The sequence below is a fragment of the Ciconia boyciana genome, chromosome 1 (genome assembly GCF_034638445.1).
Source record: "Ciconia boyciana chromosome 1, ASM3463844v1, whole genome shotgun sequence".
Classification (NCBI taxonomy): domain Eukaryota; kingdom Metazoa; phylum Chordata; class Aves; order Ciconiiformes; family Ciconiidae; genus Ciconia; species Ciconia boyciana.
The window spans coordinates 158221715-158365893 of NC_132934.1; positions in this window are offsets into that span (position 1 = coordinate 158221715).

Consider the following 144179-nt stretch of genomic DNA (forward strand, 5'->3'; position numbering starts at 1 on the left):
CATTCTCAAAATAAAATTATTTTTTTTTTCTTTTACTCAAACTAATTAACAACCTATGGACCTGTTCAAAAGTCAGAGGCTGTTTAATTTTCTCTAAGTAAGCAGTAACTTGGGTTTTTTAATTAGTAATGATGGATTAATTTCATCTGAAAATAAATTAAAGAAGGAAAACTGGACAACTAAGGGATTCTCAGCTAGCTGTACGTAATGACTTACTTTTACATGCCAATAAAGGCGATTTTAGATCTAATGAGCAATTTTAGTAATCATCTCTAACATGAACAAGCATGGCATTTGCAAATATAATGATACAGTAAATCAAACCCACTGTATGTGGCATCATATCTCTCAAGACAGGTCATAAAAGCATGTGGCCTCCATTCATCAATACCCATGACAAACATACAATTGCATCCTATATATTCTTTGTAGAACAAAAATATCCATAAACATTTTTCTTCATCTGTGTCTCAGCTGCAATGTACTATAGACAGATCTTTTAAATGTGAGCAATGCATTATAGAAGATATGACTAATCTAGAGAATTTCCATTTGAAAGAGAAATGAGTAATAATTGATTGGCCTAGATCCAAAGTCACAGTGGGGTTCAAAAAGCTTGTAAGTGCCCTCATAAAAATAGAAGCTGTATCAACCAATTGAATTTAATTATATGTGAAGGTGATGAGGGAGCTAAACAGCCTGTAATTGGAGTCCAATTACTCAGCTGGTCTTCCATAAAATTAATTCATCTGAAAGTTTGCCATTGTCCCATGCTCGAGGCCTGCTGCTGGTTTAATTAGTTAACACTGAGGAATCTTGAAACATTACATTATTTTGTCTTTATTGCCAATTATGGGTTAAGGAAAATTGTATATAAAATATTAACATCTGCTTCCAGCACAACTTGAAGAGGGCAAAGGCAAAATATCTTTTTCTTAATCATGTTAAGAGGGGGAAAATGTCTTTAAATGCAGGGAAAAATCTTCCTGCTAGTCATGGCTTATCAAATTAAAATCAAGGTGCAAAAGATCATTTGATTGAGATGCAATAAAAATATGAAGTATAAGAGTTTATATAGCAGATTCTTGTAGAAACCATTTACCTGTGTTATAGAGTTCGAAAATTACTTGGATCCAGAAGGAAACAAGAGAGGACAACAGCTTGGATCACTGGTCCTTTTACTTAGTGGTAGCATCCTTATTGTCCCTAATAACTATGGGATAGAGTACAATAGCATTCCCTGCCTTCCTCCACTATCAACAATATATTATTTACTTCTAAACATTAACATTAAATAACAATATTTTATTCTGAATAATGTTTTTTTGGAAAGGCTTACTCACTCAAAAGCCAACAGCTACTGAAATTTACTCAAGTAATTTCTGTCTCTATTTTTCATATAAAAACTGCATAGTCCAGTTTAAATTAAATGGAAAAGAGACAGGAAGTACCTAAAGTTAAAATAAACCCTAAAAGACAAAAACATTCCAGTTCTTCTGGTTTGCTTCATAACTATCTGCAGACACTGCAAGCTTTTCTACTGTTTTAACAGATTTCAGATCAGGCTACTGACTGGGTTGATTTCTTTTATTTTTACGGCAATTTCAGAAATAACAACCATAGAAAACAAAAGTCCTATGTAGTGTGAAGTGCACACTATGCGCTACATGCCTCCAAAACATTTTTTGAATCCAAGATGGCAAAGGAAAAAAAAACCAACTTGATGAGTCCCAAGAATGGTACGCATTTATTTCCCCAAATACTCATGAATATCTACAGAGAGTTAATTACAGTATGAGAACTATAAAAAGATCCAGTTTGGAAAGCTCAGGGAAGTGTGTATCAACAACGGATGAATTTTTTTACTTTTTAAGAGTTGAATTTTAAAGATAATCCATTTTGTGAATAGAGTAGATTGGATTAAAATAGCTTTGTAAAGACTTACACACACTACCTGTATTGTATATTTCTAAAGCTTTCTCAGCCATACAATAAATAAGTCTACCATAGCACCACTGAACATATGTAACACAAATTGTCATTACAGTTTTCTATATCTCTTCCAGAAATAGAATTACTGAAGCCAATTGTGTTTTAAACTCCTTTTATTCAATCAAGAATGTCAAGATAAAGCTATACTTACTGGAGTAACATTAAAGTCAGACTTTTAAAACAAAATATACTGTGTATTTCAGAAACTGTGAGAAAGATGCTAATCTCCTAAGGGCTAGATTTCATTATTCCTCAGAAAGGAAAAAAAAAACCCAAACTCTGTGCAAAACCAAGTCAGAAACTAAGAACTTAATCTAACTTTTAAAGAAAAATAAATACAAGGCTTCATTTCCTAAACTTAAGAAGGAAACTACTGGAGCCTTAAACATTCTTTTAAGCCATAGAGATACATTAAGTTTCTTTGATTAATCTGAACTATTTCTATGCTCTGCCAGCTCTGTAAAACATAAAGAAACAAAACAAAAGAAAATTGTTGAACATTACAGTCAGGAAGGCAAGAAAATCACACTGGTAATGCCTATGGGCTTCCTGACAAGGGAGGGTCTGCAGCACTATCATAAACACTATTAGAAATGATCTAAAGAGATTCGGTAAATAGATTTTAAATAGTCTTTACTATATATAATTAGCATATAGGATTACACCATCATGGTCGATAATGGGCTAAACAGTGGATGATTTATATGGCTCAATTTCTATGCTTTCCCTTCCGCTTGTGGTAAGAGCGCAGAGACCAGCCCAGCATGCGGGAAGTGAGCAGTTGCTGGGGGCTATTAGCACAGGAGAGGAGACACTGAAGTACTCCCTATTGAGCAGAAATGGCAGGACATGACCATTAAAAATGCCAGCATTCACTAATGGGAGGAAACAGAAATGTTTGTGTCGACCCATCAGTACTAGATTGAGTGCCTGCCGTTCAGATAAGTAAACTCACTCACCATACAAAAAATGGGAGTGTTTCTCATTTAGAACAAGAGGTAGAGTTTCTGCTGAGTCAAAGTAGTCTATGCTACAGAGAAAATATATCAGTGTATTATCTCTCCTCTCTCTCCTTCTCTCTCCTACACTTGCTTCATAAAAAGAATCTCCAAATTATAAACAGTATCTAACATAAGAATATTTCCTTTCCCTGGGATGGAAATATTTGAGTAAAAAATAAAGCTGACTTTAATTATATGCAGGCAGTGAGGTTTATCCCTTTCGTTGTATTTATTTAATACATATATTCTGTTTCTCCTTCATAGCTGGGTACATATGTAAAAAGAAAATCTATGACATTTCTACAAATTATTATTGGCAGTTGACAGTTGGTAGGTAAATTTCAGTCCTGTATACTACCAACCCTATAAAAACCAAATAGTTCTGTGGGCTCTGGAACTACTGAAATCAGGAGGAGTGGGGACTGTTATGAGTCTATGTCTTGTGCATGACTGGTTTGCAGATTTGGATTCAAACTTTTCTCTGAACTAGGGCATTTTTAAGGATTTTCTCCTTTATGGATTCTTTGGAGTCTAATTATGTAGTATTCCAGGCTTTTTTTAACATGTTCCTCCTTTTTCCCATCTGCCTACCTTATTGAAACTTCACTGAACTTAATTATTCTCTTTTCAATTATTTTTTTTAAAATCAGGCAGCGGGCTTAAAAGCTGTTGGTTGGACACCAGTAAATCTGCATGTATTTAGCAATTTGGTATAATGGATTAAGCCTTGTTAACCATTACTTCCCCTTTTTCTTGGAAATAATGAGGAAAAAAAAGAACACAATCATGGTATAAAGCCCCATTTGACATTGTTATTTTGACTGACCTGGGTCCTTCACCTTTCTTGAGAAGAGACAAGTGTGGAAGACAAAAACTATATATGAAAATGTTCTGCAGGTATCAGTGATCAGGTTTAGTCTAACTCAGTTCCCACTGATCTGGCACTAAAATAATATCATTAAGTTGTTATAAAAAATTTCACACGGAAGACTTCACCTGCTGCATTCACTATCCTCAGAACAGACACTGCCATCAGCGCAGCAGATGTAAACAACTGATGTTGCTTTTCTTATCTGCAATAGTTCTATATATGGTTAATTGGTTATTTGAATATCTAGCTACAGGCAGTTGTTCAGATATCAGCTCAGGTGATAGAAATAGTACTGTTATAGTGCTGCTTTCAAGCTAATTAGCCTAGTGTTGCTCTCTGAAGCCAAACTCGTGCATTCACACAATCCTGTTGCATCCCACAAGTTGGCTGTCTCCACTCTACATTCTGCACATCTACTTTTTTTTTTTTCCCCATGTTTAAATGTATACACAAGGTAATATACTGCAACTTTCAGACTTTTCAAAATATTTCAGCCATATTTTTTTGTTCCCATATTCCAGTCTGCCTTTCAACATTGTTATTCACTTTTCTATTATACACACTGTATTTGAAAATCTTTCTTGAAAAGTCATACATTTGCCTACGAATTAAAATGAATCAAAATGCTGATTAGAGGACATAATGTTATGAAAATCACAGATTTTGGGGGCTGAAAGAAACAACTAATTCATTAAACTGAAATGAAAATTTTAACCAAAAGCTTTTTGGTTAACGGAACATTCTCAAACACTCATCAACTTCAAAAACACATTATTATGTGTATCTTTGATGAACATGATATCTGTCTGTTGTTTCAAGCCAACAGCACTAAAACTTCAACTTCTAAACATCAGAGAGAACAATTTCTTACGACAGAAAATATATCAGGCATAGTGTGTACTCTGAAAATGTTAATTCATTTTTTTTTCTGGAAGCCTCGGTGTTCAGATGACCAAAAATGTGTCACACAAGCTCCTGTAACCTCAGCTGGGCAGTTATGGCTGCCCATCCATGCTGTGCTCAGAGACTCATAGGCACAGGGAACCGACGTGAGTAGGAACAACGCTTTGAGGAGACAGCAGCAATGAGGTGCTCAGGTACCACTTCTGCTGCCTTCATTCTGAATTGCTACCTCACTGGTCCTTTCTCATCTTCCCTTGATTACGCCTCTTTGCAACAGTGCCAATTTCCTCTAGGTTTTCACTGTGCTGCTTCAGCACTGGTGCTGCCATTACCTCACAGCAAGGGTACAGGGGAATGGGTAAGGGAGAGAGCCATCAGGACAGCATCAGTGCCCAGAGGGGTGGGAAGGAAGTAGGAGAGGACAAGGCAGTGGCAAAGACGTGGCGGGGACAGGGGAAGGAAGAGGCAGATGAATATGGTTGTCTAAGAGTCACTGTGCTAAAGTATAAACTCCAGTTCAGTTTGGCGTTAATCTAGGGAAATCCTATGGTTTACATTATGCAGGAGGTCAAACTGTATGATTAGAATAGTCCCTTCTGAACTCCTTGTCAACAAATCTATTAGCTAAATATATTTTTACACATAAAATATATTGTCATTTATTTTCAAATATGTCATTAAGGTGCATTTCATAGTTCTTGTAATCTTATCAGTGAGCAACTGAGAAATGCTGCACAGAATATAATCCAATGGACCACTCATTTAAAGTACCGGAGAGACATAGATGAAAGCTTACAGTAAGATATGGGACAACATTTTCTTGGAAGCCACTTGAAAGTCACTTGAAAGTCACTTAGTACTGTCATTAGTACACTATGGAAATTTCAGAGCCCTAAAACATAGTGAAGTATGAGGTGTTCAGAGTGTTAGCACACAGCTCTTTTCTGCAATATTTGGAGCTGCAGAGTAAAGCTGAAAAAAATGCTTGTTTTCCTTTTAGATGGGATTTTCTAAAACAATGCAAGGTTTGTTTTGATGCAAAATATAGTTTTCAGCATTGTTACAATTTCAAGAACTAAATTCCTTTCACTTCAAGTTGAAGAGTTTGATTCAGAATGGGCTGTTTCCCTTAGATTATGGACATCGAACTGAGATACAAAAAAAACTGTAAAGCCACAAATAATTTCAAATCATAAAAGGTTCCATTTAAAACGTTGTAACAACATACTTCCTTTTCCCCACTGTCTTCCTTGAATAAAAAATTTGTTGAAAGCAAAAAGACAATTGTGAAATGTTTCTGTCACTATATTTGCATTTTTTACTGAAAACAACAGCAGGGATAAAAGTGATCGGGTAAAGTGTCCTCTGACTGCACCCATAGCACTCATCAGAAAGAAACTACCCTTCTGTCTTGAGGAATTTTTCATATGTCCTCTTTGTGAAGGAGAAGTTTCACCCAAGTAAGTAGCATAACTTGACAACTTCACTCATGAGAACAAAAAGTCAGTCTGACACTTCTGTTAAGGAAAGTAAATAATTGCTTTGACTGAAAAAAATCATTTCCAAGGCAAAAGCAGGATGTATGTACTGACATTTTCACATTGTTGAAATCTATAGTCTTGCAAGAAGTCAGCAAACAAGCTGTACTTAACCAAAATCGCCTGCCTACATGAAGCTCTTTGCAAGACTGGGGCATAAAGGAGCAGCAATGCATAAAGACAAACTTATTATAATTTCATTTTAATGACCTTTAATATTTGCAGACCACTTCAGATGAAAAATGGTCAGTCTAATTTCTACATTGGGTGTGTGTGCCCCATCTCATCAATATTCCATCTGTACATGCATCATTCAGGTGGCTGTTCAAGGGCTGTTGACTGACTCCAAAAAAGCACTGTAGGTGAGAGGCACCAAAGTGAGCTGGGAAGGAGATACTGCCTAGGTACTTCGGGGTTACGCAGCCAAGTACTTCGGGGTTACGCAGCCAAGCCCAAAGATGGCTCTGAATGGATCATCTAATTAGATGTGCATATGTGTCTATGTTACATGTCATGGGAATGCAAACCTTGCCAAACATGCCAAGACTTCAGGAAAAAGGAAGACCAAGGCTCTTTACCACTCCCTTAATAAGTTCATGCTCTGCCTAACCCCTATTGCACTCTGTGGCTACAGTGGTCTCACAGGTGACAGTGTATCTTTCTGAACTAGAAAACCTGTTTTCACATATAGGGGAAGATCCCCTGGTCTTACGTGGAACTTTACATATAAAGTTTTGTTGGGCAAAAATGTTGGCAAAGGGAAACACTGCTTTTTTCCCTCTGTTTTAAGCTGAGGGTCAGTCTCTACGGCAGGACTAAAATATCACTTCTTATCGTTTATAATGTTACCATATTTAACTTGTCTAGTGACTGTCACTGTCTTAAGAGAGAATAGTCTTTTTAAATTGGGTTTGTTTGAAGGAGGGGAGGTTAGCAGCAAAATATCTTTAAATGTATATACTTGTGTCTGAATGTATGTATGTAATAGCAGGTGTTTTATACCCCACAGAATGCTTTCCATTTTCACCAGAATCTGGGATAGAACTGTGGATAACTTATGTTTGTTTGTTTTTGTTTTGGAGAAACCATAAGCAAAAGTGGGTTTTGTTCCTATTTTGCTGACAATGACAAGTTTTTATTGTTTTCTTTTTCACACAGATTCAGACACATACTCTCACTTCGTCACACTTACAAAATGCTGTTTTAAAACTACACTGAATGGCACTTAGAGGTAGTGCTAGCTTTAGATTCAGTTCTGAAACCCTCACAAACACAACCCCCCATCTATTCCTTAAAGAGATGTTATGGAGGATACAGATTTGAAGCATTTCTACTTGCATAAATGACTAGCACACAAAATATTAATGGAAAAAAAATCTTCGTATAAAGCTTTATAATTATAGGAATTATTTTTAACAATATAAATTATTTGATGAAAAAGGAAAAAAGCATAAATTTAGGTAGCCATGTCATAAGTTTCATATTCTCTTACAAACTGCAGCAGAAAAAAAGTCAGACATAGCTGTTGTGACTGCATAAGGATTGTGATAAAATAAATAGCATAAAATGATTTAATATATAATACTATGAAAACTTTTATTTAACATTTTAAATAACATTTCTGTATGACATTCTGTGTGATAGTTACTTTCCTCAAGTAAGCTATTATGTAAAGAAAAAAAAAAAATTTACCTTATCTCCCATTCTATGGTTGCACAAGAAATACTCTTCTATCCCACAGACATCCCAAAGCTATACCACTTTCCCTCCAGTTTCCACAACCCAAGCACAACTGTGGCTTTTAAACGTGTATATCTTTCCTTACCTATATTATATGACTGAACCTGGCATAGAATTAAAACATATGAAAAAATCTAAGAAGCAAAAAAAACCAACAACCCAGCAAGGAAAACCAGAATCCTTTGTCATTATATAGTCTATAACTCATGTTTTTTACAGTGACTCCTTGATACACATAAACTAGGAATCTTTCCTCTCCTAAAATACTGAAATGCTTAAGGCCTACCCTGAACTTTTCAGCTCCTGTGTATGCCTCTTTGATGAGGCTGTGTATCTGCTGCTGAGCTTCAGCAAGAGCATCTCTGTCCACCCTTCCAGCCTTCAGACAGCTCAGGCACATCTGACTGGGCACTGCTTCGAACTAGTGTTTTTTGCAAATGAATTTTTTGATCACCATCTGTTTCTCCCTGCAAATCCTGCTTCATCCACTGCATGTAGAAATTCTCCAGTAATGCTCACACATATATATATATACAACCCTTTGGGCTTTTTAAGCTAAACAGCAGGATTTTTTATTTGCACAGATTTAAGGTGTAAAAAACTCCAAATTAAAAAAAAAAACCACCACCACCCCCCCAAAAAAAAAATACAAACAAACAAAAACCACCAAACCAAAAAACAATACCAAAATAGGTAGAATGGAAAGATTTTGGTAATGGCAAGCAAATTAAAAATTTTCCAAATGATAGCTAGGGCTATGAAGACAAGCAACAAGCTCAGTTGACATATAAAAACAAAGGACCTCACCTGCACAGGTTGCAGTTACCAATACAAGCATGTTCACATCTCTTGTTACCCTTAGCACTTACCAAATCTGTTCAATGCTGTCTTCTAAATCTTTCTTCACATGGGTACTCTTAGGAAAATCCTATAATCTGTAATATGAATCAAACATATTTTTTAGTGGTCTTAGAGCAAATCCATGGAGTCTAATAATTACAGGATTTAATAAAAAATTGAATCTTTCCTTTATATTATTTAAAACCTTTGGGTAATACTATATGCAAAAAAGTATTCCTGCCAAATCTTTCCTTGTTCATTTAAGAATTCTCTGGAAATATTATTATTAATTTAAGCTTTTCGTACATAACTGCTCCTTACAGAAGAAAACTTGCATGTAAATAACTCTCACTATAAACTGATATGAGGAAAAGTTCTATATATGAGAAAAAGTTCTATATAATGAAATCCATTACAGTAATATAAACCTGATCTAGCCACACATGTGGCTGTATTCAAATAAAGAGCCTCGTTGCCTGAAAATTTATGTAGTAAATATTGTGGTATTCAATTTTATATAAACACAACAATTTGAGCAATACATTTACAATTTCTGAGAGCTAAAAACTATTTTGTTAAGAAAAAAATAATAATAGTGCATAAAAATGTGGCATGATACTATAAAAGCTGAAATCCACTGTAAATACATTGGACGTGTTACAGGCAAAGAGGCAGAGCACGGGTTTTCAAAACACTGACAGCACATACATAGACAAGAGCAGCTGTGGTTTATTCCTTCACTGAACTCACAAACAGACAAAGTCTCACACTTATCCACCCCATACCACACCATTCCACGCTTCCATTAAGATATTTAATTTCGGGGACATTTCATAAAAGCAGATGGTAAATCAAGGAGTATTTTATGACAATGGCTTGCAAGTAAGTGGTGGTCTCTAGTCTTCCAGGTGGCCCACACAACTATTTTGTCACAACAGCGAAGCATCTGTCGTTCGGCAAGCCGTGACACTTACTGTTTGTGGTAGCCTGGGACTGGTTTAGAATTTCCAGCATATTTTCTAGCCCTCTGCAGTAAAACAAAACAAAACAAAACAAAACACCCCCACATTTCTGTACAGCTGCTCCGTATAGTTTTTGAGTAAATCTAACCATGATCAAACTTGCTAACATGCTAAATAAGAAAGCTGAAATAAAGGGTACAGCAAAACTGTGAGCTGTGCCATGAACTGAAGAGATTAGAAATGGGAAAACTGAAGGGAATAGGATTCTTTTTTTCTTAATAGCTAATTATAAAATGTAAGTTTTGAGCTTGAAGGCTTTAATTCCTAGATCTATTAAAGATGTCTCCATCTAGAAAGTAAATAGTAAAAATGTACTTCAAAAGACCCCAAAGTCCATGTAAATTTAAACAAAATTACTGCTCTGGTTGTATTAAAGCAAGGTTATTTTCACCTTCTTTTCTTGAGATTGACTATCCTACTTTTAAACAATCATCTGCACTGCAGACATGACAGGACAAGCGTGGAATTGGCACTGTGAAAGGTGAAAAAACCTCACAGTTTTACAATGAACATATATATTTTGTCTTCTATAGGAATGCATAAAAGGAATGTATAACTTAAAATTAAATTTACAAAGAGAAAACAAAACAAAATGAAAAAGAGAGGGGGGAAAAAAAAGAGTTTGAGAGCATGCCATCATTCCCAACTAAATACTAAACTGATTGGGCTTCCTGTTACAAAGATCTACATATGTGGTTTAATTGGTCTTTTATGAGTACTTGCACAAGATTAGGTACAACCTCTGAAATCATTAAGCTGTTCCACCCATTTATTTTCTCTTCTTCTTTTTCTCTGCTTATTTTTTTTATGCTGGAACAAGAAAGTGGAGAGAATAAATTAATCAAAACCAAAAAGATAAATTTGGAATCAGAATAAAATTTACTGTGAAAAAATGCAGATATACCTCTGCTAATTTCTATTATCTGTCTCTCCTCTTCATACTCTTTTTTTATTTTTTTCTTTTTTTTCTTTTTTTCTTTTCTTTTTTTAATTTTTTTTCAATAGAAGCTCTACTTTTCCTGGAAATGCACATATTCTGTTTATAGCAGCAGAACATCTTAATATCACTTCATTAAGCATAAAAGAGTGCATTTTTAAATCATGTCTCTGTTTATGATCTAATTACATTGCCTATTACATTAAATGAAGGCTGCTAATGTATAGTATCCAAGCTTGTTCCCCATGGCTTCTGACAAACAAAATCACTACTGTATTCACATTAAAAATAAATCAAACACATTATTTTCAGTGTTGCAACATTATGAATTGCCACAGTCCCCTGGTGGTCTTCAAACAACAATGTTAACAATATAGCATTCAAATAATAAAGCAAAAGGAAGAAATGGAAAGTGTATTTTATAGCCCAAGATAATATGTTTTACCCTTTTTATTTGCATACTTTCTTCAGCATTGTTGTTAAACAGTAAGTTCACTAAAGGTCTCTAGGTGACAGTGTAAACTCATAAAAACAGTTACATAAACACTCTAAAAGATGATGATACACCTATATAATTCTAGTCTTTTTAATACCAGCAACGCTGACATACTGTCTAGTAGAAACACTATATATTTCCTACATTTTGCTTTCTTAAATCTATATATTCATGATGATATTATAATTTTTTAATACAAGTGCATCTGAGAATTTTGTGCTGTAATGCAAATTAATTTCCTTAAAATAGTCAGAGTATGAATTATCTACTCAGCTTCTTGTGATATAGAAGAACATCCACAAATGAAGCTGAATATTTGTCTTGAAATTAATAAAGGCTCAACAAAACCACAGTCTATGCAAGCTTCTGCAGTAGCCTCCATCAAAGAAAAACCTACACACTGTTTTACCATGAACGTGTTCAAGGCAGAAATGTGTTCCGGTTAATTGGATTTCCATCTGTATTAAAGTATTTAAAAATCTTTTTTCTCTGAGGCATTTAGTATTATTTCCTGCACAAATATCCAATCCTTGTCGGTCAGTGTATGGTACAGCATAAAGGCAAACGTTGCTCCAGTGTCATTGTCATTTACCTTTCGATTGCAAATTTCTGACGTTCAGCTTTGGAAAGCTTAATGATTATTTACTTGAACCCAGGAAACTGGAAGAACAGACAGACTTTATGAAGCTGAAAGGCGATTTGGGGCACACAATTATTCGTACCGTGGCTTTGTTATCTTGTTCTCCCTCTTGTGGCCTTGGATAGCAAGAGCGTACAAGATATTGCTTCGACACACAGCACGGCTGTTGCTCCTGTAATAACTGGGGGGAAAAACCAGACTTTGGAGGAAGGTGCCATAGGATCCAGCCGCTGCCCTGGTGCTAGAGGGGTGTCTGAGCGGTGCGGTCCCCTCTGCCCAAGAGGGACGTAGAGACGATGATGACAGCAGGGTCGGGAGCAAAGCCACCTTTGCGGTACTCACCCATGCGGATTCCACGGCAGAGTGGGGAGCTGTACACCCTTCCCCAGCTTTCCAACAAAATTAAGCCCCATGCTTTTCACCTCAGGGTGGTAGAGGTTTCCAGGCTAAGGGCTTCACAGCTGGCTTTGCTATCTTCACCAAGGCCTAAAGATCATTGAGGTAATTTCAAGGCACAGTTGCCCACCTCGGTTGCACAAATCAATTCTTTTCTGTGCTCTGAATAGTAATAACAACAAAAATAAACAACATGAAAGTGCTTCTTTTCAGCCATATGAAATAAGTATTTTAATATTCAGACTTTAAGGCCTCAAATTGGTGGCTATAAATATTGTACTGCATTCAAAGTTCTGTATATGCCATCTGGTGACCATGTGATTAGTGTATCTATGGGGCAAAAGAAGAAGGGGGGGGGTCTTGTCATGCCCTTATTTATTTTCTGTGCTTAACTATGCACTCACTTAAAACCTAGCCATATGCTAGAGCATCTGTTATAGGTGGATTTTTTTGGTAAATTTTCTTTTTTAAAATTGAGTCGATTTTGCCCTTTAGAAGCCTACACTCTGAACAGTACTTCAGAATGACATTTACTGAAGACCAAATTATTATTTTATTAGGAGCTACAGTGTCTAGTTTAATCAAACAACAAAATTCTGATTTGGAAATAAATTAGTAACTTAAGATTTATAGTACCAAAACAGCCAAATCATCCCTTTTTGCTTACATCCATCAAAGAAGATATGATTAATCTAAACTCTGTTTGAGTGCATATTCCTACACAGAGGTTTTTCAAGTTGATTTGTTTTCTTCAGTGTGTTAGTATAAAAAGAAACCTTCTTTGCCTTAATAGAAAGAGATGCCACGCAGCAGTTATAAATGTGAATAGCAAATTCAGTGCTTTATTGGCCCAGTGCTCATATATGCATAATCATCATTTAGTTTACAGAATACTGCTTGAGGCAGTCTTGTGCAAGTAGTATACCAGTATGCCGTTGGGAATGAAACCAAGAATACAACAGTCTTTGCGGCTTTTCATCATGCCTTAGAAAGAGAAGGTTAAGTTAAAATTGGCTCTGTAAGAATAATAAAAGTATACTAAAAATACCCTCATTTTTAGTCATACTTTCTGTTAAAAAAAATGAGAGTTATTTCTGCAGTCTATGCTTGCTTAAAATATCCTGTGAAGTCAACAGGAACTCCATTTATTGATATTGCAGGACCAGCTCCCAGTTTGACTGCTCCAGCTTTTTCAGGAGCATTTCTGTTCTTATGGTAACTGAACTAAGTGTAAACTGTAAAGTCAGGCTGTAAAGAGGACTGCAGAAGCATTGAAAGTGTCCTATTTCAGAGCGTACCAATCACTTTTAAATATGACAATGTCTTACTCCTGCTACTCCTCTCTACCCCAAACAGCTTATATGGGAACACATTATTTTCTTTTGCACTACTCAGTAGGGCAATACTGTCTTACTGAACTTTTCCCCTCTTCCAGAACTCCAGAATTATCCAGACTGACACATCCATGTCACTGTCACCATGTCATCCTACTTTCCAGCATTAATTTCATGCACCAGATGCCTTGATGAACCTGGGTTGTGCCACTTCTCAATATTTATGCTAGGTCAAGGTGGCAGAATTTAATCTTGCAAAGCTAGCTCAAAAAGGCCATACCAGCTGCTATGTCTTAGTAAATCAGATAACAGCAATAGATCTAAAGAGGGAATGAGACAGAAGTAAGTGAGATTATTGCATCTGTTTAAATCCTGCGTCCCTTACAACCATTTTGAAAGCACATATTTGTTATTGACTGAACAAAAATAATGTTAAAACAGAATTAAAAACAGCCTATAATGTCATTTAATGATTTTTTTTTTCTAATTGTGGTTTTAAAAAAAGAATTGTTGTCAGAGACCTAAGAGCAGCTGGTAAGAAGTTCAAATGCAGGTCAGCATGCAGCCTAACTGAGCTAAGATTTCTGCATCTTTAGCCTAAATTAAAAGAACATTAAAAATCAATGTACTGTGATGTGAAATGGCAGTTCTGAGCCTGGTACACAAACAATGTGTAGAAATGAGGACAGGGTGTTGTCTTACAATGCTGATGCATTCTGAAAGCACTGACAAAAGCTTGGGAAAATGAAAACAAGAAAAGAGGTCTTTTTTTAAAAAAAAAAATTTAAAGACATAGAATAGAGATATCGTATGGGGATTGTAGAATGCCCTTATTCCAAACCCTTTACATGAATTATGAAAGTTTACTTATTTTCAAAGAGCATCCAGCTTGGTAATTACTGTACTTCATAAAAATCTAGATAAGAACAATCATTCCTTGGAATGACAGATCCTGGATATGAATTATTATTGTTCTGGCTACTCCTCATACATGGCACCATGAATTGTATCACGGCTTTGGTAGCTTGAACAGTGTGCTGTACTGGACATAGCCTGGAAGAGGTATTTACTGCCCTAACACCTACGACCTGTCAGCATCCATAAATACACCAGCTTTGACACCATTTCCAAGGTGTTTCAAGTGAAGCAAGCAAGAAGGAATAACACTATGAGAAAAGAAAAGCCACATTCTCTAGAAAGAGCAATCTCATGATCTGGTAGCACTACATTTCTTAACAAGAATGAGAACCTGGGGATTTGTGATGTTGTGCATTTGCATCTTGAACCTGTTCCAGTGCTGCCCTAGAAGAGTAAAAATGAAATGGAAGCTGCAATGCAAGAGAGGAATCAATTCAAAACAGGAATTAAGTATGAATAAGTTTACATTGACTTTATTATCTGATAGAAAGTTAGATCTCAAACTTGAAAAATGAAATATTTATGCTGTAAATGATACTGCTACATTTCTTTTTATCTATAGCTTGACTAAAGTGTCTTTGTTCTTCTCAGGGGATCCATCAGCAGGAGCATACCATGGAAGCCATGAAGTTTTCCATATTACACTGTGTTTTCTTGCTTGAAGAGGGAGATAGCATCCCATGGTTGGTTTCCTAGCTGAATACCAAAGAATGAGGCCTCTAAAATGTTCTTTCTGAAAGGCCAAAACCCATTATTTCCAATTTTAAATTCTTCAGTAAAAAAAAAAATAAAACCCCAAATAAACAGTTTTCCCATGAAAAAAAAAAAAAAACTTGAAAAATTCACTTTTGCTGATATTTCCCTCTGGGAAAAAGTAGAATATCTCTATGTTATAGACAATTCTGGCACAAGTATGAAAGCATTCATGGCATTCCTAATAGACAGCTGAAAGAGTGCTTATGATGGGCTATAAAGCAGTAACAGTTAGTTCTAACTGAACATTTTTCAGCTTGGAGAGGGACATTCAGAAGGGTTTCTCTGTTTTACCAGACTCTCACACAGCCAAGCAATGCCTGGTTCATGACCATTCTGGCAGATGAACAAGGGTTGAAGCTGGGAAACAGACAGCTCCTAATAAGAGAAAGGGCAGACTTTTCTTGAAACAATTGTGATTTATTTTCAACAGGAAAGCTGGTTTTTTGGCATGGTGCTGATATTTCAATGTTAGCTATAAAATCTACATTTAAATAATGTGAAAGTTGGTCACCGATGTACTATCTTAAAAAATATGCCAGAGCTTTCAGTTGGCACCAGACTTCTTTTCCTCGACTTGTAATCACTAGTACTATGCATCACCAAAAAAAACCCACCCTTGAAAACAATGGGATGCAGTAAGACAGCAAGAATTTCTGAACAAAAGTCTCAGTTATTAAGGTAAAAGACAAACTCATAATGCTCAACTTTAAATGTAAAACAATGTGTTGAATCAACTAGGGAGAAAGTAAGACATGAAGCCAAAGAACCAAACAGTCTAAACTACATAACTTTTGTGGCCAGCGGTTTTAGTTTGCCAGGTAATTAAGGTGACCATGGGCACCTTTGTTTATTTCTAGATATAAAATGCCTGTTTCACCAAGTACACATGATGGTACACATAGTCCTTTTGTATAGACAAGAAACATCGGAGACTTCTGGGCCTAAAAATGCCAAGAATTATCACCAATTTTGTCAGATGGCTTGGACATTAGTTTTCTATAAATTTAACTATGTTACTTTTTTTGCTGTAAGTAGAAATGATGAGGCTTAGAAAGTGTTAATAAGTAGTAGCTAGAAAGATGATCACAACCTGGTACCATGTCTACCTTTGCAGTGTATTTACATGTCAGGTGATTATGAAATCTAACATTTGCCTAGTTGATCTTAATGCACCTAAGATATTAAAAAAAATTGTCTGCATAAATATCTATTTGTGAGACTTTAAAAATCTTTCTTCTGCCATTCTAATTACAAAATGAATTGTCTGGCATAAGTCCTGATTCTAATTAAGAATTAATTCATTAGTTTGTTTCCAGCCTGAAATATTTTGGGAGGGATTGTACAGGCGAATGTACAAGGCAAAAATACTGTTTGTATAGCCAAGCTGAAAATGAAGAAGGGAATGGGAAAAACCATGTGTCAGAGAAAAAAGCCATCTGGCTGATGGGCAAAATGGCTCAAGTCGGCCACCACACGCAGGGCAGACAACTGCTCATTTAAAAGGCCCACCAGAATCCTATGTGTGGACCTTGGCAAGCACATGAGATATCATGGAAACGAAGTAGAGGCCCAACCACTCCTTATTGGCAGTCTGCATAAGTATGGCACTACCACAGGACATTCAGCCTGTAACCAGTCCTTTGCCTTGTTTTGCCTTCTTAGTTTACTAGCTGAGTGGAGATGTAATTCCTCTTTCCCATAGCATTTTGCCAATACATCTGTAAACCCATGTTAGGATCTGATTTCCATCCTATTTTTGCCTTTGCAAAAGGTTGCAGCTGTTTTTTTCCCCTTCTTCTTTTTTCTTTGGCAATTTATGTTGTTAAAGCATATGTAGTTCATAGCTATATATTGCTATGTATCACTAACAAATTGAGGTATAGGCCAGCTCCCTAAACCTGGAGACCTCTAGAGATTCTGCCAAAGGCCCTTTTCATACAAGCTGGCCGCACGGAAGAAGGTTAACATCCCAGCAACAGGCCTTACACTTCTCCTCAGCTACAGCTGCATGTTTCAAACAGCCCTTGGTAATGGGCTCTCAGTGTGATCAGTACCAAAAAACACCATGCTACCATCCAGGTGGAAAAGAGTGTTTCCCAGTATGTAGGGGAGGAAGTCCAGAATAAGGGCCAGAAGTGATAGAGGGCTTTAGAGGTCAAAGCAGGGACAAAAGCTGGCTCCTGAAACCTGTAGTTGTGTCAGTGTAAGCTCTGCATCTGGGCTTATCAGGGAGAGTAAATTACAGAGTTTGGTGGGGAGGGCACAGTGGGGCAACCTGTGGCTCAGTTTACTTCATCCTCACAGAAACGCACTCATGACAGTGGAGAAGTGACAGACCTCAGAAGTGGAGAGCAGTAACATATTGCTGGGGAGAGCAGAAAGCAAAGAACATCACATCAAAGCTAGTTTTCAACCCTACTCTCAGAAAGAAGCACTTCAGCTGGTAAAAGGCTTGGCTCTGCATCTTGTCTGTAAGACAGCAGGAGCCGATTCTTCACAGCATCTCCTTACGTGTTGTCATTTATTCCCGCACAAAGCTGGCATAAAGCATCAGTGATGGCTTTTGTCATCGCCCTGCAGAAATGCCTATTACCTCCAACACCGCCTCACACCAGAGCAAGGGCTCAGGGACAGAGCGACAGGAATAGACCCCGCTACCCAACAGCAAGGCCCCCCCACCGTGGAACTGAAGAAATGACCCTGATCAGCCACCTCCTGAATCCGGTCAACCTTGCTCGTCTTCCGAGAGCTGACAGGCTTCTAGCGTACAGTAGCGTACAGTGCAGAGGCCTCAGAGGATCACTTCAGCTTATAGAGGGGAAAAAGCCCCTAACAAGTATCAGGTATTATATTACATCCTGGCAAACTCTTTACAGTGGAAGTGCTGACCATCAATTGGAACAGCAATGGGACCAGCAGCAGGACTACCTTTAGAAATGGGGAATCATCAGCTGCTCAGCTGTAATCACCGGCTTAAGCTGAACTGGCGTGAAGATAGCATGAAAACCTGGGGTAAATATAATAAAATAGAAAAAATATTTTTCCACACTGTAGCTAACACTGTTTCCAGGTTTCTTGCCATTCCCGCAGTATTTTCAAGAAGTGAATCTCTTGTTTCCACATCTTTTCCCTCTTTTTTTGGGTGCGGTGGGGGAGGTTGTAGGAAACGACAGAGAGCATATTCAACTTTTATGGCACAAAGTCCTGGCTCAGGTTGTTTTTCTTAACATCACCTGTATTGAAGTCTGTTTTTTTAACATCATTTGTATTTCTCGAATTTCAAGCTCAAGATCATGTCAGGGCTGACAGACAGTGCCTAGGTAAAAATGGCATGATTCTTTCAGTGACATAATTTCCCTTGTATTCAGCTTTCTATTCAGACAGAGAAAAAAAATTATTCACAAGCCAAGACACTTTTGTGAAGCTGCTGATTAGGCCATGGTTTCAAAATGGAGAGTAAGGAAAAATACGCTCGTTCTCCTTCATGCTTGTGCACTGAAGCATTGACTGTGGAGGGCCTTGAGACTGGTTTCAGTGCAGTCAGGGGGGCTAGACCTGTCTGTGCCTTGCTCTTCTGGAGCTAGGAAAGGAAGCTGGCTTTTAACACAGTAGTTCCCCAGCGTAAAAGAGAAAAATTATTTGCAGTATTAGATCATGGCTTGCCTTGGCTATGTGCCAGCAAGAGAAAAGCTTTCATTGGTGCTGCAGTCCCAGAGATGCTAAGAGTGAGTGAGCCACAATGAACAATTCAGAGATGTCTTTATGGAACTAAGAGAGAACACATCTCTCATAAAACATAGACCATTTTAACTTCAGACACTGATAATTCAGAAGGAAAGCCTTTTAATTGTGTTATTCTATCAACAAGAGGACAAACAAGGTTAAATGGTGATAGATGCTGAATTAACAAGCTATTTGCTTGCAGCATTTTTGTGCTGGGAAAAAACTGTAATTATTCTCCAGCTTCATATAGGGAAACTTTCTTCCTACTTTTCACTGTCAGGCTCTTCCTATTGATTTTATCATAATTCAAATACATGGCAAAATGCTCCTGAGCACAAAAGCAGAGGGCTAAGCCTTACTCTCTTTTATTACACTAGAGAGCCACTAAATAGGAAAGGATTTTGATTTAGATTCCTGTATTAAAATTAAATCACACATCCTAAGGAAAAATGATCCGTAGTAATGAAAGTCACACACATGGGGATTGAAAGTGCTATTGAATAATGAAGAAAACTATAGTAGCAATGAATGTAAGGGACCACTATGCTTTAATGAAGAGATATTTCCAAAACAAATGTCTCCCTTCAGTGTTTTCTATTGATGGTCTGAATATTATCAAACAAATTATGTGAAATATGAATATCACAAAGCACAAATTAATTACTTACTGCCTTTTGATTTGGGTTGCAACATTATATGTCTCTGCTGTAGGAGTTACACGTAGCCAGGTGATTTTTAGTGTATCATACAGGTCAGGATGAATACACTGAGCCTCCAGTGCCCAAGGCTGCAAATGTGCTTCCATTTTGTAAGCTCTTACACAATGACACTGGCCACTGGATGGTGAGATTATATGCCATCCCAATATTGACATCTTTCTTTTGCTTTCAGGCCCCCTTTACTGATTTTATATATTGAAACGTTCTTCCCAGTAGCAAATTGCAAATCTCTCCCTGTTTTGATTATGCCTTATTTTATCTTTCAACCTCTATAATTTCAACTTGATCAAAAAAGTTTTAAAGTTAATCTTGGTGCTGATTCATTTTTAGCACAAAACTTTAGGCTTGCAGCATGGGAAGCAGATTTCTTGGAGAAAAATCATCGGACCTGGCAGCATCAAAAGTTCTTATTTGTCTGGCCACCAACAGTGAATAAAGGATGACTACATGGAGCAGGGTCATGCCACATTTTTCAGAGGTGTGATTTGAGCACAGCATTCTTAACTCACATTTTTTGTGACCTTTCAGTATTGCTAACAAAATGGTAAACATCATAACATTGATCTAGGTCTATTATTTCTTCTGAAAGAAGCCTGGTATCTCTGTGTACCCCCAAAATCCACAAACAACCTTTCCTATCACTTTGGCAAATGAGAGCAATTCACATGGAAAGTAAATTAGTAGAAGCACAAACAAACCGCAGCCAAGCTTTTATTCTGAAAGTACAGCATAGTTAAAACTGCCTATCACTATGAGATGAAATCACTAGAGAATTTGTTTTGCACCTGATATCAGTTTTACATGGGAAAGGTAAAGATTCTGGGGCAGGGGGTGGGAGGGTCGGGTGGGCAGCTTATAACCCTAAAGGAGAGAGGAAAAAAGCATTTCTCAGTTCTATAGCAATTACTGCCAACCAGGCTTCAAAATTGTTCCAGAATCCTGTATTTCTTATTTTCATTTTGTCTTTGTGTGCAAGGGGAACAAAGGTAGCTTTTTGTAAGGAAATTTATATTGAAGAAAGACACAGTATCACACTCTACAGTACTCATCGAACAGGAGATGCAACTCCTTAACCTGGTGGTTTGGACACTCTACTGAGATACATGAATCCTGCTTCCAAAATTATCTTTATATTTTAGGGGAGAGATTTTTTATTATTATTATTTTAATTTTTATTAAATGATTGATTAATGTTAAATGCTTAAATAAATCGGGGCACAGAAAAGAGAAATTAAGGACTCTTCTGTCTCCCCACTAGTCTAGCCCCATGATCCTTTTTGCACGCTGCCCTGGCTGCAAATGTTATCCATTCTTTGCTGGTCTCTAGGACAACTTTAGAACTACAAAAGGAGGAAGGGATACAGTCCTTCTAGAAAACAGGTAGCCTATAGCTTTTTTGCAGCTGAAACCTCCTCTTCTGGAAGGGCAGAATTCCAGATGAACCATGAAGAAAAATTAATGCTATTATCCCAATTCTTGATGAGTGCTCTGACTATTACCATCTCAATAAAGATCTATGGCTATAAAAGGGTTTAATCCAGGATGGGTATCTATATCAGTTATGCTTAAGAAATGTCTATGTGATTGAGCCCTTGGGAACTTAAATATCTGTTCCCCTCCTTATTGATCGTAATGAGACTTAGGCAAGAACAGTGCACTTATCTTATTCAGATTCAGACTCAGAGGTGTAGCAAGCTGAGGTAGCTGCTGTATGGAAACATTTGGAGCCACAGCTTCATCTTGTTTGAAGCACACAAGTCTTTTTTTTTTTGGTTCATCTGCCAGTGGGCTCACCTTCCTTTCTGAAGGAAATTTCAGGGTTCAAAATCAAAGAGGTGCTTTCAAAATATTTTCTGCTATTTTTTCAAGCCTCAGGATATATAGCAATCCCATAACAATTAAGTTAGAAAGAAGCTTCCATCCTGGACTCACTATCCCATAAATATCTACCATAGGGATAGTTGTTCAATTTCCTTGTCACCATTCATAACACACAAAAGAGCTGTTTGGCCAGGTATGCTGTTGCTCTGCCCTGCAAAGATAACACAGGCTGAAATTCAATAGACAGGAAATGACATGTTAGAAACATAAGTGAGAAAAAATGCATAACTTGTTATTAAGCCCTGAATATTTACTTTTGGATACCGAATAAGTTTACCCATGTCAGTACCAGGGAGCACACCTTGTTACCTCTGTTATGTCACTCCCCAGTAATGTTAACTTCCCAAACGTATGAGATTTTAGATGTAGATCTTACTTATTTCAACAGAACAGATGGGTACGTTTGCTATTCAATGAACATACTAAGAACTCTCTTCACACCTCTAACAGTCACAGCTTTGCACACCCATGTGCTGTACATCTGTGGATTATTGGCAGTGCATTTGGCTGCACAGTAGGAGTATCTCAGGTTTAAAAATTTCCCTGTATCTGTTCCTTCCGTGTGATTCTTTTTTAAATGTCTGTCTTCTCCTTTTGTGCATCTGTTCACAGCTTTGACCACAAAAAGAGACTTGCAACCTTTGCAAAAATTTGAGTCTGGCAGCCTCCATGTGAGAGTGTAAGAGGTGCTATAAATGGGGCAGGGAAAAAAATGCACTCTTTTTTTATTTTCTTTTTTTTACAGATAATTTGTTCTCCTGCAAAAAGTAAGGGCAAAGCTATAAATTTATTTTTAACTGTGGGGTAGAGTGAATGCAGAGATGGTAGAGCGATGTATAAAACAAAGAAACAATAGGGTTAGTGTTTTCCCGTAGCGCTAGTTAGCCCCAAAGTGATGTTATACTGATGTGGCTAGGTTTCTTCCTGTTTTGGAGCTGTCTTATTCAGCTGTGACCCCTGTATCCCACTATGGTTCTGCACTGAGAGATGTCCACAAAGCTTGTAAGGATCCTCAGTCTGCATGTGCAACATCATTGTGGTCTTCCCTCCTTTTGATGTGGCTCAATTTCTCTTGCTTCTAGGCATAGACAAACTTTCAGTTTACTTCTCATTCAGGAGCAATTAACAAATGTTTACTCCCATATTGGGATATCAGTATATCAATAACTTAGCCTTTCTGCTTCTCCATTTCCACTTTTCCATCCTCCCAGCCAAATTTTTTTTGTCTTTTTTTTTTTTTTTGGCTGGCACAAATAAATGCCACTGTACTATTTACACAAGTATCAAATGCTCAAGACTTTCTTCACAAGCCCATAAACTTGTTCTTTGCTTTCCTTTGAAAGTGGGTGACATTTTTACCATTTTCACCTCCCTCAGCTCTACTAGTTGTTAATTCTTTGGAAAAATTAACATTGGCAGACCAGGTGAGTACATCTTCCATGCTGGTGATTCAGTATCCAACAGTAGCAAGGTGCTCTTTCCTGCCTAGTAAGACAATGTGTAAGTCTCATTTTAAACCCTTCTGTACACTGACCCTTGAATTTTAATACAAATATGTTAATTACTTTATACAGTGGACTAATTCCTACAGGCTATTATTGGCTATTGCATGAGACAAGTTGTAATTACTAACAGTGCTATGATAATGAGTTTGGCATGTTATAAAGGATCTTTAAGAGATACTACAGGACTAATTTTTCAGTTTACTGTCCTCAGCAGAGGACAACACAGGACAGTACTCACAATTCTACCTGACATTTTTTTTAACCTTATATTGTACAGCCTCTTACAAATGTATATTGTTATTTGATGTTTTCACCAGACAAGGCTGGAAAATCAGACTAACTACAATCTGAAGCTGTTTCACTGATTATTTAGTAAACTGATACCTGTTTAGTGTCAGGGGGAACATACATTAAATGACTGCTATAATTTTTTTAGAGTCCTACTCGCAACTTTCTCTCACACAGGTATATTTAAATATAGATAGATAGATAGACAGATAAAGACAGGGAGTTACAGAATAAGAACTACAGTGAAACACAGGCTTTACACTGTCCAAAAAATTTAAAGGAACTTTCACAGTGCTCTAGAGTGTATAATTTCCTCTGGAGGGACTGTGCAAATCTTCAGTTGCAACAGCAAAAGTTTTGGAGACAGCGTTAGTAAAGTCTATACAAGATCACACTTGTGAGCATTTATTTTCCTCTTGAAGTTCCTAATGAGAATACAGGTGGACAATAATTGTGAATTTCAATTTTGTTTATCATCAAAATAGAAACAAGGAGAATATCATCAGAGAGGGTATTCATCAGAGATGAATCTTTACCAAAATCGTGTCTCTGTGGTGGTTACTTCATGCAATAAAAGCTCCAACTGCTATATGAGTTTTCATAAAAAATGTGTGAGAAAAGGTAAGATAAAACAAATAAAGGAGAAAAAAAAGATCTAAAATCCACCCTTTGTTTGTTGGGGTTTTTTTTGCTAATTGGACATCATTCTCCTTAATATCACTTCAGACTTATTTTGTGTCTAAGAGAAGAAATTGACAAGGGAACTAGATTAGAGTTGGAGTCAGTAGTCAAGTTAATAAAATTTCCTATGGTGATCCATGCATCATTAAGTGTACATTGATGAAAATGCTTAGCTACAATGATATGTCGCTTATAGATCAAGTAAATTAAATTAACTTCAGAATATATTGTATTAGCCTTTGAAAAAGAGTCATTAAGATACTTCTGGCCTTTGAATTAGGGAAAGGAATTAACAGAAGGATGAAAAGTTGCCAAATCATACTATCAAAACTTTAAATCTATAAAAGGTAATAATCCTGTATTTAAGTAAAAATAATAATTAGGAGTCATTGACCAAATATTTAGGTCATCAAGTTAACTTTTCAGAATGCTATTTATATAGTGCATGAGAATTTCATGATCCTTTTAAGCATTTTTTACATATACTATTTACTGATTTAAAGAAGGGGACATGAGAGAGGGAGCAAGATACAATAAGTTTAGGTTTGAAACACCAAGGAAATAATATATATGAAGCCTTTTTCAGTGACATGATTGAATCACTCAGTCATTCGAACAAGATTAAAATTATTCTACAGTCCTCATTCATACTGTGAATAGCATTCACTCAGGCAGTTCTATTAATTCAGTGATACTTCTTCAGTGTTAAGTACCAGCATGGATTGCAGATTTGAGCCTTAAATGAAACTCTAAAGTGAGTTGTCATTAATTTATTCATTTGAAATACAACCTAGTGCACTGTACACTCTGTAGCTAAATAGAATTTGGTCTTGATAGACCACAGGATTGATATGTCAGGTTTTCTGTGTTGGGTTTTGGGTTTTTTGGGGAGGCAGTGGTAACTGTGTGGATGAGATAATAAAAGAAAAAGAAATTATTCAGGCAGTTCAACATGCACTTTTCTGGTCATTGCTTCCTTTTAAACTCTGTGTTCCTCTGTTCAGCTAAAATGTAGACTCACGCTTTAAGTTCAAATGTGCTAAGAGCTTTAATGTACTTCACTCAAGTAGAAGGAAATGATTATCTCTGTTGCAAGGGCATGCAATGTTGAACACACATGTAAGCCCCGGGTCACAGAAAGATTTAAGCATATTTAATAGGTTGAGTCTCTTAACTAGACCCTCTAGATGTGCCCTTTGATAACTGGATAAAAAATTATGGGCACTTTTATACATGTTATTTATTGTCAATAATAGAATGAACAGCATTTTTCTGTATTATTTCTGTGTACACATATGTATGCATAATCCTCTGATGCTTTTTAGTTTTCCCCACTCAGTTTACAAGATGCAAAGCATATGTGAACCAACATTTACATGCAGGGCTGTTTAAATCTGTTTACTACTGAGGTCATAAGTATTAATAGGAAACAACCCTTCCACTTCACAAGCTGTAAGTCTACTTGTATTCCCTTGTATCTCCATTTTTCATGCATAGTCACCTGCTACTTCTTCCCACATGTTACCACAAATGGGCAAAAAAGGGAATAAACACCCAAAATCTGCACTAGTAACAAGAGATGAAAATGGCAGACACAGAAAAACTCATTCAAGATGTTGTCCAGACCTCTGCAAGGGACAAGGGCTGGGAAGTAAATTCAAATCTAATAAATATAGAGTAAATGCTTCAGAATCATCAGATTGAAGCATTATAGGCCATAATCCAAGGTAGTGTTCATACCCCCCATATCTTTCTTAAAGGTTTATATATATTTCAGAGCTTGGTCAGGGAATTAGTTCTTTTTCATCCATCTGCATGCCTCACTTAGTGAAAAGTCTTGTTAAAATCAACTATCATCATAAGTCAGTGGAGCAAAACCGCAGGCATAATTTTGAGGCTTTAAAACATTTATATGTAAATATGTCTTATTATTTGGATGCATCTAATCAGAATTCTGATTTTCAACCCAAGGATGCAATAAATAGATCTAAAATACTAGTTGGAAATCACAATGGCAACTAATTGAGTCCTTTTGTTTTGATTAGGACATGGCTAACAGACCAGTACTAATTTTATTTGATAGAACGTCCCATTCCTACAATTAACTTGCAACTGACTAAACAAGTCAGATGACCTTCTAGCCCATAACAGACTGAAATGTATCTGATGCATTTATTTGGCAGAATGTCTCCAATTATTGCTTCCTTTATTATTCATCTAGCTGTTTAAATTTACATGCTACCAGACTAGTTAATTTTAATCTGTTTGCTACTGAAGACTTGCTTAAAAACAACTTCTTTCATTATAGTACTCAGGATCTGTAGAATTTCCAGAGGTCTGCTTTTCCATCTCTTCACTGAGTGGTAATGAACTCCAAGAAAGCGTATCCCAAAGTGGACCTACTTTTATTTCTGAAACACTAGAATTCTGTTCTCTTTCTGCCATGCTTTTTTTACAAGGAAGCAGTAACAAAGATTGAGAGGAACTATTGATAATGGCACTATTATCCTTTTCTTTTTTCCCATGTTTCTTTGCTTGTTTTACTTTGGATGTCACCTATGCAGCTATAACTTAGGGAACTGTTTTGGCTCCAGCTAGGAGGGAAAAGAAATACAGGTTGTCAGGATCTTACTGCATTTTTCTCCAGTCTCATTTTCTCATCTATAGCTCTGACATGGAAAACAACTAACTGTTTCAATTTAACTTATAAACTGCACAATCAAATTGTTCTTCCTTTACAATACTATGGGTTACAAAGAGATCTAAGACAATTAAGAGGAGCAGTTCTAGAACAACTTGTGTTTGTATTCTCAGTGACCTCTGCAGGGTGTTTTTTTTTCCATCTTGTATAAGCCTGAGCTGTTTCTAAACACAAGCTGATATAAATCTGTTTTGCAATAATCTGACATTTGAAAGTCCAAATAAATTTAACTCTGCGAGCAAACCAACCACAAGTTCTCTGGTCTTTTTTCCTTAAAAGATGACACAAAAAAAGAAGTTATTTACTTTACCTCTATGTATAAACTATATTTTAAGCTAAGAGGAGATATATTTTCAAGAAAGATACAGAAACTGTGTAAGTTTACTCACTTTATACAAGCAAGTAGTACTATTAAGTTTAGTGTGATTTCTTAAACAAGAAAGAAACAGAATGATGTGAGAAAGAGGAATAGGGTAAAGTATCAGAAATTATATTCACTGTAGGAGAAGATGTGATGTGAAAGTACTCTCCGACATATGAAAACCTTAAAAGAAATACTTTTTTTTTTTTTTATTTATTGTACCTAAGTACAATGTACATGTATATTATTTTACAATGACTGGTCTTCTGTGATATACATACCAATTTTTCCACTGTTATATGTCACCAGCCATGTTCTTACAACTTCATTTGTTCTCTCATTTTGATTGCTTAGATTTCTCTCATGCCTTCACTTATCAAATATGAAATCTCTGTATCTAATTAATTTTAAACAAGTAAACCAGCATGACAGTTGCATTTTTACAATTCTACTTGTTTCTCCCTTCACCTAAAATTTTGTGTTATGGTGATTGTCCCTCAGTACTAGTCATTTGAAGTGGATGATATACTTAGCAGCTTTTGATTTACACATCTAATTTTGCATGTGTTCCAAATACTCTCTGTAAGAACACAGAACCATACAGTGTTGTCATATGAATGTCAAATAATCTTCCAAGCCTTCCAGTTTAAAAAAAAAAAGAAAACCTAACAATATATTTATTTTTTGTAATTTCTTTTTCTTTCTTTTGTAAACAGAACTAGTTACAGATGAGCAGATAATACAAGAAACTGAGAAAAACTCATGTTATGGTTTCAATTCATGATTTAGTCCTAAAAGTCAGTCACAACTGACAAAAACAGTACCATCAGGGAGAAGCAACACTGTAATGCAATGCTGATCTTTCACATTTGAAATTCAATGCCAAAAACAATGTATCCTATTTTGCAAATGAAGTCAATCTTATTTACATCAAATCCCATCTTTTATTCTAATAAATACTTTGTCTTCTATAAGCATTCATTTTAAAAGTGTTTCATTTTACAAAATACTGAGGACAAATGAGTCACTGTGACAAGCTTCCTACACCTTAAATATTTTAAACAATATTATATGCAGTAATTGCTAAGGGCTTTTTCTTTATGTGGGTTGTTTTTGGTTTGGTTTGGTTTGGTTTAAATCTCTTACATTTCTCAGCTTTGTAGTTTTACCAATGGACCAGCACCAATGGACCAGACTGGCATTTTCAGCTTTAGCAAAGCCTTCTTTGCTTTAAAATTATCAAAAGATGCTGCCTACATTACTGTTTTGCTGTGTAGTTGTCCTGCAGTCAAGAGCGATGACATGAATGGAGGCCCAGCCAGTTGGAGGGCTGCACAGCTTTGCCCAGATCCTATGGGAGCACAAGCTACACCTGTCAGGACTGCTGGAGAGCTAAGAAGGGAGCTGTCAGGGTATCCTGCTACAGAGAGCTGTGAACTCTCAGCTGTGGATCTCACAACAAGGCAAGACTCATTGACTATTTTGCCACTTCTGCTGAACAGCTCCAGCTCCTCCTCTGACAACCTGAAGATAGTATTTCTCCTTTTAGTTTGCTTATTCCTTGGGGAGCTGACATTTTCGAAAAAAAAATAAAGAGAAGTTGATTTAGTCAAGAGCAGAAATGCCAGGCAGGAGGTAAATGTTTAACTTACCAGCCAAGATGTGAAGCAAAAAGTAGGATGGACAGAAATGTAATAGTCTATAGCCAAAAGGGTCAGTTAAAAAATTGTCCATGAATTCTGTGATACACCTATGATATTACAAGAATCACTTTCCCCAGTAAGCTACTTTCTTTTATTACTGACCCTGACAAATGTTCCCTTTTCTGGGGAGAAAAGAAATACAGGGGAATCTTATTCAAATCACCATTTAGAGTACAAGCACCATCATGATTAGAGAGGTCAGAGAGTCTATGAAGTGAATTGTCCTAGATTAATTTAGGAAGATGAGCAAAGGAATGAACTAATGAAGCAATATTATAAGACCAGGACTGAGTTATGGAGCAGCTGAGAGATATGCCAGATTTCTCACACTGAGAGTACAGTGCTAGGCTGCCAAAAAGTGCATGGAAGCCAGTGTCTTCCCACTGACTTCAAAGGCTTTGGAACAAGTTCTGGACTCCATGCAAAGCTACTTTGTTTTTGTCTTGCATGCTTCCTTCTGAACGATAATTATTACATCAAATTTTCTCATTATAAATTATTTAGTGAATTCCTTTTTCTCTTTATTTATTATTAATTCACTTTTGCCACTGTTTAGAAAGCTCTTGCTCATTCATTTTCATAGAGATGTATACACATCAATCATTGCCACTTGAAAATTCTGTATTTTATTTCCTTTCTTATTTTTAGGTATGCTGCTGACATATTTCCCCCATTCATAACTCTATTCTATTGCACAAGGTCAAATTTTTTTCTTGAACTAATTAGAAAGTAGTTCATATTTAGAACCAGTGAAAATAATGTTGTCAACAACAGTGAATATATCATTAAAAATATGATGACAAACAGCAGAAATTCTTTTTTCTGCCTATAAATTCAAAGCCACTGTTGGTATCAAACACTGTTCTGTCTTCTTTTTTAGCACTGTTTTAGTTATTTTATTCATATTTTGTTGTTATGTATTGTAGTTCAAAACAAACAGACTGTATGTTCTATGGATACATCTACGTTAGCAGTTTAGCCTGTGTCAGGTGTGCATGCCAGAGGCGAGTCTTCCAGGCATCCACACTGAGCAAGCAGTGTAGTGGAATAGGAGCAGTTCCGTGAAATGAAACAGTGGATGCTGAGAACCCAGCATGGTACAAGGTGACCTTGAAATAGCTCTAGTGTGGCCTCCAGTTGCTGTCTGTCATGCACATTTCAATTTAGTTTCATCTAAAAGGATCCACTTTCTGGGTTCCAAGATTTCCCTGTAAAAAGAAGCAAAGCATGGTGAGGGGACACAGCTGGGAAATATTTCCAAACTGCACACCTGATCCAAATGAAAATGTTAATGTAGGTGCACTTTATTGTGTTTTGATTCAAGTCAGGGCGTGGTCTTAGAGCACATGAACTGGATATCTTTCAACAGCGAGTATACTGGAAAATGCACTTTGGGAACTTACCTAGCATGCTCCAATTACTAAAGAAAATTTTGTCCATCAGACTAGAACTAGTCTAAAGTAAAAAACAGCAAAACTCATACAAGTAGTTGCTGGGTCCTCAGCACTACCTGTTTCTCTCTACAGATCCACAGGTAATTCCCTGTCCTACTTGCTAATATGGGCATAGCCTACACCACTTCAGTGGGCTTTGTCCCTTATCTGTTTATCTCTGATCTCTTGTCTCCTTGCATGTAACGATTTTTATTTTTATTCTTAGCTTTTTGTTTACTTCATTTACTGCTATCCAAACATTAAATACATTTTAAACAACCAGAGGACCATTATCAATAACGAGACAAATTATACAGTCTCATAAATGAACTTGAAAGCACTCTTAGTTCTTATAACATATCTCAGGATACCTGTAATCCTTTATTAAATATTAATTTGTAGAATTAATCCAGAAGAATTGCTGCCAATTAATGTCATTTATAAAATAACTGTAAACAACATATATGCTACATTAATAATCTTGTAATAAATAGTGTAAATTCAGTGTTCATCTATTTATTTGATTTGATTTTTGCAAGTGTTTAAAGAGCAGCTCTTCACTTTAAGAGAAATAATTACAAAACACATAATCATAAGTAACAAGATTCCTGGTTTTATGACCAAATCTTTGGGTTTATAAATAAGAATTCTGGGGTTTTTATGTGTAAAAGTTAGTCAAATTACAGATATGAATTAGGTGATATAAACATACTAGCCAATTGTCTTTACCTGTTCATTGCTACTTGCTTAACATCGTGAAGCCTATAAGCAGAAAAACGCAAGTTCTCCTTGAGCTCTGTCTGATTTAAGATAGCTCATATAATCATGGTCTTATTAACAAATAATATATTCATATTTGATATTGCTAAAGATTGTGTTAAATCACATATGTGCTTTCACTAGGCATTTTATATTTGAACACCTGAAAGGGAAAAAAAGGACATATCTGAAAAACTCAGTGTTGTATAATGAAAGAATGGGTCATCTGCTTTTCCCAAGTACAGAAATCCTCACTTCATTGAGGAAAGGAATATATGTGTATGTGTGTGTGTGTGTCTGTATTCATATATGCTCATATATTTATACAGAAACTTTTATATATATATATATTCAGTATATATAACAGTTCTTTGAGGAAAGGAACATCTATGTATCTATAGGAATATATAAGAACATACTATACACACACATATTTTCTGAAATACAGTGTGTGTGTGTTTGTGTATATATATATACTTTTTCTGTATTTTTACAAAGTGACTGTGAGTGTTTTCATCAATGCCTAATAAAAATACTAAGGGCAGATAAGTACTAGAGAAGAGCACTAGATTCTTTTGAGCTCTTAGTCACACAAATATATTCTGATATTAATCTTGGGACTAAAACGAGGAAGGTAAGTCATGTACCAGAAGGACCCAATCCCGCATTTCTCAGCTGCAGCTTCGGTGGAAGCCTTATAGAATCTCAAAGTTGAGCAGGGAAAAATCTTTGTCCAGATCTCCATCACAAGATGGAGAATGTAAAATAGTTGCAGCACAGATTTTAAATAACTTTCACTGTAAACACCCTTTCTGTTCTAGCATCCCTGAGTCCCCACAGAAGTTCTGTTAGTAGATTAAATTAGATAGATACATCAAAATAATGAATTTTGATTCATTGATAAAGGTATATGTAGTCTGTGCATGAACTGAAGGTATCTTAATACTCTCTATTCCTTTCCCTTTGAGTTCAAGCATCTCCCAAACAATAAATGGAGATGTTAAGTATACACCAAATGTGTAGTTCAAATATATGGTGATAATTCAAAGCAAGCTATAAAGTGGATGTAATTCCAGAAAAGTTAAAATAAAAATACTTTCTGCATGTTCATTAGTTAGTACTAGACAACATAAGCCACACAATCAAATAAAAAAATTATGTTTAGGACATTCAAAGCAACATAAAAGTGTCCCATGCTTGTTGCATTGAGATTCAGCAAAATCTGAGTAGAATTCTAACAGCGTGCTCAGAAACTGCCATTCCCTGTAAATCCCTGAGTAGCCTATATCCTTCTTTTTACCTGCTTCTAACAATACCTTCCCAAATTATCCAGGAACTTACATATATTTATCACATTCAGTAACCTGCATGTTCTGTATTTTATTGTATTTGAATTTTTGTAATCATTGTTCACATTAAATTCAGGGTACTCAGTCTGGTCTGTAGAAACAAGCAAAGTTTTTTCATTCTTCATTCATACAATAGAAAACTTAAGTGTCCACAGTTCCTGATACAAGAAAACTTTAGTCTCTCTTTAACTTTTATTAGACGTTAAGGTTTGTGTTTTTCAATAAATGCGAAAGTATTTCTATGTTAACTTCACTCTGTCTACATAGTAACTCAAATATCAACAGATTTATGATTTACACAACAGTCAGCCTGACCACACCTTGATTTACTCTAAGCTTTTTCTGCAAAATAAGATTAGCAGGAGTCAAGATCAGAAAAAAGGATCAAGGACACTGAGGGTTCAATCATAGCTCATCACAAGAGAGTATTTTTTCCTTAATATTGTTTCATCCATAAAGAAAAAGAAAATTGCAATCATTCCATTACTGAAAAAAAAATAAACTAAATGTATAGTAATTTCAAATATGATTGTCAATATTCTGCTATGCATAAAGCCCTTATAATCAGTTATGCAAAATCTGTTCTGTTTTATGTAAACCCTGAAGCAGGTAAATCAATTATAAATGTAGAACTCATTTCAGGAAACAAACCTACAGTAAGCACATCTATCTCTTTTTTTCAACATGTTTCGGGAATTAGCCTACACTTTCCAAATATTGGAAAGAGATTTTCTTTTATTTTTATAATCTCTTTTAATGAAATTTGGCCAAATATTATGTTTCAACTGATTCAAATTGCCTCATACAGCTGTTCAAAATCTTCTAAATAGGAAAAATAATAAGATATTAAAAATAATCTCACTAGTAAAAAGAAGACGCATTCCAATTTCTTTTTTTATCATACTGTTTTATAGAAAATGTGGGGTTTTCAATAGCACTTGACAATTGTGTTATCTCATAATAATTAATAAAAGTTATCCTTCTTCCTGGAAATAATTTAGAGCGTGGTGTGAGACCCACCATGTCAGCTTCATGCTTTATTACAGACTCACAAGATCCTGGTCTCTTTATACTGAGCCCCATGACTTTCTTGGGGGCTGTCAAGTGGGTTCTTCTAACAGCCTGATATTGTATCGACAAATAGAGTAAACACTGTGAAATGGTCACCTGTCATCTTGAGAACCAGATGTACCTAGGGGTAAGTTTGTCCTCTACAGTGGAGCACAGAGGTACTTACCCCTCAGACTAGCATATAGTCTCACACTAGTACGTCCACATGGAAATCAAAGCCAGGAAGCACAATACCTTTCAGCCTTACCAGCTCAGGTCAGGTAGCAGTGTAACTGGGTCTGCTTGGCACCAAGTTCACGCCAAAGTGCTGCAAGAGGTGGCTGGACTGTTGCCTGTCATCGCTGGCTTCCTGTCTTTGTACTGTGTTTTCTGCTCATTCCTTTCCCAGCACAGTATGAGATGGGCTAGCTGAGGTGGCTCTGCATGTTACAATGTCCTTTAGATAGGCTGAAAGATGTAATGCAATGAATTTTGCAAATATCCATCATATATACCTTTGACTGTCAGCTGGAAGAGAAAAAAAAATATGTTGCTAGCCAAAACTTATTCCAAACAGCTGAAATACATTGGTCCTTCAAAATCAGTTTCTGTGTGGGCCTATTAGACATCAAAAGGCTCATAGGCTTCACAGATATTGACAAAGGCTCTATAAAATATAAACCTTTAAAATGAACCTATTCCAACAAGGCAAGACACCCACCAGTGGTTTTAAAGCAGAGAAGTCTAGGAGAAGGAGGTCAACAGCTCTACACATTTTTGTGAACAAGAACCACTAAGACAAAGCATTAATTTTAGATTACAGTCTATCACCTTATCTCTACTTTTCAGGTGGGTATAAATGAGCATTTATCAAAGCTGACCTCTTTTGCGCATCTCATCAATCTCTGAAAGACTCTTTTGGACTCTGCGAGCCTCTCTGCAAGGCTGGCTAAGGGCTTCTCATGCTGGATCAGGCAGCCTTAGTCGAATGTGAGAAAGCCTTGTCACAAAAACACAGCAACATGTTGGTTACTTACTCTATTTAGTTTTTTCATATTAGTTCTTTAGTTTGCACTTCTTTTGTCACATACTAATTTCACATGCAACACTTAATAATTGAAACTTTGTTAATAGTGTTTACTTTTTCTTAGCTATTTTACTGTCAGCCACCTGCAACCAATATGTCTATTGTGTTCTCCAATTATGTTTGGGTAATTATGCACCACCATCTTCTCTTTTCTTCATTTTCTTTTCTCTGACTTGTAAATTGTATTGTTTTTAAAGAAAGATTTCTATTATTTCAGACAGTGCAACTAGGAATAACAAGTAACCAGAATTGAAAAAAAAATAAAAGCAGTTAAGTCAACAGCTCAAAAATCCTATTAAAACACATGCAAGCACATTGTTTCTGTGGGAGTGATGAGGAAATGTTCCTTTTCATTTGGACAATGTAAGCATCACTAGTGATGTTGTGCTTTCACAGTTTTACCGCAGTTTAGTAACCTCCAAAAGTGCGAGGAAAGAACCCATTTGTCTTCCTCATGGTGGCCAAAAGGAGGTAGAGCAGTCACCACTGGCATGTTGATACTTGCCTTCTGAAAGTAATTAGCTAAAGGTATCCTGTACCATACTGATGCAGGACTAATTACTTTCTAAAAGCAAATCCTAAATTCCAATGGCAAACACAGGCCTTATTTTATTGGAGAATGAACTTTTTCCCTTTGTACTCCTGTTCCTCTTTCCACAATACACAAGTTCATACACTGAACACACCTCCTCCAGCAGCAACCTTTCCTGGGGGCTCCAGACCTCCACCAATGGTCACCTCCTACCAGTCCCACACCACCACCCCCAGCCCCAGGGAGAGGCACCGGTGCTGCCTGCATCTGCATCACCCAAGTCTCAGCCCTGGTGGCCTCCATTCAGAGTCTTGTCTGCCTTGAGACCTCCATGTGCCAGGTGGCATTTAGGGAGAGAGGGCTATAAAGCCTGTATTGTCTCCATCAACATTTCTGTTTCTTGTGCCACTGATTTTCATGCAAAAGAGTGTTAATCCCGGTGTTTTAAACCCAGCAATCTTTACCAACTAATTTCTCCTATGTTTTTCTGAATTTCACTATTTTAACATGGAGTTCCATAAATTCCCTTTTCCTTCTACATGCAGTACATCTAATGTGAACAGAAAGGATGGGAAAAAATATAAAATGTACTGTTCTGCAGTGTCTTTAGGATTTATGGTATGCAGACGGAGGTCTCATTTTTCAACAATTTTGAATCTTATCCACACTACTTCCAAAAAAATTGGGTTTCCATTTCTACATAGCCTGTGTCTTCATTGAGCATAAAGCTCATTGCATTGCTAGTATTTACTGAACCACTACAGTTAATCAACAATTCAAATGAATATATTTTCTTCATAAGCTTTCCTGAATTCTTATATATTTTGCTACGTCCAAAAGCCACACACTGTCATTTTGCTATGCAATAGAATATAGCTTTGAATCTGCTACTTACCCCTATAAAAAAGTAACTGATGTTATTTCCAGTAAAGAAAATATTTTGGTTTATCTGAACTTGGCAATGCTACTTTGCTCAGGGGATATTTCTGTACACATCCTTTCCATTCTGCTTAGCATGCAATGATGTTTGTAGAATGAACATTTCTGTAGCTTTACATACGATTTATCAGTATTAAAAAAAAGAGAGACAGGAATTAACATGCAATAAAAATATCTCGTTCTGCTCTGTTTCAAAAAAAAATATTTTTTACACTAGTAATGCCCTTTAATGTCACTTTTAATGTTCCATAAACTATTTTATCTGTCTAAAATTAATCTGAGAAAAGAAAACTCCTGGGAATTTCATCAAACCACAGGATTTCCATTAAGTGGTTTTATGGTACCTAAATAAAACAAAGTTATATTTTGAAACATTTTGACAACCAAATTTAGCTTATAATGTATTTACCATTGTATTTTAATGAGTTCATTGTAATTGTTAGTGTTCTTTTCCCACTTCATAAAATACAAACCTAACAAATAATTCTGGTCTACTTTTCTATAAAGCCATTTTTAATACTTTAATCTAAGTAGTGATTAATCCATAGTTATCACCATGGAAATTATTAAAAACAATAATAATATCTTTAGGGATGTATTAATCTATTGGCCATGCCTTAATTATATCTAGTGTAATTCAGGAAGGTGGGGATATAGACATATTAAAGGATTTAGAAATTTTCTGCTGCTAAAGCCTCAGGTGTATGTCTCAGTAAATCACCATTAACCTCCATGGAATTTTGCTGATTTACACCTTTTGAGATTTAGCTCCAAATGCTTTTGTTCTTTCATATCACTCATTAATGCAGACACACACATGCATGTATTCACATACACATTCACTCAAGGGAAACCAAAGTGTCACCTCATAGAAAGGTTTGTGACAATTGTGCCATACTCACAAGGGGGAAAAAGCTAAATATAATCCCAGATATTACATAGCATAGATCTTGCTTATTGGTTGTTCACTCTGTTTTTACCCAGGGATACACTTGACTGGCAGATTTGCACTAAATAAGGATATCCCAAACAAATTATGTGAAGTAGGTCATGTTAAAACAAAAAGTTTTTTGATGTGTTAGGCCTATCCCAACAAGTAATTTTTCATCCAGGAAAGAAAATTGCTGTTAATTGTAGACTACATCAATAAAATATTTTAGAACACTTATTCACATGTACTAAACATAATTGGGCAAAACTATGTGAGAGAAATACAGTGGCTAAGATATAGATATAGATATAGATAGATAGATAGATAGATAAAAAAAAATCTCAGAGCTGATGTCTAGTTTCCCCCTTAGGCAACAGGTGTTTTATATACCAGAGACACCTAATGGCCCCATTCATTCATTGAGCTGTTCCACTGAGATTTGACATTTGTCCTTCAGAACCTCCTGGCATCAACGGAAGAGATCCTTTTAGCAAGCAAAGCAAAAAAAAAAAAAATCCACTAAAAAATTAAACAAAAAAACCCAACCCACCTTACATGTTTTGCTGCTGGGTTAAAGAACACACTACCAATAATGATTAGCTAGTCTCCCTTCTGTATGAATTTGCATTTAAAAATGTGTTGCTTGAGAAAATCTGTTCTGTTCTACTGGATTTAATTCCTTTTTTTCAGATTTCTAACAATAGTGTCTGCCATCTGAGTCTGGGATGCTGATATTTGTATCTTTTTGACTCTTTATTAATAAAATACAAGTAGTTCCTTTTTCACACTGCTCTTGGAGTTGCACATTTTCTCACCATTAAACAGGATTTATCATAGCATTTTGATTTTGTTACTACCAACAGACATACCAGAAGGAACAGTACAGGTAGGTGATGGAACTTCTGTCCTCACATCATCAAACCCAAATAAGATGGGACTAGCATGTACTGATATTATAAACATTGGCAGCCATGGCTTCTCAGTCTGCACTAACAGAATGAATACCATCAGTGCTGGAAGATGTTAAGTATTAATGCCGACATGGCCTTCAATGTGCATAAGATAAAGCCAAAACTAATTAGGAAAAATCAATAGAATAAAAGCTGTTACGACCTGGAATAGAACCAAAACAAAAGCTGAGCTCAGCTTATTGTATGGATTTCTAATAGGGCCTTTCCCAGATTTTCTCAAAACTCTCTTCAGCAAAGAGGACGTAAGTCAAAATGCTGATGAAACACACACTTTGAGGTGGTATTTCAAAGCTTAGTACTAGCTTCATTTTAGAGCCAATAGAGGCTCCCTCGGAGGCATGTTCAAAGGGAAAGGCTAAGTTTAGGTGCTGTAAATCACCTTTTATTTGCCATAGAAGGAACCTAGGAGATTAGCCCACGTCAGGTAATCTTAGCCCTTAATCTGGTGAAGGCTTAGCCTTTTTATCTATTTTCCTTTGAAAAAAACCACACCGTCAGTTTAATAAGCAGTTTAAAAAGTTTTGCTATTTTAATCATAGTGATTCAATTTGAAAACCTGTTTAGCTAAGTGTGTCACAGTTTTATGGAGATCAAATCTGTGCTCTCACGATAGTCTTTGCCAGCACAAAACTCCTCTGTGCACCATGGCTTCAGTAGAATTAAATATAGCGGGCAAACCATTGGCTGTTTTTATGCTTTCTCTTCAGCCTCTGTCAGATACTTAGAGATTGCATTCACCTTCTGAACTATTTTTTCTGATAATATACTTATTCCAAATTAATTGTTTTTCAGTACTAATGGCAGTCCAAAGGTCCCCAAATAGTTGACAGCCACAGTCAGAGAAAAAAAAGAGAAAAAAATGATTCTTTGTTGCAGTACCCATATCTTTTTGCAATTCAAAACTACTGTATGTCACTTAATTTTCCTGACAACTATCAGCCAGAAGCCCTTTTAACTGTGACCATTTAAATTCAGCTGATGAAATAACAGCTTTGTATCTATAAATATGAAATATATTCCAAAAAGAAAATAGCTAGGGATTGATGGCTTATTGTTTTAGTTTAGACATCACAGTTTCAGCCTTCAAATTTCTGCAACTGAATTAAACATGTGACCTGGACTTTTTCCTGTCTTAGAATCCAGATGTCTATCTTGAGAAATCAATCACTAAATCCTCAAAAAGCTGTTATGATAAAGCCATTTTATCATTCAAATGTGCTTCTGGAAGTGCAGATACTACATATAAAAGTGGTCCGTTTTGCCACTAGACATGATAAAAATAGAGATACTGTTTTCAAACTTGAAATGTTTGCTCACAGTCATGCATAATGGATGTGTAAAGCAAACGCTTGGCTAAACATAGCTGAATTACAAGGAGATATGTGTGGTCAACAGAAGTCTGTGATGTCACCAATTAATATGCAGTCCTTCTATATCACAAAAAGGAGGAGACCTTACCTTCTGTTCTCTCAGACTAATGTGACAAATCCTTCTGATGAATGTTATTTAACACCCAAATGACAGTTAACTTGTATGATTCATTCATTGTGTTCAACGTGGTTGTGGTAGGACATGAAACTATTATTTTTCTGATATTCTTGATAGGTGCATGAGTCATTTGCAGGCTGGGGGGCAGGTGGAGGGGACAAAAGAGAAACTAAAATGTAGTTTACATTACTCAGGCAGAGATCTCCATTTTCCGTTTGAAAAATCTTTGTTTTGCCCAGAAGAATTTGGTTATCTCTGTATTTTATTTCTTATTATTTCCATTTACCTACCTTTACAATTCTGCCTACAAAAGTAGAGGTCGAAGTCCTCCAGTGAGGTATACTTTGATAAGGACAACATGCAGGATCTAACTTCAGAGACAAGTCCTCAGAATTGCTCAGCAAAATAGAGATAGAAAGCATTGTCACATCCCAAGGAAGTTTCATGCATAATATGCAATCAGTTTTGTACATAAAATACATATTGCTCTCTAGGTCACTCTTGTTTCAGTTTCTTCTACCATGCAGACCAAGATCCCATGAGCATGATATGCACTGTTCAGGCACACAAAACAATTATTTATTGATTAACACACACAATAGCTAGGATTAATGGGCTGCTAAGTTAAACATTACATGCTTGCTACACCTGATGCGGAAAACCTGATGTGTCTTTACAAGCCAACCAGTTTCCAGTCTGGTGGGGGCAGGTCAGCCACCACTAATCCTTGGAGCAGCTGACCCTTGATGTTTCTGATTTACCATCTTCTGATGCCATTTTCCTTAGAGCTTTACAACTTTTCAGTGCAGAGCTTTTCCTCTTCTACCTTTGGGTCGGCTTCCCCTCAACATGTGTGCTTCTGTTTGGGTTCTTCCTCATTTTGCATTGCTTTACCTCACCTGCTTTCTCACAAAATAACAACAATTTTCTCAGTAAAACTGAGCCAAGGGAAAACAGCTGTGTTGTACCTTGTGTCCAGCCCTGAGGGCACTAAGGGACCTCCCTGTCCCTGCCCACACCCCCGGGGCTCCCTCTACCCCAAGGACCCTTGGGAGCAATCTAGGATTGCTCACTAGGTGCAGCCATCCCTCGATAAGCTAGTAGCAAGATTTCCATTAATTTAAAGTATGGTGATTTCTCCCTTGCATATGGGAATGACTTTTTAAACCTGTAAATGTCATATGCGCGAGGCTGCATGCTAAATGAGGACTTTCCTCAGAAAAGTCTTTCTCTAGCAGAAGAGAAGCGTCAAAGGCCCTGAGACAAAGAAGTATTTAAATACTATAATGGACAAATCAATGCCAAATGAAAACAGTGGTACTTCATGGTTAAGAGGAAATAGCAAAATAATACACAAACAAATGCCGTCTGCCCCCAAAGGGTAGCTTTCATCCCCAGAATGTTAGGAGTACAAATGTATAAACATTTTGCTTATAATAAAACTGTTGCTATTTGTTTCTCTTACCTATAGGTTTATGACTCTACCTTAGAGTATAAGGAACCTGAAACTGTTCTGAAAGTACACTGAACACAGTTCAGGCTCATCCTGATATCCTGCTGGGACAGACACAAAAGGCTAAATAAAAAGTTTCAGGTACACAATAAGCAAGAAAAAAATTAGAAAACATCTCCCATTCCATGTTTTCATGCTTATTATTTTTTAGAAGGGTTAGAACTTTGTTTCAATAGTTTATGGGTTTTTATTGCTTTTTATTTTAAAATTAAGCATCTTTTTATAAGTCAAAATATGACAAAATAGAACAGGGCAAAATAAGTATTTGTTACTGCCAGTGTGAAATTTAAAAATTTTAAAATTAATAAACTTGTACAATTATTTCCTGAATTTTCAACTCAGCTACTCAAAAAAATGTCCATTATTCTCTTGGCTCTAATTAAAACCACATTCATATTTATATCAGCATGTTTCCTGCTGGCTTGAACTCAGGGTTGTTCTTTGGTTTTAGAAAATGTTAAATAGACAAGATAAGTGAAATCTTGGCCCTGATGAAGGCGGAGGAAGTTCTAATACTTACTTTGATCAAGTCAGGATTTCAATTTATGGGAATTATTTTTTTTTCCACTGCTTCCCTTTTTTTACCCATAATTTTTCTATCAAACACTCCCATTCTTATCTGTCTTCAAAACTAATTAGTCCTTCAGAACATTACCTCATTTTCACATCTGTAGCCCACTCATCTTTGCTACCCTGAAGTAAGACAAAGAGCAAATCATGGATTATACTGACATTTAAAGATACTGGAAGGGGTAAGGATAGGGATTGGACAATGATAATGTAAAAAATAACTTAGAATCTGCTATGGTAACTTAAGAAGCAAATAAAATCTGTGAAGTACACAACTAAGAAACCGACAGAGCATTTTCAACTTAATGGAGTGGGAAAGCAGTCACTGCTTCACATGACCTGAATTGTATGCACTGCACTGGCTGATAATGATTGCAGGAAGCTATAGGATGCAGCCTCCTCTCTGCTTGGCTTTCCATTTCACTGGGAAATCCTAATCCACAATAGTATTAGTAAAACCATTAGTGCAATATTATATCATGTTTCGACATCCATGCTTTAAAGAAATTGCAAAAATCAGAAAAAAGGGCTCAAAAATAGGTACAAACTGTAGTCAAATTCATAGAACAGTCCAGATAGCTACATTTGTGTTCATAAATTAAACTTGCCACCTAGTACAGAACGAGTTTTGTCCTTATGATTAAAACCTTTTCCCATCCAGAACCAAATGGCTTGATACAGAATGCCTGTTGGGAATGGTCCCTGGTATGTGCAAACTTTCAAACTATGCAAGAGCATTATTTTGGAGTGTGCTAATTTAAACATGGTAGAATCATGTTGGGAATACTTTTAACAAATACAATTATAGGCAGGTGAGTTCCAGTTCCTAACGACATTCCCTCACACTCATGAGTATAAATGTAACCAATGAAGTTTAAAAGCTTTAATACAAAATACTTGAGGTGACTTGTTCAAGAACCATAGAAGAAGCTTTTAGAATAATTTCTTTTGCATAAATGGAAAATAAGATTTTGATTTTGAAAAAAAAAAATCAAAATTCATAGTTAAATTGTTATTCTGCAACACCCACTTCTACATAGTCAATAGCCTAAGACAGATGTGGGAAATGTTTCAGTTTCAATTTTGCACTGGAGCACTCCCAAAAATTATAAAGTTTTCTTTAAAACTCTGACTACTAAAATTCTGCTCTAATGAAAACATTTCCAGAAGAGGGGCAGCTCTCTATACTATAGGGATGAAGAAACCTTTTTAATAAAACATGAATACAACACAATAAAAACTCTACCTACACTCACATACTTTCAAGAAACTTGTGCACAATATTTTCTTCCACAATCCTCAGTAATTCCTTCCCCTAGGAAACTGAGAAACCCACTGTTTTTTACATAACTATACCACTTTGTCTGCTATTTCAACTTTGCTATAACATAAAGCATTAAATACTTTTTTTTTTAAATGAAACATATTGTTACATATATGTATTTATCCTTAAAATTCCATCTCTTTAGGGAAGAGACTGAAGTTTTGTGGGGTTTTTTTATTATTATCTCTGCTTTTCGTCTTGTGAAAAAGTCTCTAGCATGAAGGGATCTCCCAGTATTATGATCACTGAGTAATGATTCACTTTAAAAAGATCCATATTATAGTAAAATTAGGCTTGAAGAACCTTACTGTCTGAATATCATCTAGGTGCCAAAATATTTTTCAGTTCATAATTGCAGATGGTAATACTTTGAGTAATATTCTGTATTAATTTTCTCTGATATCTCCTAAAGTTATAATACCTTAAGTTCTCAAGTAGAAAAGGAAAATACAGAACAGATAAAAGAGCAAGCGAGACTAACAAAACCACAATACCTAAAATACATGTAACAGCTTCCTAATCCTTTTATTTGCACAGTTGATGACATCTCAATTTCTTGACCTCTATCTAAATAATATAATTTATTCTTTATGGAAAAACAGAAAAAAGAAACAGAGAAGATCAGTAAAACTGGCAGATTAACAGTAAAACTGGCAGATTAACAGTACTGGACTGTCAGGTTGCAATTGCATGTCAAAATTTCTAGCAACAGAAAGCTTCAGTGCACAATATGATGATTCATGATTCAAGATGTCAGGTAACTCAGGACCAGAGGTGTTGCAAAATTAGTGTTAAAATGAAGGAAAAATAGTTTTATAAATAGTAGGAACTGTAAGTGCATATTCATACAAAAATATGAAAGACACAATTTAGAACCATCTCAGTTATTATATTACCTTATTGGCCTGTCAATTGTTGATGCAATACAAATAAACAGATCATAATGGAAGCCCATTCGGAATTATCTAAGTTAAATTTTTTGATAAATAATTTCTATGTACTGTGGTAAACAACAAGCCATTTCTTCTTATCTATATGTCAATGACTATTGAATTGAAGAGACAAGAAACACAAATAGGCAAATAATTATAACTGCAGGAAATAAGATTATATTTTTTTCCAACCCTACATCCTCATCAGAGTCAGTTTGATCTTCTGGAAAATGAAGGCCAGAATTTTCACGTGTCAGCTTCACCTACCATCACTTTCAGGAAACAAGTATAGTCCCTTTGTCTATGAAGGGACTTCATTATTTTGACAAAAAAACTCACAACCTTGGTATCTCATTTATTTAAAAATAATTTATCAAAAATAACAATTAAAACTTCCAACAGTGAGTTAACTTTTAAATATCCAGACAAAATGAAACATTCTGTGTAAAATAGTACTTATTCTCTGTATATGTATGTTAAAATCTGGTATGAAAACTAAACTTTTGACCTAAAATTCCATTACTATTAAGTGAAAGTGAAGAAACTAAAAAATCTGACACCTTCACAATAACAAAAGAAAGTTCAAATTTAATTATTTTTTCCCTGAAAAAGCAATCATAATACTAACATATTTTTCCTTTAAGCCTTCTTTTAAACATAATAATAAAAAATTAACAGCACAAAATATTTTGAAATGGTACATGACATTGAAATACTTTCTCAACCAAAAATCCGAGACAAGGTTTTCTAATTCATTACTTTTCTTTTTTTTTAATGTAAACTTTTTAGTTGCATAGATTCTGCCTTTTCAGACTAATCTTTGTTATTACAACATTTCACTTTTCAAAGATTTAAAAAATAAATTACTGAGGAAGCACAATCTGTGTTACAAATTAAGACATTCAAGACAAGGCAAAAAAGCCTATGGAAACTATTTATGTCTATGTTGATATTCAGTCAACAAGATCAATTAGTACTTTCTTCAGACACTGGTCCAATGCTTTCCACTGTCAAGGCTGGTTCGATGACTCCTAAATAGAAATTTTATAGGTAAATCATCTTTCAAAAGAAAATCAATAATGATTAGACAATTCCAAACATACCAAAGCTACTAAGAAAAGAGGAAATCAACAAAAATATATGGTATATTTCCCCAATTCTTATTGCAATCAATGATGTAGAAATGCAGATAGAAGGAGAGATTTAGCTTATATCAGTGCTTCAAAAAAAAAATTTTAAAAAATAATAATAATTTAAAAAATCCTTCCATCTTTCTCCTACTCAACTTAGAGAAAAAAGCTCATCAAGCTCCTGTTTCTTTTCACGTCTCCATAAATTTCTTGTAGTGAGTAGTCCAACAGATTCTGTGTTTACATTTGTTATCTCTTGACCCAATGCTATGATTAGTGGCATGCTACTGATTTTACTCTGCTTTAACATTTTTGGGATCCTATCATGAAAACCTACAGTTTTTGCTGATTTAAAATAACAAATGCTGCCTACTAAAAGTTAATTTCTTATAAATAACATCCTAACATTTTAAATAGAAAGATCAATTCAAAGACACAAATAATTTTCCTAATGTTACTTTCTTTATTAAAATATACACTTTATCTCATAGAAAAAAGCCACTTTGCTGTCACTTATAGTCAACTTCTAGTCAAAATTTGTCACAGAAAATTAATTTGTTGGATTGTGATGTATGACTTCAGCGATACCAAATTTTTCTGAGGAAGTATAAAAAAAAAGTATACAAAAATACATACACTTATTTATTGCAACAACAGTAGTATTGTGTTGCTATGTGCAAACCTCTATACAAAGAGTCGAACATCTGCCTAAAAGCAGAAGAGAAGAGGAGAAAACAGAGGGAAGAATTGTTACTTTTCAGTCGCAGATGCAAAATTAAATCTTTGTAGAGATGTAGTCTTTGTAGAGGACGTTTGGTACCAGCACATGCATTCTCTCTACGTAATTGTCACTCAGAATGTAAAACAATGAATTAAAAGTGGATTTCATTGCAAAATATGTAGTAATTGAAGTATCTAATTTCAGAAATATAGTGCCTAATTAACACTCTGGTAAAGTAGGGATTAATAAATTTTTGAATAAAATTAATCAAATGTATAGTGTCTTTCATCTCTAAAGACATATGCAACTCATTCTGACACCAGAGGTAGCTGTGATAAAGTTGAGTGTACAAAGTTGTCATTTATTGATTATAACAATATTGACAACATTCGCTACAAAAAGAATGAAAAATACATTGCAGCTCTCACAGTCTAGCAGTAGTCCAGGTGGGGTCTCACAAGAGCAGAGTAGGGAGGAGAACCACCTCCCTTGACTTGCTGGCCACACTTCTTTTTATGCAGCCCAGGATACAATTGGCTTTCTGGGCTGCAAGTGCACAATTTTTTCTCCTCTAACGGGAATAAAATTCTGAACATAGAACATAATTACCTAAAAAGTAAATTTCTTAGACATCAGAACTAATTTGTGGAAATGTTTAATTTATTAATATGATATCAATCACATTTTTAACGTTGCACGTGTTACATCTTCATTACAAACATTTGATAGTATGATCCATGTGATTCCTTGTCTCAAATAATTAACATATAAAGAAGTAGTTTTTAAGTAATCACTTGGATGAAATTTTTGTCCTTAAAATTTCTTTGAATCTGAATCAAATTCAATGTCTGCTATGGGCATATGCAGGAGGTTTAAGCAAATTTGAAAGGAAATTCATTTACATGCATACAATTAACAAAAAAGGTGTATCCACATAGTTTATTGATAAAATATTATTTTAATGGTACTCTCTATACACTGTGAACCTCATCCATCTAATTGATTCCTCCAGCCACATTTGTAGTCATTCTTTTGGTCCCCGAGACTCTGTAAGCTATTAGCACACCCTGCTACACCCTCACAAATCATAATAGTTTAAATTTCTTTTCCACAGCAGAGAAGGCAAATAAATTTAAACATTTCTATTTTAAGAACTCAACATTCACTTATTTACATAACTACCATGTATGGCATACTTATCTTACACATCATCCCTACTGGTAACATGAAAAACCCATCTTTTTAAGACATTTCAGTCTGTCATTTGCTCATATTTCAGCTGTTCAGGGTATCTGTCTGAGGATAATGTACTAAGTTTACTGGGTCAAGGACTATCTCTGTGTAAAAACACTGAAGACATTTAGATTTTTTTTTTCAGTCAAGACGCTGGGGAAAATAAATTGAAAAGCAGCCAGTTACTTGATTTAATTTCATAGTTTCTATCAGAAGCAGTCCAACAAACTCCTAATAACTCCCATTTTTCACAAAATGACATGTCTTCTCTTCTAAACAAAACTAATGGGCAGTGGAAATATTCATGCACGGATCAGATTTTAAATTAATAATGTCATTAGATAAAAAATGTTGAAATGCAAAGTCCATAAATACCTATTATGAAATTAATGGTGAGTGCTATATTTACTTCATTTTAATAATCAGTATAACTCCTGAAATATATTATTTCTCTTTTATGTTATTTATACAGCATAATTTGCATCTGAGGCTAATCATAAATACATAGTCCAGCCCTATATAATTGTACCACTTTGTTGCTTGTCATGCTTCACCTAAATTTTCCGTAAATTCATCTAATAATAGTATCAATTTATTTAAGTGAATGTTCAGATTTTTGTGGTATATTAAAAATGATCCAGAGGGCCTCCTCTATAGTGAAAAAATATATTCAACCATTATCCATCCAGCCAAAAATTTCAGAGCTTCAGAAAGTAGGTCATACCATAATAGTGACATTGAACTTTTCAACTGGGAGTAATTAGGTTTTATTTCCAGTGCTCAGTGACCTACTCTGAAAAATAAGATAATACAAGAATGGTTCAGTTTTATTTTTCATAATTTAGTGGCTTGCTTTATTATTTCTTTCTACTGTATATACCTTAAGAATCCATAATTGTTACCTATCCAGAAAACAACAGCTGACAGCTGTGTAGGGTAGTTCTGCTGTTTAATATGTCGTAAAGAATCTGTTGCAGGCAATGATGTTATCATTAGGGAACAAGGATACTGTCTATTATTTCAGAACCGAATAATTCAGCATTAAATCATTTCAACTGCAGTGTCACTTGCAGGGAATGTGAAAGCAGAAAAGTTACTGTGTATGAAACAAGCTTTGCAGTAATACTTACAGCACAGAGGGCATTTGAAGCACACTTCCTTGTATATTCCCTCTAGGGTGCTTTAGAAAGCTCTTCTTTTATTTAATGGCTGCTTCCTAATGCAAAGAGACATAATAAAATGGACTTGCATCTGTTAGCTCAGATAACAAGACACATTTTTCCTTTTGGGGGCTGGGGTGTTCTAAGAGCCATTTGACATACTTCAGACTACTGTTGCAACATGAACTTATTCCCTCCAATGATTTTTAATTTTTTTATTTGTTACTAATGTCATTACAACAAGAAATACCCTCCCACCCCTGACTTTGGTCATGCATTTGTCCTATGTATAAGTGTGTGGGGTAGCCTGCTGCATCATGTCAACCTGTAGTGTAACACAACAAGAAGTATAACTTGACACAGTGTGTCAGATGCTAAATAACATGTGAAGGCATGCATGAAACTTTCACAGACAAGGACCGTGGTCATTCAGAGGCAGACTGTTTTTCTGGCATTCAGGTAGCTGGGAACCAAGATTGGGAAGTCTGCAATGCCTCCATCCTGTTACATGGAGCATACAAAGGACAGGTTTTTAATACAGTAAACCTATTGCAGGGATTGCTCCCTATGCATTTTACTAAATATGAATGAATATCCCTAGTGGATACAGAGAATCCCAAGTGTAGGAGTAGATGTGCACTACAGAGGAGCAGAGTATCAGGCACCCAGGAACTACAGATTTTCTCTGAGTCTTCACATTTTTTTCAGAGAGAAAAGTCCTGCCACTGTTATTTTAAAATGTTGTCTCCTTTGAAATTCACAACACAGGACAGATTCTCAGTGGCAGAATTAAGGCTTGACCATTCTACCTCTGACTGTTCCCTGCAAAATCATCATTAGTTTTTTCCAATGGCTTTAACAGAAGGGGATCTTTCCCAAAGACTACCACGTTTTACATGTTTATTCCTTTTTTTTCATTAGTAGAATGGTGGAATGAAATGCTGTTTTCATGTTTAAACTGTTTGGTTTGGCTTGAGTTTCTTCTTCTTTTTTTTTTTCAAGACAGAAATATGAGAGTCATTCAAACTTTGAGAATTACCTAAGAGCACCCTTATCTGCATATTCATTTCATTAACAGCCCAGTTTGAAAAATACATCAAGCAAGTGAAAAATGCTCTGCCATTTGATTGCTGATGTAAATATAGTAAAAAATGGATTATATGAAGTATCTTCGTGTTCTGACAACGTTTGTGACAAACAGCCCAAGTATCTTCAATGTACAAACAAGCAGCAGCAACTCAATACCACCTCAACAATGACCTTCAGTAAATCAGTGTCTGTATTCAGTAAAGTAAGTTTTTGTCTTTTTACAAGACTTCAGAAAATTCAGTGGCAACTGACTGATTTTGATCATGTTTATACTTATTCCTTCAGGTTTTAGATGGATTAATTATGAACAGTGCTTTTGAAAAAAAAAAAAAATTGTAGTAAAAACCTTTATGTCGCTTCTCGAACCCTAGGTCATAAAGTTTTCCTAAACATTTTCAATTATATTTAAGTTTAAGTATATGAAGTATTTCAAATATATTTAAATTTCAATTCAATTAAGTGTGCAGAAAAACAAAAGAGATACTTACTAGTCCTTTTGTGTAACTGTTATACTATCCCGCTTTATTAGGCAGAAGAGTGGTAAGTTTATTACTGTAATTTTGCTGATATACCAAGAGAAACATACACTTCAAAACCAATCAGCAGCTCATAAGAGTTTTGAGCCAGTAGGAGAGACCTTTTCCTTACAGTTTCAATTCAGTACATAACTACACATGCATTTAAGTTTATTCCCGTTCAGCAGAGTACTAAAGACTATTATTAGGTACTTTGTTGAATAAAGAGCTATAAGAATATATCTAAAATAATATTTTGAAAAATCCTACATTTTCAAATACAATGTTTAAGAAATTTTTTTTTTCTAAGAAAATTAGTTAACTTCTGTGTTCCTGCCAAGCAATTTTTTGGAACCACGTGGGATATCTACTGTGGATAATATTCTACAATAGCAGGTATTTTTTCATTTCAAGGCAGGTAGAAGTAAATCCTAGCATTTTAATTTCAGTTCTGGCACAATATACAATTAACTCTGCAACAGGAATTGTGTACAAGCTCCAGAAGAAACTGTTTTAGGGAAAAGAACAGAAACCAAACCAATGGATAACATTTTACAATGGAGATCTCTTTTTGTTTGTACGAGAATGAGCACATGCAGAATCTAGCAAATGTCAAAGTTTTTATTATGTGGAACAGCAATACACAGAGTACATAATATTTCATGTCTCATTTGGAAGGCCATAGTAATTATAGTGCATCCTCAAAAGTCTGAGATAAAAATCTGAGAAAATTCAGATATGAAAGAAATGTTTAGACTGGACTAAAGCATGCTGCAGCTTAAAATACATTTATTTGGACCTTTAAAAATTATACTAAATTTCCCCCATAATACTTCTGACTTAGAATTCAGGGACATCAAATTTTACACTATAAAGAGCAATTTTGTGCACTTGCTTTTAAACATGGAATTTTTTTTCTGCTGAGGTTACCAGCAGTTCACAGTATTCAGTAGCAATTACAAACGTGGTGAAAGAAACACCAGTATGGAATCCACAACACTTTCTGAATACACTTTACAGAGGAGTACAGTTTTCAGTTTTAATGTACTTTAAAAGCATCTGTTAATCAGGGAGTAAGTTACAAACAGACACCAAGGAGAGAATTAGCACCACAGCTTGTACCTTACTGATAGGAATCAATAGTCTTTGGACTTTGAGCTGGGTAAAACAGAATTTCACACCGCAAAAGAAGCTGTCAGTTTAAATGCCTATTGATTGTAAAACATATCATTATACCACACGACACTCTTCACACTTTAACTGAGTTTTTCCGGCTATACTCTGAATACCATTTACTCACGTGAAGCACTCACCGGTGTCAGCAGGATTAAGTATCAGGTAAGACATTACTCAGGGTAGGAAGGGAAGAAACAGCACACACATTTTGCCAATTATACCTGTGAAAGTAGCTTCCTAAGTACAAACTACAGTGAGTTAAGAGTGTCCCCAATCAAGATCTTGCTAATAATTGCTCTTTTTTAAAAAGGATGTCAGGCTTTCTTGGGCAAGTGTAAGTGTACACTGTGCGACAAATGCAACATAAGACACCATTTTTTTTCACTATTTATTCTATTTTGAATGACTGGAGGAAAGCACAGTTATTATTAACTGACCTGACATAGTAATAATAAAACACCTCAGTACTGAATGTGAGTATCCTAGATTTTAGAGGAGTTGCTTCAGAAACAAGGCTGTATAATGGACATGATCCGTGGTACAAACTCCAGTTCTAGTATTTACATCCTTACTATTACTCCTTCTCACAGTAAGTGACAAATATTTGCCATCAGTATATCTAACAAGTATTTGCAAATTAAGATATTATCATTGTGTCTCTGACTAAAGTTCATGCATGTAGTCACAGAATGCCACTTTGAGAAAATACATTTTAAAATGCATCATTCCTAACCAATCTGTTCAAAGGACACCAGTGGAAGACATAGCAGTGATTTCTCTCAATCAGCTACTTCCTTTTAGTGATAAACACCTTTTCTGAGCTAGAGCTGGCAGGGAGGAGCTTACATTTTCAGTGAAGGAGAGCATTGTAACCGATCAGATTGCACTGATGAAGGATGTTGGCCTATGTGGATACCATTCAGAGAGTCCGCAACATTTTGGTTTCAGTTTTTCAGAGATACTTTTCTGTCTGCCATCCTGTGTCAAGCTGCAACGGATTTGCATCAAACAATATTTACTCTGCTCTTTGTGGCTTTTTTCTCAGACAAAATCCTTTCTAATTCTTTAGAGCTCAAGTCTGTGCTGGCCACTGTTGTTTCAGAGGTTTGGGTTTTGTTTGGGTAATTTTAATTATACTTTTTAATTCTTTTGGAACTGAAGTACTGTATGAAAAGTATGTAAGTGGATAATGTCTGTGTCCAGACTATCCACCCACAGAAGTGTGTTGACCTTATTAAAGGGATAAGGAAATGGATGCTTAATCTGCCGCTGGCATAAAGTGAACTTTATCTGCCCTTTTTTTTAAAAAAAATCTATTTAAAATAAACAAACAAACAATAAAAAAGCAGATGGATTTTTTATCATCAAACAGAAAGTTGGAATAGGCCAACCATCCACCAACAGTAGAACAAAAGATAAAAAATATAGACCATCTCTTTCAGAAGGTAGCCCTGGTGGTGACCCTCTATCCCTCATATTAGCTGTGAAGGAACAGAATACAGTATTGTACACGATGAACAGGAATGCAAAAGGTAGTATAAACAGAATAGCATTTGTCTGTCTGCTTGGTTCTTTTGCACATTTGTGGAAACACTGTGAAAAAGTTCAAGCACACTATCACCTGTCAAAAAACATTTGCATCAGTGTTAATGGATGCCACATTGTTGACACTGCAGTGTTGCATGTATTATTCTTTGAATCACATGATACAAAATAACCCAGAGCTTGAACTCACTAGGGGATTTTGTCATTATTTGTGGCTGAATGTTTTAAATTAATCATTTGGACTTTTTAAGTTTCAAAGCTAGCTTTATACTGAAATAGTTAATTAGACCTATTGCCACAGTCATGTTACCAAAGAGAATGAGTAAAAAAAATGATTAAGAAACTTCTTAACTGAGATCCTACAACTTGTCTGATTCATTTTAACCTTCTGTGAATCTTGAGACTTGTTAGAAATGCTAAACAATTAATCACAAGTTATCTTGAATATTTGAAACCCTTCCATTCAAAATGATTCTCAGTTATTTTTTATTCTTAGAATCATTATCAGGAAATGTAGTGGTCACAAATTATCATTGATGGGGAAGTTGACAATGTAACTTTCAAGTTCTGAATATGTGTATACTAGTTTCCCTAGAAAAAATGAAGCATGTTAATAGTATTTTAAATATATATAAAAAAATACATCATCATACTCTAATTCCTGTGAGCCACTAAAACATTTATCTAATCTTGCTGTAACTTGTTTCTAGCACAGTGTTGCAATGTTATTAAAGAGAAGCAAAAATGAAAATGAAACATCCTAAGTCTAATTTATATTACTCTAGTTCTATGATAAAAACAATAGCTGTTATGCAAAACTGAAACAAAGTAATATTGCTCAGAGCCTGCAATGACTAATTTCTTAAAAAGAAAGCTCTGATATGAATAAGGTATCTGACAAATACCAATCCAAGGTAGATTCTTAGAAGAGATCTTATATGTTGAAAGACAAAATATCAGCATCAAGCATTATGTTGCAGAGCTAAGACCACCAAATACCTCCTAACTATGAAATGAATGCTGACAGTCAAAGGTTCACGGAGAACTAGCACTAGCAGCAAGCTAGCCAAGAATATCAATGTTTTTCAAAATCCCACATTTCCTGTGTAATGATGCATGGAATAGCAGTCATCTCAAGGGAATAGTTTATCCTAAGTGTTCCCTTTTTTGGTAAAATAGAAAACCATGAATGACCGATACAAAATTTTCTATAATTTCTATTTTTATTTTTTATAGCATCCAAAAGATTTTTTTTTTTTTTTCTCTGCAGATACTTTAAATGCCAGCTCTGCTCCAGCCTTGCTGACTCTTTCTCAGGTCAATGTATATCAGGTATCACTCTTGCCTATTGGTGCTTGCACACGAGAGACCTCTTTTCCCCCTTCTTCAGGGTGTTCAAAATAAGCTGTGTTCCAAGCTGGCAGCAAAATGCCAAACTAGTGAAAATGAGCAGTCAGCACAATCCTTGAAGAAAGAGAGATGTTCGATTAATTGGATTGAACTTTAGCATAAGCTGGGTGTTAGTGAAAATTGGCAGCTTGGGCTTCCACCATAGTAGTCAATGGAGAGAAAGACTTTTCTTGGGAATTACTTATCATAGTGTCTAAGATAAAGGAATGAAACACCTCTGCAAGTGTATAAATAAACAGCTTCAAATAAGTAATTTGAATTCTAAATTTTATAGGACTAAGTCAGGTCACATAAATTCCTCCCATAGTGTTCACAAAAGTAACTATTTTAGGAAAAATCTATGATTAGCAATTAGACAGCAAACAGTAAATATGCTATTTCTTCTTGTGGGTCAGCCTATCAGGACAATTGTTTTCTTTTGATTTTCTACAATTCTACACAGACGTTAGGGAGGTTAATAGCAAATAGCTACATAACCAAATTGATCTCAGAAATATTTTATGTGTCAGTGAGGTAGGACAGTAAATTTGGGAGTGAGATAGGCTAATACAAAGCATATACTTATAAATGAGAATCCAAATTTGATGTGTGGCCAGATTTTACACTCCAAAAGTGTGCTTACTGTAGCGATAAACCTTTGTTACAAAGTTCATATATGAACTTTATATTAAACTATCAGGCATTCTGATTCCATTTCTGATTCTTTCTCTTTGGATCAAGATTTGTCTCACTTCTGTGGCATCGTTAAATAAAACTTTTGTAACTTAATGGACCATACTATATAATAAAATTAACATGTCTAGAAAACGATTGGGTTAAAAACCTTCATAAATTACAAGAAAACAACAATTAAAGGCAAAAAAAAAAAAATCAAATGCTTAATGTTTAGAGGATCACAAATTTAACTATCCTGGACCTTTAAGCACATAATAGCAATGCCTGCTAAACACTCAGTCATATCAGATTGCAGTTTCTGCTCACTAGATGGGAATTTTCTACTCTGCTGAACCAAAGCTTTACACTTTCATTAGCTCACATTCTCTGTCATGACACCAGTGCCCTCTCATCAGATCGAAGGCTGAGCTGAGTGGTGCCGACAGAGAGAGGCAGATAAAAGGAAACTGATGAAAGTGCTAAATGTTTGCCTTCTGGGTAAAAGCTACATGTGGCTTTGCTGACCACTGATTTCCTTTGCCCTATTCCAAGAAGATGGGAGTGTGTCTTGTGTTAAACATACTCATACTAGTTTCAATTTCAACCAAATTTGATTTTTAGTTGGTCTTCAGAAAGTACAACTTTTGCCTGAGCTTGAAAGACAACAAATGTTTTTGATTTCATTCATAGAAATCACACAAGATTGTGAATTTAAAAGATAAAAGGTGGAAACTATCGGTATGCAACTGAATATTCAAGATCTGTACCACATTTAGACAAATATCATTCACTGAAATTTGTAAGAACCATTTGATTTCTCAACAAGCAAGGAAGCTTGATCAGGTAAAGATGGCAGATATTTATTGTAAAAATAGATGAAATTATAGCCTACCCCTGTTTCAGAAATTTGATTCAGACTCAAAACTGACATGAATGGATTCAAGCTGACCTGCAAAAAATATATCTGAGGGTCTCAAGAATTTGAATAACTGTTTCTATTTGAATCCTAGTGCAACAATCAAAATATTATAATCTTCTCTGGTCTGATCTGAAAAAGAGATTCACAAATGAAATCCCTATTTCATCTCCAGATGTATAATTATTAGAAATCCTTTGAGTAATCCATTTCTTGTTAAAACTAAAGCCTCATTTTGAACACAAAGGGAGATAAGTATATAAAAAATGAACAAGTAATATAATCATATCATATAAACATCTGAGTGATGGATAACTGTGTAAATCTGAAAACCAAAATTATTCTGATTCATTGAAATGTACTAAAAAACTGTCAAACTGTAAAACTTAAGAAGAGCATAAAATTTGTTCTTTCTAGTAATTGCTACACAAATGGAAAAAAAAGACTGAGTGGCATTTTAATATTAGAAAGATCTACAATAGAATGTATAAATTAAATGTATTATGGTATTTATTATAAAACCCAATGATTAAAATATTTCAAAACAAAAAATCAAAGAACAGCTCTTTTTTTCAATAAATCAATATTCACTGCTTACCTAATTATAAAGTTTAGGCTAATTTACCATTTTCAAAATAATATTTTTAAAACATAATTCATTAAATCCAGAATTACTAACACACAATGCACAATCATAGAGAGTATTGGCCAGTTTAGGTTTCTTTTTCTTATTTTATTTTGTATTATACATAGCTATTCACAGCTGAATACAAGTCAAACAAGAAGATGAGAGCACAAGAATTCAGCCTCAGAAATTGCTCTCAGCTTTGAAGTCTGTTGGAGATACACACATTCACAGCCGAAACATGTCAATATATCAGAGTTTTAGGAACAATTTCAGAGAGTCAGGCTTGAGATTTATTTCTCATCCGGAGAGTTGGTGCTCATGGCACAGACCTGGCATAGGACAAGCTGCCCAATCCCATTGCCAATAGCATTGTTTTCCAGTTGCTAACTACTAGGTATGTAGAAGTTTGTGCTTTCCAAAATGGACATTTTAACATAGTTTAATATCCATTTTAAAAAGTTCTGGTTTTAATAAAGAATGATACCAGATCAAATTACTATGAAAGATAACTGATATTTTATGGTTATGTGCACAGTATGTTATGCTGAAGTGTGATGTTGACATTTCAGAAACTTACGAAGACACTGTAGTAATTTTGATGAAGCTTCTTTTCTACAGGTTTCCTGCGTTCCTTTTTTCAGCCTGTGCATACGAGTTACAGAAACGAGTCCTCAGTTCTTAACATACAGGTTGTCAAACCCTGCGAAACATGTGAAAATACAGTGTATCTATATAATAGAAAAATATATATCATAGAAAATTTATGGGCATTACAATTTCAAGTGTTATTTAAAATGTATTCCATCCTGTTACTTGCTAATGTGAGGCAGGATATGAGAGGTAATTCCAGTAATGCAGGTATCTCCAACAGACAACAAGCACGGTTTAGGTAGCATCTTTAGAATGCAAAAAAGGAGTTAATGTAGTTTCTATCAATTTCTGAAAGTCTCTTCTTAATTGTATCCATAATGATATCCTTTGCCTGAGCAGAGGATATTCAACTGTAACATTTTCATCTAAGACTTAATCTAAGTATATTTCTAAGATTGCGCATTGCTTCATATTGCTATACATGTTACTTCATTGACTTTTTCTTATGAATTTCCCTTTCCAATGATAGTATTCAGACATAACATTATTGCTTTATCAAAATACAGAATATTGACAGAGTATAAGGTCAGGTGTATTTTATTAATACTGCCAAGAATCTTCTCAAATTCTGGACCACGAATTACTTTGAGTGTGATAAACTCTAAAGGCAACAAATAAGCTTTAAACTCTAAATGAAAAATATACATAGGTCATGGGATCAAAAGAAACAAGTCTCATTCTGCCATTAATATATTGTATATAGTAAGCTGGTTTACAGTGGCTCTTAATATTCCCATTATGTTTTTTTTTAAAAACAAAAAAAAAAGCTGAAGCATTCTTAAAAATTAATACTGAAATTCTTCCACTGCTCAACTGATTTTTAAAAAGCCTCTGATAAACAAGGCTTATGAGACTGGACATGTTTCGCCCAGATTTTGCAATGTTTTGTTTTACTATAGTAGTTTCATCCACGCGTGTCTCTGCTCTTCCTCACCCATTGAACTTTTTACCTTTTAATCAGGCAAACACTCATCTGGCTTACAGCATGTTCAAATGGCATTGTTCTACATTTAAATCTGAAGTTTGAAAGGAACAAGGCTGATTACCATTGTTCTCCATACAAGTAGCCCTGAGATTTATTTAGTTGTCTCTTTGCCTTGTTAATCTTCAATTCAAATGTCTGGAAATGAAAGGTTAGGCAGAAACTGGCGGAAAGTGATGTAGACCCAAGGCTGAGCGAGCCATTCACTTCAAACCTGGGCATAAAAGCACTAAGCAAAACAAAGCCACCCACATTTTTCAGGGTTCTACCAGCTGCAAAATGTAAATATTTTTGTTTCTTCTTGAATTTCAACATCATACTGATTTGCTCTTTCTCAAGGTTCACAATAAATCTGTGACCCATCAAATTGTGTACTTTGCTGAAGTGCAGCCATCTTGAAAATATTGTAGCCCAGAGATGTCAATAAAATGAATGTAAAACATTGCATTTACTTTGTGTTTTTATGTGAAAATGTTTTGAAAATAAATCTATTTCAGAAGAATGGTTCTTCATTCAAAATACACTTTGAGGAGGAAATCATTAACTTCACACATCTTTCTATGCTTTCTGCAGAGGGTAAAATCTAATGGCGGGGGGTGTGTGAGTGCTGTAAATGCATCCATTTTCCAAACTTGATATTATTAATATGGACTGTCAAGTTTAGGTCAAGCATTTCTACACACTGTGCCTCAGTACTTCAGTGTTTCAAACACATCTGTCATGCACAGCAAATGCACGTTGCAGCACACTCTATGGCACTGAGAGGAAAACATGGAATCTTTTAGTAGAAATGAGCCAATGCTTTTACCTCATTTATCTGAGCTGCCACCATTTTTAATAACAATTTCATTTATCTGACAGCTGCATACACTTTCTAAATAAGCAATTTCCTTGAATTTGCTGATTTGCAATATTTTAAAAATTGTCTTTCTTTTAATTTTCTTTTTTCCTTTTTTTTCTTTAAAACAGCTTTTATATTATACAGAGAGAGGGGAGAGAAGAATCATGCTGCTAAGTATAGATGTGTATTTTTTGAAAGAAAATATCTTAAAAAAATGTACACTATCTTTCATGCTAAATTAAAATTATTGCTGGAATGGTGTTATGTTAGCCTTAGGGTATATGTGATTTCAACATTTAATTAACTCTGAAGTCCTCCTGTAATCGGGGCTTATGTGTCTGTGTAAAGTTCAAGGCAGCCAGGCTGAATCTATAGGAGAAAACTGCTTGGAGGGGCTGATGTCCTGGAGAAGAAAGTCTGCCCTATCTGAGGCAGACAGACTTTACCACATGGCTACATGTACTAAATTAAGAAATGGGGAAGTTCATCCAAAGTGCACAGATTAAAATTTTCAATAGGCCTAAAAATGACTCTAAGGCATGAATGAGCCTGTCACTTTTTCTCTGCCTCTTCAGCAAATGATGGATTCACTCTATGCCCATAATATAACCCGTGAGATATGCCTGGCTTCGTTGGTTATTCTTCATTCTCAGTCATGCTGAAATAGAGGCTGTGGTTAAACAAATCTGCTTTTATGGAGCAAAACACTGTGAAACAGAGCTGATTATGGCCTGACACATTGAATTAGACTGTCGTGTAAAGCAGTGCTGATGATTTTATTGTTTCAGGGTCCTGTCCCCCTGCCTGAGCTTTTCCTTTACTCTCAAGCCACACACATTTCTGTTTTCCCTTTGCTTTAGGAACCCTTTTTTTCAGTCTATTTACTATTTGTAACTGACTCCGCAGCAGAATGTCATTTATAGGTCTATTCAAGCAGAGGTTTAGTGACGAATGCTTTAAAGGAAGAGGATCATGTTTTTCTCTATCGCTATTCTCAAAGACAGATTGCATTTTAAAAGCATTGCAGTCACATTTCTAATCACTTCTAATTTTCATTTATAAAAAAGTAAAAGTGGTAGCTAATTAAGGTCACTGACTAGCAACATCTACTAGCCTGAACAAATGATCAGAGCCCAGGAAATACTGAGTTCCAAGACCTCATGATACTGTATGTCTTTTCTTGCTCTGGAGAGACAAGGAACACTTAAGCTTTCTGCTTAATTGTAAGTTTTTTAAGTCATTAGTCTTGATGGCACTTGGCAATGAGTTCCTTGGTCTATTTCCTATGTTTGAATCTGTTGGTTACTCTTTCTATGTTATTCCAGTTGTTCTTGGGCTGTGAAAATGAGCAAATAACAGTAATTTTCCTAATATAGAATTTTTATTAGTATAAGAAACATGTCCTACCTTCTATGTCTCCATTCACCTTAGAAATCCCAGTCGTTGGTTATATGATTAGTTTTTATCACTTTCAGGAATTTGTTCCATCTGAAACCCTCTTATTCCTGCTAGGCTTTGTTTCGGATAAGATGCCCAGGACTGCTCAGTCTCTGAGATGAGAGCACAGCATGCCAACACTGCAGGCACTGAGTCACTGCAAGACTCATCCAAGAAACAAAATATATTACTCTTCGCTGCCATGTCTAATTGATACCGGTACTCAAGTTAGCTAGCCTAAAACAAGCCTGAATATATCTGTGATATACTGCAGTCATCATTGTTATAGAGTAGGTATAACCATAGACCTAAAGTTCAGTTTAATACATTCAAAAATATATTTTCCTTTAGTTCTATACACCCTCAGGTTTATAGACTTCCATATTCACCACAACGCATTATGGTAATGTTTTTACTGAGCTGGCCATAGGCATTTAGAGATTTGAATTCCTTCCAGCATTTAATTATCAATGCATATATCTGGTATAAAAAGAACCTAGGCTTAAAAGGGTTCAGATTTTGAGTACTCAATAATGATATATGGTATGCAGAGTTTTATAGGCCCTTCAGATTTCAAAAGAAGCCGTGAGCAGTCCCAAGATTTGATATTCTTCTTATATGTAAAACAGAAAATCATGTCTGCTCATTACCTACTTATGTTTATCACCTCATTTCCCCTAATGCCTTCACAGGATGTTCACCTCACTCCTAAAAGTTGCTGTCCTGGTTTCGGCTGGGATAGAGTTAATTTTCTTCCTAGTAGCTGTTATAGTGCTGTGTTTTGGATTTAGGATGAGAATAAAGTTGATAACACACTGATGTTTTAGTTGTTGCTAAGCAGTGTTTACACTGCTCAAGGACTTTTCAGCTTTCCATGCTCTGCCGGGTGCACAAGAAGCTGGGAGGGGGCACAGCCAGGACAGCTGACCCCAACTGTCATATTTAAAAATATTAATATGGCGTCATGCTCAGTATATAAACTGGGGGGAGTTGGCCAGGGGGTAGTGATCGCTGCTCGGGGACTGGCTGGGCATCAGTCGGCAGGTGATGAGTGGTTGCATCACTTGTTTTTTCCTGGGTTTTGTTCCCCTCTCTCTCTCTTGTTGTTTTCCTTCTCATTACAATGTATTATTATTATTATTATTATTATTATTATTATTATTATTATTATCATTATTTGTTCCTATTATTAAACTGTTCTTATCTCAACCCATGAGTTTTCTTACTTTTGCTCTTCCAGTTCTCTCCCCCATCCCACTGGGGTGGGAGGGTGAGCGAGCGGCTGGGTGGTACTTAATTGCCAACTGGGGCTAAACCACAACAGTTGCTCAAAAGTCTGAGTAAATTATCCTAAGATGGTCCAAAATAATGAAAGGGGAAAAAAAGAAAAAAAAGTCTTAGATTTCTAGAAATGACTGCTATAAAACACAAAATAATATAAAAGATAAGACTGGGGCCGGTGCAGAGTTAGCAGTTCATACAGGCAGGTCAAAACTTGCTACACTGTTCAAGTACCATTTTTCATTTTCCAACCCAGTCGCCTGATGGAAGATTCTGCCTTCATAGCAGTGGAGGCAGGGAAGGTGAGAGGTGCTCCAAAGCCAAGTAAACGCAGGTTTGATGCATGCCGCACCCTGTGCTGTCAGTGGCAGTCCCCATAGCGTAATGGCATGGTGTGAAATGGATAACTCTGCACTGGCCTCTTGGCACCATTTCTATTGTGGAGTCTGGGACAGTTCAAGTTCAGAAGGGTTATAAACATTAGCCAGTCTGAAATACCTGTGACTATGAAAACAGACTCAAAATTTTTTTGCCTGGAATAAAGCAAGGTTTGTTTTTTATAGGAAAAACAGAAACACCATAAAGCATGGGGAGTTCAGCACTTGAAGAACAGAAAGAAAGATGAATAAAATAAAGTTCAACTATTCAATAAATACAAATTAAATTATACAGTTGTGAAACTTTTATTTTTTATTTAAACTTTTTTTTTTCTTTGCTTTTGTTTCTTCTGTCTCAACTACATCACATTGTTCCATACCCTCTCAAGCTTTCCTGTTCTCTCTTTACATTTGCTCTTGTCATTTGTTTGGTGTATCTATTTTCTATGAGGGCTACCTTACCAATTCAAACAAGTGATTATTGGCTTGGCAGTGATCTCCTGTTGGCAGCATGAAAATTATGTATTATTGAAAGCCAGACTGAAGCCAATTTGTTCAAAGCTTCTCATCAAGCAAAGAAAACTACTCTCGTCACTCTAATGTAGTTTCAAGTGTAGTTAATTTTGCCAGTAAATAAATAAATTGCTTCTCTCTAGAGGCAAGAGATCAGCCAAAGAATATCTCCACAAGGAAAATATTCAGTTCACCTCTTGAGAGAATAACCTTTGATAACAAATGCCACACAGAAGTAGGATGATACCTAATGTTTATATCAAATCATAGAATATATTACCAACTAACAAAACAAATCCAACAATCTTAAGATTTTCACTGCTATAATTCTTGCAATGGAAAGCACCTTTTTTTTATTTTTAATTTCAAACACTTATTCTTACAAAAGTACAGATTGGTGTCAAAACAGACTAGTGTTCTCTCTCCATAAATAGTGTGGACAACAGATGAACTATACTAGTTTTCACATATCACCAATATTGTCATATTTAAAAATATTCTAGTGTGAGTCTACAAATCCAGATTTCATATATTCAATATAGAGTTCTCACTAAAGTCTATGTGCAGGGAAAAGGTTTTAGCCCTATATTTGAATTATGAGATTTTGTTTTCTCTTCTGCAACAGATTGACCAATTTTTGCATTATGAACCCCTGTGCTGAGCAGAAACAATGAATTTCAGTTGCTGAGAATCAGTTTTAACCTGGACTGCTCTGCCTCTTTCTGTGAGAAATGAAGTAAGGCTATGCTTTGTGTATACCTCTTATACCGAGGTTTAAGGAAGGGTCCAAATAGAGTCTCATCACATGGTCAAGTATTTATTATGACAAGCAAGTGCAGAAAAGTTATATTATTCCAAAAAATGTTATTCTGTAGTATTTTAATTTACTTTATTCAATGGATCCATTCTTTTAAGCATCTATTTGAATCCATAAAACAGATTAGCCATCAGCTGCACTTTCAGCTCTTACAGTTTCAATGCATGCATGTGCAACTGACAGCATAATTGGATACATATTTTTTGGGAGGAGCCTTATACGGTGCAGTATTGTGCAGCAGTTTCATTATGCTATAACAATGCAGGTTATCAAAGAGTCAAAATAAGTACTAGATTTCAAAATAAGCAAAAAAGAAAGGTCACACAGATACATGGATTCATAATGTTGACCGATAATCTGGTCTTTCAGCAGATTGGAAGTACACAGGACTTGTTGAATTCCTTTAAGAGTTTGTATCTAGGACTTCCTGAATTCCTTTAAGAGTTTGTATCTAATGTTAGTTAAGTGAGATCAGTAGGATGTTTTTCACTGACTTTTACTGGAATAGGATCAGGCTCCAAGTACTATGGTGGAAAGCAGTTCATAGTGTCATTTTTAGTTTATTTATTTCAGCATCAATGCATTGAAAAGACTTCAGGGAGAAGGGAGGGGGGAAAGGAAAAAGGGAAAGAGCTTACCCTGGAAGTGCTAGCTTAAAACTGTGTTCTGATAAGTTATATATATTTATATCCTGGTTTTCATGTATGCATGTTTTCAATTTCAACAGTAATTATTTATATGAAGCTTTTAAATAATTAAGTACCAACTGATCTGTATCTATCCCTGATACTAAATTCATGCAGTCAAATTCAGTGCAACCTTTTTACCTTCAATCTGCTTTATGGAAATCCATTGTGAAGACAGCTAAATGGTATTCCACCTTTGCTAGTTACACATTTCTTATACTCATTATCATTAATAGCTTAACAGCCTCCAAACGGTTACCTTAATCTTTTTTATGTCAATGAGATATTCTCCAACTGTCAACATTTTACAACCATTATATCTATAAGAAATCACTATATTTCAAATTATGTCCAATTAATGGAAGAAATAATTACAACATTACATTTAATTGAATGCAAAATGTTGACCAGGTTTCTTCTATTTTTCTTTTAGATGACATTTCCATTAGAAGTGCTCTGCTTTGAGATATACACAAATATACAGATTTACTATAATGCACCCTCATAAAAATATTTAATAATCGTGATGAATTCTTCAGAACAGATTTATATTATTCATTGTTTTGAACAATATTCTTCCTATATTATGCATGCTTATAGGAAAACAGGCTTTCCTTGCTATAGCGTGGGACAGCATGGGTTTTTAGGTAACAAAATTTCATATGCATTTGCTAATAATATCTTACAATCGTATTCCATATTAGGTAGAAGTAATCCATACACACGTGTGCAACACATACATGCAAAAAGGTACTCTGTCCCATTTAAGTTTTCTACTTCTCTGCACTGAGTTGGTACAACTACATCTTCAGATTTTATATGATGCTACACAAACAAATTATACCTTCCACACTCATTTGATTGTAAATAGAGGATATTCTAAGATGCCCCCCAAAAGAAGTCTGTGGAATATGATGTGCTTTGTTATGCATGGGTAATTTTATTCAAAAATCAACACAGATGTGCATTTTCAAAATGTATTTGAGCAGGGTAAGAGTAGTGACTTGACCAATGCAGACAGTGTTTCAAGTGTGAGAAAGCATGGAAGGAAGTACAGATGTCTGAAGGCATTTAGAAAGAAACATTTCATCTCAAGAAAAAAAGGACAAACTAGAATTTGTTTTTTAGGCTTCCTATGATTATTCACTTCTCTCACACACTTAGCTGAATAATATTATGAAATATCATTAGCTCACATACATTTGATGGATATCTGTAGCAAAGGATCTTTGAAGTTATTTCTGCACAGCCCCCTTCTGACTGAGTCCATGAGTTTAAGGGTGATGAGAATGAGAGTCTGCATAGCTAAAGGCAAGATTGGAGTTCATCAGAGGTTCAAGTGCTGATGAACAAGCCCTTTAGCCCTCTAAGGATCACTTGTTAAAGACAAAAAAGCCACCTGCCATTAGAGCTATACCTGTAATGCCTGCCAAAATTTACTTCAAAATTCTATTCACTTTAATATTTTCACATTGAAACTTACAAAACTGAGATTGTGGCATACGTATGAAAGCCTTTGGGAGCTAGGTGCATACCTCGGTGTCATTCAGAAATGTATTTATCTGATGGTGAAGCCTGACACAAAATGATAAAAAGATTATGTGAGCTAGCAAGAAACTCAAGAAACTGCCCAGTATATAACCTTCTTCTTTTTTTTTTTTCATGTGAAGATTTTTTCTGTTAATGTCACTCAATTAAACTACTGGATCTCATAAAGCTTAAGAGAGTTTGCTGATCATGCAGTTAAATTTTAATAATTTTCTGTGAAACCTCTGCTGGCTAATTAAACACATCATAAATAAAATACTTAAAGGTGAACATAATGTATGTTGTTGCTTTACCAAATTGATGTCACATCATGTAATAAACAGGTACATCAAACAAGCTATTAATATGGCTTCTATCAATACCTAGAAGGGATTTCTGTCTTTTTTCAATGTGATGCTGATTGAAATATTAGGACTACTCTACATCTTTGAAGATAAACTAACATTAATGAAGTGTAATTGTAATTAAAATTACAATACCATTTTCAGAAACAGATTCATGTTTTGAAGAGCTAGCTTTTATGCAAACAGAACTTTCAAAACCTCATTACTTTCTTATGCCATCAATACGATTATTAAATAAAAGAGTGTAAGAATTTATTTCAAAAGGGAAATCAAAATTTAATACGTTTGTTAACCTACAGGAAAAAAAAAAGAAAAAAAATAACTGAAGATCTACACAAATTCTGGTTTTCTGTACATTAAACAAGATTTTCTTCTTCTTTGTCTCTCTCTCTTTCTCTCTGTGTCTCCCCTTTATTATTATTATTCTTTTTTTTTACCAGTTCATCTGTAGGTCAAATCAAGTTCATTTATGTCCAGTAGATTATTCCAGTTAAAAGGAAAGGCAGAGATTAAAGAGTATAGTGAAATACCTTCCAATCTGCCATGGATGCAGTATTTAATATTAAAGTCAAGTGACACAAATGCAGCTAGGCCTTGGTAGCTAACCTAGAGACCTCCGGGTGTTGAGCTGGAAGAGCTGAAGTCTGATTTTGACTTCATAGTATAAACAGAATGTCATCCACCCATCAAAATTCCACCCACAGTGAACCCCTGGCATGGTTAATGATTATAATCTTCACATTTAATCATGGGAACACAGTGACAGGCAAACAAAGGTTAGCTAAACTGACAGTTCAGGCTGTTTGAATGGAAAAGGGGGATTTCACAAGTTTTATTTTAAAATGTGTATACTCATCCAACAGCACTTTTCAGCTTTACACTAGAAGAGTGTACAAAGCCTAGCTGCTTGCAGAAATTGGCAGTGTGCATAATTAACCTTTAAACTGCAGAAAGACTGGAAACTTTGATGCTTTCTTCAAAACAGTTGCTACGCCAATACTTTTTTCAAGGTTAAATTAAGCTAAGGGCACTTAAAGGGTAAAGGAAGAAATACAGCACTAACATGTCAGTGTCAGAGGAAAAAATGCCATTTTAGAAATTATATCGTTATCGTATAGGGATATTCATTTTTACTTAGGTTAAAGGACAGCGACAACTTACTGAGAACAATATTTCAAGGTGCATTTTATTCTCCATACAGTTTGTTGCTTATGAAACTCTGTGGATCCTTTCATGCCCTTTCATCTTACCACTGTGATGTCCAGAAAATTAAAGACTTAAGAACAAATGCAAGTACCTCAATCTTTCTTATATATAAAAATATGTATTCACTGGTCTTTCAGGCACGTATGAAGTAAAGGTATTCAGTTTTGATGTGAAGTAACGGAAATAAGTGCTGCAGTTGTTCCTTACAGAAAAAAAAGAACCTAATCGAATCCCTGCAGCAAAGAAGTGACATTTGCAATAGAACATAACTATTGACCATAAATTAAGTATTTAAACAAACGGTCACTTGCTCTTTAAAGCATTCTGAGTTATTGTATTGTTTTTGATGCTCTTCAAGGGGCAGTACTTCATAAGTACTATTAATAGAAAAAATCGATACAATAAATTCACACTAAGTTGATAAAACATTTTTGTATGCAACTCTCACTGCTATTGCAAAATGTTCAACTGAATTTCTCAAGTCAAAATACAGTATCAAAAGAGTGACGAGACACTCTCAGGACATGAAAGACCGATCTCACATGCCCCAGGTGGGCTCCAAGGTGACTTGCACACGCCAGGACTAGGGATCTTACTGGTCACATGGGCTATCCAGCCTGTAAGACCCTTCTGTCTCATATGCTTTCTTTGGCACTTGTAGTGCAGCATGTTGAAGGCCAACATCTTCTGCTTTCCAGCCAGACACACTGAGCAGGAAGGAAGTAGCACTGGGTTCACATCTGTGGCACTGATGCCTGTGAAATGTTGAACCCCCCAAACCTGCTAGAAGAACAGGCAGGGGAGGAAAAAATAGTTGGAATTTGCATCGCTATGTCCTAGCTAAACAAGGGCTGACAGGAGTGCAGTGGCTTTCTGTAAGTGCACTAAACAGCAAGAAAGGCAAGTCATTAAGAGAAGGATAAGAACATGTTGTTATGAAGTGAACTTAAATGCATTCAAGCTGAAAATTAGAAGTTTTCTAGTCATAAGTGTGATAAGGAACACGAATATCCCTCTAGCTGATATAAATATATATATAATATTTATATATTATATAGGCAAAATAATATAAAATAATTTGATAGTTTATTTTTTAAAAGTGTAACAGTGAATGACAGCAATAACTGGGAGTAAAGATGATGCCCAAGAAGGTCTCTTATGACCCTGTTTTCCTATGTAATGAAATAGCAGTTCAACTCCAGTTCAAGACTTCAGCCACTGATTGTAACTAAGCTGAATGAATCCAATATGTAGTAAATTGGTTTCATTTATCTTTTGTCAATTTAAACTGTTAAAATGGTATATAAGATCAAATTCTTTATTGACTGTCTATTTCTGTCATCAGCTCACAGTAAAAGAATGTATAGGTCTACAGAAAGCACAACCAGAAGTTTTATGTCCACAGACACAGAATATCTGCACTGTTAACATGAATTCAAATTCTCTTTATACTGATGCTGACTTCCATGGTGACTAGTTTAAAGCCAGATATCAGAGGTTTATGTTCTCATTTCTGAATTTCATTTCAGATACTATTCTGTGTTCTGCTTTTATCTCCATCGTTCTCTTTTTTTCTCCTCTGTAAGGAAGGCTTTTTTTTTGGGAATACAGTGAGTACCATTGTTCTCTAAAAATAATTGCTTCTAAATTTCCATTTTTCCTTTTTATTTTGTAACCTTTTTATGGTTGGAAAGAAACTATTTCCACAGTTTACACCCTCATAATAGCACAGAGAAAACTACCCTACCTGACAGGGCATAGTTATAGGAAATGCGTATATACTTATGGTGCTAGAGAGGACAAATACATATGCAGTCTTCCCTTGCATGCTGCTACCAATGTATTACATACTGAACAGAGTAAAAAATACCTGATGATGACTGGATTTACGTGTTGGAATTGTTGAGTGCTTTTTCATACAGATTAAAGGCAAAATGGAAAAAAGGGACTAAATATTAAAATTATGCAGTTGCACACTTAAGGCTTTTCGATACAGTTAAAGTAGTACATTTTAAGTTGGCTTGCAGATTTAAAGTATTCTAGATTTTCTAGGCATAAAGCCACAGTCCTCACAAGGACTATTTTTCATGGTTATCTGCTAAACCATTGCTCTGGGAAGGAGCAATCATGTTCCCATTTTCTTTATAAGATAAATGTTGGCCTCTCTTTCAACTTTAGGTCTTAGCCACCAACAGTGCTGGGGACCACCCCACTGATGCAAATGGTACATGCTTTATAATTGTCATTAACCTTGCTAGCATACGTCTGAGGGACTGATCCCTTGAATCTTGTCTGTCATTATTGTGGTCTCCAAGAGAGGCAATTTATGAACTCACTACCCTTTTGTTTTCACTAAACTGCACACAGCTATGGCCTTTTTTAGAGAGGCTTTTTCCCATCATACAGCTGAACACAGATCCAATTGTTGTGCTGTTTACACACTCCTTAAGCACCACTATTATGTTACAGTGTTGACTTCAATTAAAAAAAACACCAAAAAAAAGACTCAGATGTAATCGTTTTTAAAACACTAAGAAGACAAATAGCTATTCAGGAGGGAAAGCAACAAGTAAACAAACAAACACCGAAAGACTCTAGCTCCAAAACAGAAAAACACAGGCACACAGTGAAAGGAATTGTGTCAGGCAGGAGGTTTTGGTTACCACCATTCTTCTGTTAGACATAGAAACTATTTCAGATTCGTGAATCCGTTCTCCTTTTCACACCAATAACTGAACATTGTCTGAGCTAAACACACCATGAAATGTATTGATTGTGCTGTGAGAGATGTCTGACACAGGGTAAAACATTTGCTACAGCTGTGGTCTTATCAGCTACCACAGAGAAAGGGCAGTGAGGGAGAACAGCTACTTAAATTCATCCCAGTAAGAAAGAGGACACGACCAAACTATATTTGTTCTGACCTGGTTAATCCAGGTCTGTCTGCAAACTCCATTTTTATTCAGATTAACAAATCCTTGGGTAAATGCAGACTATAAGATAGGTTACAGTTTAAATCCTTAAACTACCAAGACCATAACAGATAAACCAAAAATGAATTAACCAGCTTGGACTGCAAATCCAGGAAACAATGCCTGTTAATCAGACAAGGTCAGGCCTATAATGTGATAATGGTTTGGGGTGGGTCGGAGTAGTAAAAAGAAAGCAGCTTTTAGCCCTTTTACCTGTACATGTGAGAAAATTAATGATGTGTTGTGCAATGTGTACAACGCACTAGCAAGGTGAAGACAGAATATTTTTTTTCTTTTTCATTTTTCCAGTGAATTCAAACTAAGGAAGAGCCCTCAAGCACTCTTCTGCTCCCTTTTTTTCTAGAAGAAAAGGAGTTGAGGTATAGGGATTATGGGCACTTCAATTTTCCTCTTTCAGAATTTCCTTTCTGTTTTACTTGCAAGCAGCTTCAAAGAAAGCATACACAGAAAATTTAAGGGTTCACTTTATTTTGTAAAGGTGTACAAAATTTTGAGAAGGAAATAGATACTAACAATCATCGCATGCAAAGATAGCTGAGTGTAATGCAGAATATTCATATCATGAAGATATGACTTCAGCAAATGATTCCAGACTTACAAGAAATTCTGGTAAGAAATCAAAGCATCAAAATAGAGAGAAAGTCACAGGGTGAACTGTGAGTAAGGAGCTTGCTTTCTTTATAGTTAAGAAAGCACGGGAAGAACTAGCAAATCTCTGCTGTTAGAAGGAATAAGAGCAAAAGTCTTCTTGCCCTGATGACAATCCTTTGTCATTTAGCCTTTGCCTAAAACCAGCTTTCTTCTCCTGTCTTTTAAAAGTGGAAAAAAAATAAGAAAAAGCTTTTCAAAGTTAATGAGACACATCTCAAGAGACTTCAGAATCTCTCAGGACTTGGCTGTTGAGAAGCTCTCTAGGAGACAACAGCCAATTGAGAGAAGATCACCAGAAAGACACTTGAGAGCTATGTGATTTTTTTATTGCGAGGTTCACCTGCCCTTTGGGATGATGACAGCTAAGGTACAGTACAGCTGTGTGAGAAACTCTCACAGGAAATGTGAAGCTCTCTGAGATAATGTTCTCTGAACTTCTAAGGAATGTTAAAATCTTCTTGAAGTGACTCCTCATGCACAGAATTGCTAAGATGGTGAAAACACCATGACCTTAACACAGAAAAATTATTTGGTCTAGTCTTCCATTCATCTTCATCACCAAAAATGCTTTTTGTCTGCTAATACAAAGACTGCAGCACATGGAGATAAACAAGAGCTCGTTTCTGCTTGCAGTTGAAGAAATATGTTTTTAAGGTCAAAACTGAACCTATATGGTCATCTGAATTCAAACTCCTACAAGGGAGATCTTTAGCAAATTAAGTGCTCTTAAGCTCTGCTGCAGATCTGCCACAACACCTGTAAACTGCAAGGAAGTGCCAGTCAGGATAGAAAAAATAAAACTAATCAAAGAGAGGTAAAGGAACAATATTGTCATAGTATGCATTTAAATACACAAACAGCACTGGGAGTTCAGGGGAATGTTTGCCCTCATAAAGTTCGGTAATCCTTTTCTCAATCACTTTGAAAAGAATTTAAAAATCACTGAGGGGCAGCGGAGTGTGCTTTCATTCATAGTTACAGTTTCACAGGCAAAACACAAATCAGTGGACTATATTCTCTGAAACTTTGACTGACATGTTCAAAGAAATCAGTGGATGAGCCCTGAGATTGTGCTCATATGTAGTTTTCCCTCAGTGTAAACACATCAGTTCTATGAGACGGATGAAGTGACACTTGTCAAATAGTGCTGCTTTGTTTTTTTTTCAGGGGTACATCCTACACAGAGTACCTTATTTAGTTTCCTGTAGAACTAGAATCAGTATATCTTTTGGAGTCTTCCTCCTTCTAACTGGGATCTGACACTGCAGACTTCTCTCTGAATAACTTTGGCATTTATTAAAAAAATGCACTGAAATTCTTTGTCTTGTTTACTCATTTTGTGAGCCATTTGAGTGACTAACTCAAAATTGTTATTTAAAAAAAAAAAATGTGGATTTTGGTTAGTTAAGAAACCCTCCACCAAATTTAGAGGTCCAGGCAAGGCAGAAGGCATTACAGATCACAAAGGGAGATGAGAGAAAAATGCAAATAACTGAGAGTCCAAATTCATCCTTCTGCAAAGAACTCAGAAGGATCTACTCAAAAAATTAAGAGGTCATATAAAACATCACGTAGAAATTCCCTCATTCTCTAAAGTATGGTACTCTTTAAGAAGAAACTATGTTAAAACTGGCATCTTTTTACCAAAAAACCTGTTCCTGTAGAAAATCCACCTTTACCTGAGACAAAATCTGCCTTGTAGAGCTAATTTAGAAAATAAAGCCATCTGTTTTACTCCTTTCTGTGTGACATCACCTATTCTGCACACATATACACACAAAACAGAAATTACAGGAGCAGCCAGTAAATCTGTAATACCTCCCTGAAGATGCTGGGCTCATAGAAACAAAAATTGAGTTTTGTTCAGAAATAGCTAAAATATTAGAATATAGTTTCTGCTTAAGTCTAACTATACATGACTGACTACTCCATCTATATTTACGGAAGGAGAAGAAAAAAAGATTACTGGGAGAAATTAATCTACAAATTCTGAACCTCAAAAGACCTGGCCTCAAAAGACCTTAAAAGTTTTAGAAAATTCAATCTCTTTACATGACGGAAAAGCTACTGGAAAATAAAATCCTTGTCAATGATTTTTATTTTAAATGCCAAGCTCTATCTATGCTGCTTTCTCAAATTATTTAATATTTCAATTCTTCATTAAAACTATAGATTCAAAATGTTGGACTTGTTTCCATTTCTAACTACTGAAATTCCTCAGTAACAGAAAAAAGTCGCATAACCCCTCAGATAAACCTTTCCACAACTTTCTGAGAGTATTTCAATATTTTAAATGCTAAAATGTAATTCAAAATAATACAATGATGCATTCTTTTTTTTATATTTATTTCACATAAAAAGGTTTGTGATTAGCAGTAAAAGTTATATTTTCAAAACCACTATTTTTAGAACAATTTAGGAGGGTTTTTTTTCAAAAAAACACCGAACCATTTCAAAGTCAAAATGATATACAGAAAAACAAATATCTTTTTTATTTTAATCTTTAATTTGCATTGGTTATCCACTAAGGACAAAATTTTAAAGATCAGAGTAAAGCCCTGCCAATTTCATCTTCACCTGCTTTTTCAATTTTTTAAAACCTTATGAATATTTGTACAGGGTCTCCTTCAGACTCTGGCTGCTTCTTCATCTTTCACAACTTTTAACAGATAAAAAAGATATAACAAATGCAATAAAACAACAGATTACTCATCTGATATCCCTACTCTCTCACTTGTCCCAGAAAAGTCAGATGGTGAAACAGGAGTTAGATATTACCCAATTTTTACTCAATCCCACAACTACACAAGTGCGTATAATCCAGTTGAAGCTGAAACTTTTAACACCATGTTAAAAATGCTAAATTATGAGCCACTATGAAACATAGAATGGCTGTGCTTGAATTGTCCAGACCAAGGCAATAAAAAGCTCATTATGTTGAGAAATAAAGATTAGGCACTGATTGCATCATTGGCCTGTTACCATTTGGATCTGTACGTAGGCAATAACTTTTTGAAATTGCCCCATTCAAAGCCATGAATGATGGTGACAAAAGAAGAGGAAAGGGAGTTTTTATGTTATACTTAGTTTTGTTTTGTAGCACAAAGGAGCTAAAGTACTAAAAAGCCAAAAAAAAAAGAGTGCGTTACTCATTCTTACTGAGAATTTGCCCTTTACATTGGGAATACTCATAGCAGAGATGTTTAGAAAAGTAATGGGAAATAATAGGAGTATAATTGGAATGCTGACATTTTAACCAGACACTCAACTAGCTTCTAGCTCTGAACAATATCACCTTGGTATGAAAACAGTAATAAGCCTCTTTTTTGTCCATTCGGGCAATGTAAATGTGGAGCAGAGAACTGAAAAATATTCTGAAACCTACTGTTTCAAAACTACAATCAGGCTGTACCTGAAAAGTAGAGGAGTAGTATGTAGAAGAAGTACAGATCAGTGAGAAAACCCTGACAAGCACTGGTTTGTGATTTTCAACTATGGCATTTAATTAATGAAGCTTTAGACAAAAGGTTTCCTTAGTTTTTCCATCTTCAAAATGAACAGATATACTTACCACCTTCCTAGCACTGTTGTTCATAAAATGGGTCCTCAATTATATTAAGTTTCTTGCAGAAAGTAGAGTGGGCTTAATTACTATTAAACATATGACTAGTGCTTGATGATGTGAGATGATGTGACAAATGCACCATTACTGATAATGTCCTTCATACCTTATGTTGCATCAGAAGCCAAGCTAGACACATGGACAATTACAAAATATTTTACCCATGGATCTTTTGTATTTTTATAGTCAAAAAACCTGGACTCTTGAAGTGTGTTACAGTCACAACAGACATTACCAAAAAGATTAAAATCTGTGTGAGGCAGAGACAAGGTGGAAAGAGCAGGGAATGATCTAACAAACAATATCACAACCATATGTATGAAAGAGGCTAAGACTCAGGAGTAGGCAGATCATTTTCCAGCAGTCAGTAGCAATTGCAATAAACATAGTCTTCTACAATTAGGGAGAGATGATGGAATAAATTTATCTACAATTAAAAGCATGCAGGCTGGCAGAGGCAATTATAATAATACATATACAGTCAATATATTCACTAATTAAAAAGGCAAGATGGAATATGGATGTATTGGGAAATAACAGAGAAATGCATCCCATTCAAATATAATTCAGTATTTGAGATATGATTCTTTGGAATACTCCCCAATTGGCAGCAATAGCCTAGAAATTATGCTGTATATTATACATAAACCACCCTCTGAGTGAATACTTGTACAACAGCACCAGTAATCTCAGTCCCAGTTCAGAAGAACATAAATAGTTTGGCCTAGTTCCAAAAATATGGAGTATGTTTCTGATTTTCCTCTCATTGAGCATCTGTACAATTCTCATCAGGAATTTCCACTCTGGGGCATTCTAAGAGCACAAGGGACAGATTTTCTGATTTGAATAATTATCCCTTGATGAGCAAAATAGTATCTTGTGGTAGCATTTGCCTGATGTAGATCAGGAAAAGACAATGCCAACAATGCTATGCCATTACACTGTTTATTCAAAGTCAAAGTAAAAATTAAATCACACACCAATCCTCAAGCTAAATTCTGCTTGAAGTCACTGACCTGCATTAGTATTTATTATAACTGGATTCCTTGGTCTCAGGAATGTATAGGCATTCTACAAATTGTATTCTTGGTGTAGTTGATGTTGAGGTCAAGGGACAAACAGATAAGAGGTGCACAAAAGACATGAAAAAAAAAGCGATAAGACACCTTCACCAGTATTTAAAAAAAATTTACAAAGAACATACAGAGCATACAGCATCACATATACTGGTGACTGTATTTCAGTAATCTGACTCTTTAATGTATTTGTCAAGTTTGGAAACACCGTCTTTGGCATTTCCTGTCTGTTGGTGAACCTCAGTTTCATTTGAACTCTCCAAGCACCAGTTTATTCAGTGAAATACTCCTGAAAATATCATGCACTTTCATCCCACATGCATTTGCAAGTGGTTTTAAAGTAATGGTTGCATAAGCTTATGAAGGCAAAGAAAATTATAGTGCTCCATTAGGCAGTAGGATTCATGCAGTAACTGTAACTCACAAAGACATAAAGGATGAAAGGAGGTAGGGAATCACTCTAAAGTATGGAAACATGACATGATCTAACTATGCTTAAATATCAACTTCCACTCAATTTGCCCCATTGCCTTACTCAGCTGTATCACCTAGGGAGCTCGGTAGCTCTAACACTGTAGAAAAAGTAATTAAGAACAAGGGCTAACACAACATGGAGAGGAGGAAAAGAGCAGAATATGCTGCAGGAGTATCTTGAATACTATCTATACACAGAGAAGTATTGAAGCCGGAAAATCTTGCTCTCCATTAGTATGTATCACTGCTTCAGTCACCAGAAGCTTCTTTCTATGAGATTGTAGGAGTCAGAACTATAGGTGAAGTTACATACAACAAACTCTGGTCTCCTGAGAATGCATGAAATAACGTAGGAAAATCTGTGTAAAGCTTAACACTAATCAGAGCAGCAGGTATACTACAGCAGCACAATTCTCACATCTTGGCAAATTCTGCTGTCAGAAAGGAAGAGATAGCATGAGGAGCACAATGTATAGGATAAATCAGATTCTCCAGCAAATTCTGAGCGATCTGTAAAATAGAGGATATGTGATAATTGCACATCTGTGCATTTCCAAGGCTGTATTCTGATCTGCTTCCCACTCCGTGATCCCATAAGTCAGAACTCAGTTACTTGGTTTAATCTTTGATCTGCCAGCATGACTGGTGTTTGGGATGACAGAATGAGTGAGGAAATTATGAACTGCAGTCAAAGAAACTCTGCTAAACACCCACTTTAGTTACAGATACATTAATTCTCCCCAGCCACATAGTCAGACATATATGTCCTATGATTTAGGGAGAAAAAAGAAACATTAGACTGCCTCATGAGTAATAGTAATTTTTAAATTAACTCTTCAGAAAATCTCCTGATTTCAGTGTAACTTCTTAGAGTAGACTAACTATAAGTAGGACTGGCAGTGGCAGAAATACCCTTTGGAATTCTTTAAGTACTTTATCTTTTCCTCAGTGTCTGTGAACAAGAGCAATTTATGTCTGAGATGCTCCCCTGATACATTTGAGAAGTCTTTACCAGAAGGTTTACTAACAAAAAGGTTTGTAGCTATTTGAGCATAGAACAGCTATAACCATAGGGAAGCAGAAGAATGAACTTAGTAAAATCCACAAAACTGGTATTCATAATGTACAAAAAAAGGCAAATATCTATCTGGCAAATATCTGAAAATAATCTCCAAGCTAAAAAGGTAGATGGTGAGGGACATTTTCAACTGATGTAATCATATTGCTTCCTCAAGCTTGAGTGGAACTGTGCCCATTATTATGTGAGAATCTGGTCTGACTTTTTAATATTTTCTTTTTAAAATAATAAGCTATTTTATATAACATAAGAACTTCTGTAATGAGACAGGCCAAATATTTCTTTAGCCTAAAATACTGTCTCTTGAAGTTGTGAATGGAAGATGCTCAGGAAAAAAAACCATGTTCCGACAGAATTTGAGGTACTTTTTGTTAGCTTCCAGCAGTAAGAGGTTTTGGGATTTCCTGATCTGGGTTTCAATACATATAAGTATGTTTTCTATTTATTCACTCTTGCTTTCCTGAAAGTTTCCTTGTGTACACATTCAGTCATTGTTGAGTACTGACATGATATTTTCAGAGACTACAGTGATAAAAATTGTTTTCCTGAAAACCAGTTTTTCAGTATGTGAATTTTTTCTTTCTTCATGTACATTATATTTACTGTCATTTAATTTCACCTCTCATTTTAATCACTCAGTCACTCTGGCTAGACTCTTCTGCAACTCTCCAGAGTCAGGTTCAGATTTGATTATCCCAAATAATTTTGTAGTATTTATTATCCTTGACAATTCAATTTTCATTTCTTTTCATTTCACTGAGAAATATGACAAACAGCAGAGTTTAACTATCAAAAATGGTAACTTTCTTACATCTTAAAAATTACCATGTACTCCTACCCTCTTTTTCCTAACCATTAAACTTTTATTAATCCACAACAGCCACATAATAGCTCAGTTTCCTTTGGTGAGAAACAGCGTGTAAAGGAAAATAACCAAGGTACCTTAGTAGACTAGTAGACAAGACCTGTACAGAGAGGTTGGTCTTTTTCATTACATTAAGTAATATACTAGAATAAATGGACATTCTGTCACACAGAAAGATTTTTATTAACCTGAAAGATTTTCCAACTTTTCTAGCTATAAAAATTAGACTAATAAAAGATGCCACTTTTCCATACAAACCTTAGCTTCTTAAGCTATTATGGCTACAACTTCTAGTATGACACTAATTAGCCAAAGAAGTAAGTTTTATTTCACAATCCTTTAATTTTGTAAGAAGGTTTTCTTAGAAACTATAGAAGGGTTTATATCTATGGTTCTACAAAATTATGAAATCTAATCACTTGGTAGAAATAAGTAATAAAAACCCAGAAATAATATTGCATGTTTTGGAATCAATATGAATTGCTATAGTTAGCTTTTCACTTGCTAACCTATTATTGCATTTAAATTACAGAAAACCAAGAAAATGTCAGCCCAAAAATATCAGAAGTACAATAAAACCAAACAGATGTTCTAAAGGGAATTATTGTCAGGTTGCAAGGAGAATCATTTAACCTCCTGGTGAATGTTATATTCCTTAGTCTGCAGCCATTTCTACAAACAGCTGATAACATTGTTTTAAAGCTTTGTAAATGCAGGTAGTAAAGGGAGAAGTTCATTGCTAGATCTGTGTTGGACATTCTGCCACAGCAGGATGTGATGCTTCAGCACTGCCACCAAGATGCATTACAGCTGCACACAATATTCTTTTGAGCCAAAACCTATTTTATGAACCTGTTTTTCCTAAGGCACTTACACCTCCTGATTTATATATACTATTTAAAATTATGTAACCCCTAAGATGTTAAAAAACCACCTCTCCCTTGTTCTTCCTGTCATAATGGTGTGACAGGAGAGCCCTGCCCACAAAGCATAGGACAAGGTGCACCATGCCGAAGTGTTAGGAGGCTGGAGTAAACATCAGCAGTTTCTGCACTCCTTCCAAAGACTCTTTTTGATTCAAGGGATCTTTTTTGTTCAGTTTTCTTTTGTTATGACTTACTTTAACATTCTATATATGATTTTAGAGGTCTTCTCCTGCCTGCAAAGAGCTGAACAAAAACAGACCCTGGGTATCTGGATGTTAACATTATTTTGCATGATTGCTAAACCAGAACAGACTGCCAGCTTTCTGTAAAAAAGATTCTTTAGTTTTGTTATTCTAAACAAAACTTAAGCATTATAAAGAGTCACTAATTAATAATACAAACACAAGTTTTGATTGTAGCAATAATCCATTTTCCAAGCCTCATTAAATTGTTCCTTTCCACTGTCCCTTCCCTGTCCCTGACACCCCCACCAGCCACACTGCGTGCCTTTGCACACTAGGGACAGGACTGTCAAGACAGCTTAGCTTCCTCGTGGGCACCAAAGTAACAGTCCATGCATTCACAAGCACTCATAACTTAGCAGCTCCAGTATGCCTCTGAAGAGCATGTTTTTCACAGAGGCTCAGCACCCAACAAGCTGAGCTCCTGAAACCATTAAATTTGATGCTTAAATAAGAGCTGAGCTTTTTAGAAGTTCTGGCTGAGCAAATCATAAATCCTCAATAGCTCACTAACTCCTTTGTTCCCCCAGTCTTCAAGTACTGCTATTAGCTGTTCTTTCCACCATGGGAAAAAAAATAAAAAATCAAATTGTCTTATTTGAAAGAAAGAGAGAAAGAAAGAAAGAGAGAAAGAGAGAAAGGAAGGAAGGAAGGAAGGAAGGAAGGAAGGAAGGAAGGAAGGAAGGAAGGAAGGAAGGAAGGAAGGAAGGAAGGAAGGAAGGAAGGAAGGAAGGAAGGAAGGAAGGAAGGAAGGAAGGAAGGAAGGAAAAAAGAAAGAAAGAACACAGTGAGAGCTCCCCAGCTGCAATAAACTGTGAGCACCCCTTTTCCGCTTGCTCACTAGAAACATAAGAAAAAAAGAGAATAGAAGTAAATAAGCACCTTTCTGCATACGTCTTTTCTGCTTCATTTTCATACAAAGAATGTCTCTAAAGGTCTTGCTCTGATTTAACAGCTTAGAAAATGGGGAAATGCTGAAGGACTTAAAGGAGAAATTGAAAAATATTATTTTAAAAAATGGGTAAAAAGGCAGCACTGAAAGCCCAAAATATGCATTATGAACTGTATGGCTGTTCAGAACACATTTTATGAAACCATTAATACTTAACTCTTTTGGTTAAAGGTCCAGTACTAAAATAAATCAAAAGCATGTATTATATAATTGTAGCATAAAACATGCTCACTTGCATCTCTCTGGTTAAGTGGCAGAACACAACCTGCTTTTTCCATGAAACATATGCTATGGTTCTCATCAGCAACACCCCACATGAGCATCGCAGTGCAGTTGCCAAGGAATAATCAACTGAAATTACACATATACTCGGAACACTGGAATAGTGCCTGGCACACATTGACTACCATCAGGGAAGATACCGCAGTAAGTTTGGAACTCTGCTTTAGTGCATTCATCACGAAACATAATGGTGGTTACTTGTGCTAATCTATTAAGACACAGCAAGATTTTAAAATATATTTTGTATGATTAAATCATTTAAAGACTGGCTTTTTTAGCACCTGAATAGTCACATTCATTGTCATTGCATTGTTTCTGACATATTTTGTAATCCCAGACATTCTCCCTTTCCACTTGCAATTACTTGCATAGGCACTGGTATTTTTGCTTGCTCAGAGGCCCATAGCTTCACAGGATGCCAAGTGGTTGCTTATCCAAAGTGGTTGCTGTAGCATTCATTCATTTAGATCTCAGGATTCATTATTACTATTGTTTGTCTACAGCTCATGCATTACAGCTCTGGTCTTTCTTTTCATCATAACACCAGGTACCCCAATAACCATCAGTGGATGGCTCAGGGGAAAGATTTTGACAGATGTGTCTAGCTGGGCCATCCCCTTGGAGTTCTCTTTCCCTCCCTCTTTTCTCTCCAGATGCTCTTATTCAGTATTGTATTTAATAGGCAATGATGAATCTGTCCTCTTTTAATTCATTCACCTAGACTCTACAATGTCCTCTTGGCAATCCAGTCTACATATTGAGAAAAATAAGTGTTTGCTTTAACCATGCCCTTCTAAATTCATTAAGTAACCAGTCTCTTATTTTAGAAGAAACAGTGAATTATAGCTTTCTTCCACCCTTCTCCAAATCACTCTTGATTTCAGAACCTGTCATCATTAACTCCCTCAGTCCCTTCTTTTTCCATGTCTATCTGGTCCACTTGGATAACCTAGGAAGTGGGTGATCAGATCTGCGTATGCCCACTGTGCTTTTAAAGGAAAGAAACCCTCCAGATAATGTTTATCACATGGCTAAACATCCATTGCTTTCATATAACCTATAATTCAGCAAAAGAAATTTTTAATAATAATTTTGTAGTAATGCATGATTCCAGTAACTTAAGATATGCACTGATCTAATTGCAGAACTGGTATCCATGGCACTATTCAGCATGCAAGCAACTATTCACTAGTTGCAGACTTACTCTCCCACTTATGCTGAACTTCAAGTTTCCTTTTTTCAAAGCAAATGTTTTGCAAGTGAAACCCACTTGACTAAATTAAGAAGACATATTTAGCAAACTATCTTAATTATTAATCAGTTTGCAGTTTTATCCACTTGTGCCTACTCTGTGTAATAAACATTTATTAAGCTTTTCTTTTTTATATCATGAATGCTGCTAATGCGCTTTGAATTGCTCAGAGAAAATTACATATAACATTTGGCTCCACATGACATTAATTGCAAAAATCTAGATCTGGATGTTTTGTGTTGTGGGGTATTTTCCCCTTCCCACCAAAACATTCTGAATCCCTGTGTTAATTTCTTTTGGTTATCAGCCTATAAATTTAGTTGAACTGATAAGACTTTTCAAATCGTATCTCAGAAATCACTTGCTTATTTAAGTAGTTATGTATGTGAGTCATAATAAAATATAATAATAAGCATATTCTTGTGTTGATAATTTATCTTACTATATACATAACCATAAAGTAATATATACCATACGGTAACAGCAATTGTAGCAAGTGCATATTGTGTTTATTTAGTGAACAGCTGAAACAGTTACTAGATATACACAGTAACAATGAATAATTTAGCTTTTTTTCTGTTTGTAACTTACCAGGAAATGGATTTCAGCTTTTACAAATATATTCATTATTCAAAGAAGTCAGGAAAGGCTGGAGTGAGTGGGCATATTCCCATTGACTCCTATCCATTTTCACTCAAACCCTAAATATATTAGTTAAGCATATTTCAGTTTGGGCTGGTCTAAAATAATTATTTTTTTAAATTACAATTGGGCATATGATAGAAATACTTGAAATACAACCTTACTTTTACCTGAATTTTTGAATGTTTTCCACTGTACAACATTTCAGAGGCTGAACAATCAAAATACTTTCAGTTCATAATAAAGCTGTTCTATTCTGGGCAAAAACTTTGATGGTAATGTTTTTAATTTTCTTTGTATTTTTCCCTGATTTTTTTTTCCTAATCAAATATATGTAGAATTAAAACTGTTTCCTAACCAGTGCATGATGTGTTTTCAGTTCTCACTGCATCACTGAGGAGCCCCTAAAGGGTCTCTTCTCTGCACTGTGACAGTGTGATAAATCAGTGGGGACTACTCAGGCTGTAGTTCAATGCTCACTTATATCAACAAGAGTTCTTATTAACTACTAAGGGCAATGGGTCAAGCCCTGACGTACTTTCACATTGCAAATATTTCTGAAAAAAGTTCACACAAACACACTGGTAGTATTGACAAATCATATGAAATCATGATTTGGAATAAAATAGTTTGTGTGATATACATAGAAAATAAGTGAGAAGGTTTGCCAGTACTCCATTAAATTCACATTTTTCCTCTGGGGCAATAAATATTCCTCACTATGTACTTCTAATATTTAACTATATACTGTATGTTAGAATTCACACCAGTAAAGTATTTATGTTAATAAAAATCATCCGTAAAAACATAACACCGCTAATAAAGGAATATTTCTTTTCCTTTTAAGATTGTCAGGGAGAATATAAGCAAAGATTTCTTATGCGGATCTTATGCAATCTTTAGGAACAAGTCAGTTTATAGGTTATATCTTCCTTTGTATCAGTCAGGTCACTCACTGACTACAACATCAAATTTCAGTGTGGTATTCACAGGCACTCCTCATTCAAAAAAAAAGGAGAAACATGATTCTTTTATTTTACAAAAATCTATGTGTACCAGGGCATCAGGACTGTGACAAGGATTCAGAGGTAGTGCCTGGGAAACAGAGTTGTGTTGGAGGAGGAGATCTATAAGCACAACCAAACCACGCCAGTCTAAAATCTTCTCTCCCAAGACCAAACCCTCCCTGTCTGCCCAGCAAATGGTGATGCCCCTGGGCAGACCCTGGGCCCCAGCTGCTGCCTGTGGCCAGGCTGCAGAGGGGACAGCAGTCTGCTCATCCTGCTAATTACACCTGTACTGCAAACAGCAGAGTGCTCCAAGTCAAGTCCAGAAACTACAGAAAAACTGCGGTTCCACACAACTGAACTCATTGTCACTTGGGAAATTTCGCTTTGTGAAATTTCGCTTTGTGAAATAACATACAAAACATATATTAACGCTCTTTGAAAGATAAAGGCTAAACATCTGAAATGTACATTTCATTGAGTATGTTGATGTTCTGCTGAAATAAAAGGCTAACATCTTTCTCCTCATGGTTTGAGCCTGCGTAGCCTGTACACCAACACTGAGAGCAAACAAGGTAATGACAGCGTTTGGGAAGCCCTGCTGAGCTTCAGTTCCACTTTAAAACAATATTCAGTGTTCACCTTGTAATCTGAGGCCTGAACATCATGTCAGTCACAGGAGGTTAAGTCAGATCACTACTCACCCAGACAGAGAAGTCTTCTGGGATCTTTCCACTGAGTAGCACGAGCTTTGTCGTCAAACCTCTTGGTAGGACTCTCCGTACAAGGAAAGTAGTCTCTTTGCTCCCAGCCAAAACAGAGGCACTAAATTAACTGATAAGATCCGTCTTTGTGGTGGGATATTCTGTATGTCACTAGCCACACTACATGTTTGGCCAAATGGTTGTCTAAAAAAACCCTAGACACACAACACCTTCTAATCAGCCGGACAGAATTCAGTTTTACAGCAAAACCTGATGCTCTTGTATGAAAGTGGATATTGATTACTTGATTAGACAAAGCCTCTGAACCTAAATGTCCTGTGGTTTTGAGAAGTGAGCCCACATGACATCTGGACAACAAATGCTGTGCAGCCAATTTGTATCTCTCAAAAGGGCATTCCTGGTCCAGCAGGGACGAGAAAATCATAACTGATAGAGAACACTTTTTAATCTCCCTGTATACTTGGATCCATACGATTATATAAACCAACAAAATAAAAAAAAGAAAAGAAATTAGAAATTGTTGAGTTACTGTGTCGTTAGAGGCAAACTCACAGTGGGATTATTTTTCTATCAGGCTGGAAAAGAACAAAGAATATGCAGCCATCCTCACTTAGGGGAGTCACTGAAGCTTGTTTTGCATTTGGCTGAACATCATAATTACAGACGATGGCTTCAATTGATCAGTTACAAAGGAAAAACTTCTTGTCATTTCCTCTCCAACACACTCAACCAAGCCAGTGTTAGTCTATGAAAGTTCATCAAACAGCATCATAATAACAATTGTAGATATGCAGAGAAAGAAAAATAAGCTTCTTTGGACAAAGTAAATCCCTAAGTATTTGTAAGTCCAGCTCAAGTTCCAGTCAAACTTAACAAAATATTCTGCTGACTGAAACTAAATTTGAACATTTAGGCAATTAAGGAATTTGTTAAAAATACTGTTTTAGCATTCTTATTATTACCTGTAACTTTATGTTACTCTACTCTATATGAAAATGCAGAGACATATTATACCATGGAAGTTTTATGAACCCTTTTAACTCAGATTTCAACTATTTAACCAGGCAAATAAAAAAACCCTTTTTAAACTTAAAATTGGAGTATTGAATAGCAAAAGTATTTTGTAATTAGCATTTTCATTGCCTACTTCCAACGGTACATTTGGCATTGTCTTTGAAAAAATATTTTTCATTATTTTCCAAAGTATATATTTGGGGTTTAATAAATTTATTTTATATTTATATTTATATTTGTATTAATATTTATATTGTCCCAAAGTTGCTACAAATAATTTTAGGGGACAAAGAAAAGTTTCTTCAACGCCTAATGCCTACTGCTGGAAGTAGATATCAGGAAAGGACGGAGGATCATTGATAAGATTTTCAGCATAACTGCGAAACTGAAGAGTCCAGGATTTTCCTCTTGACTGATCTACAGCCCCCCTACCCCTGAACTTACATTCCTTCTCACCCATTCCCTACATTCAGTTTTACTTTATGCTTTTAGAAATAAAATAAATAGAGCTATTGCTACTTCATTTGAGTTTAGTTTAATTTCTTAGAATAAGGACCAAAGTATCTGTTAAAAAATATTGAGAAAGTATCAGTCTTTAGTGTTTAAGTATTTCCTCATTGCATGAATATAAAAATCAGGACTTATTTTTCTCTGCTTCCTTTTAAAGTTTTTAACATCTCTTTCAAGTTTACATCACACAGAACTTGTATCTCCTACTGTTGTGTTGGGCCTATGTTGCTGAGTATTTAAATACAATTTTGCGGGTGTGAAAATTTCCTTTAACTTGTAATTAAGCAAGAATATTCATGGTTGAGAACTAGGTTTCCGAAAAAATTACAAGGTATGTTACAAAAGGGGTTGAATTTTTTTTAAAAGTTCCACGTAAGCACAAAAGTGCTGAGATACAAGACCAACATTTCATGATATTTTTAAAGCATAACCATTTTTGAAGCTAGAATGTCTAGCTTATTTCTACTATCTTACTAAATGTTGAGACATTAGCCTTCTGGTTATGTTTATATGTTATTTTTACCATAGCCATCAGGCTTTATGGACACTTCTAAATGGAAATGAATTCATAGAGCTTCGAACTCATGTTTGAACAAGGGACTCATTTAAAATAGTGAGAAATGACAACATTGGAGAACACACTAAAGTCACTACTTTTCCTCTTTCTCTATGTTTCAAGGCAGTAATATTTGCAGAGTCCCATCATATTACTACACCATTCCCATCTTTGTCCAAATCCATGCTGGCTCTCTTCATTAGAAATTTTACAAGCTCATTCTCTTACCTCTAAAATAGTCAACTACCTCTAAAATAGTCAACTTCTTCTTTATGTTACTTACTAGTCTTTAGTCCTTGAACTTATTTCCTAAATTTTGAGCATTTAAATTTTATTGCCACCTGGAGCTGCCTGCTGTTACTTTTATTTGATCACATAGAAGTCCAGAGAGTAGAAAGTCAGTAATAGGAGCTTTACACTTTGCTGCAGTTAAAATTTAAATTGCTCCCCAGAGACAATGAGTTATAGAATTTTACTTCAGAACAGTACTTATCTTCTTTTTTTACAATATGATTAAAATGCTTCTTCCTATCAATTAATGAGTTAGATCCAAAAAAAAGGACTCGGGCAGCTACAGTTTAGGTTGTGCAAAAGCTAACTTTCAGCCACCTGTTCCAGATGGATTCCAGAAGTGCGTATTAGCTACCTGGGTGTGGGGAAACCCATATGCCCTCTGGTGAATGAAAGGGATATTTTGGCTCTGATCAGGGTGCCAGCTGGGGGCCAGCTACCAGAAAGGCAATCACCATGGTTTGACTGCAATCTTGTGGCACTTTAGAGGAAAAATGCCATTGTCCAGTGCTTTCCAGTTCCAGTCAAAATTTAATTTCACCTCTGATTTGATTGGTTGTGGTGCATTGAGGATCTCCTGAGAGGTGCAGGTTTGAACCCCTAGGTAAGAAAGGGCAAGGACATGGGATATCTCACCTCCACAGTGAGTTGGTGGTAGCATTGCATATGCTAAGTTCTTGTGCAGAAGTCACATGTATCACAGATGACTCTTTTTCCTCTAGCAGCTCTGCCCCAAACACAAAAATGTTTCTCAGCTTCCCCATTCTTCTTCTGTATGGTATTTCTAACAAGCAGTGTATATTCTGGTACCTGAATTCTTTTGTTAGTCAAAAAACCCCAGCTACCCTATGTAGCAATTTCTTTTGTCTAAAGGTGTTTGTACTGTGAGACCAACATGAACTGACAACCATCAATATCGCTTGTTCTGAGCTGGGGTCAGATCAAGTGTAAATATAAGCTCTGTAAATATGACAGAAAAAATGCACAATGAAAAACAAATACATGCATTCATACACCAGACAAACAAGACAAAAAACAATAACATTACATTTAATTTGGAGAGGAGATGCTTTACCATATTTAGGAATGATCAAAGAACAAGAAATTAATCTTGTGGGGGAAAAAAAAAAAAAAGAAATAGACATCTTCAGTCAGTTCTTCACATTAAGAAGGATTTGTGCAGTGGTTTGAGAGATACAGTGCTTTAAAATATATTGTCTCTATTGGCCAGACATCCAGACTAGACAACTAGCTCCCCAGTAAATACATTTCCTGATTTTTATTTTTTGTCTGTTCTTTTCATTTTGGTGCCAGAACATGACTGTATAGAAGAATGAGAAAAAAAGGCACCCAAGTATACATGTCTGATTAATTTTAGACCACTTCCTTTTAGGCAAATTTTACTTTTACAGAGAAAAATTTTGAACTTTTGGCAAAAGTTTCCCTTAAAAAAATTCAAGTGATTATTTGTTCAGCTTAAATAAGAATCATAAAGTAAATTTTAAAAGCTAACCAACCTAATCATTCATAAATGAGAAAATAAACCTGACACAAAACCACAGGTAGTCACATATCATATTGGAAGTAAATAGGACATGTTAGAGGTTGGACATGTCTATCTCAAAATGAAAGTGACACTTTTCACATTAAATTAAAAGTAGGACTTGTAATCACCTCCATAATTTCCAAGTAACAGTTTAGTAATAAACTAGCAGTAGTTTTGAAGGACTTCTGCAGCAAAATTACAGACTGTATAAAACCTGTATTTTTATCATAATTGCAAGACACAGAAGAAAGCACACTCATCAAGCAGCAAGGATAGAGGGCTCTGTGGAATAGAGGCAAGTGGCAGTTAAAACGTCAATGGGAACTACTACTTTCAAAGAAAGCAGCAGAAAAAATGTCTACAGGGAAAAGACAAAAATTCCTCCCTAGGTACACTATCTGGAAGAAAATGAAAGCTCTGAGTTTGATTTTGATATTTTAGGTCATGAATCAATCCTACCTTTCTTACACATACCTTTTTTTAACACATGCTCAGTCATTTTGATTTTCCTTTTTTTCAGCTATAATTTTTTCCCCTTCTTCTGTTCTTTATCAGCTGCATAACACAGTATTTAAAAAAACTGATCAGAAAAAACTGATCAAATTTCAAGGTATTAGTGATAACTTTGGATTATACATTTTAACTAATGAGTAAAGTACTTTCTGATTTGTAGCAATCTGTAGTTCTTGTGAACAGGCCCTTAAAAAATGGATCATGGTTGTAAACCAAGGTTATAAGATCTAACTAACGAACATGCTGCCTTGCCATGGTTTGAGTTTAGCTGGCTTCAAAGTGCAGAATATCAAGATTGCATGCAACCCGACATGCTGACCACAGCAAAAGTGCCCCTGAGCTGCAAAATGCACTAAGGAGAAATGACATCTAGCTAGCCATGTTGTCTGACCTATCTCTGCCAAACGGGTTGACTAATTAGAAATCAGGAATAGTTACTCTGTTAAGTATTTACAATACTTGAAAAATAAGTTATTTATGAGAGAGGTTGGTGTCTCATGTTTCATCATCCAAGTGATTTAAATCTGCATTTCTAGAGGTCCCGGTGCACTAGCAGTCCGTGAACTCTACATTCCAGTATTATATTATGTTGTTGATCAGTATCTCCTTGAAGGACCACAGACTGTCAGTTTCTATCATGCTTAATATATTAGGAGAGCTTTTTAATTAATGTGTTAACCTTGCCAGCAATATTTAGTAACTAAAAGAGATCAACAGAAGAGAATATGAATCACAGCTTCAGGTTCAAACATGGTTTCTATGCTAGGACTCAGAAACAGGCTTCCCTATCAACTCTGAATGTATTTCAAGAAATTTCAAAGTAAATTATGTTCTCACTTTTTTTCACCCAAAAATGCAGAAGCACAGTAGTCAATTTATTTACTAAGAAGTGTTGTACGCACTTTACTGAAATAGACCTTCAAAATTGTTTAAAATAAACAATCCCTTCATATTGCATAATTCTATCCCATTGCACAAATCCACCTTTTGGTTTAAGAGAAGAGTTGATCAAAGGGAACCAAACACTTAGAAAATGCTTGTGAAAGACCTATTTGTTCCATTTTCCTGGAAAAGGAAAATAAAATAGAACTTATTTATCCAATTCTGGCATCAAGACTCAGTTTTTATGTGTGCTGGTTTTGGCTGGGATAGAGTTAATTTTCTTCATAGTAGCTAGTATGGGGCTATGATTTGGATTTGTGCTCAAAACAGTGTTGATAATACAGAGATGTTTTAGTTGTTGCTGAGCAGTGCTTATACTAAATCAAGGACTTTTCAGCTTTCCACGCTCTGCCAGGTGCACAAGAGGTTGGGAGGGGACACAGCTGGGACAGCTGACCCCAACTGGCCAAAGGGATATCCCATACCATATGGTGTCATGCTCAGCATATAAAGCTGGGGGAAGAAGAAGGAAGGGGGGGACGTTCAGAGTGATGGTGTTTTGTCTTCCCAAGTAACCATTACGTGTGATGGAGCCCTGCTTTCCTGGAGATGGCTGAACACCTGCCTGCCCATGGGAAGCAGTGAATGAATTCCTTGTTTTGCTTTGCTTGCGTGCACAGCTTTTGCTTTACCTATTAAACTGTCTGTATCTCAACCCACGAGTTTTCTCACTTTTACTCTTCCGGTTCTCTCCTCCATCCCACCAGGGGGGAGTGAGCAAGCGGCTGCGTGGTGCTTAGTTGCCAGCTGGGGTTAAACCACGACATTATGTGAATGTGTAATTTATATAAAAGTTATCTCATCATTTTTCTGTCCATGTTAATGAAACACATAATAAGTTTCATTGTTGAATTTGTCACTTTTACATACTAACAGCAGAAAAAAAACACTTAACTATAATGTATTAAACTTCCTAAAATCTTCATTAAGATTTTGTTAACAACTGGATATAAAGCTAGTATTTTACTTTCATGGCAAGTACCAGGTATAAGGATTTACCTTCTCATAGAATTAACCAAAGATAATCTGCTTTAAATTCTCACTTTTATCGAAACTACTTTGTTTATGCAGAGAAGCTGCTAAGACTTGTGATTTCTTAATTTGCTGAGCATCTAGCAGCTCTAAATTGACTAACACCTAGTTAGCATAATTTTAAAAATCAGCGTATTTATTTAAGGACAGGATTTTCCCAAAGTAATGTAGGAGTTTGAAGCTCTTTATAATTAAGCAACTTTCATTCAGATCATTTAGACATTTCTGAGAACTCTATTTTATTTTTTTTCTAAGGAGCATAGTGTAACCATATTGCCTACTACTAAAAATCATGGCCTGTGTGACTGAAATGTTTAGTAATTTTGTATGGCTAATCTTTGCACTGATCTTTTTTAGAACAGTAACACATTTTCAGGAGCTTGTGACAACTTCTGTTACCAGAAATGTTTCAACAATCTCATTGACAGTTAAAGAAAAAGACTGTTGAAAAGAAATTGCATGCTACGTGATAGTTGGAAGGGAAAAATATAATGTCACATAGAAATCCCTAGAAATACCATAGAATTTTTATTATTATTCTCCTGTTTTTTCCTGACTTCACGTGGTTGTACAAAGACAATAAATGCACCCTGGAAACTTGTTGCCCCATAAAACCATCACTAATTATGAACAGCAAATATCACGACTCTGAGATATGTATAGGTCTAATTCGACTAATCCCTACAATTTTTTACCGTCTGAGAGTCTCTTACTCTCCACTTTCTCATTTTTTAATTCTGTTCTCCTGGCCTCCTTGCTATCATCCCACAATATTTTGCCTTTACCCAAAAAGGGATTTATCTGCATAAAATAATATGAAAAAGGTAATGTTTTCCTATAAGCTCCACCAAAAAGACTGTTTTGTATATGAACTACATTATACCAAGTATATCCTTACAAGGTATCAGTGCACATCCCCTTGTATCTGTAGCAAGAGTCCCTTGCTCCCTTGCTATGTTCTCTGCACATACAACAGCAGCAATTCCAGTCACTCCTCAGTCGTGAGAATTTTGATTTTTAGAGAAACTTTATGATGTGAACATGCAAAATATTCATTATTAATCTTCAGGCACCATGTGATGTTGTAAAGTACAGGGTCCATTTAAAGCTCTCAGACCTAATTATTCATTGTACCTTCATTTCAATTGCAGACGAATTTTATTATACCATTTGATATATTTGCGTCCTTGAGACTTATAGGACATGCTGACTGACAAAACTTATAGGACATGTTGACTGACAAGACAGGTATAAAATCATTTATTTCATCATTCTTCATTCCTCTTACTTGGCTTCCCAAATTCCTCTTATTACTTTCTAATGCCTTAACAATAATTAATAGAGTCTGTGATTAGTGCCAGCTTTGGATCTGCCCAGAATTTCCACCTAGAAAATCTGTGACAGATGCATTTTGATTCGTGATGTTGTTATCCAATTACTAGGCTATTCATCATTCTTCTATCTACAGTAGTCTTTATTTGCAGCACTTCTGTAGCACACAGCTCCTAGAGCAGATCTATCCTGAATCACTACTAGGAACCATTGGGGAACATGTGGTAATTTTACCCTACTCAACCATACCCTGAGTGGTTTAACACAACTGACAAAGCTGCTATGTGCTCCAAAGCTGCATACTCTAGTTTTATAAAAACAGCTCAATCCTTTTAGAATTATCTTAACATTGTGTTTTCAAATAGATTATTTCCACAGAAACATTTAAGGCACTGAGAGACAGACTGACATGATGACTAGAAAACTGAAATAGTAACAGAGGAATGCTCACTTAAGGAAAAGGGGTAGAGAAATTATGTTGCTGGTCATAATTTTTCTTTCAGGACCATGTTTTTTCCCCTAGTCTTAATCAGAATACCTGGATAAAAAAGGAAACTGTTGTAATAAAAGACACATATCTTCAGAAAACAATAGGTATTTTTGGACAATCTGGGGAAGCCATTAGTAAGAATGGACACAGTGAGCAGTGCTGTGGAAGGAATGAATGACCCAGCTTTTCTTAACTGTTCTAGGGCTTCCTCAATGGATAATGATGATTCTTCACCTCTTCCAAATATTCTTTATGTTGTTTACTTCTCATTCACTTTATCTTAACAAACGAATCATAATTCTTAGTATTTATAGCACACATCTGTGTTGAAGGAGAGTTTGTTTTTGTTTTAAAGATAAGTTCTCAAAGGAAAGTCCTGAGTAGGCTGATTAAGCTAGATCCTAAATACAAGAAAAAATCAAATATAGAAACCTGGTTGAGTCAAACTAAGCCGAAATTAGGAACAGAATTCAAATGCCTGACTCAATTCCATACAGAGATGATTACATATATACACATTTATATATTCAAAATTTATACAGAGATCATTTGAATTAAACATATTGCTGTATTTGAGAATATACAGTATATTTAAATTGCACATAAAAATGTACAAATGGCATATCAGTGAAAAACTAGAGAAGAAAACAGCTTATGTAGAAATCAACACCATAGTGATACAATGTCTGTCTGGTTATCTGGCATATTCTAACATCAAACTTTCTCACTAGTGTGCAGAGGTCTCACTTAATTTGTTAGCAGTTTGTTCTGGACAGTATAGAATCTATGATAGTGAGAGACATCAACAGACTTGAAAGGCTTGCTCTTTATGTAAAAACACAAAATATAATACATAGAGGGGATGAAAGTGTAAAAATGAAACTAATAACTTTGAGAAGTCATAGTTATGTGGGATACCTAGATGCATAATTTCAAGATTTAGAATACAAATAAATACAAACCCTGCATTAACAATGACAGAAACCACCAATGGCCATCTGTCCAGTATCATTAGTTGGCATTTTCTTTACAGAATCACAGAATCACAGAATCGTATAGGTTGGAAAAGACCTTTAAGATCATCGAGTCCAACTGTAACCCTAACACTACCAAGACCACCACTATACCATGTCCCTAAGAACCTCATCCAAACGTCTTTTAAATACTTCCAGGGATGGCAACTCAACCACTTCCCTGGGCAGCCTGTTCCAATGCTTGATAACCCTTTCAGTGAAGTAAAATTTCCGAATATCCAGTCTAAACCTCCCCTGGCACAACTTGAGGCCATTTCCTCTCATCCTATCACTTGTTACCTGGGTGAAGAGACCGATCCCCACCTCACTACGACCTCCTTTCAGGTAGTTGTAGAGAGCAATAAGGTCTCCCCTCAGCCTCCTTTTCTCCAGGCTAAACAACCCCACTTCCCTCAGCCGCTCCTCATAAGACTTCTGCTCTAGACCCTTCACCAGCTTCACTGTCCTTCTCTGGACATGCTCCAGCACCTCAATGTCTCTCTTGTAGTGAGGGGCCCAAAACTGAACACAGTATTCGAGGTGTGGCCTCACCAGTGCTGAGTACAGGGGCACGATCACTTCCCTAGTCCTGCTGGCCACGCTATTTCTGATACAAGCCAGGATGCCATTGGCTTTCTTGGCCACTGCTGGCTCATATGCAGGCGGCTGTCAACCAACACTCCCAGGTCCTTTTCTGCCAGGCAGCTTTCCAGCCACTCTTCCCCAAGCCTGTAGCGTTGCATGGGGTTGTTGTGGCCCAAGTGCAGGACCCAGCACTTGGCCTTGTTGAACCCCATACAATTCACCTCGGCCCATTAATCCAGCCTGTCCAGGTCCCTCTGCAGACCCTTCCTACCCTCAAGCAGATCAACACTGCCACACAACTTGGTGTCGTCTGCAAACTTACTGAGGGTGCACTCGATCCCCTCATCCAGATCACTGATAAAGATATTAAACAGAACTGGCCCCCACACAGAGCCCTGGGAACATCACTTCTGACTGGCCGCCGACTGGATTTAACTCCATTCACCACAACTCTTTGGGCCCAGCCATCCAGCCAGTTCTTTACCCAGTGAAGAGTACATCCATCCAAGCCATGAGCAGCCAGTTTCTCCAGGAGAATGCTGTGGGAAACCGTGTCAAAGGCTTTACTGAAGTCTAGATAGACAACATCCACAGCCTTTCCCTCATCCATTAGGCGGGTCACCTTGTCATAGAAGGAGATCAGGTTGGTCAAGCAGGACCTGCCTTTCCTGAACCCATGCTGGCTGGCCTTGGTCCCTTGGTTATCCTCTACATGCCGTGGGATGGCACTCAGGATGATCTGCTCCATCAGCTTCCCCAGTACCAAGGTCAGGCTGACAGGCCTGTAGTTCCCCGGGTCCTCCTTCCGGCCCTTCTTGTAGATGGGTGTCACATTCGCTAATCTCCAGTTAACTGGGACCTCCCCAGTTAGCCAGGACTGCTGGTAAATGATGGAAAGGGGCTTGGTGAGCACATCTGCCAGTTCCTTCAGTACTCTCAGGTGTATCTCATCAGGCACCATAGACTTGTGAGTGTCTAAGTGGTGCAGCAGGTCACTAACCATTTCCCCCTGGATTATGGGGGCTCCATTCTGGTCCCCGTCCCTATCTTCTGACTCCGGGGGCTGGGTACCCAGAGAACAATTGGCCCTACTATTAAAGACTGAGGCAAAGAAGGCATGAAGTACCTCAGCCTTTTCCTCATCCTTGGTCACTGTGTTCCCTCCCCCGTCTACTAGGGGCTGGAGATTCTCCTTAGCTCTCCTTTTGCTGCTAATGTATTTGAAGAAGTATTTTTTGTTGTCTTTTACAGCAGCAGTCAGATTGATCTCTAGCTCAGCTTTGGCCCTTCTAATTTTCTCCCTGCAAAGCCTTGCTACACCTTTGTAGTCCTCCTGAGTTGCCTGCCCCTTCCTCCAAAGACCGAGGACTCTCCTCTTTTTCCTGAGTTCTAGCCAGAGCTCTCTATTCAGCCAGGCTGGTCTTCTTCCCCGACGGCTCGTCTTTCAACACCTGGGGACAGCCTGCTCTTGTGCCTTTAGGACTTCCTCCTTAAAGAATGTCCAGCCTTCCTGGACTCCTTTGCCCTTTAGGGCTGCCTCCCAGGGGACTCTGTCGACCAGTCTCCTAAACAGGCCAAAGTCTGCCCTCCAGAAGTCTAAGGTGGCAGTTTTGCTGACTCACCTCGCTGCTTCTCCATGTATCAAAAACTCTATCATTTCATGATCACTCTGCCCAAGACGGCCTCCATCACATGGCTCACAAGTCCTTCTCTGTTTGTGAACAAGAGGTCCAGCAGGGCACCTTCCCTAGTTGGCTCACTCACCAGCTGTGTCAGGAAGTTATCTGCCACACACTCCAGGAACCTCCTAGACTGTTTCCTCTCTGCTGTATTGTATTTCCAGCAGACATCCGGTAGGTTCAAGTCCCCCACAAGAACAAGGGCTAGCAATCGTGATGCTTCTCCCAGCTGCTTATAGAATAGTTAATCTGTCTCCTCATCCTGGTTGGGTGGTCTGTAACAGACTCCCACCACAATATCTGCCTTGTTGGCCTTCCCCCTCATTCTTACCCATAGACACTCCACCCTATCATCACCGTCATCAAGCTCTAAACTATCCAGACACTCCCTAATGTATAGGGCTACCCCACCGCCTCTCCTGCCTTGCCTATCCCTCCTGAAGAGTTTATAGCCATCCATTGCTGCACTACAGTTGTACGAGTCATCCCACCATGTTTCTGTGATGGCAACCATATCATAGTTTTCCTGATGTACAATGGCTTCCAGCTCCTCCTGCTTGTTTCCCATGCTGCGTGCATTGGTGTAGAGGCACTTCAGCTGGGCTGTCATCCGTGTCTCCTTCATAGAGGAACACCCCTTGTGTGCTTTGAGGTGTTTCACTGGCATTTCCCTCTTGGCTCCTATTGCCTCAGTATTCCCTAGTTCAACTCTGTTCGACTTCAGCTGTGCCCCAGTGTACCCTGCACATCTCAGAGAGACAGGCTGAGTACCCTCACTGGCACCCGCTCCCTCTAACCGTGGCACGTCGTCCCTCAGCTTCCCTCGGGCAAGCCTGATATTATCCCCCTCCCCCTTTGAGTCTAGTTTAAAGCTCTGTTGATGAGCCCTGCAAGTTCCTGAGCAAAGATTCTCTTTCCCTTTTGAGAAAGATGAATCCCATCAGACACCAGCAAACCCGGTGCTGTGTAGGCCATCCCGTTGTCAAAAAAACAAATCCGTGGCGATGACACCAGCCACAGAGCCATGAGTTGATAGATTGGGTGCCTCTGTTCCTTCTAGTGTCACTGCCCACAACTGGAAGGAGAGAGGAGAAAATAACCTGTGCTCCAGAGTCCCTTACTAGCCGTCCCAAGGCCCTGAAGTCTCTTTTGATTGCCCTAGGACTTCGTGTTGCAGCTTCATCGCCCCCCACATGGAAGAGCAGTAGGGGGTAATAGTCCGAGGGCCGTACCAGGATAGGGAGTATCCTCGTGACATCCTTCACCTGGGCCCCAGGGAGGCAGCAGACTTCCCTAAGAGGAGGGTCCGTCCGGCATATTGGAGCCTCGGTTCCCCTCAGAAGGGAGTCACCCACAACTATAACCCATCTTCTCTTCCTTGTGGAGGTGGTGTTAATACGAGAGGTACGTTCCTCTGACCTGGGTGACACCTCTGGTGTAGATGGACTGTCATCCCCATCCTCCATTGACTGGCCTTCCACCTCCAGGGCCTCATACCTGTTGTACAGAGGCACCTGGGGAGGCGAGGTGGGCAGGGAAGGCCTTTGCCTGCTGCCACGAGCATGGACTTGCCTCCATTCACTCTCCTCCTTTGAGCTGCTGCCTTCAGCCCGTTGGGGGGGGATAGAGGATCCCCTTGATCATGGGTTCTTACTGGTGGCTGCTGCTGCTCCTCTTCCTGCGGCTGCTCCATGCAGATCATGGCACCACCAGTCTATCTCTTTCTCAGCCTCCCTGATGCTCCTTAACCTTTCTACCTCCTCCCGTAGCTCTGCCACCATGCAGAGCAAATCACCCACCTGGTCGTACCTCACACAGCTGTCCACACGGCTGCCATGCATGAACAGTGAGAGGCCCAGGCACTCCCTGCAGCCTGAGACCTGGGTGGCCGCATGTTTTTGTGGGAGCTCCATCTGGGTAGCCACATCCACTCTGGAGAGCACAGAGGGCATCGCTTTCTGACGAGTGAATACCATAGCTGAGTTTCTTCTGAAAGGATGGGGACTACTGAATGAACTCACTTTTCACAGTTCCTCTTGAGCTAGTAGGGTGACTTCGCCTTCCCTACACGCCCTGCCTGCGCGAACTGCCGCGTGAACTGCCGCGCAAACTGACGCGCCACGCCCTTCTGACGTGCCATGCCCTGTTTGCCCATCCTGTTCGCCGCGCTCCCTGGGAGCTGCTCTTGTACGGGAAGGGAAGGGAAGGGAAGGGAAGGGAAGGGAAGGGAAGGGAAGGGAAGGGAAGGGAAGGGAAGGGAAGGGAAGGGAATTGCCGCCGTCAATCCTGTCCCCACCCGCGCTGAGTCAGAGCCGGGCCCTCGTCAGGAGCTCCCTCCTTCCTGCTCAGGGGCCAGGGCGTGGCTGTGGTAGCCCTCTCTCTCTCTCTCCGTGCCCCCCTTTTTTTTTTTTTTTTTTTCCAGTTACATAGTAAAGGAAGACTTGAGATTAATGTCACCTCCCTGTGGGTCCTTACAGACACAGTACCTGGCTTGACTATTGATGTCAAGATGAAAATGAAAATACTGACTTAGGATCATATTTCCTTTGAAATTTCAATTGAAAAAACTTTAATTCTGCCTAACTACTTCTTACAGGATAAAGGTCTGGAAGAATATCTGTAGGAATCAGGAAGAAAAGGGTAGGAGAAAACAGAGAAGGATTTAAAAATAGTTTTAAATATGAAGATCATGAAGAATAATACAAATGTACACAATTAATAAAGGATCACAACAGAAACTCTTAGCTACTTCTTTTATTTTAATCAAATAGAACAAGCACGTAAATAACAAAACTGCTCAAAAGGTAGAGTCTGAGAATAAGAAAAATTTTTGACAGTGAGATTGTAAAACATAGTGGCTCACAGTACTTAAAGTTCTATTTAAGTACACTACTTCATAAGTTAATTAGGAAAGAAAAAAGCGATGTCAGATAAGTACTTTTTGATCTTCCATTGCAAAATACTAAAAAAAAAAAAAGAAACGAAAAAAAGGATGTGACAATTTAAAGTGACCATTCACCAGTATTTTGTAGGAATTGAGTATTTGACTTGTGAGTAAATTGTCAGGTGCAGTGCTATAAAGTTCACTGAACACAGTTCAGTTAATTTCACTAGTCGTATTAACACCTTTGACTTGGCAGAAATTATTCTGTCAAACTATTTTATTATAATTCTCATCAAGAGCAACACTTTATACTTCTATAAAACAACTCACTAAAAGACATCAAAGAACATTACAAACCTACTTATGTTTCATCATCATAATGATAAGATGAAGATATTATATCACACTGTCTAGTTTAGCAAGTGGGGAAATTAATTTGGAAAGTGACATTACTTTTCCCTTGGTCATCCATACTACAGACTACAAAAACCAGCACCAAAGAAGGGCAAAGTTAATAAGTATCTCTTGTCCTAACCAGTTGGCTCAATTTTTCATGTCAATTTTGTCATTCAGAGTAGACTCACTCATCTTTCTTTGGGCTTTGGCAGAAAGTCAGATATTTTTTGAAATTCTGTACATCTTGCCAGAAAGTATCTGAATGTTCCAGCCAATTGTCAGATTTCATTTTTGTTTAAAACCACAGTGCAGATATTGCTCTTTGAAGTAGGCATACATCTAAGAAAACCCTAGTTTTGCTATATTTTACATTCCAATATAACCTAAAGAAACTTGAAACTTCATTTACATCATGTTTAAAAGACACATACATATTAAAATTTCACTGATTTATAAAGCATTACAGTACACTGTACGCAGTAAACACAGGAACATTTTTTTTTTTATCCTTTCAAACTATTATAGTAGGCCATGGCATTTTCCATTTCCTACTTTTAAAAAGCAATAGTTGCATTATCAATATAAGGAAACAGGAAGTACGTGTTCTTAATTTTAAGCATGAAAAAACATAAATATTATGATTGCTATGGAAGTGGAGATATTGATGTCTAACGACCGTTACAGCTAGAGTATTTCAATACAGAAAAACAGCTGCTACTACAAATACATGCAGTCCTCAAGTGCTGTGGATGATTTAGACCTTCTCCTTCATATACACATTATAAATGGTAGGCTTTGTTCAATATCAAAGTAAATGAACAGCAAGGCTGCTTCAGACACAATATTCTTAGTTCTTGCCCATCCCTTCTCCCCATTTCTGGAACCAGCAGAATTTTTGTTTTTGTTTTTTTTTTTCTGGTGCAAGATGTTCCTTAATTGGAAACTGTTGGATGCTGGTAGAATGTTTTGTGGACATTCCGTTGTTTTCTGGCTCTCAGGAGAGCTTTTCAGGCTCTCCCATGCGTCATTAAGAGTAGATCTTGGAGGAAGCTTGAAATCCATATAATGCATTGGGTCCATATGTACATATTGCTCTATAGAATGCATAGATGATGGATGAATGTAAAAACTTTACTTTTCTACCCAAGCCCCTGATCTTCATGGTAGCGCTCTGTTGACATAACACTGTCCTTTGGTATTCACCTGGAAAGGGGGAACATATCCCTTCTTAGGGAGATAACATACTCTTTCCTTATTCATTCAGCAGCTAGGGAGAAAGTTTAGTTCTTATTCTTTTTTCACATAGACAAAGCTCTTTGAAATGTGCTTCTTTGCCTCTACATTTTAGAAACTATTTAGCATATGAAATAATGCCATTTCTATTTCAAATTTTGAGCTTATGTTGAAATATGGCTACCAGATTAATACTGATTGGTAAAAGAACACGTAATACATCTGCTGCCTATGTTTGTACATAATTTATATCTTGAACATAGACTATATTGATTTTGGGCAAGGCCCCTCATTTCTCAAAACTAGCCTTGCATATACTCTGCTAGACAGTCGCTGTGCTGTACTAGATAGAATTACATGATCTGCCAAACTTTGAACTTGTACCTTCCCCTCAACTCCACAGCCTAAGACATAGGCAAAACTCAGTCTTTAGGATATCTTGAGGCACCATGCCCCACGTATATAAATGAAAAGAAAAATCTCCAAACAAATATTCCTGTGAGCAGAACTGATGAATTTCCCTGCCACAAAAAATAAAAAAAACCCAGTCCCCTGCAGAGCATCCTGCAAGCCATGGCTTTCTCTGCCAAACCATGTTGGTTCCTTTCACAAGGAATCCCTGTGCATTCAAAAGAAAACATGAATATTTTTCGCTTTGTTGTGTTGGGTTTATGTCTTTGATCTCAGTATATTTGCAGTATCTAAATATATTACTCTGGTGACTGTACTGTATAAATATCTTTGATATAATCAGTATTTCCAGAATTAAAATGAAGCTACTTTTTATATAAATATATAAATTCCCGTCCTAAAAAAATCTGAAATAATAAGTAAAGATATAAAAATTATAAACTCTCATTGAGTGTCATTTTTGATGGTCACTAGAAAACTTTCTTGTTCTTAATTTTATCGCTTTTCTGGGACCCAAAGTACAGATCCTTGACCATATTTTGAATATATTTTAATATTTTTTCAGTTTAATTGAGATCAACCCTAAACAATCAGGTTCATAATATATGTACTTTTTTTTTTACAAGCTTGTTTGCGTTTTCTCCACCTGAGCCATCAACATCTCACTGAAATAAAGACAGGTCTGAAATAATTGAAAATTTTGCTTTGTTTAGATTCCACATCTTTTGTACACCAGAATAGATAAACAGTATAAATACCCCACTGTTGGTTTTAGGTGCAATTATGCTTGGATATAAATGGGAATGGAAGAACATAATGGTGTCTGCATGTGCTTTCATGTTACCATAGAGTTCTGCATCTACTTAGTGACCTTGTTGTGCTATTGGTGACTTTTGACACATTCCTAGCCAAACAAACTTTAAAAAAAATTAATGCACATTTCAAAACAGCAGGAGATAATTAGCAGCATTAATGAGGCTGCTCATTGGATTCCACAACAATATCTTTCACAGCAGGAGAATCAGACTATTTGTGTGTCAGGGACACTTACCCTTGACATTTTCTAATTACTTTTTGTAGGTTTTCTTAACTCACCTTAACTACCAGGAGACATTGACATTGAAGCTGACCATGGTGGTCAGTGTATGCCATCAATTACAGGACAGTGAGGTTGCAAGACTATGTCAGACACAAAATGTCTTAGTACTGACACAGGATCAATGTTGATCTTTTAAAGAATTTATATTCCTAGTTTGAGATCATGGAGTTATGCCATTAAAAATTTATTTAAACTCAGATTTATATGAATAGTCAAGAAAAAATCTACAGTAACGCTCTTTTTTTAAGCAAGTGCAACTGTGCCATACAACCACTTAATGGTCTCTCTTCAAAGATGAAAAACGTTAGTATTAAAAGCAAACTTAAGTGCTGTTTGAAAGTTTTTATAGGTCCTACAACATATTTTAGAAATGGGCAAGATTTTGTTAGATTATTCACCCTTGACCTAACTCAGATCCTTTCAGATTTGATAGGAGTTTTATCCTTTACTTCAAAGGAAAATCAATTAAGGTATCGCTGAGTGCTGTTGAAAAGTCTGTCTTCATTGACTGTCACTTTTCATAAGCATAACTGATCTATCTCAAATTAAAAAGATCAGTATCTTCATGTAATGAAATAAGAAAATAAATTCAATTTAAAAAAATCTCATAGCTACATCTTCATTTGGGTTCTCACTCCTTGAAGGAAAAGTGGATGACATGTCAAGTACTAAGCAGAAGTTTTCTTCTGGTATCATGTACCTGCCCACCTTTTCTCTACTTTCTATGTGCTGTGCTATTAAAATTTCCACATCTACCTCTTGGCTTTACAGCCATTGTTACTGCCAATTGTCAGCTGTTGTCTTTTTCATTTTCTTCTCATTTTCATATTATTAACTATTCTTGAAACCCCTGCAAAGCATCCTTTTTCCACAGGGATTTCTCTGATACCAGTGACCTGCTGACCACACTGTGAAATTTTAGGGGAGGTATATTACAGTCAATAATAAAATAGTACAAGTAATTATAAAGTATTTAAATAGTAATATTAAAATAATTTTGCTTCTTGTGTGCAATTCTCATTTTATTTGAGATTTTTCTAATTCAATTTTCTCCCTAATAAACTAGTGGATTGCTTTTCATTTTTCCATATTCTGTTCAGCTGTAAGCAAAAATACATGCAGTAGAAAATACCAGGAGGCTAGGAGAAGGTTAGGTAACAGGATAGGGAGCACTTTATGGTAAAATGCGATCTTTTAGCATCAAGTTGAAGTTATCAATAAGGGTTCTTTTGTGACTTTGTGACACACAAAATTAATTAACTTTTTCTGGAAATCAACCTCCTAGAATCCAGAAATTTGTTCTTTCCATGGCTTTCCCTAGACAATTACCCACCTCAAAAGACTCTGAAGTATACACAGTATGGACACAACATACACATTGCTTGACTGAGGAACTACCATTGCTACTCTTCAGTACTCCTACCAAAATTCGTAACAGCTAATGCATATCAATATAACAACGTAGAAAAGTTCCTGCTGCCATATCTGCTCTGTGAACAGCAAGTGCTTTCTGATTTACAGCTGCTAATGTCAGACTCTTTCATAGATAAGTTTCAGAAGCACAAAAATTTAAAGAATAGGCACATCTGGCCCATTTTTTGGTGCATATCTTTAACAAATAGAGGTTCTTTGGTAGAGCGGCTCACTTGAAAAGATTTCCCATGATTGTTTATCTTTCTCTTTTCTTCTGAATTATTGCAGGTATCTAATAATTTGAAAGAATTTGTTTGTCTCTGTGAGGGAAAACAACAGTAGAATATAATGAAGGGTATGGTAGTACCCAGGCTTAGCGTCTCCTACAGATTTTGTACCTGGCTTTAATAAGAGCACCTGATTTTGTAGCTGATTTAATAAGAGCAATTCTACTGAGGAAGAAGGAAAGATGAAATAACTGCTACCCACTATGGAAGTGGTGCAATAAAGGAGAAGGTCACCTCTCAAAAGGCTTGTCCCATCCCCTACCTTTCTTACAGAAGGCTTACCACTCTTACCATGCACATTTGAAAACTGCTGATTTAATTAACTTCTGAATTTCATCTGACACATGGCTGCAACATGAACTCTGCCTGTTAAAAACAGCCTTGTGGAAAACATTCCTCCCCAATTCAGAAGGCACCTCACAGCAGGAAATTTGCTTTCCAAAGTCATATTTCCCCTCCATGAGGCATGGATGCCATATTGACAAATTTACATTCCATTGAATAGACGTTTGTTTAATTTCTCAGTTTCTCGGAATACAAACTGCTTCCTGAAGAAGCCAAAACTCAGATTGCTCCCTAAAGGGCAGGGAAAGTTTCTGTGAGTTTTTTTGTTGTTTTGTTTCTTTCCTAATAATGCAATCTTGTCTCTAACACAGCAAGTGAAAGAGTATAAGACAGATGGATTTCAAGGTTGATATTCAATGCATACACTTTTAGTATTTGATTTGGCTTCAACCCTTGCTTTTCACATTCTGGGGAGAAAAGTTTCTTTATTTCTCCATAAGCAAGGATTATACTTTTCTTTTCCTGGAATTCTTTTCAAAATATTTATCTAAATATTTTATTAGCATTTTTCTCATATCTTTCATTCTGTATAGTTTTTCTGGTTATGCCAAAAAGAAATGGAGTCCTATTTTGCAAATCCTAATAGCCAGGGAGCAGTCAGAGGATGCTATGATTTTTAAGACCATTACATGTAGTTTAACATTCTCAGTTTTTTTCTGCAAATACGTGAAAGTCAAAATCATGGGCTAAATGCCAAAACCTAGTCCCACTGACATGAAGGGGAACTTCTGAATTGATTTCTATTGAATAAAATTTTAATCAGCATAAGTAAGGCAATACCAGACTGGCCCCCCATTGATATCCTTTCTCGTACTGACAAGTAGTCTACAGTTAAATTTCACTGTTATCAAGAGAACTGTTTGGGCCCTAGTCAGTGTGAATGGAAGTAAATTGGGCCTACCCGTACATCGGTTAAAACACACACATACACACACACACACACACACACAAACTCAAAGCACTACAAAGTCCACATTTAACCTTTGAAGACATCTAAGTTTGGGCTCAGAAGTTCTTCCTGGAGACCTTCAGACACTCCTCGCTCTTTCCATTGACTGTACTGGGAACCTAGCAATGACTCCAGAACTACTTTACCTGTCATTTAAAAGTATAGGTCCAAGTGCCTAAATTAGATATACCAGGTCCTTCCCACACTTGTAAAAATGTTGAGTCTTATCTTCTATATGTCTACAAACTGTTTGAATTCCTATAAATGTACCAAGGCAAATAGCCTTATTAATATGTTAAAAATAGAAAAATACAAGTGGGAAGAAAATTCCAGCAGGTAATGGCATTGTGCCTATATCTATATAAAACTTAAAAGCTGAAAGTTCTTCAGGTGCTGATAACTTTCAGTATGAAATTTAAAAACAGAAACTTTTTTAAAGACAGATCTACATACAGGGTTATATGTATTTTGTGTTGTATACAAATGTATATATATACACATGCACACATATACTTATTCATTCCACAGGTTTTCAATTTACAAGTATGAATGAATAATTAAAAAATGGTGCTCTTTTTTTCAGGAATACAATACATTCTCAGTTACTACAATGACAGCAGTATGCACAGGTAAGTGTAGTCTAACAGGTATACCTGTCTGTTAAAGGTCAGTGCTTCAGTTGGTACAATATATCTAGTAAAACTGAAGTGAAAAAAAAAAAAATTGCTGAAGAAGCTAATCCAAAGTCTTCAGTTCCCTGAAGTGCTGTATAGCCCTATATGAAAGGCAAATTTTAACAGCTTTGACAAAAAGATGGTGATATTAATCATAATTCAAATAGTTGTAGTAACTGATGCTCTGATGAAAAGATAGCAGCTGGTGTAGTCCAGGAAAGACCCTGATTTTGACATTTCATTCACCTCTGCCTGGGCAAAGGTGGCTCAGCGATATACTATTTGTCTTCATCTGTCTTTCCAGCCCTGCAAGCTGACAGGATAACAGCATGTTTGCTTGGTGGTCTGCAATGCAAACTGCCCTTTATCTATCTAATCACAGTTCAGTGTAGCATAAGGAAACTCGTTTTACAGGTGTGCTGCAAAATCTGCATCTTCCTGGTCACCAAATCTTGGGACTGCTTTACAAGGTGGATCTAATGATAGAGAGATAGTATCAGTCGGCTACTGATAGCTGCCAGCCTTTGAAGCTACACTCAAGTCAGATGTAAATCACACACAATGAAGGCACAGAACATTAAAGGCAGAAACTCTGTAAAACCAGTTGAGCTGATTAGTACTAAATTACTGATGTTCCATCTGCTAGGGTGGTAATATTTTTTTTCAAACTGCCTGACTGCAATGCTTCATTTCACAGAGAGCCCATGTTCAATGGGCCTACAGGGAATACTTTATAGTGATTGACAATGGAAGGAGATGGTGACAAATATATAATTACCCTTTGAGAGTGTAATGTGTTCTTTAAGAAAACTAGTGATTTGTCTGTGGTCCAAAATATATACATAAAAATATATACATAAAAAATATATGTTCCCGTATATGCACAGTCTTTTCAGACTTGTGAGCAGAATTAAAGAAAATTTCTTGGATTCTCACCACTAGGAAAAACAAAATACCTGTAATAAATAGGCATGTACACTGTATTAATTTAAGAAAAAAAAAACAACAAAAACTAAAATCCAACCCCCACACCCCCCTAAACAGGAAAAAGGTATAGGCAATATCTATCCTGGGTCTAAGTTTTCAAATCTAAGAAATTCAGTTGATTTGGAAAACGTTTATTCTTGTTCAAACACCTCACTTTGTTCATACTCTGCAGGAAAGATTATTTTTAGGAAAGAGCTAGCAATAGTGTTACTACTGGGACACCCTTAGACGATAACCCAGACATAATACTGAGCAGCACTTACAATGGGATTGGATTCTAATGAAATAAACTCTAGGAAGCAGAATTAGGAGCAGTGTTAAGCCACATTATGACATAAAAAGCCAATGGAATATGCTAATGCCTTACCATCTGGCAATCCCTTCTCCTTATGTCTGTCTCCCACAAATACCATCGTGATTTCTCCCACACTGCTCTTCATGATTAAGAATTCATTTTTCCTGTATACTAAGTAACTCAGCTTATCCTTAGAGTTGAGTTACTTATAAGTAATTCAAATCTTCCCTCATTTTTGACAAATACTTCTTCTAGAAATAAGTTTTCTGTAAAGCCAGATTTCCTAGAAAAATTATGACTAAAAGTATTCCTGGAAAATGCTGAGAAAATTGAAAAGTGTTTCTGTCTGGAGTCCCTGTGAAAGGAGAACTTCAACATATTATTTTATCAATATGTTTTGTTGTTGTTGTTGCTGTCAGTTACCATTCCTAATGTAAATCACATTGCTTAGATTTTCTTCTGCAACAGTTTGGAAAAAAAAAAAAACATTACAGAATAATGGTCAACAAAGGAAAACATATAAACATCAGACGGTAGTCTTACTTAGATACAAATAGTGAAGGAATGTGAAGAACTAGCCTCCCTTAAATACTGTGTAAAGGAAAATCCTTCAATTATAAAGAGAATGGATATTGCCAAACTGAACAGCTATTTGGAATCCAGTCAAAAAACCCAAAATATTTTCTTTCATTATTCAACCAGATCTGGTCTGTGAAAGAGCATTAAACACTAATATTACTTTCTGATACAGATTAATATTGCCAATATCACATGAAAAAGGATGGTCTATTTAGATTTTGTACTGAATAACAGTAACAAGACAATTAAGCTTGTCCATTGCTACCAATGTAAAGCAAGATTTCTGCATGGTTACTGGTTTTGTTATTAACTAAAAGCACTTTTCTTTAGAACATAGAAGACTTCTAGCATCTAGTACAGTATATTGACAATGATTATATTTTAGGTATGCTATCACCTATCTAATAATTAGACTAAGGAATAACTTAGTTAACTGCTGATAGCTGCTGACTGTTAGCTTATGTTTTATTTGTTGTCATCTCTTATCAGTAGTAGAATGCATGCCCTTTGACATTGCATTAACAATTTAAGGGAATTTGTTTCTGTAGCATTCTCTCAAACTCATAAGGGATATGTCTTGTCACTATCTTCTTAGACTCATGAAGTGTCACCTACGTCAGTTATTGTTAGGATTTTTAGAAATGAATTAATGACATAAAGTAAAAAAATCAAGAAGCAATTACTGTGCTTAGTATCAACTTGCACTCAAGCCAGATGTACAACTGTAAAACAAATTGCAAACTTTTGCAATCAACTCAGCTACAGCTTTTACAGTAAATACAATAAATTAAAGTTTGGAATTAAGATGACTCCATGCACCTCAGGTGTAAATTAATAACACAATGTTACATCATTTTCTGCTATGGCACAGTCATGAGAACAAAAAAGGCATGGAAGAAAATCTGAGGCTGAAACTAGGGAAAAGAGAAAGCAAGAGGAATCTCACAGCCCTGCACATACAGCATAGAAAGTTACTACAATGAAAATAATTAATTTCACAAAGAAAATAAAAAATAAGTAAAAGTAAAAAAACTCCCTGAAAAGACACAGTTTGTCTTACTCATCTGGGGTACAGTAACTTTGAAAACAAGAATGCTCCCACCCATACAGCCAGGAAAAAAAAATATCTCTGAAATGCACAGGCATACACTGGAAACAAAGTTATAACAAAGTTGAGCTGCAGTGTCCTGAATACTGGAGACACCTTCAAATTGTGGCATCAGCCTCAGACTGATGCATTTAATGCATCAAGAAGATGCATTTAAAAACAGACAGGATGAAACCCTGGAATGTGTTAGTTTTAGATTAAAAGGTTTCAGCTATTTACATATCTTGTTAAATGGCATAATGGTTGCATTAGGATTATACCTGGTGTTATTTCTTAGACACCTGCCAATTGGAAATGTGCACTTCTGTATTGCTGGTCATTAATTAAATATCACTGTGATAGGTGCATTAAAAGTACCTCACTTGAATTCTAACTCATGTCCCAGTTGTCTCTGCAGAATGGACTTCAGACAATTTAAAGACAAATGATGGTCTATACACTACAGTATCCAGTTCCTTGGAGACCAAGAAAAATGTCCAAAGAAACATTTTCTTCCTACAAAAAGTTATAATTTGTGCTTCAAGGAAATTGTATTTTATCTTGTAGCTTCCTTAAGCATCCAGTACATGAGCAAATCTAACAAGAAAGGAGCAAACAAGGAGCTGGCAGAAGGCTTATTTACATTTTAGAACCATTAGGAAAACTGACAAGGAACATGTGATTTAAAATTAGCTAGTCTGTGGCTTTCATCTGCAGACTAATTCTGTTAGAGTGACTATTTCACCAATGCAACCGGTAATTCCATAAAAATAACAGTCCTTAGATATCATTAAAAGTTTTGAACATTTATGGATGATTTAAAATATTATAATATTTATATTATGTTTTTATTAGATCATTTTATTTAATATATTAAGTATACCAAGTAAAAAGAAAATGAATACAAAACAATATTGCTTTCTTTCCAAGCTGAAAATATGGTCAAGGATAACAAACTTTGTAGTATATTTCCTACCGGACTTTTATAATGAAAGAGGGTAGTTTTATGGCTTTTGATGCCCCATTTTTTATTAGTATGCTATTATTGAATTCATTATATAAAAAATAAAATCTCTCTGTAATAGTAAAATAATTTTTTTTTCAAATGTTTACAAAATTAAATATATGGATCACTTACTCAGCTGATACACTCAACCACTACAGTCAATGGATCTCCATCTATAGCTATTTGAAAAGTTCTTAAACATAAATTTCATTGTTATAATGAAAAGATCATGAAGAAATAACTTTCACCTCTTATCAGGGTATCAGCACTGCAACTGGTAGACTTGCCTATGATTTCCTATGACTTCCATTTTCTCGTCTGTGGGTTCTTAGCCTTTTCTAAAAACAAAAGATATTGCTCTAAGCTTAAGCAAAATAAGAGAACAGTGAAAAGGAAAAACAACATCTCTAAATTTCCCATTATTATTACAATATGCATATATATTGAACACTCACACAGAGCTGCTTGACTAATGCTATACATAGTTTTCACCATATTGTATAACAGATGACACTTTTCAAAGTCAAATATGTACATACACACAAATATATATAATAGCAATAATTATAAGTAACCACTGTATTTCCCTGGGAAAATTTTAAGAAATAAGTCAGTTCCTGATGTTAATTTTCTCACATTGGTGCCAAAGAAATAAAGACTTTTGTTCCTTTACTTTCCCTCTTTTTCCTTTTAAAACTTTAGAGAGCAGACTTCTTAAAATAATGTCTTAGCCTTTACTATATTTTTTTCCTGAAGTTTCCATCCTACTTTCATTTTCTGTGATACCAGACTGTTCACCTTCATGCATTTGCAAATTCCTTTGTATGAAGAAAAAAATGTAAAAAAAAAAAACGGGGCACTTCTCACAGAAAAAAAGCCCTTCTTACAGAAAGATCTTCAACAATGAGGTGGAACCTAAAATACATGTGATTTGCTTTATTACCATTGGTTTTCGCCCTATCCCTCCTAGGCTAACCTTATTCACTACAGACAAAAGCCAAAGAAGAGTTAGCTTGTGAGCAATAACCCAGAAGCCAGCCAAACTGAAAAGATAACAGTTTGTCTTATTAGCATTGTCAAACAGGGAAAAAAGAGAAAAAGGTGGGAGAATATTGCTGCTGATTTTTTAATCTCAGAATTGCATGCTAATAATATACTCCTCTGTTTGTAATGGTACACATTCCCTTATTAGCAAATGATCTTTCTGTAATAACAGGAAAATGTCACCTTTTTATGCAAAAAAAAGATTTTTACTGATTTTATTAAGAAGATAAAAATCAATATTTTCCTCATGAGTCCTCTTATCCTAATGGAAACTTCTAATACATGTAAGAAGAATTGTGCCCCATAAGTACACTTTCCTTCTAAAGGCTTTGAAAAGAGTCTAAATGATTGTTCAAATGAAGGTGTCTACATAGCAGACATCTAAAATTGGGTGACATAAAATCAAACCTCATGATCTTGGAAGTATTACACTTGAAAGTATTTGCTACCTAAGTAGAAACTTATCCCAAACACAGCAGCAATCACAATATCGTACCTTGCAGTTAACTCAGCAATATACGTATCAACTCCATATAATGTAATTGTGACTATTATTGGAGAAATTGAATAAAGAAGCAACAGTTTTGGACATGTTTTACTGATTCAACAGCTCAGCTTTTTTATTTTGCTAAATGAAGGGAAAACTGACTTCATATAGAATTCTGTAACTTAGGTTTTTATGTTTCATAAAAATCAATATGTTCCATAGAACAGCTCCCAAAACAACTATATTTTAAGTCTATGTTCAACGGTATTTAGCATATTGAAATGTGAAAACATTATTTTTTAAATTTCTTCTAATGCTGTATGCACTGTGTGCAACAGCACACAATTAATAACTAAACCCTAATAATTTAAAATTATCCTTGGTGAAGCAGAAGGCAGAGACGCTCAGTGCTGCCTTCATCTCAGTCGTTACAGGTGTAAGATTTGCTGCAGCAATCCCAGGTCCCTGAAGCCAGTGGCAAAGTCTGGGGCAGTGAAGGCTTATCCTCAGTGCAGGTTAGGGATGACTTAAATGAAATGAATGCGCACAAGTCCATGGGACCAGAATGGGCACACCCACAAGTGCTGAGGGAGCTGGCTGATACCATTGCAAGGCTGCTCTTGATCATCTTTGAAAGCTCATGGTGATCAAAGGAGATCCCTGAGGACTGGAAGAAAGCAAAAACCACTCTATTTTCAGGAAGAGCAAGAAAGAGGATCCAGGGAACTACAGGCTGGTCAGTCTCACATTGTGAAACTGATGAAACAACCAATCTAGAAACAATTTCCAAACATACGGAGGGCAAGAAGGTGATTGGGAGTAGTCAACATGGATTTATAAAGGGGAAATTATGCCTGACTGACCTGATAACCTTCCACGATGACATGACTGGTTCAGTGGATGAGGGGAGAGCAGTGGATGTGTCTCCTCATGTCTTGATACTGTCTCCCATAACTTCCTCATAGACAAGTTGATGAAGTATAGGCTAGATAAATGGACAGTGAGGTGATTAAAAAAATGGGCTGAATTGCTGGACTCAAAGGGTTATTATCAGTAGCATAGAGTGTAGCTGGAGGTCAGCCACAAGTGGTGTACCCCAGGTGTTGATATTTGCTCCAATAGCATTTAACATCCTCTTTGATGATCTGGACAATGGGGCAGAGTGCACTCTCAGCAAGTTTGCAGACAATACCAAACTGGGAGGAGTGGCTGATACACCAGGTGATTGTGCTACCATGCAGAGGGACCTCAATGGGCTGGAGAAATGGGCTGACAGGAACATCATGAAGTTCAACAAAGGTAAATGCAAAGTTCTGCACCTAGGGAGGAATAACGCCATGCACTGGTACACACTTGGGGCCAACTGGCTGGAAGGCAGTTTGGCAGAGAAGGACCTGGTGATCCTGGTAGTCAAGAAGTTGGCCACGAGCTAGCAATGTGCCCACAGGGCAAAGGCGGCCAGCAGTATTCTGGGATGCATTAGAAAAAGCTTCACCAGCAGGTCGAGGGAAGTGCTCCTTCCCCTCTACTCACTCCTGATGAGAAGAATCTGGAGTGCTGGGTCCAGGTCTGGGCTCCCCAATACAAGAGAGAAATAAATTTACTGGAGCAAGTTTAGTGCAGGACTGTGAAGACAATGAAGGTGTTGGAACATCTGTGGCACGAGCTGAGGCCGGGACTGTTCAGCCTGGAGAAGAAGGGGCTGATAGGAATCTTATCAATATGTACAAATATCTGATGGGGGTGGCAGACTTTTCTCAATGGTGTCCAGTGACAGAGCAAGAGGTAGTGGGCACAAACTAAAACACAGGAAATTCCACTTAAACATAAGAAAAAAGTTGTTGGTTTTTGGTTTTGTTTTTGTTTTTTTTCTGTGGGTGGTCATACACAGGAATCTATCTAGGCAACTTGTGGAGTTTCTGTCCTTGGGGATATTCAAAAACAAATGGGCACAATGCTGATCCACTTGCTCTGGGTGACCCTGCTCTGAGTAGGGTTGGACTAGATGGTCTCCAGAGGTGCCTTCCAATTTCATTCATTCTGTGATTCTGTGATTCAGTTAACTTTATCTTTTATTGTACTAACGGAATATTTGAGACCATATTGCAATACCCAGAAGCTTGTTACTTATTTTATTGTATTCAGTTAGATATCCTATAAACTGTGTTATTTTATGAATAATTATAAGTACTCTAAACTGGAGCTGTCCTGCTTGCTTTTGATTAATTAGTGATTTATGATACATTTCTATTCCTATTTAAATTAATACATAGGCTTTTAAGGCACAAATTCTTATGCCTGGAAATGCAAAATTTTACATATGCAAATAATTGAGAAGTTAAAAATTTAAATTGGCTTTTCATGATGAGTTTTACAGATAAAATTCAATTACTCATGTATTTGAGACAGAAGAAAATGTTTCCTTTTTTCCATCTTCATGTCTGTATTAATCTGAATGCAATGAATGAAGTCCTATTCTCAGGTACAAATTCTCAGGTGTAAATTATATTTATAGTATGTGTATAAATAATTTAATAATTTATAGAATTAAATTTATAAATAACACATTTCCACCTGTGTGTAAATAAAAATAGATCTTAGCCAAGGATTGGGGAGCAGGTAAGATGCAAACACCTTCTAAGGATACAAGTAAGCTATATACCATGGTAGAAAATAAATTTTCCAGAAGTTAGTAACTTTGGTCAGCTTCAGTAACTTGAGAACAATTTCTCTGAAATCCATAATTCGTATGTGAGTAAATAGATAAAGCATAAATTGCTTTGTTTCACCTAATAATAAGAACACAAAAAGGCTTTCTGCAGTGATTTTAACATTTTTATTCTTATAATTAGAAAAGGTTGTACATTTAACATTTCTGCTAATACTAATATTTCCCAATTTCATCTGAAACAGGAAATACAAAAACTATCCCTCTCTAATTCAAAAACATTGTCTTTTATTGCACCTGTATTTCATTACTCTGTTTACTTTCATCCTTCTGTCCACCTTAATCTTTTGTTCTCATTGGCTTTTCCCACTGAAACTGTACCAATGTTCACACCCTCAGTGCCATTTCAGTGGTTTTTCCTCCACAGTCCTCCTGACTGACATTTGTGAGACTTGTGCATTAAACTGTGCTCAGTTAAACCCAAGCATAGTTACAGTGAAAATTGAAATACTGCTGGTTTCTTTATCACTCTCTATTTCATTATTGGCTAGTTAACGGTAGATATTATGACTTATAAGTACTTACAAACTTCTTACTTAAATACTTACAAACTTCATTGGAGTTAATCTGAAGAGGGTTTGACCATGGGTTTTTTTGCCTTTCTTCTGCTCTTCTTTGTTAGAGGTGATTGTCTGGTTTTCATTTACCTATTTGCTTGCTTCCGCTTGGCATAATTTTATATTGCTGTGATTCAGCATTGCATTGATTTAATTTCTGAAGAAGATAGTTTCAGTATTGTCTGGGGAGATAAACACTACGAACTGGGTTAACTGATGAAAATAACCTTCAACTATTTATTTTTCCTGTTGGATTTCAGCCTTGCACTCTCCAAAATACATTGACTACTTGATTTCAGGCATCCTCAGTGTGCTGTTTTACACAATAGGAGCACTACAGAAACATGCAAGATGCAGATCTATGCAAAATGAATCAACATCAATTAATTTGTTATTTTTAGGAGATCTTTTAGGTGGATGTACATTAACTCCTCTAAAATCTTTACTGATCTGGTTTGCACACTTTCTGCAGCTACCACTACTACGACTTCATGCAAAGAATTTCAGATTTCCCTTTAGATCATTTTCTAAGACCAAGACTTTGATGAAACGTTTTGGGTGGATTGCAGGGAATGTTTTTCACGTTTCCCTAAGTAAATATGCAGTCTCCCACTCGGAGACAGTAATCTCCACTGCCATCAGGCTTATCGAAATAGAAAGCCAAGAAACAGGTTGCATACAGTTTCACTCCAAAAGAGCACATTTGCAGTCTCTCAGAAGATACAAGATCTCTGCAAAACGGTCTTTCACATCACCACCTTTCTTGAAGTTGCCCTTGCTGTTCTGTGGCTATGCAACTCACCTGCTTGGGTCTGTTGAATAAATAGTGTAATCGAACATAATTTTTGTGTCTATAACACAGTTTCTGTCTTTTACTCACTAATTAACCAGAAAAAAAATAGTAGAAGAGCTTTGGCTTCAGAATTATTTAGTATGAATGTGTTTTCATGGGTTAGTTACCAGAATTGGCACTGTTACTGTTTGGAAAAACATTCTATTGATGGGTAATGAAACAGTGACATTGCCACAGCAGGGAAGGGAGAGTCTAGAGATTGTTCTCAGTCTGGTTTGCTTGATTAAGCAGTAGCCAGTGACATGGTTTAACTGTATTTACTGACTATTTTTTTACTGCTATGATTGATTGACAGTGGCTAGAGTATGAGCAAAGGACCAAAGACATCAGCATTTGTTATGATTTGGGGGAGAGAAAGCCAAGAGAAAACGTGGGCAAAATAAAAATGGCAAGTCACTTGTAGACAGTAATCTGCATTCAAACTAGACAATAGGGCAGACACTTCTCACGCCTTGGATACTCTCACCCCAGTGGGCATGCTATGAAAACAGACACATGAAGGGCAAAAGTTCCACGTTAAAATGCAGGACCTTTTCTCTGCAGACAGAAATATGGTTATGAGAAAAAGCAAAAACCTAGGCAGAGTACACTGAGATAAGCGTGGCTTGTGATACCATGAAATTGAATCAGTTTCAGATGTGGTAGACTGCCCCAGCACAGAAAATGATGAGACATTCTCTATCAATCTGAAATACCTCCTGAATCTTGAGAGACTTGGCCAAAGAGGCTCAGGCTCTCCCCTGTCAACTCGTCTGGGGACAAATTTCAGCATCTTCTTCTTTCCCTGGGTCTGTGAGATGAAATCTCTTAGAATAAGTCTGAGCCACAGGCCACCCCTAACCATTTCATCAACATTGATATCCTAACAGGCCCATCCAGCCTCTCTTTTAGAGGCTTAACCTCAGCAGAACAGCTCAGGATTACTGACTCCTCTTATCCTCCTTAAAGATTGTTGAATCACCTTTAATCTTCACCACTTAAAGTCTGCCAGGGGCATTCTTCAGTTCACAGTTTTCACACTTTTTTTGAAGGAGCCTTAGCTCTAAATTTCTTTCCTTCCTTGCCTTTCTCCTAAATCTTTTCTGTTTAAGTCCTTTACTCAGGCATAGTAATATCTAACCTATAAACTAACATGCATTTATGAAACATGCATTTATGAAACAAATATTATAAGCCCTGATTTAAAAATAGACAATCACTGTAACCACATGCATGGATACATTAGAACAATTTGTCAAAAGCTTTTCATCCATGTCCAGCTTTTCATCCATCAGTACCCCCAAGTCCTTCTCCATGGGGCTGCTCTCGATCACATCATCCCCCAGCCTGTACTGAAACTGAGGATTGCCCCAAGCCAGGTATAGGATCCTGCACTTGGCCTTGTTGAACTTCATGAGGTTCACACAGGCCCACTTCTCCAGCTTGTCCAGATCCCTCTGGGTGGCATCCTGTCTCTCAGGTGTGTCAACCACACCACTCAGCTTGGTGTCATCTGCAAACTTGCTGAGGGTGCACTCAATCTCGCTGTCAATGTTACTGATGAAAATATTGAACAGCACTGGTCCCAGTACGGACCCCTGAGGGACACCACTCGTCACTGATCTCCATCTGGACATCGAGCCATTGACTGCTACCCTCTGGATGCGACCATCCGACCAATTCCTAATCCACCAAACAGTCCACCCATCAAATCCATACCTCTCCAATTTAGAGAGCAGGATGTTGTGGGGGACCATGTCAAAGGCTTTACAGAGGTCCAGATAGATGACATCCATTGCTTTTCCCTTGTCCACTGATGTGGTAACTCCCTCATAGAAAGCCATTAGGTTGGTCAGGCAGGACATGCTCTTGGTGAAGCCATGCTGGCTGTCTCAAATCACCTCCATGTCCTCCATGTGCCTTAGCATAGCTTCTAGGAGGATCTGTTCCATGATACTCCCAGGCACAGAGGTGAGGCTGACAGGTAGCTAGTTCCCAGGGTCCTCCTTTCTACCTTTTTTAAAGATGGGTGCAATGTTTCCTTTTTCCGGTCACCAGGGACTTCACCTGACTGCCATGACTTTTCAAATATCATGAAGAGTGTCTTGGCAACTACATCAGCCAATTCCTTCAGGACTCCAGGATGCATCTCATCAGGTCCCATAGACTTATATATATTCAGGTTCCTCAGGTGGTCACGAACCTGATCTTCCCTTACAGTGGGAGAGGCTTTACCCCCTTGGTCCCCAACATGTTGTCCATTGACTCGGGAGGGGTGAGGAGAGCAGCTGTCAGAGAAGACTGAAGCAAAGAAGTTGTTGAGTACCTCAGCCTTCTCCTTGTCTGTTGATACTAGGTCACCATTCTTGTTCATCAGTGGAGCTACGTTTTCTTTAACTTTCCTTTTCTGGCTGACATACCTGTAAGAAGCCTTTCTTGTTATTCTTTGCATCCCTTGCCAAGTTCAGCTCCAGCCATGCCTTGGCCTTCCTGACCCCATCCCTACACAAGAGGGCAATGCCCCTATGCTCTTCCCAGGTTACCCATCCTTGCTTCCACTGCCTGTGCATTTCCTTCTTGCTCTTCAGTTTGACCAGCATGTCTCAACTCAGCCATGCCGGTCTCTTCCCTTCCTTGCCTGATTTCCTACATCTGAGGACTGAGAGCTCTTGGGCTTTATGGAAAGCATCCTTAAAGATCTGCCAGCTCTGTTCTGCTCCCTTGTCCCTGAGGACCGTTTCCCAGGGGGTCCTACTGACTAACTCCTTGAAGAGCTGGAAGTTTTCTTTCCTAAAATGTAGGGTCCTGACTATACTCCTCGCCTGTCCCATATCCCTCTGGACTGTGAACTCCACCAATGCATGATCACTGCAGCCTAGGCTGCCTCCAATCTTGACGTCGCTGATGAGCTCACTTGCATTGGTGACCATCAGGTCCAGTATTGCATCTCCTCGGGTAAGGGTGTCTATTACCTGGCTTAAGAAGTTATCCTCAATACACTCCAGGAGTCTCCCAGATTGCCTACAGCTCACCGTGCTACTTTTCCAGCAGATGTTGGGTGGTTGAAGTAAGTAAGAATTTATATATATTATATATATATAAAACAAGAATTTTATAAAAGCAAGATAATATGTTATATATAAAACATGATGTTATATATAAAACAAGAATTTTAAGTAAGAATAAGATCCTATGGGTGCTTATCTGAAATATCCCTCCTAATCTCATTTCATTTTGACCTGCAGAAACTTCTGTAAGAATGCCAGCAAATAAATCTTTCAAAATTCACATAAGACATTTTCTTAAGATATGGTATTGGCAGAAAATGTTAGTAAATTGTTTACCTTCGGAAATCACTGTAGCAAACCAAAAATGACACGTATGAATTCAACGATTCATTTCAAAATCAGAGAAATACTAGAAAGTTACTGGATTTTTTTATGATTGCTTTGTCTGAGTTGCCTTCTAAACATCTGTTCAGGGATATTAAGGTATACTCACAAGGTATGGCAGACCAAAAATTCATGAAGGAAAACTAAGCAATTTAAATGAAACATTTTAAAGTGTATTTTGTATTTTATTTTATTTTATTTTGTTTTATCTTGTTTTGCTTTGCTTTGCTCTGTTCTGCTTTGTCTTTCAGTGATGTAGTTTTGTTCCTCATGCCGCCACCTGCAGCTCAAGCAAACTTAGGGCTTAGTGATGGAAGATAAGGGTTTAGTTAGAATTCTACCTGAATGCAGTCTGCTTGCTACAGAGAGCACTGACAGAGATATTTAGCCTTAAATACAGACATTACAAGAACAGATTAATACTCTGAGGAATCACGAGATTCTTTGATCTGTTCTGCCATTTCAAAGAAAAGCAGAGGAGCACATAACTTTAACAGAAATTAAACATGTACTGAAGCACATTGCTGATTGGTGATGTACTATCCAAAACAAAATTGAAGCATATAAAACAAGACACAAAGGTTCCAACACAACAAAAAAATTAATTGAAAACTTTCTCCAGTCTAGCCTTATTTATTAGAATGTTATAATGACTGCCTGGTCAAAACAAACTTTTTAAATAAACGGAGGGATCGTAAAGAAAAGCAATGTATGTACATTTGTACGATGTTTAAATCTAGGAAAACTAAAAGGCCAATTCTTTTAAAGACACTTTTCTAATTCCTCCACCAGGAATTTTCACAAGATCAGAAAATATCAAAATTTCTGTTGGATAAGAGTGACTCAATACAACCTATTTTTTATAAAATTACACATTAATATTATCTCCCATACGAATGAAAAATATCTGACTAAAACCATTTCCTTCAGCCAGGAAGCATTTGTTATAAAATCTAAACAACTACACAGGAAGTATTTTTGTGTATGAGATTAATTGATCTGAACATATTTTGTGCATCAAAGTGTGCATCTAAGTCACTGTTTCTCAATATTTTCTAAAGAAAGGAGACTTAATCTTTTTATAAAATCCACACATATTTTTGTGCAACGTTACAACAATGGTTTTCATTTACAACCTAACAAAAAAATAAACTAAATATGAATTAATCATTTAATTTCCCTCATCTCTGTTTCTGTGCTTATCACGATACATGTATGCTTAAAAATAAATATCTGCATTCAGTTCTGACAGTCTGTTGGTACTTAATGGAGTGCTAAAATCCTAGACAGAAGCTCTACTCCAGAATGCCCTCTAAAGTAAGAGCAGGTACCACATTTTCTAAATACCACAGAATTTCTACCATTTTTTAAAATTTCTTTTCTGTATTTTAAGTATTATTTAACGGTTCACAGTGCTATATCTGCAAAGTGTTATAAACTATTATATGTAAGACATGTTTTTTACTCACCAGAGACTAAGTGCTTGGGGTCTCAAAATATTTCTACAGAATCCTTTCTATATATGGATTCACAGAAAGTATCGTACAGCAATAAAAACTGAATCTACAAGTCAGCTTGAAAATAAGAAATTGCAAATTAGTTTCTCCAAATTAGTGTATGTAATGGCAGTTGTATAAACAATGTCTGAGTGAAGGTGATCCATAATCACATCTAGAGCATCTTCAATGTCATTCTTAATTCACTTTGTTCAACATGAGAAAAAAATAGCAAAATCTATTCAGTAGAAAGTCCTGCATTTCTTCCAAATGATTGTTCCTGTTTTTTTCTATTGATTACCCTTAAGTATTTTACGATCTCAAGAGCAGAGTATTGGATGTGGAATATACATTTACAATTTTTTTCTCACTAAAGAATTTATACAGATTATCTACGTGGATTAAGTTTCTGCCTGAGTGTTTCTTTCAATTAATTCCATCCCCGTGGATGGACTCTCTCTTTTTTGCAGCTGTCTAGGAAATGTCCCACTTGCAGATAAATTCATACAGAAAACCTAAAGACAGCACATTAAATCTAATTCTGACCTGTTCAGAGGCAAGAAGTGTGCCCTGGAAAATGTCTCTATGGTCGATAGGCCTTTGGCATCTCATCTTTTAAAGATAGCATCTTCCAGGCCTGGAGGAAGGCCAGGTAGCCCGCACATGTGGGGAGTCAATGAGAACTCTGACAGGGTGCCAAGCTACCTGATTGCTTTTTCTTCCCCCCACTTTTTTTGCACAGCAGACCCTCAGAGGATGTGCTCTGATCTCTAGAGGAATCAAAATGTCCTTACCATAAATCAGTCTGCAAAGAACAAAAGGAAGGCAATATGTTGCTACAGTGCTTTACTATGTGGGGTTGTTTCAAGTTTCTGTAAAATACAGCTCATTCTAAGCATATCAAGTTACAGCTGCCCAATTATTGGATTTATGGGTGGGTAGATTAACGCAGACTTTTGTTTTCTGTCTTTGGTGCTGAAACAAACAGCTGGTCAGCTTTTTAACATGAAGTTTCTGTGTGTTTTGTCCAATTTCTTTTTATGAGCAAGTTTGGAATAGACTTACTGGAAGTACAACATTTTGAAACCTGCATTTAGAAAGTCTTCACATAAGGAATAACAATCAGTGGTTGGATTTAGAAATTGTCTTTTGGTTAAATTGGCTGAGATTTACACTACACAGATATGTGAATTCCCAAGACAATTGTTGCAAGAAGAAATTAATAAAAAGGTTTTGGTGATCAGGTCCCTAAAAGTACTCCTCATGAAAATCCACCCAGACGCTGGACAGAAGAAGACCTCAGAGAGCCAAGAGGACATCTGCAGCTCCACAATTTTGAGAGTCATTATATATAAATTCTAGGTTACTGCTTATCAATGTCAGATGGTTCTGGTTTCCAAGTGGGTACAACAAAGAAAAGTGTCTTTTCTTTTTTGCTTCCTTTTCTCTGCAGCTTGTAGGATACAAGAGGACTCACCTCACCTTTTGCCAGTTGTAGTTTTGGGAACCTTCTTGTGGCAAGAACATCTTTTGGTGAAAAATATCCAGGGAGTCTCTGCCGCCTTTGCAGAGCCAAAACATGCTGAGCAGCATGCCTGCCCTGCTGTAGGCTTCTGCTATGTCTCAGAGATACTGAAAGTTGATTTATATGCTAATGATTTAAGTAAGATGTTCACCTATTAAAAAAAGGAAAAAAGAAAACTAAAGAATTATTTTTATAATTGATTGTGGTGTCCCTGAGACTGAAAAAAATTGTCATTGTTACTACATGTGTTCAAGAGGCAGAACAAATGAAAGAGATGATCAAGAACAACCTTGCCTAATGCTACCATTTTAAAAAATACTTTGAGCAAGAGCTAAATTAAAAAAAAAAAAAAGAATGTCTGGAGAATTGAGAACAGTATGATGAAAGAAATAAATTGGTGTCTGAAATTAATTTTTCCATCACTGGGAAAAGACTGCCCAAAAGAATCCAACCAAGTGCCTTCTACACATGAAAGAAGACCACACTTACCAGTTTGTTTAATTAATGTGATTATTGTTGAGAGTCTCTCTGGACTAAAGTCAGAATGCACAGTTCATATGAAGTTATAGTGGTTTGTCAGTGTTTTAAAGTCTCGATTCACTTTGATCTACAGTCTTCCGGACTTTCACCTCATGTCATGGTTGGGTCTCAAAACCAAAGGCAGGTAATCTCTTTCATTCAAAGGAGTGGTAGAGCATGGAAAAACTTTTGAGACAAATGAAGACATGAAGCCATATCATTTTGGAAACCTGAATTTTTATCTATTTATTTTAGTCTGTGATTGTTTACTTTTCTCTAATATGGCTATGGAGGAAAGGGTTGGAACATTCATTAGTCGAGTGATATGTTCTAAAAGGTACAGAGTTCTCTGAGAAACTGCATTTGTTGTTGGACCACCACCATCATTTGTTGGATTTAGAATTACAGGGCTCCTTCTGTTCTGCTTACAGTTGGATTTATCCATGTGCAAATGATATTTTGGTAATTGACTTTTCGTTTCTGGGAACATTAAACTATTGAAAGTTTAGAATATCAAACAGCTTTGACATTTGACTGTCAACATTTTTTACGTTTTGACATTTGACTGTCAACAGTCTTTTCATTCTTATCTGAAAACTTAGTTTCTTGAGCATCTCCATAATACAAGTTTTTTTGTTTTGTTTTGGGGTGGTTTTTTTGTTTTGTGGGGTTTTTTGGGGTTTGTTTTTTTTTAAAGGTAAAGAGATTTTTTCATTTAAATTCTTTCTTAATTTATTTCAGTTAACTGAAAGGTACATGTGGGATTCAAGGCTGACCCGGGTTCTTTACTTCAAAAAAGTAGTCTTTTTATTCACTGACAGATATTTCTACTCAAGTAATACACAGGGAATGTGTACAGCATGTGTGGAGACTGACGTGCAGACTATACTGCCGTGCTACCTGAGGTAGGTATCCTTCCTCCTTTAGCAACTATATACTTCAGACTTGGTAAGGATCAAATCTCTCCTAGATGATAAAGAACAACTGTGGAGTAGGAAGGAGTCTTTACTGTGACATGGTTAATACTCTCTCCTAATTAACTTCACATTCCTTTGCCTTCATAGCTTTTCACAAGATTAACTTCTACTGCAACTGTTGTACAACTTTCAACGGGTGTTCACTGGACAACTGAATAGTGGGAAATCATGATTTTATGTCCAGTTTATACAGTAATTTTTTAAACAAACATTGTTTCCTCTTTAGGTGTTGGATCTATGTTGGATACGTAACTGATGGTACATCTGTGTTGTGTCTGTTGTCAAATAATATCATTGTCTCATGTTTGGCCTAAAGACCATGTTCAGGCAAGGTTTAAGACATTCTAGAACAAACTTTGGGCTTAAATGTGACTGAAGGAGGTGCCTTGTTGCCTTAGCACTGTCACATAGGCTTTCAGGTAGCTGAGCCAACTGAGATGCGGATTTCAAATATCATGCTCTCAAACAGAAGACAAATTTTGCTGGCAGTGTACTTTTACACTAAAATTAAAACCGTGCAGGTGTGCATGCAGAAAGTTTCATACAAGCAGTAATTTAGGTAATTAACCTCTTCCTTGTCCTCACCCATCTTTGAACATTGGCTTCCTACTTACCTCAGAAAGATTCCTGGATCCTAGGAGGGTCATACAAGATAAGGAAAAAAAAAGAACATAAAATATTCATATGTTCACCAGTAAAAATATAGGTATGATACTGTTGCCAAAATCATCATAAATTTGGTATGCCAGGGTCACAGGAAGCAAAAGAAAATTCTCAAAAGGAAGACCCCGAATTCTTTAACCATTTTCTTATGTCTCCAAGATGCAAAATATCTTCTCATCAGACTATAGCCATATATAAAGAAGGCCTTTTTCAACACCTAGGCAAGTCCAGCATCCCTTGCCTGATCATTTGTTAACAAATCTTTTTCCTTTTACTCATTTTCTTTTCTCTTTAAATTTTGTTAGTTTTAATAGAAACGGACCTGGGTCAGGCATAAGCAATAGATATCCCAAGGAAGTGGTGTATCCAAAGAACAGTTAGCATGTTTCTGATGTGGCAGTGTGATTTTTGGCTGATTCGAGGGGCAGGTGGCTTTCAGCTAAAATGGGAACACTGCAGAATAATAGGTTCTTCTAAACATGAGCAGTTTAATCCAAGCCCTATCAAAGTAAGGAGAAAGACTCCTATTAATTTCAGTAGTTCTTTGATTGGGCCTGCACCAAAGCTATTGCAGGATCAAGGTTGGAACTACAGCTCAATTTTATGTTTTAAATTAGGTGCATGCTATGTTGTTATCTAAGAAAATTGCCTAGATCCCTGATTTTAAGAAGGTGGAAGCACATATGTGGAAAGTCTTTTAAGGGCACACAAGTGCTTAAGAACTTTGTACACAAGTGAGAATTTGAAATAATGAAAAAAAAAATGTTAACTGCCTTTTATTAATGATTGTTCTGGTTTAAGATGACCACTTTAGACTTAACAATAAATAGTTCTGTTATAAAAAAAAAAGATTTTCACAGGAAAAGGACATAAGGTTCAACTTCAGCCTTGGGTCCAATGCCATATAGCAGATGCAAATCTATTCAGTTTCTCTGTACAGTGAGCACAGACATTCTTCTAACAAGAGCTGGCTCCAGAAAATCAGTGGCAGCAAGTGCACAAGAAACAAGTAGCTCCAGGTTATAATAAAATACTTCGTACTGGAAGAAAAATCTTTATTTGAGAAACTGTCTGTTCTGTCATTAGTGCAATTTATAACAGCTGACATAAAGATAGTCTACACTGGACCTTGTTCAAACAATTTAAAATCACTTCTCCTGCCTTAAACAAATAAACCCATGGCATAATACAGTCAAAGGCCTTGTGCTGCTCTTGTTCACTACAGCAGATCTTTATAATACAGTGTACATGAGTTTGCATTGCCTTTAGAAATAACTTTCTGTTAATGTGGGAATTCTAAAAATAGCAATGAACCAGAAAAGCTTAATGGATTAAAAATAAAGAAGCCAAGATTGCCATCTCATCAGGTATACAAATGATACTGGAATTGGTGAAAAACACTGTTGGTGAACAACACTGTTGAGCATGCAAATAATTTTGAACTAGCAAACATCCAAATCTGCTGAAACATAACTCACAATTTCACAAATAATGGCTAGACCATGTTTTATAGTTGTCTTCCCATTTCACCTATCAATACAGCACTCTGAACAGCAGTTATCAGAGTGCAAGGGAAGAAAATCTTTACTGTGAAGAAGTTTTCATCTGAGAAAAGAAGCTGTCTTCCAGGTCTGCAACCAGAGCTGGTTTAAAGCAGATGGAGGATACTTCTGCTAACAATACTGCTTTTTCTCTTCATGTCAAGGAAAGTGCCAGGAAAAAAAAAAAAGCTTAATAAATTACAGCAAAGGTACTGTTTTCTGAAGTTTGTAGGTTAACATAGATGCATTCATCAACATACAAACAAAATAGTAAAGGATGTCAGGAGCCTGTCATTTTTATCACAGGGACAGCATCATACAAGTGTGCGTTTAATGTTGTCAACCCAATCTTGAAAACAAATATTTCCCCCTCACTATTCCTACAGGAGATTTTTTGAGAGATTTGTATCACCATTATTCCAGTCTAAACTTATTCACAGTTTGCAGCCTTTACCATTCTTCTAGGAGGATTCTTAACTTTCACACCCCATTAATCTATTCTGTATAATTTTTATAGAACTAAATCCTTTCTCAGCTTTAATTTCACCAAAGAAATAAAAATTTTTCTGTTGCCCATGTTATCCATATATGCTTTTACTACCCCTTTTCAATTTTTATTTCCTGGCACTATGAAGGAGGTTCCAGCAAGGTCTTGTACAATAACATCTCTCCTACAGGGGCCTCATTTGAAACTTCCTTGAGTTGGGGTTGCTTTCTTCTTTATCATAACACAGAGTCACTCTGTGACCACGTACTATAGCTAGGACTTTCTCCTCATCTGTAATTTCCAGTGGTTCTCAGCATACAGAGAAAAATTGTATTACTCCATAAATGATCTTGTACTTTGCACCAATAAATTTTGTCCTATTTATATTACTAGTAGGCTGCACACTTCAGACTGAGTCAAAAGAGTCAGCCATTTCTTCCATCTGCAAATTATCCTCAAATATGTAAAGCAAAAACCTATCTATCAGTTACTTGTAATGTGAGTTTTTGACTCCACAGTCAGAATCCAGGTTCTGTTGTAAAAGACATTATTTAAATGCACAGGTCCCTTCCTTGAGGAATAATGTTCAAGAAACTGTTGCTATGAATATGTATCTCAGTACAGGGTGAGATTGCTTGCAACTAATTGTTGCAAGTGTTTCTGTGAACACTCACTGTACAGAATTTTCTATTTGTGTGCTGTGATTATCTAAAATTATTTTCAGTTCCTAAGTAAGATGATTTTCATTCCCAAAGCAAAATTTAAAGTGGACAAAGAAAGGTTGAATTCCTCAAAATTACTTTGAATTATCCCCAGCACAACATCTGCTCAGTAAATTAGTACTTCTGGTTCCAGTTGTAGATGGAAGACAGGACTGGAAAAGTTCATCTAAAAAACAGTTCAGTATGAATTCCTAAATTTAAGGAAATCATGGTTGTTTAAAGAAAATTTTATCTCAAAATAAAATGCTTCTTTTCTATCAGAATATTGCTGGAAAGAGAATGTGATATTAGGTGGTACATGGCTGGCTCAAAAAAAGGAAGAAAAGAAAGTTTATGTTTGTTGTGAAAGAATGATACCTTTTAAATGGCAGATGTAAAGATACCAAAACAATAGCAAATCAAATTCCTTGAAGTTTTATCAAAGCCAAATCACAGCCCCACAGCGTTTTTCCTTCATTTAAAATCCATAAGCCTTTATCGAGGAAGCAATTTTCTTAATGAAAGGAAACATGGCTGATGGAAGAGCCAGCAAAGAAGTTCCAGTCAGTGAACTCCAGCATTTATGTAATATGTAAAGTTTTGAGGAAGGAAGGTGGGCTGGTAGACTGTGGAACAGCACCTTCCGGTTATTCCAGATTCTTCAATAAGAGTGCAAAATATTCTTATTGGGTTGCCTTCTGGCAGTCAAAACGAGCATAAAAATATACCTGCATGAAATGCTAACTTTCAACTCCATCACAGGTGTGTGGAAGTAAGGACAAAAAGGTAACGGGAGAATCTAGCCCACCCCCTTAATCGTGACAGCCAGCATGATTCAATATATTACTACTATCTGCAGAAAAAGTATTTGGAAACATATGGATCTGGTATTGGATCAAAACATCAACCCAGCTCTAAAGTGCTAGGCACAGAGACAAGGAGTAGTGCTTAAGGGCTGATCATTTAGATTCACTGAATTTGATTTGTCAGAGCAGGTATCCCACTCTCAAAACCACATAGCTGGATCAATTTTAATAGCATGGAAACATCCCCCCACCCCACCCCCCATGCTGAAATTGGGCAGAAATGTGCTGAGGATTGTTTGACATGCCTCTGGACCTCTCCAAAAGTAGGATTTGTTTCTAGGACTCCCAGCTGAAATCTACAGCACATTTATTAAGTAGGAAATAGAAATCCATTGAAGTGCTCTCTCAGAGAGCAAGAGCAATGAGCCATTGCAATACCTAATTCACATAATATTGAGAATAGCTGCATAGGAAGAGTGAACATAAGTTGATGGTAAGTTATATGAGCTCATCCTTGTCAAGGAACCCGTTAAGTGGGCAAATCTGAGACACAATTGGATTACTAAAATTTCTTGTATAACATCAGAGTTAATAAAATAGTAACACAAATGCATTACATAATCAGAAGCAAATTGAATTTCATCAATTTTCTGCACACTTTGTATTTGCCCTATATGTACTGTCTTCCAGTAACAGAAAGGAATCTACCTATTTTCAAAGCATTCTTGAGGCAGAAATGTCCAAAACGGTTTTGATATAGCAAGGATTTTAGATCCTGAAACTTGAAACAATGGTGACCTTATGAAAAATAGTGCAGAAAATTTTAAATAAATAAAATTAATTTAAGGTTAAAGGAAATCCATTCATGAGGTGTTTGTGAATATTTTGAAATGAATACAGTAGATTTCCGTAGTTTGAAGTAGATATACCTAGCAAAAATTGGTATAAAAAGTAGACTTATGTAAGACCTCTTCCATCATTTAATGAAGAAACCAGGATTTCTCCTTGACAGCTACAACTCCTCTAGATCCATACAAGCACATGTTTCATCTCACAAGGCAGTATTATTTTAGAAGTCTTCAAAAGTATTTTTGGATGTACTTATACACAGTACCAGTATATATATGGAGAGTCAATTTAAACATATTGATTCCTTCCTGCAATCAAACATACCCTTTAAAACAAGTACCCTGATTATAAAGTCTGCTTTTTCAGCTGTTGTGCACCTCTGAGAACTTCATTGCAAAACTGATCACTTCAATCTTTTCCATGGACGAGGCATTTTTGTTGTGGTAGATGGATTCTCAGTAATCCTGCTCAAATCAGTCTCAATATCCGACACATCAGGTCACAGGGAAGAAAGACACACAGTGCAAATGCGTGAAATACACTTGTAGTAGCAGCAACAATAGAAAACCAAATATACTGAGTAGATTAAACACATCAATATTTAGGACTGGGAAGTAAGCACACAGCAGTGAACGCTGTGCTTTCCATCATGCAGGACAGAAAGCTCAGGTATAGCAAATTCCATGACTCACTCTTCTCCTATCTGCAGTTAGCTGTTGACCAAAGAAGACCTGAATTTAGCACATTATTCTGTTGCTTTTAACTTGGTTTGTTATGCAGAAATCACACCATGCTCTCCTCACAGCCTGGTATATAGTTGGATGGCTAGTAAGGCTAGTACACAGATGGCTTTTGAAGGGGATAAGTTCTAGCTGGCTGGCTAGGAGCAGAGATGACAAAGAGCTAGGGGTTTTGGGGTTTTTTTCTGTCAGAGATAAGGTTGCAGCAATGCTATGACTGGACTTTATGAGCTTAGGCAAGTATATGAACTTAGGCTAAGCATATCAGGAAAGAGGTGTGGTTTTCTAAGCCTAGAACAAACAAGGCATGTTTAAATGCTATGTAGTTATGTTAAGCTGACTTTTCCTCTTCTCAGCTGAGCATGCTAACCACTCGACATGTTAAGTGTGAGTAGTTAGCATGTTGTAAGCATGTTGGTTCTTTTGTTCTCTGGGTCACTGCACAGTTAATGATGCTGTTTGAAGGGGAACAGAGGGGCACGGGACAGTCTCACTTCAGAACAGCTCCAGACTCCTGCTTTAAAAACATATTTGGAAGATATAAGTTTAAATGTCAAAAGTATATCCCTGAAGAATGCTCCAACTATTAACCTGTTGAATAAGGAGAGACATCAGCACAACATCCTCCATAAATTATCTGGAGGAATACTCAAAGAAAACCAGATCGGCGCTTCTAGGCATGACAAGGAGCTGAATGCTACATTGCGAACATAGCTATCTGAATAAAGCTACCTACAGTTTTTAAAAAATTTAAATGAAAAATGTTGTAGTTGGCACATTAGCTGATAAGATCAGTAAACTGATGAAACTAACATCCATATGGCAATAAAGACAATATCTGATCTGAAATTATAAGGATTCTATAGGGAGAGGATATTTAAAATAATATAAAGCATCTAGAAAAAAAAAAAGCGTGCTCTTTAAACACCATGTTGAACATGTTATACAGTCTCAAAGTAGTATGCCTATCTGAAAGTATGTGAAAGCTACACTGACCTTAGGTTATCCATCTCAGAGCAAAGAATGCATGTAAGTGCTTGATATACTTCCTCCTTTTTATGTTATCTTTAATCTTTTGCATCAAAATGTGCATAAAGTCACTTCAAAAGAATTTCATTGTAAATCCTTGCAACAATTAACAGCAGGTTCTTGCTTTAACAAATCATCAGCAGAGAGAGATTGCCTGTTCTGAGAAGTAACACAGTGACCTGAAAGCTTCAGTCCTGAAAGCATCTTTGCTATAGCACCTTCTCAATATACATAAACTATTTTTTATACACCTGGTTTGTTGATGCATTGTGCCATCCCACTCATCTTTTATGTGATTGCTGCTTTGAAGATGTTAAGAGAATAGGCTTGATTCTGATAGCTATTTCCTGGGATTTGGGTAGTGTGGTTGTTAATCTATTGCAAAAGACATTCTCATAATTTGAATAAATCATAATCTGAGGTTACTTTGCTCTTACCAGATTTCTTTTGACTTATGAATTCTGTTTTTCATTTCCTCTGAGCTCTTTTACTAATTGACAGGTGGTCCTGATGTGGTTCACTACAGCAACCTCTCTCAGGTTACTGTCTGACTCTCCAGATGTTTAATTTCATCATTTTGATATGCTTCAGTGACTTTCTAGGCTACTTCTATCTAGTACTGGTACACTTATCTCCCTCTTCTATTCTTTTCTCCCATTAGAAAAAGTGATTTGTTTGTTGTTGTTGTAGTTGTTGTTGTTGCTGTCTCACATTTAAATTAATTCCCTTGGCATTAGCTTCGGGATTTTAAAGAATCCTTCACAAGGTTAGTCATGGAAAGCCTTCAGATCCCAGCCCATTTCCATCTGCAACATGAACATCTTTGTGACATTACATACAGTTATGATGCTTGACAGTACACTATCCTCAAAAGCCAGCACTACCTTGTGATCCCCACTGTGACTCAGGTTCTTTGATTTACAGACATGCAGAAAAAATTATGAGAGAGATTTATGAATGTTGTAATTGTCTCAAAATTTGGGATGGGAAATGCATTTCATTTATTATCCCTGGGCACTGTAAATCTTCCTTTTGTTTGATATGTATGACACCTAGAATGACAAAATGTTCAAATCTGTAGCATTTTGTCAAGGGATCATTTTACAGGCTCTGGATAAAGAACATAATAATTGCTCTGCAACACCTGAAGCCTCCTGTAAATTGTTTTATGCTGCCAGCTTTCCTTTATTACATTTTTCATGCCATAGATCTGTGAATGAACAACAGCTTTTAAGATGATACTCACTTATTTTAATACATTGTTGTGTACTTGACAGTCTTGAATTAAGTTGATTTACTTCCAGTTCTGTAATACGTTGGCTACCATACCCAGGCAAATATCTGTGTTCAGGTAAAATCTAAACCTACAAATGTAAATTAGGTAATCTATTTTATTTACCACTTTTGATTGATAAAAATTTAAAATCATTGTTCTCCAACTTCATCCAGTGTTAAAACTTAAACTCAAGTGTAGAAATTATTGGTAAAATTCTACAGTTTTTTAGATCTTTGGGAAGGATCCATATCAAAAAAGTTTCAAGGTAGCTCTTTCTTCCAGCAGTTCCAAAACCAAAAAACCTGTCTATGACAAACTTCCTGACAAGATTTACAGACATGCTTAGCTTCGAATTGTCCCGATAAGCTTTGCACTGACTTCTGAACTCAGCATTCTGGGAGTCATCACTCATTGCTCCTCTCCCAAGGAATACCTACTTAGGGAGAAACATCCATTTTAAACTCAGAACTGCCTTAGTTACCAAAAGAGCTTTCAACAACAGAAAAGGATTTTTTTTTCTGGGTATACTTCAGTTACTCTAAGAAGATAATGCAGGATTATGTACTTAATTAAGAACTAGACCAGTGTTTTTGAAGGTGTATACTATGCCAGGATCACAGTAGTCCATGATTCCCTCTTGCTAGTTTTCTCATGGATCTATAGAACATATCCATGTAACTGTGCTTTCTATCATTCTCCTTAAGAGAACTGTTTAGCTTTCAAAAGCTCGACAAATGTCAAGCTAGCCAACAAAAATCAGTTATCAACAGTCTCCTTTAGTAGTCCTAAGTTACCTTCTAACCACCAAATAAGCAAAGGTTTTTTACACATCATCTTAAGCTTTCATCATACTTTCATCCTTACACTTGCCAGCTAGAAGTGAGTTAATGAGCAGGAATATACAAAGCCAAATTTCTAGCTTAACCAGTGCCTGGTAGTGTCACCTATCTGTGCAAAGAACTTCTGGTTGAGCTGTAATATTTTATGGGATTGTCATGAATTGAAATGACCAAATGACATGTATTCAACCATCTTTTCCAGTATAGGTTGCAGTCTTTCCATTGCAATACACTGGTTCAGGTTAACAGTCAGTACGGGCAAATAAAAATCCGTGTGCCCAATGAAAAATGAAAGTTTGAATAAAATTCTTCAGGTTTAATCATGAAGTGAATAGACAACATTACAGGAAATCTTAGCTCTTATTTTTTAAAAATGACCTGGTTTTTTTTCTTGGTACCAGAAGACATGTAATTTTTGGAAGAAAAAATGAAGGTTTTAGAAGTAATATTTCCCTGCCTTTAAAGTGTGAAGTTTCACAATGTGAATGAAGCACAGCAAAAACAGATATGTGCCAGAAGCTGTGGGATCAAGAGTAGATATTTGTGAGCACCTATAGTAAAGAATCTAAGTATTTATTACAGGGTCCAAAATTGCAGAGTTCGCGTATCTAACCAAAATGAGAAGTAGTTTGCGACTGAAATTAAAGCCAACACTTAATAGTGAAATTATTCCAGAGTGAAATAATTTTCAGATCAAAAAGGTGAAAACATGGGGTTTCTTTTTTTCCATTTAATCAGTCAAAAATAGTCCTTCATCAGAACAGTAGTGAAGAGAAAATGAAGTATGAAGTCACATTGCAGTACCAACCTTATCATGTACCACCCCGTGAAAAGTAGCATTTGGTTTCTTAAAGAAAAAACAAATTTAAACAAAACAAGAAAAATAGGAGTAATCACATATCTGTTCTGACTTCGTTCCTGAACTGTAAATCCCCAAGTGCCCTCAATGAATTTGAGTGTTATATTGAAATCTAAGACATCCCTTGAATATAACTCCATGAGATGATAGCTGAAACAGAAATTCAAAATTACTGAGAATCTTTGAAGTCACAGAAGAACATTTTGAAATTTCTGATATGAATGTAAAGTACCTGTTCTGATATTCAGTCCTTATATGCAATTGTTAAAAACATTACTCTAGAGGTTCCATGCCTAAAATAGTGTCCATGCAAAGCACACTGGCCTAACAAAACCCAAATGGAGCATGCAAAGGAAGATTTATATAGCTTATGAAATTTACATAACTGTTATAACTGTTATACATGCATCATGGCTGCATGAGTCTTAAGCAAGAGACTGCCAGCATATTAAGTATTCCACTTATTGTCCTTTCCTGTGATGATTTATTTTATGATTTAGGAGGGTTTTTTTCTTTCCTCTCATCTGAGGGAGCAGCCACCAACAGCTACTTTCATTCCGAGTTGCATTTTTATTTAATAGAAGCTTAAAAAAAGTAGAATTAAAAGTTAGATATTTCTGTAGCCTGCTTCATGATAGTTTCATTAAATGGCAGCTGTCTTTTCTATACAGGTCAAGTCCTGGAAACAAAAGATAGAAACCCAAGAAAATAAAAACAAATAAGTTTGTAGACAGCTTTTAAGTTAAAAGCAAGGAAAAACACATTTCAGCCTTTCTAAATCCAGGGGTAGGCACGCCAAACAATGTTTTACAGATGAATATACCCCATGAAAATTACCTTAGTTCACAAGTGCAAAAATTCAGAAAATTCAGTCCTCCTCACCTTAGTTTTGGTATCCACTGTGCAGAATGTTTACACTGAGGCAGTACATCTGGGCTTCCATTATATTAAGTGGAAATCCAATCCATGACGTGGCCAATGAATTTTAAGGCACAGGGTCTCCTAAGATAGACTGTCAGAGGAAAAGCTAAGCAAAAAAGCAGCAAGTAAGTTGAAATAAGGATAACATTCTATTGCACATTATAGCAAAACAATACCTCAGTGAAGCACATGGACAGGTTTAACCTTCATGAGGAAATATGTCGTCTAATAATATGTTTTAATGGATTTCATCTACCACTGGGAAATAATCTCTCATACATGCAAAAAACTGTTTAATAAACTCATTACTCTGTCCTCTATGTCCAAACACTGTTTTGTTCCAACAACTGGCACCACTTAAGCAGCAGAATTTATTGAAAATGGCTAAAACTAGCTAATTTAGGATTCCCTGGTTAGACCAGATCTGGAATCTGGCACCTCATGCACTAACTATGCCCATTAACTTTGGCATAGGACATGAGAGGTCTCCTCATTTAGCGAGAGAACAGACTGCACTGTAATAATTACCAGCATACATGTTACAACCCTATGTGGGTCTGTAGCAACTTCTAACTTTGTGTAAATTAAACAGCCCTGATTCTGTTAGTCTGAGAAAGGGTAAATGTCAAAGACAACCAGGGGGGCCAGCTTACTCTGGAACAGCCCATCATTCTTTTCTGTTCTGCGCTTGCCTAAGTGCAGGATACCTGGACTGTTGTATTTTTGATTGATAATGTCATATACTAACACAGATCCACCTCATTATACTTGCAATCCATCTTGTTCACGAGGTTATTTAATAAATGGCAGCGTCTTGGTAAGATAGCCATAATCAATGTGCATAAACTAATTTTTTTATTAGTTATAATTATACGAGGTCATTTTTATTGGTGCAACTAGATTGATAGATAGCTCTGTAATTGTTTTCAAAGACACAGACAGCTATAATACAATTAAGTAACAAAGGATTGATCCTAGCTGCATCAAAATCAATTGAAACTGATGGCACCCAGAAAGTCAGAGAGAAGCTCAATAGACTTTAGGATAAGGCCTAAATTAAAACCAGCTCACACCCTCCCCCCATTTCTCCCCAAATTCTTGGTTTACTTTGTATTTAATAAAAAAAATCTTTAAAACATTTAGAGTGGTAACATTTTTATAACGGCCTAATACAGCACAGACATTTAAAAAAGCCATCGACACAGTCTTGTCAATAATTTGGATCTTTGTTGATGCTACAAAGCTGAAAGGTCAAAGTGTTATCTAAAATGGAGAAAAATCTAACCCTTTATTTCAGTGTGACAGATGTACTTGCCTTGAGCACTAACAAGGCATAGCTAATTACTGATACAGTTGCAGAAAAGGCACTCTGACAGTCATGATCTATGAACAAATTTGTCTTCCAAGTGACAAGTCAAACAGAGGTTACGGAGGAACTTGGGCACTGCCAGCGCGGTGGGTGGGTTATAAAAAAATTTTGCACTTTCATTTTTATTGCTGTAGGGGAAATATTCCACCTTCAACTCAGATGATGTCTGAGACTCTTTCTCGCTCATATTGTTTCCATTAAAGGCACCAATATTTCTTTCTATACATTGCCAAGAGGTCTTTAATCCAATACTTTCTTAGAATTTCATTTTTCCTAAATTATTCCATGATTTTGTATGATACAGTATCTATTTTAGAGATAGCAAATGATGAACAATGAAACCATACATCATAAAAATAACACTCCAGCTTTTTTAAAAAATTAGAATCTACAAAAATACTACAGGTAAATCTATTTTTAAAGTCATTATTTTTTAAATATCTGAAGCCTTATATTGTCTTATCATTTCAAATATAATGCAGATTTCTGAGAACTTGCATCCTGGCGAAAGTAAATTACAATAAACTGATGCTAATGCACAAAATCAGATAATTCTATTACAAATTCAATTTTTACCAAGTATGATAACTGAAATAAAGCGAAAAACATAGCTAAACAGTATTGCCATTATCTTTGAGTCCACAGTCCTCAGTTTTAAAGTGTTTCTTTCTTGAGATAAAAACTTTCTCAATTTCTTACATCTCAAAAGAGTTCGAATAAGACCAAGTAAATATACTGGTCTTTATCGACATGAAATAGTTATTCCTATTTATGATAAATGCAAATAGGTATTCCTAATGATGAATCAGTTTTCTCACTGCTACACTGGCAGGCATAATATGAGGATTGAAATATAATAGTAATATGAAGGATTTTTTAATCAGCATTTACTCTCCTAAAGTAAACACATTACCCATATTTATTTCGCAAATATTAGCAATCTCCCATAAAAGCTATCACAATGCCTTTGGGTGTAATAAGATTATATCATTTGGGTCAGATCCCAAATGGAATTAGGCTTCCTGGCACAAAGCATTACAGCAATTCAGTGTTAGGCAGTGAGCCCAGGAGTGTAATTCAGGGATTTCTTACATTCCCACATTCCATGTGCAACGAAAAGGAAAAACTGGCACTTCACAATGGGACAAGAAGTATGACAAGTAGTACATAGGCAATACGAGCACCAAACCATCAACATAATGAAACTTCATTTCTCTTTTCTGCATTAAGTGCTTCTGTCTCATCAGGTTTTTGAGCTTAAGACAATTTCCTCAACATTTTTGCTTAAATCACACTGACCATTTGCAATGATTTTTCATTACACTCAGTGAATGCAGCAAGAAACCTCAGTTCAAGAATATCGTTGGGTTCATGGATTTCAAATTCACACTTCATACTTTTGATTAAGAGATATTAATCACTAGGAAACAAACCTACCCTCTGTTTATTCCCCTTTCATAAAACTTGTGTTAATGACTGCACAGAAATGCAGCTGCAGTTGAAGCAATGGAGGGTCCTTCTTCCTGAGTTTTGTAGCTTTCTGTTTAGATGATTCGCATAGAAAAAGGGAGTCCCTGCTTTGAACTGAGAACAGCCCTGAACCCAGTTCTCCCACTCTAGAAATAAAGATTGTAACCATTACCATCATTGTGTAAAAGTTAAAATAATTCTTCCCTCAATATCTTTGAGCAGAAGTGTCTCAGACATAATGCTTAGAGTTGAATTTGGTGTTATGTATGTTCAGTAGATACAGAAGCCACTTATATAAATAACCTGGGGGGTGCTACTCATGCAAGGGATGTGTCTGGACACCCAGCTTTGAGCAAGGCAGCACTGCCAGGCATGCTCAAAGTCAGGAGATTAGGCACTTACATCTACAGTTTATAACCTAGAAATTCAGCCAGTGTCTTCTCGATTTCTTCACAGGTTTCATAAAATTCAAGTATTGGGTGTTTTCACTTTATTTCTTAAGCAGTATACACATTAAAGATAAAGAGCATTTAATTTAAAGAGTATCATCTTTCATTCTCATATCATATGCTTTTCAACTGCTATTTAATCATGTGCCAAGGATTTTTCAGCAACACTGTAATGAACTGAGTTGCCAGAAGTTATAAAATAAGATTGTTTCTTCTTCTTCAGTTTTACATTTTTACAACAGGTGCATCACATCCCCCATTTATACATGCAGCTGCATTGCTACAGTGTAAGAGACATTTAGATCAGGTTATACCCAGTAAGTGAACACCCAGACAGCGGATGTTGGGTGGGGTACCTCTGACCATTAGAGAAGAGTATACTCAAAGATCCTTTGGACAGCAAAAAATGTCCTTTCTCCGGTGTTCTTAATTCTCTGGGGGAGCTGAGAAGATGCCCCTACTGTTCTATTCCCAAATGTGTTGGTTTTCATGGTCTGCTGAGGAAAAACAAGAAAGAAAATCCTCTGCCTGAGTGAGACTTGCGAAGACATACTGTGGCAGTCTACAGACCATGTGTACAGGGGGAAGTTGAAGAATATTCTTTGTAGATTGCAGGAAAGAAAAGGATGGACGTGAGAATGACTTCTACAAAGAACCCTGTTAAAGTAGTTATCACTACTTAACTCACGCCCTCAAACCTGACCATCTCCACCGGGGCACAGTCCTTAACAGCTGGGGACTGTACACTACTGACATTGTGCAAATGTTGTCAGGTCTCCAAACATGGAAGGCTGCAAATGATTTTTATTAATTTTACTGACATATTTCTTCCAGCCTGAAAACATTCTCTTTAAAATGTGCATTCTTCTGAATTGCTAACATAAGAAAAAAAAACCAAACAAACACAAAAACAAAACCCCTCAGCCTAAGTAAAAAACTGAGCTCTCTCTTTTCTCTCTACAGAGGCTAAGTGCCTGCACCATAATGTAAATCAAGAATATTAATCTGCATTTTTCTTTTATGCAAGCCTTTAACCAGATAGATTTTGCTGACAATATTGGTGTAATGATGTCCTGCTGTTAAACACTCTTTCCTGACTGAACTGCAATTCTCTGTCCTCTCAGCTGTGCCAGCATAACGCTGGGGCCACACTGTAAACAGGACTGGTAAACTAATCCAGAATAAAAGCAATCTTCCATTTAATAAGAGCTATGATATACTCTAGGTAAATCCTGAAGTGTAATGTAAGGGTACTATGTTATGTTCCAATGAGAATTAAATAAAGGGCTAGCTGAAATATTGCTGACAGCACAGCATCTGCTCATGTGATCTTTTAGTCATAATAATAGTGCTAATTCTCAGTATATCAAAGCAGACATGGAAACCAACACACACAGTGCATATTCTGAATATTCCCTATGAACTGCTCATGAGCAATCTGCAGGCCAAGAATTTATTCACTGAAGAAATAAATGAATATTTTCTAGATAATGAATAAATCCAAGAATTTTGCCATATGTTTGTGGACAACTGGTGAACAGAAAAAAAAGTTTGTGAAATTTAACCCAATAAATAATTCATTACAAATTACTTGCCTATTCTAAATTTAAACCCACAGATTTAACTGTCTCCAAGCTCCTTTTTTACAAGTAGCACTACCACCCAGTGCCTTCATTCATTATATACTTTTGCCATCGCCATTGGTTATCATCAAAGGCTTTACATTCAGGCAGCAGAGGAAGAGAGCAATCCCTTCTGGTTAAAATGCTAAATCAAGTTACATTTCACCTCACTATTTCAGCGCTGAAACCATCACCTGCATCTGAATGACCAAGAGACTAACACAGATCACAGGCATAGAATAATGCAGTGGGTTGGCTGCCACTTCATTTGCCTTGACCCCTACTTTGTAACCTGCCACTACTGAATTTTAGAGGAAAAATGACTAGAGCTAAGGGAACCAGGCAGAGTGAAAGTCAACATCATCATCTCTCTCTCCACAGGTCAATAGTTCAGCATCATCATTCCAGAAGAACTAATCTCATTTCTGAAACCTATTTCCGAGTGTACAGATGTTATCTAAAAGACAATCTGGAGACCTTTTTAATGTTTTCAAGTGGAGGAAGTTTAAAAAAAGTGAAACAGAAGAATATAGAAATGAACCTCCACTATATCCTTATCAGGAGGGAACAGGTATTTAACATCACCTTTGTTACTCAGAGCACAGGAAATTTTTGCATCATCCTTCCCAGAAAGGTCTGCTTAAGTGATCTATTTCACTTTAGTGACCTAAGAGTGGCTTACATCTCATAAATAATGAAGAAAACTAAAAGCTCAGAAATAATAACTTGCTATGAACACCATCCAGGCAAAGAACATAATGGGTGCCACCATAAACTATCCAGGAAGCTAAGGTCTTAATTAACTTTCATAAGTAAGCGCAGCAAAAATAAAATCTAGTGATGCACTGTCTTATACACAATAGTAACATAAACAAATTATAAAATAAACTTTTTCCCAGCACATTTTACCTTAGAACTTTACCTTATATCCATTTTCCTCATATACTCCTTGCCCAAGCAATGCTGCAGATTTGGGTAGTTGATGCAGATGATGGTGTGTGAGTTTTAATTGGTTTGATATGGTCCAAGCCCTGCTGTAGTCCCAGGAGGAAAAAGATAGAGCGAAACTTAAATACATACCTATCACTGAGGCCTTTTTTTCCTCAGCTTAGGACGACAGAAAAATTGGTGCACTTGGAGCTTAGCTGTCAAGATCCTACATTCAGACAAGTCAGAGAGTTCTCAAAAGAGTCAGTTAAAGGGATTATTCTCTATAAAACTCATTTTTTTATTATCTCATCCATTAAATGATGGAGAATCTGCAGTTACCCTACAAAGTCAAGGGAGGTTTTAATTTATAAGTACAGAAAGGATCATTATTAAACTTTTTTATTTTTTCAACTGCACCATGACTTTTGGCAATTTGCAAACTTTCAGTAACAAGAATCCAGCCCTAATCTTCGGCAAGAAGTATAATCACGTGACATCTACTGGCATCATTACAGCTAGCAGTGAAAGTGAATATTGAATTTTCAAAATCAATTCTAATATCACTATATTATCACTGTAATGTAAATCTACCTTTACCAGTCCTTTCCTTTGAGACTTGGCCACTCCTTAGGATGTGTTTCAATTCAAAAGTGAAAAAATTTTGAAGAAATGCTCCAGATGCTTCTGAATTATATGTTTGCTATAGGGGTAAAGATTATTATGTCTTGATAAATTTACCCTAAGATCTTTTGAAAGACTGATTTCAAAAATCAGAGGCCTAGATTACCCTTGGGAAAGTAACAGAACAAGGTACCCTAAAGATGCTTCTCATAGTTCACCATTAAGAACATGATTCAACACATATATCCTCAAAAGCACTCATTGAGATGTTTGACTGCTTTCTAAAAGGCCTCCATCCACCTTTAACTGTATGCTTAGCTGAGCTAATCTATCAAATTAAGAAAAATGCACATGTGCATAAAGTTCACATATTTGTATATTTTCGTTAGTTGTGATCATTGGTGACAGTAGCCAAATGTACATCTCACACCCATAGTAAAAGACTCCAGAACAGCTGTCTCCTTGCAACTCGATTGGCAGCTATAATGGCTTTTAAGAAATGTCTTATGGAATTAGTTTGTTCTTCAGCTCAGCTCCTGACATCTTCTAATTACACTAGAATAATTCAAAAATTAGTATGTCTCTAACCACTGTTGTTGTGGTTAGAAAACTTTTAGAGTATATGCGAGTGCGTAAAGCACAAAACCAAAGGGCAAAGCAGAGGACCTCACTCTCTTCTCTTCCTCTCAACCCAAATTCTGATTTTCAAGCTAATCTTGTAATTCTTGTGTCTTCACTTATGATTCTTGAAGGTTTATGGTAAAATCCTGCCTTCCCTCTAATAAATAAAGTTAGCATTTAATTCTGAAGTCTGATTGTTCTGCTTGCAGTGTCTCCAGGAAATGTGCAATAATACCACCTTTTGTCTATTTTCTTTCTGTTAAAAATAAGGGAATTAAAGGAATAAAAACAGTACACAAAGATAAATAAAATAAATTAAATAAAGTCAGAAAGCAGGAACAGTAAAACTTATGTCACAAAACTAAATAAAACAAAGTAAGGAAAGAGGAGATGCAAAACTTCAGATTCTCTTTGCCATAATAGATACTCATTTTGACCAAATTACATGTAACAAGTTAATCAAAATCATTTAAAGTTAGACAATAGCCAGTTTTAATTCCTTCTTTTCTTCCATATTTTTACACTGATCTCTGCAATCTCAGTCCTAACAGGAAGTATCACTATTTTTAAATTATCTTTTGCTTCTATGATAAAATTAACAGAAATTTTAAGACCAAGTTTCCTAAATAGTACATTTAGAAACCTACGTGTACTTGGCTTTTCAGAAATAGCAAGTAACCCCATTTCTTGAGTAACCCCATTTTATATTCAGAGTCTCTGACAAACAGCTATAAAGTGAGGTCAGATAGATTAGTCAACCAAAGATTATAGCAACACCCTGAATTTTCATACATCTTATTAACCATGCTCATGACTCAAGATAATCAAGTATATAGGGTTATCGCCCTCTGTAGAAAAGGAGCTAATATTCATATATTATTTTAAATTATTTTTCATCATTATGATGTATACTTATCAGGCTTTTTTAACTTATTTACACTATTATAAAGGTACTTAATTTATAGGATTCTAATTATCCAAACATTTTGAATGTGTAGACTATGTTTGTGGAATAACTAAGACTTTATAAAGAAATCAGTAGAAAGGGAATCAAAGAACAGACAAACCCTATTTCAGATAATCAGATAGTGAGAGATGACTGCTGGCAAACTGGCAAAGTAGGGTCCTAGCATAAATGTATGTATTATTACAAAACCAGAATTCAGAACTAACTTAACTCAGCTCCTAACACTTGGCGGTAGGTCACATTTTAGATTTAGCCATATTAAAAGCTTGCCCTTTCTTATTTATTTGATAGTCACTTCCACATTTGGAAATTGCTAGATGATTGTTGTTGGAGGGCTTTAGAGCATGAACACAGACTTACTTTCCAGTTTACCCAGTGTAGCAGTTAATGGTAAGCCTCACAGATTGGGAAAATATCTCAAATAATAAGAGAAAGTTCTGTGTCTTTTCTGTTTTCCTTTATTTCTCTAAAGTGGTCAGTATAATATGTTATGGAAGTAAATTTTAGCTCTGATCAACAGTAATGGAGGTCAGGCTTTGGCAGTTATATAAATCCAATGAGGTTAACTAGCCCATAAAAAATAAGTGCTGAAGTGTTCATTTCTCTGTGGGTTATACTGCTAGGTGACTTGCTTTTCCTGTTATAACCATTTTATTACAAGTTTCTACAGCAAAGAAAATGCTAAGTGATTTCTGGAGAAGACATGAACAATAAAAGTCACTGTAGCTTTTATATGATATATATTATTTGTGTATACCAGAATGACCCAAATAGAGTTCTAACATTTTTTTTCTACAATGGAAAAGTAAAAAATAGACCAGATGGAATGCTACTAAATTTAGTAACAGATTTTTAAAATGACAGTGAAATATATTTTTTTTCCTGGTGGTATATTTGATTTTGTGATTATAATAGCTTTTTAAAATGTGTTGGTTTTTTTTTCCTGAAGCCAGAAGAATAAAATAGGAGCCTGGGAATGAAATGGTAATCAGTACAACTTGCTTTTTCCACCTACCAGTGATGGGATGTTAGACTTTGACCTTTCTTTATTTCATTGTTTAAAATATACAGTATCTTCTCATAACCTTATATTAAACTTACTTTCTGCAGTTATTTCATTTCACTCAGAATTATGCTGGGAACTTTTCCCTATTTTGTGTGAAAGAAAAGTTTGTATGTGGGCTAAATTTGTGGCAGCAGAACCTTTCCCTTGAGAGAGGCATTTAAATCTTTCTTATATCCCTTATTTAACAGGCAAATCTCTTCAGCTTCCAAAACACACAGCATTTACAAGCCAGAAGTTACACACTTGAGTTAGCATATCTTCAGATGACTGTTTTTCTGGAAAAAGAGGGGGAAATGAAACAGCATTTAAATTAATTTTATATTGTTCACTTTCAAAAGGAATAATTTTGACACTGAATTAAATTTTCATTTTATATGGGATCAGTTATACAGTGACCTAAAGGTATACAGCCTTTAGGAAATACATCATTCTAATTTTATATATGTAGTCCTGTCAGTCAGCAGAATTGTTCATACGATAAAGATCTAAGAATATGGTTAAGAGTTTTATTCTTAAGGCATGGAAGCCTTAAACTGGTAAAATCTGGCACAGTTCTCCCAAAACCAGTGGACTAACTAGCAAAGCATTGTGCCTTTTTTAATTCGGTCTTCTATGTTTTTCATAAACAGCTGGAATAATCAGACTTTAGGGTTTTGAAGTTAAACAAAAACTCTCAAGAGGAAGTGGTGACACTGGCTATATTCTGCACAGTTTACTGAATTTAAGGAAGGGTTCTACGGCTCCAGTTCTTGCATCAATCTCTGTCGCTGACCTTTCACCGGGCAGCTGAGCTCTCTCAACCTTTTTTGTCTTTTAACTTTTCAGGCTATTTAGGCCATAAAGCCTTCTAGACAAGCATCTAGCTTTTATAGAGTGTGCAAGTAGACCCTCTCATGATGGATCCTCATTCAGTGGTTGTGATCTCCAGCTGGCATCATTGTACAGGTAACAAACAACAGCCATAACATCCCAGGCTGGAGTTCTTCCGCACGGATTGCATGTCTCCTGAGAAGTTCCTTAGAGCTTTGCATAAAACCAGAGGAAATTTTGCAAAGGCAGATAATTATTTCTTCACAGAATAGTAGGAATGTCTCAACAGACAGAGTATTAAACAAGAATACTAAACATATATTTATGAAATGGGAGATATCCTCAGATAAAAGTCATTATGATAAATAATCACTGTTCATCTGAAACTATTTCTCTGCAGAGAATGCATTGATTTTTAAGCACTGAAATCAATGGGAACTTCTGCTTAAAAATTGATGGTGCAATATGGCCCATGTTATCAATGGTTTACATTTATTCACTCTATTGTCTGTGATTTTCAGTTGATTGTCTTTTGGATTAGCTGTCGAGCTTCTTGAATTGCAGCCCAAACTTGATCTTCTGTGGGATAATGCTTTATAAGTTTGATTTCAGGCAAGCTTCTACTCAAAGTAACAGCTACAGAATCTGACTTAGCACAGTTCTTCTGGTGGAAATTAATTATTCTATGATCACATACCCTATTACCCACTTGAATACCAGAATTTCTCAACTGGAATTTTTTAATTGAATGTGGTAGCTCTGGAGTTCTTTATTTAGCAGTAGATGACACTTTCTATGCTGTTTCATAAGCAGAGTCTTTTCAAGTAGTCTACTTTAATGCTCTGAGGGGGTTGCTGTCTACCAGAGAACACAAACACTTGCGTATGCTCCCCTAAGACAGGAGGATCAGGAGGACTGATATAGAAAGAGCCATTGCCCTACATATTTCAGCCTTCTTAAGGCACAAACAGACAAGAACAAATCAGTAAGGTTCTGGTTCACCATACATCAGCACACAGAAGGTGACAGGTAAGGTTGCATATGTGGAAAACAGCAAAGAAATTTTGTAAAGAAAACCAATAGCTTGAAATACGTGAAACACCTGTTTTGAGTTCAATTGTTCAGTTTTGAACTCAATTGTTTTGAGTTCAAGCTAGTTGCCTATCGACTATTGTTTGTATGTTAGCTTAAACCTTTCCATGAAGCTACTGCAATGGATATAATAGTGGGCTATATGGACTATAGAACTGATTCAGGGTGGCTGTTCTTCTGGTGAAGGTCTGGGAAAGGTTTGGGTTTGGGTATTTTTTGTTGTTATTTCTAGCAAAGGCTGATGCAACATACCTTTTTTCTGAACACTTCCTGAT